Here is a 124567-nt window from a genome sequence, read left to right as displayed (position 1 = left end):
AAGGAAGATTCTTTTCCCGTTGATGTAAAAAGGTTTGCAAAAATGATAAATTATAATAAAGAAAATATACAATTAAACAACCCACCAAAAAACAAAGGTCAGGATTGGTTCCAAAAATTTGAAAAATCTTATAAAGTATAAGTTAAATTGTTGATTTTTTTTTTTTCAAATCTTAAGCTATAAAAAGTGCAAGGGGAAGATGGCCGAGGGATTTCCACCGATTTTTCTCCGATGAAAAGTCCCACCTATTTGTCGGTATCTGTGTGTCCTTCTTTTCAGAATATTTATTTTGTCTTTTTTTAGAGTGTTTCGTTTTGTTCTCATTTAATTATGTCTGTCTTTATTCGATATTGGGTCTATTAGGAATTATTTTATTTTATTGATATTTTTTGAGATCTGGAAATCTCGTGTCAAATCTGAGCCGACGACAACCATTGCAAGAGTTCAAATTTCACGATCAAAAATTGTTCATTCCGCAAGAATTTACTTGTGAAAAGATTGTTCATCTCGCAAGGATTCGCCCGTCTGTAACTGATATTCGACATCACATCCGCAACCATGCATCAGTTAAAATTACCGAAACGGTACCCTAATTAGGCACCACAATTTAATTAAGAGTGATTGACACTTTGCACCCCTTATGTTTAGGCGTTTTTTCGATTCGGTCTCAAACAATTTTTTTTGGCAGTATGCACCCTAAAATTTGAAAAGCGCTTCGCTTTGCACCCCTTTGACCACTCTCCGTTTAATTGACCGTTAAAGTTAACAGATGTAAGATTTGCACTTTGCACCCCACAGTTTTAATTTTTTTTATGAGCATTTTAAAACAATTTGAAGCAATTTGCCTGCTTGCACCATTCTACCCCCTGGTATTACTGTTAATAAGGGAGACCTTTATAGTTCACCTAATCAAGATAAGGCCTATTTGAACAGCTAAAGGTGCGGAGACTAGCAACTAAGAGCTTGTGTGCTTAATATCCTGAGACTAACAGGAGCTTTTCTTGTTAGCAACTCCAATAGCACAACCCCATAGCTATATATATCACATTTTTCCATCACCTTCATTGTGTAGGTATGAATGTTAATTAAATGATAATATTAACGCCATCAAAACAATGAAAATGAAATTTTTTACTTAACTAATCATGTTTTTGGGAAACATAGTTTGTAGTTCCTACTTCCTCCGCACATATAATAACTAAATACGTAAAAAAAATACATCTATTGTTCTGTTTTGTTACAAATTAAATCTCTCTATTACTTATAAAATATTATCTCTACCCGCGCTAAGCACTTGTAAGCACAGATTATTAACTTTTATATATTATATCATATTTATACATTTTTAAATTTATATATAACAAGCGATAAGGTGTAGGAGGGATCTTTGGTTTGAAGGTCAGAATCTTAAGGATTCAGGTGCATAGCTGAGTTCCTAGTGCAACAGATTCAACACATATGTTAATACGGAGATTCAGGTGTGAGGGATTAGTCTTGTAGCTTTGCATAGAAATATAAATCTGATTTTATATATTATAAAATACATCAACGAGAAACATGAACTTAATTCAAAATATTTAGGTGAATATAAACATCAGAAATAAAGATGTTGAAAATTTTAAAATGAATAGAGAAATTCAGAGGGCATGACAGGGGCTATGTATCCGTATGATCCTGCAATTGCTGACATGGACTTGGACTGAGGCATGTAATAACCTTCGCCAAACCAAAATCACCAACATGAGCTTCAAAGTCATCATCAAGTAAGATGTTATTGGATTTTATATCACGGTGAATAATCCTTGGCTTGCAGTCATGATGCAAATATGAAAGTCCTTGGGTATCCCAAGAGCAACGGTGAAGCGTATTGGCCATTCCAAGGTAAAAGAGGATCCATGAAGTAAATCTCCAAGGATACCCCTTGCAAGGTACTCGTAGACAAGCAAATTGGAACCCTGGTGATAACAGAAACCAAATAGCTTCACAATATTACGATGTCTGATTTTTCCCAAAGTCAAAATTTCAAAATACTCATGAAAAAAAATTAAAAGTATGGGGTGCAAAGCGTAAATCCCAAATCCGTTAACTTTAACGGTCAATTAAACGGAGAGGGGTCAAAGGGGTGCAAAGCGAAGCGCTTTTCAAACTTTAGGGTGCATACTGCCAAAAAAATTTGTTTGAGACCAAATCGAAAAAACGCTTAAACATAAGGGGTGCAAAGTGTCAATCACTCTCTAATTAATCAAAAGATAATCCATCCCTTACACATGTACAAATCCGATTGATCACCATAGAATATATTCTAGAATCCACACTCACCAAACGCGTCGCAGAAAAGGAAAATAAAAATAAAAATCTCCCCCCTCTCTCAATTGGGCATATATATCTCGAATCATTAGCTTTTCTTCGCGTAAATCTCTTATTTTTATGACAAAATTCACTCACCATCTTCTCGTCCCGTGAATCTCTTCGATTTCTCTTCACTTTCTAGTAATACATACGCACAATTACCTGTATCTATATACAATTACTAGTGATTCGAGATGCTATCGGTGCAAAACGATCTGCGGCAGCTTCAATTGCAGCAGCAGCAGCAGATGGTGGTGCCTAGGGTTTACAACACCGGCGATCACAGGAATGATCCGTTTTTGCTGCACTCGGAGCCGGTATCGGGGCTCCGAATTGGCGCTGGTTTGGATGCGAGGGAAGGTAATTGGTTTGATTTTGGTTCTAGGGTTTTGATTTTGTGATTGGTTGTGCTTTTAGTTTGTTTGGTTGATTGAAGTGGCGAAATTAGAGTTTTTGTTGTTTTTGTGTTGTTTTGATTGGTTGAAGTGGTAAAGCTAGGATATTTATGATTGTTAATTGGTTTAATTTTGGTTCTAGGGTTTTTGATTTGTGATGGTTGTATTTTGAGTGTGGTTGATTAGAGTGGAACCAGGGTTTTGATTTTTGTGTTTGTTTTGATTGGTTGAAGTGGCAAAGTCAGGGTTTTTTTGATTCTGTAGTTTAATTGGTCGTGTTTTGATTGGTGGAAGTGGTAAAGCTAGGGTTTTTATGATTTTGTAATTTAATTGGTTTTTGTAGTGTTCTAAATGTTGATTTTGATTTTAAAGGTGTGATATTTGTTAGTTGGGAGAGAAAAAGGCGTGATCTTTGGTGTTTGTTTGATATGAGCTTCGGGTTTGGCTAGTTTAGCTTTGTGATTGTTTAGTTTCCGGGTAATTTAAGTGGATTGATGTGTTGATGCATGTGATAGTAGTGCGTGGAATGTTTATAGCTAGTAAATTTGATTGGCTAGTGGTTCTGTTGATTTTGTTTGTCAGTATATATGTGTTGTAAGAAGATAGTTCCAAAAGGCATAATTTGGAATAAAGAGTAAATTTAAATTTGGATACTAGTTTGCGGAGGTATAGAGAAGATGCGCTGGATACAGTACAGTGTTTAGTAATAAATGTTAATTGTCTGAAGTAGTTTCGAAGATTCTATTGCGGAAAATCAGACAGCAGACACTTCCGCGAAGTTGCCAGTATATGCTCCTTTGAACTTTAATTCTGGGATAAAAGATTGACCTTATGGTTGTTCTTTTCGAGTTCTACAAAAATTGCATTTCAAACTGAATAATCCTCCACGAAAGCTGATGGTGTAAATTGAACTTATTATGGACTTTAGTTCCTCTAGGGTCGCACACACTTTAATGTCGGAGATGAGCTAGGTCAGGCACCTTGCCTTAACCATCTCTTTTTAGTAAAGAATTGTAAGTGTACAATTCAGTTACATGTGTACACATTATCTTTATGGCCTATATATGAGGATGTGGATGCCCTGTTGGTCTTTCTCCATGACATTTATTTGTGTGAATTTGATTGCCCATAGTTTCCCGGTCTTGGAGAGCTCTACGCCTCTAATCCAGTTAGGTGTAATTAAACCTTAAATAACTAATTTTTGCTGCTTGGTCATTTGTAAACTATTAAAAATATCTGAGTATACTAGTTGCACTTGGTTTGTATTATGGTTAATTAAATAACTTTTACTTGTGTTGCAGTGGATGAGGACATGCTCATGGCTCTTGCTCATCAAGACTACAAGGCTGGCAACTTTAAGCAAGCTTTAGAAAATAGCAAGGCTGTTTATCAGAGAAATCCAAGCCGTACAGATAATCTTCTTCTGATGGGCGCAGTTCATTATCAGGTCATTGGAATTATTTCTTGTCAGTTTCTTATTGTTATCAAGCAATTTATGCATACTGATCCAGCCCCTTCTGCTGTTTTAGTTGCATGAATTTGATTTTTGCATTGCCAAGAATGAGGAAGCTCTGCAGATTGATCCTCATTTTGCCGAGTGCTACGGAAACATGGCTAATGCTTGGAAGGTAGATAGGATCATTTCAACTACCATAGTACAGTCTTTAATTTTGACTTATGTAACTCTCCTTTTTCTTTTTACACAGGAAAAAGGCAACATTGATATTGCCATCCGCTACTATTTAATCGCTATTGAGGTTTGTGCAGCAATCGGTCGTGCATCTGATTTTTAATGTTGTTGGTCCGATTGTTTTATTGTTCTCTACCTTCATACATACCAGTGACTTTTTCATAACCTGCTGATCTTCACGCCAACCAACTGTAGCCGGAGAACTGGATATATTAATAACCACATATATTTTGCACAATATTTTCCTCGAGAAATGGATGGCATATCAGTTCTGAATGTCACATAAAACCTGTACTGTGTTGTTGCATAGATGATCTGAGCTAAGAATGCCTATAGTGACCCACTTGAAATCAGTCTCATTTGGGCTATCTGTATGAGTGGTGAAAGTTTGTTTGATATTGTGTGTAAGTGTATATTACAGGTTTCATGGTAGAGTACATTGTGTGGTCTTATGACTACATTGTGGAAAGTGAGATGAAAATGAGAAATGAAGTGAAAATTTGAGACTGATTGTATTTTGTATGATTGTTATGACATTTAGTACGTGTCGGGAAGACTCTGTAAAAATGTCTGGAAAATTTGTTCGCCTCCAAAATGGTGGTGGATAGAAGGCTTACTTAGCATCTTTTATGGGTGAAAATGGATGAGAGGATTATGTTGTCTTGCAAACTATATCTTTCTATGCTACCTCCTGGTTGTATTTCCTCTCGTTCAACTGCTCTATTACTGCAGCTTCGTCCTAATTTCGCTGATGCTTGGTCGAATTTGGCAAGTGCATACATGCGGAAAGGGAGGATGAGTGATGCAGCTCAATGCTGTAGACAGGCTCTTGCCATAAACCCTCGTTTGGTAACATTTGTCTTGGTTTTGCAAATAATTGTAATATGGATTTGGGGGATGGCTCGTTAATTATGTTAAGTGTTGTAGGTTGACGCACATAGTAATTTAGGGAATCTGATGAAGGCTCAAGGAATGGTAAACGAGGTAAGATATTGTATGAATTTTATATTTGTTATATTGTCACCTTGTTATTCTAGTGTCCGAAGATGACGGATTTAAATGTTGTGAATCGATGCTGCTGCTATATCTTCTTGTCATTTTCTTTACAATAGTAAAATACTTGTTTCGACTTCTATATGCATGATATCCTGTAAACAGAATGAATCTGTATTAAGGTCCATAAAATCCGATAGTATACGTCATAGTTTTCTTTTTTACCATATATTATTGACATACATGAATTTTCTGAATGTGTGGGATATTGTTATTTATGTACCTGTAAATGAGGTGTCATTAAAAGTCAAGTTACTAATTGCCCGACAAATTATTTTAGTCTGTCTGTTATTACTCGAGTAGGCCAAGATACAATACTTTGACATTAAAGTTTCTTCTGAGGATATACTAACACATTTCTTTTACCTAGGCATACAACTGCTATATTGAGGCTCTCCGTATACAGCCAAATTTTGCAATTGCATGGTCCAATCTTGCTGGTCTTTTTATGGAATCGGGTGATCTGAATAGGGCTCTCCAATATTACAAGGTATATACTATATACTGAGTCATGACATATATTAATTAATACATGTATCGATGAGTGGATTTCTCTTACATTAAAAATATATGATGGATTCTAATTTCGATACGCTCTTGTTGTTTTGTCACGCTTAACACTTGTTGACTTTTTCCTACAAGTGGCATAAAATGCAGTTCATTGATGATAAATAAAGCTTCTGAAAAGTATCCGAAAGTGAGGACTTGTCAGAGTCATATACTCTCTAATAATGTGAATTTTAGCCGTTCTGTAGTTGTTAAGGGACTCAAGACAGTGTTCTTTTTGGCAGCGACAATAGAAATTCATGTTGTTAGGGAAAATTAATCATGTCTTATTTCTTGGTCTTTCATTTTCGCATAGTATTCATTTGTGTGTAGTATTGATTTGTGGCAGACTTGTTAAATATGACACTTAATCTATAGTAAATTTCAGTGTGATATAACATAATCGATTCAATATTGTTATGCATCTATGATTTTGTATACAAGTGTATGTGTATGGGAACAAAATAGTAAATAGATTTTAGTATGATATCATATAATTGATTGGATATTGTTGTATGCATATGTGTTTTTTGTATGCGAGTTATTTATATGGTATCTTGAAACACAAATGTGGTGGAACTGATTCTCAGGAAGCTGTTAAGCTCAAACCAACATTTGCAGATGCTTATCTAAACCTGGGTAATGTATATAAGGTAAGTTACTGTAGTAGGTGATTAACTTTATATGCTGGGTAAAGCATTCTCTGGTTAACTTAAATATTTGTTATATCTTGCAGGCTCTGGGAATGCCTCAAGAGGCTATCGTGTGCTACCAGCGTGCTCTTCAGGCGCGCCCTGATTATGCAATGGCCTTCGGTGAGTCCCTTTTATGTATATCGTGTGGATTGAATATCTACACTGCGTACTTATATCATTAACCATCTTACTAGTTACTATTAGCGAAGTCATATGTGATTCAGTAGTTTTGATTTTGATTTTATTATTTATTTTCGTTTTGGCAATTCAATTACGCAGGTAACTTAGCTAGTATATTCTATGAGCAAGGGAAAATGGACATGGCAATACTCAACTACAAGCGAGCCATTGCATGTGATGCTGGGTTCTTGGAGGCATATAATAATTTGGTTTGCTCTTAAACTTCTAGTTCTAATATAATATACTCCCTCTGTCCTGTAAAAAGGCGATTTATAAAATCTAGAAGTCAAATTAAGCTAACTTTGACCAACAATTAATAATTATTGTTAGACATTATAATTATGAAAAAAGTATCATTAAAAAGTATATTTGATTTACTATTAGATATTATTTATTAATTTGTTGGGCTGTAAGTTATGTATAATTTGCAGTCAAACCTTAAATATGGTTGACTTTTAATATATATATATATATATATATATATATATATATTTCACGACAAAGCTAATATTATAATGTCAAGTTCAAAAGAAAATCTTTTATTCGAAAGTAATTGTTGATTGGACCGGGAATCGTATTTTAAGTTCAGTATGGAATATGGTTAAAAGATCTTCCTATATTACACTATTCATGTGACACAGATATTGTTATTCATGATATTGATTTGATTTAAGATTATTGAGAGATAATACATTTATTATAGTTTTTTACCGTAGTTGAACTCTTTTCACAACCTTGTTTTTTAGGGGAATGCACTGAAGGATGCTGGTAGAGTTGAAGAAGCTAGTCACTGCTATCGAGTATGTTTTGTTTGTTGTTCTATGCCTTGGGAACTTTCTTTCTATTTGAGCTTGTATTTTGATAAAAGAAGATCTGTTATTTTGTCCAGCAATGCCTTGCTCTACAACCAGCCCATCCTCAGGCTCTTACTAATCTAGGAAATATCTACATGGAATGGTATAATTTAGCTGATGGCTATTGTGCTTTTTTACTTCTCAATAGAATTTTTTTTTCCCGTGTAATGCTTGAGACAGCAAAACATTTTATTGATTGTTTCTTATGTAGGAACATGACCCCTGCTGCTGCACAGTGTTATAAGGCCACATTATCTGTTACAACCGGACTTTCTGCCCCTTTCAATAATTTAGCAATCATTTACAAACAGCAGGTAGCAGCTTCTGCCTTTCAAGCCTCATGTTTATGACTTCATTCAGTTATTCCCTTGCTTTCTCTCACCCACATACTATAATGTATATCTTGATCTGTCATAAATATGTTGATTTGTTAAGAACTCTGTCTACTGTACAACACACTGTTATTCCTTGGCCAAAGCTTTGTTGTTGATTCTAGTTCTGATTGCAGGGTAATTATGCGGATGCTATATCATGCTATAATGAAGTTCTCCGCATCGATCCACATGCAGCCGATGGACTTGTTAATCGGGGAAACACTTATAAGGAGATCGGAAGAGTTACTGAAGCAATTCAAGACTATCTACGAGCTGTGGCGATCCGACCAACCATGGCTGAAGCTCATGCAAATTTGGCTTCAGCTTACAAGGACAGGTAATTAAAACTACTCTTATGTGTTTAAACACACCCAGTTTGATCCTGTTATTATTTCTACATAAATGCCCAAGCATTAACCTTCTGTTTGTGGGTAAACACCAGTGGGCATGTGGAAGCTGCTATCAAAAGTTATAAACAAGCTTTGGCTCTGCGCCCTGATTTTCCAGAAGCTACTTGTAATCTTCTTCACACGTTACAGGTACATTAATATCATTCTGTTTTTGCATCTATTAACTATGGCTTGGGTGCTTATAAAACACTGAATGCAATGAGCCCCTTCTCTAGTCATAGCTTTGAGTCATAGCTTTAAGACCATACAATAAAGCAACATGCTCATGTCTACTATAACGAATAAAATTGAGACCTTAGTTGCCGCTAGTAACAGTTGCAACTTGGAACCTGAAAGTTAATCTAGCTTGTTGATCTATGATAGTTAGTAGTACATAATCACTGCCTGATGACATTCTGGACAGATAAGTAATATTGAGGCTTCTTTTTCTTTCATATTTTAGACGATAGACGAGAGTCTAATCAAAGTATGATATAATACATAGCTTATTTGTGTAATAATCTGCCTTTCAGTGTGTATGCGACTGGGATGGGCGGAAGAAGATGTTTATTGAAGTCGAAGGGATTCTTCAAAGGCAAATCAAGGTTCCCCTTGATAAACATGATTTAACCTCTCGTTTCAGTATTTTCCCTTTGCTGTAGAGCAGAGTAGTATAAGGGATTCATCTAGTTAGACTGTACATCTAACTTGTATTTACTGTTTTCAGATGTCAGTTCTTCCAAGTGTTCAGCCATTCCATGCAATAGCCTATCCCCTCGATCCTATGCTTGCACTTGAGATAAGGTGATGATTGCATAATATTTTTACTATTAGCGTGCCATTGCCTTTATTCAATACTCATTAAATATTATGATTGCTGTAGCCGGAAATATGCACAACATTGTTCCGTAGTTGCTTCCCGGTTTTCTCTTCCTCCCTTTACCCATCCCGTGCCAATCGCTATTAAGGGGGGTGGTAGAAACGGTCGATTGAGAATTGGGTACGTTAAATTTGGATCCATCTTCTTTGTCTTTTTAGGTTGTGTACTAATATAGCGTTTGGAGTTTCCACTGACACGGAGAAACATTTGGTAATTCTGTTTTGGTTTTAGCTATGTGAGCAGCGATTTTGGTAACCATCCATTATCCCATCTGATGGGTTCTGTCTTTGGCATGCATGATGTGCAAAATGTTGAGGTTTGAAATTATATTTAACTTAATCTGAGTAATCTGCGGAGGCTCCATGATTTCATGTGCTGTTTGATGTTGAATTAAACTTGGTTTCAATCTTTTTAGGTTTTCTGCTATGCTTTAAGTCCAAATGATGGCTCTGAATGGAGGTTGCGCACTCAGTCGGAAGCCGAACACTTTATAGATGTATCGGCCATGTCATCTGATATGATTGCCAGGCTAATTAATGAGAATCAAATCCAAATTCTCATCAACCTTAATGGCTATACCAAGGTTTATTATTTTGTACAGATGTTCTTCCCTATCAAATTTTCATCCTCACAGCAATAGACTAAGTTGAAAAGATCTTTGGTTAATATCTGACATGCATATAATAAAGTAGTCTCTAAGAGATGTTGGTTTGGGCTTTATTAAACAATGAAAAAAATTGCAGATTTGTCAATCTGGTCGGGTTCTGCTGTAAACTTGTAGTTGCCCTCTGCGGTTTCATTTTTTAGTTTAGTAAAGTCGTTTTTTTGTTGTTGTGGACACTGTTTGCGTCTTTAACTTTTTCTGATCTTGTTTATATGTATTCCACAGGGTGCTAGAAATGAAATATTTGCCATGCAGCCAGCTCCAATCCAGGTCTCTTACATGGGATTTCCTGGAACTACAGGGGCTACCTACATAGACTATCTGGTCACTGATGAGGTCAGCAAGTTGGTTTTATCTCTGTGTAACTTTTTCTAATTATAATTAGCATACAGTCAGTTGTGAGATTCAATACTCTTTTGTTGCAGTTTGTTTCTCCAACCAAATTTTCTCATATATACTCGGAGACACTCGTCCATCTCCCTCACTGTTACTTTGTAAATGATTACAAGCAGGTTAGTATATTGGGCTCGTAGTTTTCTTTTGAGATTTGTGCTTCATTCGTGATAGATAATGCTGGAAGTAATTTTTTCGAATGTTGACTTGGTTTTTCTAATGATTTCAATTGCATATAGAAAAACCGAGATGTGCTGGATCCTGCCTGCCAACCCAAGCGATCAGATTATGGATTGCCAGAGGACAAATTTATATTTGCCTTCTTTAATCAGCTCTACAAGATTGATCCTGAGATATTCATCACTTGGTAATTTATAGATGGTTTAAAGGGCAGAATTTAGCTTTGACGTGTAATTTAGATTTAATGTAATATTCTGACATTTGTTATCAGGTGCAACATTCTAAAACGGGTGCCTAACAGTGCACTTTGGCTTCTTCGATTTCCAGCTGCAGGTGAACCAAGACTGCGTGCATGTAAGTATTTAGTTTGAATCAAATAATTTTAATGGGTTATAAAGGTGGTCTAAGAGTGTGTATGCATGACGAGTCATTGCAGTTGTGATCTCTTTTGCTTTCTTTCAGAGTTTTGGTGTACAAATTTCATTTTATTTTCCTATGCTGGTTGTATGGTGACATGTACACTTAAATCTGGTTGCTATGTGTTGTCCAGATGCTGCTGCACAGGGAGTGCAACCAGACCAAATTATTTTTACTGATGTTGCAATGAAAAGTGAACATATTAAGCGCAGTGCCTTGGCCGATTTGTTCCTCGACTCGTATGTTACATCTTCACTTGCATAGTGTGTTTATATCTCATAAAATATACTCTATTATTTTTAGGTCTTATGTTGATTTTTGTTGTTCTCCTGGGCAGTCCCCTATGTAATGCACACACTACAGGTACAGATGTTCTTTGGGCTGGTCTGCCAATGGTGACACTTCCACTTGAGAAAATGGCAACTAGAGTTGCTGGTTCATTGTGTCTAGCCACTGGACTTGGAGAGGAGATGATCGTGAGCAGGTACATTACTCTTTAGTAATCTTCATTATAATGTATTCTCTTTACGAGCGTATTGCACATTTACTATTCTATTATTTATATTATGAGGTACTATTTTTCCTTCCGTAATTAAAAAAGTGAAAATTTAATTACTGACATGGTGCAAAACTTCTTGTCACTTAAAGTATGAAAGAGTATGAAGAGAAGGCGGTGTCACTGGCACTAAATAGACCGAAGCTCCAGGATCTTACACAAAGACTCAAGGCATCCCGCCTGACTTGCCCATTATTTGATACTGCGAGATGGGTAAGTGAACTGTTTATATTTCTTGTCAGTGTTTGTTTTGTATGCATTTACTATAATACTTCCAACCCATGTTCAGAAAGAGACTAGACTCTTTCGAATATGAATATTTTACATGCAGCATACTAGAACTTTCCAAACATTGTGATATATGTTTCCGAACATTGTCATTTAGGATGTAGTTGGAACTTGGAACACACTCATGAGGTTCTTAAAAGCCGTTCATTGTTGTTTATAATAACTTGTGCTTATTTCACTTCTGCTATTGTTTGTATAAAGTCCATGTCATACATGAGGGAGCATGCACTGATTTTAACATCATTTTAATGTATTGCAGGTAAGGAATCTTGAAAGAGCATATTTTAAGATGTGGAATCTTTACTGCTCCGGCCAGCATCCACAGCCCTTTAAAGTTACTGAGAATAATTCGGAGTTCCCTTATGACCGCTAGTTGTAGTAGTAAGCAGAGAAGGAAATGTAGATATAAATTAAGAGAATGTGACAATACCCTAGGATAGATTGGAATTAGGATGGTGCTGTTGAGATGTTGTGTACTAAAAATGATCAAGATTTCCCTAAAAATATTAAAACTTGTGTCGGAAGTTTCCTCATAATTTAGTGCTTGTGCTGGAAGTTGTCACCTTGAAATTGTTGTGTTATTTTCTCGAGAGCCTGAGGATTTTCCTTGTTATACTAGACATCTTGTGACAGCTGCAGATTCGGATGTTTCAGCTGCAGGCTGGCTTGGGCAACTCCATGACTTCGTAGTGGATGAAGTCTGGCTTTGTTGTGTTGAAAATTATATCTGTATATATAGAAGTCCTCGCTCCGTACAATCAAGGAAAATCAGGTGGCAGTGCGCCTAACTGTTGTGCGAGAGCACAGTGGGATTCTAGAAATTTTTACCTGTCTGAGCTTAGAGCTGAGGGAAACACAAGATACATCTAATTGTCGAACCCTTGGGCGGATTTGCTACATCACCCAACTGTTTCAACTGATCATGGTGGTCGGCGGGTATGAGTTATGACACTACCTGGGTTTTCTTATATGAACATGAAGGGAGATCAAACACTACCACCGGCTGGAGAATTCGACGTAGTGGCTATACTCGGTCAGCTGTGTAAACCATACCGGTTGTGTGCATGTTCGTTTTTGACAAGTATTATCAAGACCGCTGGATATTCATCCAACGTTAAAAAAACAGTATGCTGTTTAAGATTGTCCGGGCACGTGATTGCTAGGGACCAGGATCCTTGTATAAATGAGGATAGCTGGCTGGTACATAAGAAATTAAGAATTACTGGAGTTCTGGATCCTAGTCTATATCCTTATTCCTTAGCGTTGCAAAATATCATTCGGAGAAATTTCACAAACTTAATTATAGGAAAATTTCATAAGAGAAAGATGAAACATAGAGAATAATAGTATAAATATTAATATTAATAAGAAATAAAGAATTGGATGTGAAGTTTATTTAATAAAAACTTTTAAGAACTATAGAAAGTATAGATACAAAATATTAGAGTACTGAATATTTCAATCCACCTGTAAAGAAATATAACTTAAACCGACATTGGAGTACATAGTAACTTAAATAATCCTTAAATCATGAAAATGATTTTATTCAACAAACTTTTAAAAGTGTTTTGTCCCGAAAAGCAAAATGTCAACTAGGAAATAATTAATTAAAATAAAAATTTGAAAATTCAAAATGTGAAATGAAAAAAGATTTTCCCTCCCTCCCTTCTAATTCATATATATTGCGTCGGACATAAAAATACAATAAATATAAAAGAGTAAGAAAAAGAAGTAAAATAGTGTGACTTGTTAATATTGAATTCATAAATTGAAAAATATATATGAAAATAACGAATAAGATTGATTTTATATCATAATTTTTTTACTGTTATTTTTTTTTCCTTTTTTGAAATATAAAAAAGAATCACGTTCACCGATCTTTACATGCTGCAAACTGTTTTTGAATCGGCTAGTCCTGTGGGAACAAATAGAATACTATCAATAATTTGATCCAATTACAATAATATGAAAAGATTAAAAATTATGATATCACCCAAGTTTAAAAAGATACTCCCTCTGTCCCATTTAATTGTATACGTTTCTTTTCAACTGTTCGACACGCATTTCAATGCTCTTATAAAATATAATTCCGTAACTTATTTTTGAGATTTTCTTTTTCTGAATAAAAATATAATATCCAAACTTTAATTCAGAAAAAGAAAATTTTAAAAATAAATTACACAACTATACTTTACAGGAGCATTAAAGTCCGTGCCGAGTCCCCGTCTCCCAATGTATACTACTCAGGGGGACGGAGGGAGTAAAAAATTAGTATGGCTATTATTGGGATTAGTCTACCTATATTGTCAGAGAAAATATAATTTAAATGCACTGCCTCGAGAACTGTGCCCAGACTGGCCAATAGTAGAGAGACACCTGTGCTATGAGCATATTGGTCAAAGGAAAATGTTTGTAACGTTACTTACATAGAAAAATTGGAAGATCCAAATGATTAGTTGAAGGTCACGTTACTCGATAACGAGGGCGGTTAAATTTTTGATTTTTTATTTCGAAATTTCTACTCGGTTTCAGTTCAGGCTGGGGCTCATAATTTATTCATTGCGTTTACACCGCCGACAATATGTTGCCTATTTTCCATGCATCTTGATTTTCAATTTTTTTTCAGATATATGGTGCAGTAATTTTATTTCTTTATAACTTCATTTCTGTCAATAGATATGAATTTTACGAACAAAATAGTGCAGTAGTAGCTAGGAAAAATAAATGATTTAAATACTTTGTGAACGTTCAAGTTTAGAATATTATGCACATTAGTTATGTTTGTTTTAGAAAGGACACAATCAAAATTTGCTTAACTTTTTTTCACGTAATTTTAAAAATTTTGACCCCATGTTTATAAATATTATTTTTAAAATCCTACTTTTGTGAATAAAAATATGATTTTTTTTTTGAGGAAATAAAAATATGATATTAACATTTGTATTCATAAAATGAAAATACGGTGAAAATTCTTTCAAATACATGTAAAAATTATCTCGATTAGTGAGCCAAGGTTACGGCGGGTTCAGTTCAGAAATGAAAGTGGTCGGAGGGTCAAAGAGCGTCATAATACTGTTGAAGACTCTGAAAACAAGAAATCTCAAACTTCGAGCTTGATTTCCCACTTGGGCTGCAGACATATGGACCATGAAATACTCCCTCCGTCTCAATTTATAAGTCCATTTTAAAATAAACACGCATATTAATTATTAAGAAAAAAATTAGTTAGATAAAATCTTATCTCATGCATCATTAAATGATGCATTGATAAGTGAGAATATAGTTGAGTTTCAAAAAAATCACAATAAATATAGGGATTTAGTGCATTGAGAAATGAGAATAATGTTGAGTTTCAAAAAAATCACAATTAATATAGGGATAAATTTGTATTGAAAGAAGAGGGGAACAAATATTTTGGGACAATTTTTTTTTCCAAAATGAACCTATAAATTGAGACGGAGGGAGTAAAGTTCATTCTACCAACAATACCAGACCTGAAATTAAATATATAAAAATAAAATTGGATTGCGATATATTTGTAATTTTCGTTGAAAATATAAATGTGAATAAAAAATATTTGAAAACACTTTTCCGATACTTACCACTTTTTTAAATTTATTTTTCGAGATAGGTATATTTGGTTCAATCTTATATGAATATTATGATCCACAAGTCGTGATCAATATTTTACGACTTCGAAAAATGATCTTCGTGAAAGAAAACTCAATTCATCGACTTGGTTTTAGGTGTTTATCATGTTCGAGAGTAGTTATACAGTTTAAAATATGACATGGAACATTCGAGAGATTAATACGAGATTGCAGATTTGGGATTTCAGTTCATATGTTCATACATGTTGCTATATTCGGTTAGAAAGAATCCCTGCTTTAATAAAGCAACACATTGATTTTGCATTTTAAAGATGAATTGTTATATTATAATCATTCTTTTATCTGCTTTGTGACTTCATATGTTCTGATCCTGATTATCGACACACGAAATTTATTTAGAAGAGGTCTGTAATTTTGTATTTTTTAATTATATAATATGTAAACTTTCAGTTAAAATTGTTCGGTTTGGAAAAAAAAATGAAAATGAACTTTTAAAATAAAACGAAGGTGATGTTCTAAAATTTCCCAATTACTTCTTAAAATATTATTAACCAATTCATAGTCGCTTTGACAAAATATTTTGAATTTATTCAAAATCTCCGATAATTTATTAATAATCCTCGATTGATGAATCAATCAATTAGTTCTGATTCTCTGTTTCTACGAGGAAGTAATTTGAGGTGGTTAAATAATAAATTTATAATATGAACAAATTGTTTATCAGCAGTGTCAGTGTGTCACATATGGACTTAGGGGTGAGCAAAAAACCGGATTGAAACCGAAACCGAACCGAAACCGTTAAAAACCGATGAAAACCGAACCGTATAAAACCGCACCGAACCGAAACCGCAAATTAAAAAACCGAACCGATTCTAATGGTTGCGGTTCCGGTTTTAGATTAAAACCGAACCGAAATAAACCGAACCGAACCGATTATTTAAAATAAATAAAGAATATTATTTATAAATTATAATGCATATATAAATATAAATATATTTATATATTTATATATGTACATATATACACGTGTGTATTATGATAATATATACATATATTTATATTAATATATCACGAACCGAAACTAAGTAATATATAGAAGATTATAGTTTGGTATAGGTCGGAGAATACTTGAATTAGGTTCGATTCTTTTTACATACCTTAGATTTTATCTAAAAAAATAATACGAAACATACTATCAAAATCATAGACTCGCAGCCTTGGACTCTTTCATCGATCTAATACCATAAAGATACAAAGAGATAAATTTTAATATTGTAAAATAATTTTTAAAGATTCAATACGTAATTTTTTTTTCCTTTTCTCGTTTCTTGCGGTTTTATAACCGAAACCGAACCGACTAAAACCGAACCGAGATTTTTGAAACCGAAACCGATCCGACGGTTCGGTTGCGGTTTCGGTTTTTAATTTTAAAAACCGAAGATTCGCGGTTCCGGTTCCGGTTTTACCTTAAAACCGCCCCGAACCGAACCACGCTCACCCCTACATATGGTAACTTTCTTCACAGTTTCCAAGACAATCATTGTTCATACCTACCCTAAACAAACAGTGCCAGTGCAACCAGAGTGTTATGCACCAGTACAAGCAAAGCAACAAAAGCATATTATTTTCAATTATTATAAAACCATATAAAATTACCTATTGCAATTTGCAATATATTATTCACTATTTTTAACCTCCTAATAAATTCTTCCTGTCATCTTTTACAGAAGAATAAACAAATAAGTGTCCTGTGGGCTGTGGCTGTAGTTTTTTCTGCAGAAGCCTTCCACTTCCATCCCAATCAGAGCCATTTATTATTTATTTTGTATTTTATTCATTATAAAAAGACATTTTCACACTTGAGACAATTCAGAGACCATTTCATTTTCATGGAGTGAGACACCACTAGGCTGATGTTTACACCTCTGGCATCTCTTCCCCACATCTTTTACAGAATTTTATCCAAAATTAAAAAAATATAATAGAATATTAAAATATTGTATTATCTTCATATCCATTAAAAATACATATATTGTTCATTTATTTTATTATTATAATAATTCTATTTATAAAAGATTGATCAAACATATTTGGTGCATAAAAAATCCGTCCCCCAAGAAAAATGATTGTTTAAATAATTTTTATAATTTATGAATTATTAAAAATATAATAATAAAATAAAAGTGATTTATGATAACTTATGATTATTGAATTACTTTTTTAAGAAAAAACAAATAAACTATAATCTCCGGAAAAAATATCTTAAACTAAATTTTAACTTTAAATCAGTTTTTAATTAAAACCGATTTCTGACTTATTTTCGAGTTTTAAACCCAGTAAAAGGGTCTCCTAAAAAAGCCACTCATCCCATCCTACCCTAGCCCTCCCCCACACTAGCACCCTACTCTGCCTGCCCTGTCTTTACCACCTTTTTGAGTAATTTCCAGCAGCAAAAAAACTAACCCATCTCATAATGCAGATTTTTAAACTCCATTTCTACCTTTTGTTTTGACTTCAACTTGAGTTATATATCCATCCTCCTCCTTATATATTCCAAATCAAGAACATTTTCCTATCTACTTCACTTTTAGCACACTTTCTTGTTTTAGCTAGTCTTCTTCACTCATTTTCTTCAACTATACTTAGCCATGGAAAGTGATAAGATGTGGAATTCTCTACAGTTTGGCATGGAAATTCAAGCTAATGATCATAATTCAATACCCAATTGTTATTACAATCCCAACTGGGATAATTCAATGGATCAAGGTGATCCTTTTGAGTCTGCTTTAAGCTCACTTGTTTCTTCTCCTACATCAAACCTTGGCACTCAAGGCAAGAATGGAGAACAACAAAATGTTGTTTTGAGAGAACTTATTGGTAGATTAGGTAGTATATGTAATTCTGGTGATATTTATAATAATAACAATAGTACTAATACTTCTTGTTATAATACTCCATTGAATTCTCCTCCAAGATTGAATCTTTCTGTCATGGATCATCAAATTAGAGGTGGGAATCTGCAGATTTCATCTGATCCTGGTTTTGCAGAAAGGGCTGCAAGATTTTCTTGTTTTGGTAATGGGATTGATGGGAAATTGCCAAAAGTTGGGGGATCTCAGAGAATTCAAGAAAATAAAGATGGTTGCTTGGGGATGTTGTCAAGGTCATCAAGCCCAGAAAAAGGAGAGATTGGTGATTCTATGGAGGAGTCTTCAATTTCTGAGCAGATCCCAGGTGGAGAAATTGGACTGAAAGGGCAGAAAGATGTTAATGTCAAAAAGAGAAAGGCAGTTCCCAGAGGAAAGGCAAAGGAGACTTTATCTGCTAAAGAAGCTAAGGTATTTTATTATTTCCAAGAATTTTGTAAATTTTTAAGTTTTGAACTTTTTGAGAATTTTGTGTGATGAGTTCATTTTTATAGGCTGGAGCTGAGAATGATGGACCAAATTCGAAAAGAAGTAAAGCAGATGAAGGAAATCAGAAGCAGGGTAAGGAAGATTCTAAGCTTCCAGAGCCTCCAAAGGACTATATTCATGTTCGAGCTCGAAGAGGGCAAGCCACAGATAGCCATAGTCTAGCTGAAAGGGTAAGAATTACCATTGGTTTCATTCTTTTGCATAATTATTAGTGGTAGCAATGAATTGTGAATATGTGATCAGTAGTCTAATTACTGAATTTCCTGATAGGTTCGAAGAGAAAAAATTAGTGAAAGGATGAAGTTTCTGCAGGATCTAGTCCCTGGATGCAATAAGGTGATTAAAGTTCACAACTTTTTTAGCTTCTTTGTATGCTGCATAAGAAATAAGTAATTGACTTTAATGATGAAATTTGTGAGAAAACATATGAATTTAGCTTGAATTTGAATTTAGGTTACTGGAAAAGCTGTTATGCTGGATGAGATAATAAACTATGTGCAATCTTTGCAACATCAAGTTGAGGTAATTTCGGGATTTCTGAGTCCACAACTAGTTTCTGCAATTCAGAGCACTTGAGTAGTATAAACTAAATTTCGAATTGGTCTGTGCTTCTTGCAGTTCCTTTCAATGAAATTATCAACGGTCAATCCTAGGACAGGTTTAAACATGGAAGATATCATCTCAAAAGATGTAAGTCGGACACAATTTTTAATGTTATACGTTCCATGTCAATTCTGTTTGATAGTCACACCTAAACGTAATTGGATATTTGTGCTAATTTTCAGATCTTCCAGTCTTATGCTTCCATGCCACAAAACATTTACCCAGTAGATGCATCAGCTCAGACGTTCCCTTATGCATTCCAGTCTCAGCAAGGGTCGAATTTACAGAGTAACATGCCTAATGGAACTAAGAATCCATTAGTCATGAACTCATTGACTGCTGCTATTTGTCGAAATCCAGGCATGCTACAGCCTCCAACTGACGGCTATAACACAGGCATTCCCTCTCAGGTAACTGAAATGTGCATTACAGTTTAGGTCTTCTGCTCATGCTTAACTATGATTCTTAAGAGAGGTAAAACTGGGGAATGGCCTAGTTTAAGTCTAAGTGGCTGCATACTAATTACAGTGTCTTCTTTTTCGTGTTCAGATGTCATTCTGGGATGATGACCTCCAAAATGTTGTGCAAATGGGATTTGGCCAAAACCAACACGAGAACTTTCATGGTGAGCATTATTTGTAAAACATGATACCTGGACATTATGAATTTTGATATATAATGAGAACTTTGGTAAATTAAGCTCTACCGAGTGTGTAGATTATCAAAATTAGTATTTGGATATCTTATGTGCAATACTTGCTAATGCAGCCTCTGATGCCACAAACCATATGAAGGTTGAGCTATGAATAGTGCTTGTCAGCATCAACAAATTGATTTGAGGCCCCAACTGAAGGGGGATTTCTGTATATACAGCAACAAGGAGATTCGGAAAATATCATATCAAGATAGAAAGAAGCATTTGTTCTTGTCCATTCTTGTTTTCTTCCTTATAGTAATTTTATCTGCACCTAATATATATATTTTTAGAAATTTTTGAGATTCATCCATTGTAATTCTAGAGCTAATTGCAGCAAAGTGATGTGCAAAAAGTCTGCAACCACATGTACTGTATTGTGATAGCATGGTAATTGGTAACAGAGGTGTTGTAGGGTCAATGAGAAAGAAACATCTCAGTGTAACCTTCTGTATCTTCTCCATTGTAACCTAACTGTTCAGAAACTTATAAATCATTGTATTTATTTACGTCGTGACAATGTTATATCATTCTGGCAATCTTGTTCTTTGTTCTTGCTGATATCAAGCTTTGCTGTTCTATCTTTTCCGGTCTTGTCCAGGATTAGAGAGTTCATTAGCTTCCGGGTACTTCAGAAATCTTGAACCCGTCTTAGTTAATTTTTCGTTCAAATTATGGCACAGATAGCTTGGTTCTTCTGCTACCTTAATATTCCAGGTGATTATTACTGCATTATATAAGTACCCTAGCTCCCAGATACCCTGACCATGCTTGCTTTCGCCTTTCGGGTATGGTTAGTTAAACAGACAGGAAAAAGTTGCTCTATGCTGAACTGCTGATCTATGATCTATCTTCCAAGATTTCATAATCACTAGTAGAAAGATTTAGTTAGAGGGGCCTGATATGACAACAGGATGGTAGTTAAAATCGCGTAAATCATGGAGGATTACATTGATAATCACTAACAGCTGGTTGTGGGGACTATTGGTGTGTCAAGTCCAGATAGTTGATCAAAAGATAAGAATCTTGACAAATGTTCTAGGCAGCTGGAATCCAAAGTCATTTGAAAATTCCATCTTTTGAGTTCCAGTGATTACTTACTGCTCATTCAAAGACAGCAAACAAGATTTCTTGGCCTTTTCAGAATCTTGCTTTTCAAAATGAAGTGGAAGGTGCATGAAAGCCGCGATTAGCAACAGCGGCTAGCAGGCTAGGGAATCGACACTGCAATTTCACCTACCTTAAATCATAAGAAAGAAGCTGAGATGAGAATAAAGTAGTGGAGTTCTGTAGAAGATGGGTTGATCATGAACTGATAGATTGATACCCTTTGTAGATGAGAAATGCTAAGGGCCCCGAGATGGTTCCCGAATGCTTAGTTGACGAAAGTTAATTGGATGTGTATTTTATAAATAAAGAGGTTCCCGAATGCTTAGTTGAAAGATGATTGGATGTGTATCTTAAAAATAAAGAGGCTCTTATGTGCGTGTACATGAATAACACGGATAAAATAAGACCACTTAACATTCGGGAACCTTTTTGGGATCCCTAGCATTACTCTTTGCAGATAGACAAACTTCCCATGTAATGCTGTCTGGAAGATCTTACCATATGGGTACTTTAGATATTTTGGTCAGATCAGAAATCCATGAAATTATTTCAGGAAAAGTTAAGTTGCTTTTTCTGCTACAAATCTTTTTCTTTTCTGCTTGTGTTCATATGTAACCCTAAAATGACGTGTAAGATGCACAATGCTCTCGTATCAGTAGGGTCCGAGAAAGATCCCATCTACGTAATCTTGCACTTTTAATTATTTAAATAGCGCGATGCGTTACAATGAAATATTATTTCACATAATCCAGGAGATTTGTAACTTGTAATCTGCAAGATAGTATTGATCAAATATTAAAATTGTTCATAAATTTTCATGGTCCTGATGTTGAATGAGGCCATATCTGACAAGTCGACATCGAAATATTGTAGGGTCTTGGAATGTAGTCAAGCACATAGTTACAGGAATTAAAATGTGACAGTGATGAGCAAAAAGAAGGTTAAACAAATGCAGCAGTAATCTGAACTCTTAAACTGATATTTTTTTGTTTGGAGATATTCGAGATTGGAAATGATGGAGACTGGGAAGCTGATTATGCACACCCATTGAAGGAGGATTCTATCCGATTCGGGCCATGATTTTATTCAAACCAGTACTTTGAGATTTTCATACATTTCAAGTTGTATAGTCTAGTTATTGCTCTTTCTGGCAACAAAGAGGATTTTAGAATATAGTATGATCCTGGTAAGCCCACTCAATATCTTGAGGTTTTGGGAGAACTGGTTACTTAACATGGTATCTGATCCAAAACTGGGCTTTCGAGTGAGGGAGAATGTTAGAATATAATATGACCCTGTAAGCCCTCCTCCCCATACCTTAAGATTTTGGGAGAATTGGTCACTTAATAGAGGTAGAAAGTTCGAGTTGGTGAATAATCGACGGTGTGAGCATCATTAAGGCATTGTCAATGACTTTTCACCTTTTACTCCAAACATATAGCTGAACAACCAGGGTCCATAGTACCAAGATTGTTGGGAGAAATTGAAGGAAAGTGTTTTTTGCTTTATGAATGATTAGTGATTCCAATCAATTTCCACCATTGCAACTTACAAGGGTGGTCCTTAACAGGCTGTCAGTCTTCCTATAACTAAATTCCCTCACTTTATGTCCCTTTCTGTAATCTAAATCAGATTATGCTTTAACTTGGGTTGTTGAATACTCTGTGATTGAAGTTGATAGACTCGAAAAACAGCCTGTGAAGAATTGCAATCTTTTTTCGCCTGCCCGGGGAATCATTCATCTTCAAAATTAGTTCCAATCCATCAAGAAAATGAACCTGAAGTTAAGTATTTGCAGATGGCACCCTGAAATTGCACGAACCTTGAGTCTTCCATAATTAATCGAACAAATGATTTGATATACTTCAGAAAAATGCAGACTGGTTCATTCTGAGGCTGCTATAAATATTTCTACAAACCATGGATCAGTCTGAGTAGTCTGGCCTACTTGTATATTTTCTTCCTCTACGTCGAAGTATAATACCTTGCAGAAGTGGTCCACAAGTATTTATGTGCAAATGTAAGTGAATATCACTGAAGACAAGCTCACAAGCTAATTGTTTTATGGTCTCCTAGACATGATGTGATGGACTGCATGTATATCACATAAATTTGAGAAGAGGAGATGCCAAAGCAACTAGTTGTGAACTGTCTGGTTTTGCCTTGCTTACCACATACACAAAGGATGTAAACTAGACACAAACTATTGACCCCCTACAAGATTGCCCCCTATCCTCTTAACACCAGAACCAAACAATTAAAATTGTATCAGATTGTTAGCATCAAGTTAATGAATTGGTCCAGTTCTTGAAGGACCACCATATCCACTTCCGGTCTAACTATCTGCAGAACATAATATTTTTAAAACGAAATTAGCACAGCAGATCTTCTGTGACAGCTAGAGATGATTCAAAAATTTAATTATCGCTTTCTAGCTGGTCAGAATCAACAACTTGTAAGAATCTTACTGTATTATTTTCTTCAAATTACCAATAAGTAGATCACATTTACTCTATAATACAAGATGGTATTATATATTGTAGGAAGGATGGGCAGAGAACTCTATAATACTTGCAATTTCTTGCAGACTGAATATGTTCACACACGCGTGCTCACACTTCATCCAGAACCATTGATATCTTAAACAAAATGGAAACTCGAAATTTTTAAGACATTAATCCCCATAGAACTACATTTGACATTGCAGCAGTTGGACAGTGATAAGATTTTCCATAGAAATACATGATATCTGACATTCCTGACAAATCATTTGTCAGAAATATCAGATCAACTTTATTATGTTGGAATTGTGAATCAGCATGCTGAAGTTGCCCACTATAAATTTCCTGGCAAATAACACATACTCTAATGATAGAAAATGAAATCGCTGACTATGTTGAGGTGCTCAGATTTTTCGAATGCTTACCCCCATTAATTCCTAACTTTTGAAAGTGTAGAACATAATGCAGTTTCTGAATAACTGAATGTAAGATTAATAGCTGCAGAATTCGGCTTAAACTTACTAATAACTTGAAAAGTTCAATCTCCTGTTACATCTCTTAAAGAACTACTTTACATGTGCTTAAATCATCATTTCAGAAACACCAATGTACATAATTCATAAGAAACGATCATGCTATAATTTCAGTCATAAGTTTTTCCTGCATAAACAAGGTCGAGTCTTAAGTATAATAGTATATTTACACTGCAATGACCACATCCTGTGAAGCGTGCAGAGAAGATTAAATTTCTGCAGCAATATTGAAGTGCTTGGGCTCATCCCTCCAGTATTGATCATCTGCAGTCTCTGGTTCCCTCACCATTATATTCTGTTGCGTTCTTATCATTGCAAAATTGGCTGCGGCTTCTTTGGGAAGATTCAGCAAGTAACTTCTTTCAATTGCTAACATCACATTCTTGTTTCCTTTTCAATTCCTTAATTTGTTTGCAGTACGTTTTCTAAGCTTAGCCCGGCAGCTAGGTTCTGATATATCAAATCCCATGAAAACATCGGCTAGATAGTTCAAATCTTTGATGCACTTATGTACCATGTAATCAAATTGAAAAAAATAAGATCAAACAAGCAACACTAAGAAACTTTTATGGAAAGGCCAGGCAAGGTTGGAATCACTCTGATGTCTGAAACATGCTCAGAGTGCATTAACAAGCCAGCACTGTGAAGGCAGCGTCGCGTCAGTTTGCCTGACATCGACAAATATGATTTCTTTTTCCGGTCGCGTCAGTTTGCCTGACATCGACAAATATGATTTCTTTTTCCGGTCTAAAGGGGCATGACCAACAGATACGAAAATCGTTCTATTAGCCCTTGGTTCAAGTAACTTTCTTTCTTGATCAAGACCTGTTTAGTAACTAAATATCCGAAACTTACAAATTCCATTACTGAAAACGTTTCTTTCCATTCTTCCTGGTTCTGTTTAGATTTTTCGCCTTTTCAGTGAAGTACTGTCCACTTTTTCTCTTCAGAAACAGCAGCAATTATAACAATCACAGGCTTCATTCAATTTCAGTAAAGACAGAGATTTGAAAAGCAAAAACTCAGCAACATTGATTCAATTCAACTATTCACTCAGATTCCAGAATTCCATATTACAAATCAAAAACAATTTAATAGTAAACAAACGAGGAACAAATAAAATCAAAAACAAAATTCAGAATAGCATCAAAGAACCAATGTAAAGAAGTCGACTTCTACTCCTCTTAGTATCCCTGACAGGACACAGAACACTCCCATTCGCGTAAATTATCCAGAAAGATAATAATCCATGACGATATCATAATGAGCATTCTTGTAGTAATTCGGCTCCACATAGCTCATCATCTCAAAGTTATCCCCAGTCTCCTCGCGTAAAATCATGGCTCGAGTTTCTTCAAGAAAGGCCTTTTTGCTACAACTTTCTCTCTTGATCACCTTGGTATCTCTCACCGAATGCATTATCTTAAGTGGCAGAGGAGAATTCTCCGTGTTCTTCGTAGTGATCTTCATCTTCTTCCTCTGCAGCGAGCGCTCTGCAACATCAGGTGAACAATGCCTACGTTTTGTTTCCATTACAGAACACTCTTCAGACATGATGGAACTTAGTATGTGTTTGTATTTAATAGAAAATTGTAATAAGCTTTCGAATCCTAATTGGTTTAGGATTACTTAAAACTTTTTTTTTTTTTTATTTAAGAAAGGATTACTTAAAACTTAATAATCCTAATCGATTTTAATTGAAAATTGTAATAAATTTTCAAATCCTAATCAGTTTAGGATCGCTTCAAACTTAATAATCCTAATCGGTTTAGGATTACTTGAAATTTAATCTAATCATTATTGGATTTTGCTTTCGTTAAAAAAAAAATGGTATTTACCGATAAGCAGGGCTTTACACAAAATATCTAATTTTATTTAATTTAAGCCCAAGATATCTAATCTTATTTAATTTAAGCAATTATATTTATTCAAAATATTAAAGTCTGGATTTAATTTGAATTCGTGAAAATCTGGACTTTTTTAGATATAATCGATTCAAATATTTGGTACTTTTTATATAATTTTGGAAATTAATAGCAGAGAATGCAACATTCATCATTGATTCAAAAAAAATTAAAAATAGAACATTTATACAAATAAATAAAAACAAATATACTAAATGCAACGCAAAGTCACTGAATCACTACACTTTAACTTATCTGTCTACGTTTAGAGCATAAACATAAGTTAACATAAAGGTTACAATACTGAATTATTACAAAAGTTGCAAATTTTTCACTAGCATCTTACTAACGATTTTTCTAGTGTGCGCCATTACACACGTTAGAAAGACCCTTTTACTACAGATCTTCGCACGAACTCCAAGTCCTGCACAAGGGGTTTAAGAGAATGGGTCAACTGGTTTGTAAAATGCTACTCTGTACATGCTGTCGATACATTCACAAATCTCAGATTAACACAGAGTGAACAAAATTTAAACCGCGCAATACCTGCTAAGTTTTCTTGTTCTTCTTGTAATTCATATATGCTATGTATTCGAGTATTATCGCCCTCAAAAAAACTGCAAGATAGCATAAGATAAAGTTTATGCTACAATTATGTAGATAATGAAATATCAATTAGCGAGATGTCAGAACTAATAGTCCTGTAATTGCCTTTTCACAGCTTTCCACTTTTGAGCAACGCAGCATTTCCAAATGTGTCAGTCGAGACATGAGAAGTTTTTTTTTATATGGATTTAAAAAAAAATTGATAAATGCAAGGAAAAACGGAAAAACAAAATAAAATCTAACTAGGATATATCTGTACTCGTAAAATTCCAGTTTAATAGATCAAAGGAAAAACAGAATCACTCCTTTCGTTTGCAAATCTATTATCAGTCAACACAGGTGACAAGGCCATTCAGTTTCATCGATTAGCTAAAGCATTAATATGATTAATTAAATGGTATTTCATGCCATTTTAAACCCGATCCTATTTTTCCTATCTCAATTCAGATGCTCAGTTCATGATATCCTGTAACATATAAAGCATGTTCATGGTCTCTGCGAAAAATTTGGTGTAGTATACATTCTTTACAGAAACCTAGAGGGGGAATTGTCGCCACATATGCAACATGTCTAGTGCAGGTTGTAGACTGTAAGTAAGCATGTAAAATGTGAAGTGCAAGTTTTTCAGTATGTATGATCCACACGAAGTCATAAAAGGATAAATTATGACAATACCAGCCTCTTCGTAGCGCCCCTGGCCAAGGGCAAACAACATGCTGTTGATAAGAGCAGCTTCAAAGGCTTCACGACGCCTGACAGCAGAATTTCTTAATTAGATATCTTAATCAGATACACAAATCACAAAATTCAGTTCATTACTTTCAAAGTATATTTCAGTTACTCCAGTCTGTAAACACGTATGATTATCAAAAAATTTCATAAGATGCCACTTGAAAAGTAAAAATGAACATCTATAGAACTTGTGTCGAGTCATTAATGTCTACAGAACACACCAAAACTAGAGCTCTTGTACCCTAAACTTGCATACATTTATATACATGTGTGTGTGTGTGTGTGTAAAACATTTTCCTAAGTGTTGTTCATTACTTTATATTGTGCCCATGTTGAAAATAATTCAAAAAACATCACTATTTTATTTTAAAAGAAACACATAAATGAATTTTTCATATAACGCACCTTCAACACATGTGTGTTGTGTTGAATAGTAGTTATCATCGTTATCAAAAACAAATTGATTATCCATAAAAAGTTTCACAAATATATTAGTATATATATATATGTGTGTGTGTGTGTGTGTATTCAGAATATCGCAATAGAACACCTATGAATCTCAATGAATTTACTGCTATACACCATTTAAGTAAATATCAAGCAGGTAGAGTGTACCAGTCTCTTTTTGGTATGACACTCTCCGGTAAAGCTGCATGATATAAAGTCTTGATGACTCTCATTCCATGTCTATAAGCCAAATTCTTGTTAACCAGGATTGGTACCTACAGAGAAGAGGTAACAGAAGTCAGTGGACTTAAAACAAGCACAACCATCTGCTTGGTTTTTGTACTAGCCATTTACCAGTAGGCAGTGATTCACTTTGTGCGATTTTATTACAGTATATGATTCAGCCTACTACAGCAGTGCAGATCTATATTATATTTTCCTATATACTATCCTAAGATAACATTAAGTCTGGTATGGATCTCTCACCAAATAGTACAGGATTAATAATTCATATTAAACTAGATCGACTCGAACTAACCAGCAAGTTCAATCAATGAACCTTGATAATGATATGCAACGATACCTTGCATCTCAAAGCAATATTAATTGCGTCAGGGGGTCTCACGTCAAATGTCATGTTCTGTGATTCGTCTCCCAACTGAGGTCAGAAACACTATTTGTCAGTCGAAGGACTAATCCAGACAGATGACGACAGAATTTTAATAAGATCACAAGGGTGTGCTAGATGCATGCCTTTGTTAGGTATAACCGTGAAAAAAATCCTTGATGTACTCTCTTTGTGATACGAACAAGTTTCACCTGTATACAAGTGAAGAGAAGCGAGATATAAATTCGATAAGACTTAACATGCCAAACTAGTCTTGTACCCAGAAAAAGTTAAGTTCCACAAAACAGGCATAAACTTACCTTATAACCCATTTTTTCAACCATTGTCATCATATCTCCATATATAGTAGGCCTAGACTGTAAGAATCACCAGCTTGAGCATTGATTTAAATTTGATGCTTAAAGGTATGACATACAAGCTATAATAAAGAGACACATACTTTTTCGGCATTTCTCAGTGCTAACACTGCCAACTTACTCTCCATCTCCACTGCGTTAGTAAACAAGTAGATAGAAAACAACTGAAGTCATGAAACAGTACTGACTTTATAAATTTAAACTTCGAAAGAAAGAATCCCGAATTGTAGATATACTGCAATAATTATGAACATACTAGCGAGAACGGGAAGGAGAAGACCAGTCCCATCTTCCATCCTTAGTACAATTGCTGGGTGAGGAGAAAGTTCAGGTGGCTTCCCTGCCAGAGGATTGATATGGGCACATCTTAAAAGCCGACCACTGATCAATTTGATCACGAAACCATCCTTTTCACTACTCTTCACCTCAACTATATTAAGAAACACAAAGATACACGTCACTTTGATTATACTTCATGGCTTTTTACATACATAAGGATTCAAACACCAAAATTATAACATACTTAAAATACCTTTAAATCATCAAGACAATGTCCAGATATATTGAGCAAGGCACAGATGCACACTAGAGCACCTATTTACCACGGACGATAGAGAGACTGATTTTAAAGAAGCTGAGATACTTAAGGAAAGATATTTTCTTCAAAATTGTTAATTCTGGATATAGGCACTCATTTTTCATATTCCAAATTTGACTTTAAAATGAGAGGAAACCCGAAGACTGAAATCTTAATTTCTGTTATCCCCTTCTCCCCTCTCATAACCAATATAATTAATGCTTGTTTTCGTATTGTTGAAATTAGTAAACACAATATCTCAAATTTCCAAGTTCTGGTCCAAACAACATACAAGACAATATAGATGCATACATATATTGTTCCCTTTAAAAAGAAAAACCGCGAAAGGGGAGGTGATATTTGAAAATGTGCTAAAATCTGCAAGTACTCACCAGCATTCATGACGCTGCAATAAACATATTCCACTGCATAGTCATCATAATTTCCAGCCATGCTACCACGACCATCGGACGATGAGCTTAAACTACAGTTAACCAGTCGATCACCAACATTAGTCTTACCACAACTTACTCCTTTCACACCCCAGAATCCACTTGAAATTTCATCTTTCCTTAAAAGAGCATTGGCAGGCGGCGTGTGGACTTTAGTTTGTTTTGCAGAGACTGCGACAGGGAAGATGACGTGTCTCTGGACAAGACCATTGGCAGGCGGCGAGTGGACTTTAGTTTGTTTTCCACGGACCCCGACAGGTGAGATGACGTGTCCCTGGACAGAACTCATCTCTATTTCCTGAAAACAAATTAGCCAAAAACCAAGAAATCAATTACTTCATGCAACAATGAATCATAACAACATCCACCGTTATAGGACATGATTACGCACACAAACAGTACATAATCATAATTTAACCATTTCCAAAACAAATCATGCATTTCCAGTATACAGAAACACTCGGGTCGAGCTTCTCATGATTAAAAGATACATTTAAGGCCTTGATCATGTACAATAAACTCTCCTACACTTCCCTAAAATACAAGATGCCAATTACTATCAAACTCCGAGCATCGAAACAATTCCAATAACACACAGTCTTACAGCATAATTCACACAATTTCATAAATCAGAACAAAGTGAATCTCATATAGTCACATCACAACATGCACAAATCCATATTCTCAGTTCTAGACATGATCAGATATACAAACACATTCAGAAACAATCAAAAACAACCAAAAACAAGTTAACAACCTTCTTAATCATCACAAACACACAAACACTTAGATGATCCAACTCATTTACATGCTAAACTGATCCATTACACAAATATTAAACTAAACACACAGATATATCAACATAAAGATAAATTCAATATACAAAATAACATAAAAAAAATGTACAAGAGGAGATTAATGAAGGGTACCAAATGAGAGCAGCAGACTGAGAGAAACTTGAGGAACACTAGTTGTTTTTGTTGTTTTAAGGATGTGTGTTTGGATAAACATGAAAATGTGGGCATTTATTGTATGTACATAGGAGGAGTTTCTTTGGTAACCGACTCACAGACAGGACAAAATAAAGAAAAAAAAAACGGTGGCGCTCTGAAGTTGAGTAGGAATAAGAGTAAGACAGTTCCTATGTTTCTGTTTACGCAGCTGCTACCCAACTTTCTGTTTCCATGTACAAAATAGCCCCTGTCCCGGACCCGACCCGATCCGATCGGATAAATGAAAACGATTCAAAAAAAGTTTCAGAGTATGGGAATAGAGTTCGAACTCGAAATATTATATGTATGCGATTTTAAATAATTATTCAGAAAATAACTGTTTCATAATATAATATAAATAAATTTTTGATTGTATCTTAATTTTTTTATTAAAAATAAATTTGAATTTGATTTTGATGTTTAAAATAAAATATACAAAATTGAAAAATATTATATGTTATGAATTTTAAGTGAATAATATAAAAATAAAACCTCCTTGTCATATTACCGAACACATTGTTTCAAATGGCAGGGGAGAATTGTTCGTGTTTTTCCTCTGCCGCTTCTCGCTTTCGTTCGCGGTGGAAGTCTCTGCATCATCAGGGCACAATGTCTACGCTTTGTTGCCATTACACAACACACTTGAAACATGATCAAACTTCGTTGATAAAAAATATTGGGTCTTTTCTAATCTTAGGAAAAAAGATTATTCAGATATTTTAAATAGTAGAGTTAATTGCAGTTTGTAACCCCTAGGATTGCTCCAAACGCACTTAAGATCCTGAACTATCAAACGTGACATAATGCACCCTGAACTTTACATTCCCGTGCAAGTTGTAACCCATAGTCACTATTTCGTCCAAATATGCCGTTAATTTTAACTGTTTGAGAGGTAACAATGTGTATATTAGTTTCTAACAGCTACATTACTCCCTGTGACTCCTCACAGTTTATGTATTATATTTTGAAATTATTTCTGAACACACACAACGATGTAAAAAATATTAAAATAATTTTTAAAATATGTATTTATTTTAAAATTTTAAAATAAGTTACATCGTTTATGTAAAAATAATAATAAATTTTCAGATTCTAAATCTAGATACATATTTTAAAACTTATTTTAAATTTTTTACATCGTTGTGTGTGTTCAGAAATAATTTCAAAATATAATACATAATTTTTGAGGGGTCACAAGAGGTAAAGTAGCTGTTAGAAACTAATATACACACTCTTACCTCTCAAACAGTTAAAGTTAACGGCATACTTGGACGGAATAGTGACTATGGGTTACAACTTGCACAAGAATGTAAAGTTCAGGGTGCATTATGTAACGTTTGATAGTTCAGGATCTTAAGTGCGTTTGGAGCAATCCTAGGGGTTACAAACTGTAATTAACTCTAAATAGTATTATGACATTATTTGTGATTCTTTTTAATAATTCCACTATTTAATTATTTTAAATAGAATTATGACATTTTTTTATGTAATATTCAGGGGACCAAATTTTTTATAACATATAGGGAGATCAAAGTTTATTTTCTACATAAATTCCAAAATTTTATATTAAAATTTTGGAATTATTATACAGGTCTCCCTTTGATCCCCTTCCTTGTCAAGTATCCGAAAAGCAAGATCTTGGTAAGGTGGTCCAGCATAAAATCTTATAATGCAGGCCTCTTCAATGTCTGCATCTTTTTCTGTAGTTTAAGTAGGAGCTTCTGTGTCGATAATATCAGGTATAAGATGCTGAATTTGTATCCCTTCACAATCTTTAAGACCGGGCGATCTTTGATGCAAGGGAGGATCTAAGATTCAAATTTTGGGGCACCAAACAAATTTTCGGAAAACACTCATATATTTATAAATTTTGTGGGGTACTTTAATAATTTTGCAAAATTTAGAATGATGAAAAAATGTAAGAAAATTTTTTAGGGGGACACATGTCCCGTGCCTCTTCCTAGATCCGCACTACTGCCATGAGTACACCTGAGATTCGATGATTACTTCATCATTGCTGCAAAATAAGGCCTCACCTTCCTCAATATCTTCCATGGACTTCAGTTGGAAGTTATTTTCAGTAGACTTTAACTCGCGTTGAAGCCAATGCGTCCTGGTAGGATTGCGTTTTTGTCCTCAGGGCCAATGCCTTCTTTACACTCACCCTGCAATAGCTCTAAAGTACGCGACAAAACTGTCTGTTTTGCCTCCTCAGTCTCCGTTTGATCATCCTTTCCGTCATAACCAGCTTCCGCCTCTTGACAACTTAAGGTTCTTTGTTACTTTCTCAAATCCACCGAACAGATTTTCATGAATTTTCTCAAGACAGGCCTTTGCCTTGTATATATGAATTTAGAGCATCTCCATTTTAATATTTCGGGAAAAAAAATTATATATTGATAAAAGAAATTAATTAAAAGATCAATTGATTTTTATCCATTTCTATGACAAACTTATCTATTAAATCTTCGTCAAGTATTTGTGTCAGACACTCCACATTCAGGCAAGGATATGGATATCAGGACACTTATTTCAAGCGAAAACATGTAAAAGTTTCAAAATCTTGCCTAGTCCGAAACATGGACCTTCATCCAAGTTGGACACTTTGGGGCGCGTAAGAAAGGCCTTCTTTGCCATAACTATTTCTATTATCCTCTGTCTATTTTTCCTCTGTTTATTGCGTGAAGGAACCGTCCCCTACCAGCTAGCATTCATTACTACCCCAAGGTGTTTGTGACTTTGTGCTTGTCTAGACTGTAGAGGCACAATTGTGAGTTGTGATCGACCCGGTCCCGAATTGAGACCTTACTGCTGCATCTGCAACTGCATAGTTTTCATGCCTCCAGGCGCTCAGTTCACCATACTGAAGGCGCTCATCGGATAACTACTATGCAAGAAACTTCTGTTGAATGAGTTTTCGACATTTTCAAAATTGAATTTTTGGTATTTTAACACATATACTTTTGATTCAAGACCTTTTCCTGATCTGGATTTTGTATAATGTACTTAAGTACTTGATTTTAGTTTTTTATACACATGCACACAGCTAAACAAAGGTTGCCAGTGAATCATTCCGAGTCTTTAACACTCTGTCCCCATGTTCATGCACTTGTTTTTTCTTTAACATGTGTGTTTGTCAAACGTTCAGTTTCTTGTCGATGATCGTCTCAAAATCAATAATATGTAATCAGATTCTATATTAATATAGTATAAGATTGCGAAATCTGAGACCATTCATCTGTACTGGTGCAAGGCTTTATCTGGTTTAGGTATCATATAAGAAAATGCACAAAACTTAATTTTATTAAAAAACCGAAGTATATTTGAATGACAATGGTCAATGGTTGTACAATGTGATCTGGCTGCAAATGCTCATCCATCGATCTGGAGGCGAGGCCTCATCCCCACTCCCCAGCCCTGGCACGATCACAAGGCCGAATTCTCATTTCCTCTCCCCTAACACTTACAAAACTAATGTATACAAAAATATGCAATATACCAATAATGATGATAAGGTATGGATTTAAGAAGTTAAGGCGACGCCATGACACTATAATTGATAAGACGCGATGAAAAAGTTCTTCAGAGAAATTGAATCATCTTAAACAGCATGAACTTTGCTTTGGTTCATCAGCTCCAGTGCTCACGAGGCTGACCCTCCTATTGGCGGACAAGTCTGGTTTATATGAATCCGAATTCAAGACTCTACGGCTAACATTATTATAGATCTCTCCTATAACAAATTCAAATGCCTTGTTAACATTTGTAGAGTCAAGTGCAGAAGTTTCCGTGAAGAACAGCCCTTCTTCCTCTGCAAGCTTAGCGCCTTCTTCCACGCTAACACTCCTGATGTTGGCTAAATCTTTCTTGTTCCCAACCAACATTTTTGTCACAGTTGTATCAGAATGAGCTGCATCACGACGATCAAAAATTTTCAGAATACGACGTCTTAAGGACTTAAAAAAACGAAAACTAACAAAATAAAATGCTTGAAAAAATAATTACTCTTAAGTTCTTGAAGCCATCGCCTGACACTATCAAAAGTGGTACGACGAGTGATATCATACACGATGAGTGCACCAAGAGTGCCGCGGTAGTACGCAGAGGTGACAGCGCGAAAGCGTTCTTGGCCTGCAGTGTCCCAAATCTGTGCCTTAACCTCCTTGCCATCAAATTCCATGGTCTGAGTCTGAAACTCCACTCCAATTGTGGCCTTGGAGTGCAGATTGAACTCGTTCCGCGAGTAACGTGACAGGAGATTGGATTTTCCTACTGCAGAGTCTCCGATGATCACTACTTTGAAGAGATACTCCTCTCCTTCATCATCACTTGAATCCATTTGGAAGAAAAATAGAGAAAAGAATGTTGGAGATCAGAATAAATAATGGGAGGAACAAGTGTAATAGAAAGGCTGGCAATTGATTTGTCATAATGACATGCAACTACATCTACATGCTACTTTTGACGCGCCACATCCATTATTGCATTTTCAAATAATGCTTCTGCCCACTCTACAAACGTAGTACTGCTTCGTTTTGCTTTATAAGTCGTTTTTACTTTTGTTTTATAAGTCATTTTGACCCTGGACAAATAATTATTATTTTGAAAATTTGTCAAAGAAAATGTCAAAAAAATAATAAACTTGAAGATATAAAAAATTCGACCTGAACCTAAAAACTCGAACTCAAATTCGTACTTTGCGGATCAAATTCGTGTCGGGTTGTCGGATCGGGACGGATCGAATTCGTGTCGGGTTGTCGGATCAGGTCTGATATTGTCATCCCTAACTCTGACCGTGCAATAATAATAATTATTTTGATAAATTTGTGAAAGAAAATGTTATAGAATATCAAAGATATGAAAAAATTTAGAGAATAAAATATTAAACCGACTTCATAGAAACAAAATATATCAAATTTCGGTTTGGTTTGGTTTTTCGAGTCTGTTGCTGGGAAAGTTATCTGTTAATAATAGAAGGGTACAAAAGGCAGTTCAGTTTCAGCATCTAAAAAAAAATGTGACATGTGGAGATGAGAAGGTACACATAGGCCACAAGCATTTTCACTTATAATAATATCCACTTAACTAATTCTTGAAACTCTGGTTCAAGAAAACAACAATGCCAATCTTCACAGCAGCACTTGGCTCAGCTGCTTCCCTGTATTTTCATTCTCATGATAACATTAACAGTACCTCTACTCTTCTCCACACTCTCAGTAGCCCACCTTCCTGTTTCTGTCGAAACTCGATTTCGTTTAAGCGCATTAATGCCTCTGTTAATCAGTCTTCCACTGTTGCTGATTCCCCTGCTCCTGCTCCTCCTCCTCCTCGGGTGTGTTTTCTTGTCTCGATATGATATTACTATTAGTCGTGATTAATAGCATGCGTGAGTATTTAAATTTCTTGAACGTTCCTAATTGTTTATTTTATGTAACAAGAGTTCAAGGGCTAGTGTACTGAAATTTTGCTGATCTTATGTTACCAAGAATTGTGTAGTTTTACAACTTCAGATAATTTCTAGTACCTCAGCGTAATTTTATGAACAAGTTTTAATATGTTTTGGAATTAATTTAATCCGAGGTCACGAGTTATTAATAATCCTAAAAAATGAACTATATGATGACCTAAGGATGAAATAGAATTGAATTCTGTCCAGGGATTATAATCTCATGAAACGAGCATGGCCTAAAAATTAGATTACATGCTTTAATGGGTTATTAGAGCATGAAGCTGCTTTCAAAAGAGAAAAAAAGAGGCATGAATCTTGTTATGTCAACAAACTGATTATGTTATGTCATTTCATACTTTGCTTCTGCAAAGAAGTAGGGATCTGCTGATTGGAAGGCAGCAAAGACTTATATCGAAAAAGGACTTATCTATCAAGGAAGGATTGAAAACTTTAATGGTGGAGGTTTGCTAGTGCGCTTTCAGTCTCTCTTGGGTTTCCTTCCCTTCCCGCAATTGAGCCCGTCTCATTCATGTAAAGGTGCTACTTTTCTCCTTTCTACCATACCTTATATTGGCAGCTCTATAATTCTTGATAGGCTGATTCTGTAATGTGCTTGAAAAAAGAAAAATACTCCAACACTTTGTGTAGTGAATTATCATAAGTGAGCACTAAATTTTAATGCTTTGATTATAGTAGGAGATGTTCCTTATGTCAATTCTCATCTGATTCTGTTATCAACGCAGAACCAAACAAGAGCATTCAAGAAATCGCAAAAGCTTTGACCGGTTCTCTTATTTCTGTTAAGGTATCGTAAAATGTTCCATTCTTTTGAAACACCTTGACATATTGTTAGTGAAGTATATCTATCTGAGTTGCTATTGGCTTTTTTGTTTACTATTTATGGTTACAACGATGAAGAGGTAAGAGTTGAAAAGAAGCGAAAGAGAAAGAAAAAGGAATAGCTGAACCTTAAGATATATATTGACTTGTCCCAGATGTTGCAATATTGTAATAAACAGAATAAAAACTGAAATTTTGTTAGGTGCAGATGCCTGATGGTTTAGTTGTGAAAGTACTTGCAGAGACCATTAACAGAATTTGTTTTCAGATCTTGTTTTACTGATTTATTCGAGCCTGTTAATGTCTTGAACAGTTAAATATCTCTGTAATTACTTTTCTCAGGTAATCCAGGCAGACGAAACCAATAAGAAACTAATCTTATCTGAGAAAGAAGCTGCCTGGGTAAAATATTCCCGGAAAGTTTCTGTTGGGGATGTATTTGATGCAAGGGTAGGTTCTATTGAGGATTATGGTGCATTTCTACATTTACGTTTCCCAGATGGTACTGCCTCTCTTTTTGTCTCATTTTCCCTTCTTAATTATGTTTTAGGTTAAAGAATATTATGTTTCTTTAGTTACTGATGGTTTACTGAAACTGCATTTCAGGCCTTTATCATCTCACTGGTCTCGTTCATGTCTCGGAGGTATCATGGGATTTGGTTCAAGATGTAAGAGATATCTTACACGAGGGTGATGAAGTGCGTGCAAAAGTTATTAAAATAGATAGGTAACTTTTTTTAAATTAAACTATGAAATCTTTCTCTCATTAGGTTATTGCTAGCTAAATTAAAAATAAAGATCCTTATAATTGCATGATCCTTAAAATTCGCAGAAATGTTCATTCCTGCTTACTCATTTGAGTTATATATTTGTGTCTGGATAGTCTGTGCAAGTGGATATGTTTGTGATTCATATGAGGATGGTTCTCAGTTTAGTAGCTTATCACATATCATTTCGGCTCTAAATTATACCAAATTGCAGCTCAAAATCAAGAATTACATTGTCTATCAAACAATTAGAGGAAGATCCTTTGTTAGAGACATTGGACAAAGTGATTCCTAAGGTGTGTGAAGTTTCCCGAGTTCTCCTGTTATCAATATACTCCTATTACTATCAATATCTAGTCCTGATATTGATCATATATATACTTAACAGGATGGCTCAGCTGGCTCTGATTCTTCCGGTGATGATGAGAGCTATGATATTGAGCCTCTTCAGGGTCTTGAAGCAATTGTAGAAGAGCTACTACAGGAAGATGGGTATGATTAGCACTAGCATTTCCTCTTGTAATTTACGATGTTTAATCTATTCCAAAAATGCTACATTAAAATTATACATGGTCTGCATAAAAAAAATTTACTTCAATGAAACATTAAAAAAAAATCATTTTATCTTTTGCAATATTTGCTTTGCTTTAGTATAATGTTTCTTTTGTGCTTATCTGGTCTAGTATAAGTGATGTGCGAATCACTCGCCAAGGATTTGAGAAACGCGTGGTTTCACAAGACCTGCAGCTCTGGCTATCGAATGTGAGTGCACATACAATCAAATTGTTCAATCTGCTACATGAAATTTTACTGCAAAATCTAACTCTTCTTGCCATCAGGCCCCTTCTACTGGTGAACAGTTCACTCTTCTAGCCCGAGCTGGACGACAGGTATGTCATTTAGTTCTCTGAACACCCTAATTTCTCCCATACGCATAAACATATAAATCCTTGTCTGTGATTCAGGTGCAAGAAATACAATTGACTACTGTACTCGATCAAGAAGGTATCAAGAAAGCATTGCAGAGAGTACTGGAACGCGTCCCATAAGTCATATCGTTACAAAATTATAAATAATTGAAGTACATAACAAATTCTTGTTTCGTTTACACTTTCCAAGTTTGAGCAGCTGCTCTGCAGAACATAGCCTGACCAAATTTTACTTGTATATTTTTTTTTTAAATCATAGATTACAATATCACATTGAACTCTTCCAACAAAACTATAGTCACTGGTATATGGAATGCTGGTTTTTTTCTATCAGCATACAGATTCTGTATACTGTTATTAATCGCGATTAAACACCAAACTACTATCATCATAGAGCCCGGACACATTTCTGCCAAAAGACAGAGTGCCATCCCTCAAGATCCAACTTGTGATCATACAAGTATAAGCAAAATGAAAAAAATTGAATTATAATATAATTACTGAAATTCAAAATTCAAAGGGCACTTCATTTTTTATTAGCAGGAGCCCTTCACAAAATTATTACGATATTATTAATTAATTTCTCATTATATATAATTACCAAAATTAAGGGAACACTTCACTTTTTATTAGTTCGGGCACTTCATAATTTTTTAAAAATATAATATTAATTATCATTTCTCCCGGAGCACCTGTGTGTCATGCATACAACACATTAAAATTTATCGAACCGTAAAACATTTTGATTGATCAATGATATTAATTATATTTTAAAAATAATATATAATTATATTAGATTGTCATAAATAATATATATCACTTAAATATGGTAGCAAATGATGTGAAATCTTAATATAATTATTTTAGATCGTTAAAAATTGAATATATGAGTTGAATATGATAACGAAATTTTCTTAGAAGTTTCTACGACAAACATAACAAACATCAACGCCAGCATTCATAGACAAGGGGAATGTTCATTGGAGACTTGGAGTTGATTTTTTTTTACCTCATGTCTACAATTTTTTATTTATAAATATGTACTTATTACTTTTATTTTAGGGTTCTATAGTAGGGGTGGCAAAATTTTCGTATTCATTTCTGCAATAGGATCGATTTCGAGTCAAGTTAAAATCATTTAAAGTTGAATAAAACTAAAAATTGAAATTTTTAGAAATGAAATTCTAATTTCGAGTCCATTTCAGGTTAATCGGGTGATTTTCGGGCCACTTTCAGATTTTATTTCAGTAAATCGAGCTACGGATTGGGTCGGATTCGGGTCATGTCTGATATTGCCACCCTATAGACAAGGGATGCTGTCATGCAAGATTGCTCAGAGTCACAGATTCTATACATGCAACTCTAATCTTATCTTAATGCAAAATCATAGAATGTCATTTATTAATAGATCAACTTTCTATACTTTTTTATTTTTTGAAAATAACTTTCTATATTTTCAATCCCTCTAGGTACTATATAGTTAGCACCCAATCTACGCAGAGTCTTATTGTTTACCTATTATGTACAATGACAACGAAACTCTGGTTATGTATCACCTTCTCTGTTCTCCTATTCGATGCAGGTGCCGAAAAAATATCTGGATCTGATTTTTTAAGCAATCTGAGGGGTAGTCACAAAGGTGACACTATTGCAAGCATTAGCATGCTCAAGAAGTACCTTCAAGATATCGGTTATATTAAATTTGATCCTAATAATGCGAATATTAGTTCTAATATTTTTGATGATTTACTAGAATCGGCTCTGAAAACGTATCAGTCGTATTATGGTCTGAATGTCAATGGACTTCTTGACGATAACACAGTGTCATTGTTGTCACAACCTCGATGTGGTGTGCCAGATTTTCCGCAGGAGAGACCGGACTATTCCTTCTTTCCCGGTGAGTAGTATTAGAGTAAAGTATAAACTGGTTGTCGAATTTTATCCATTTTTTCACTTTGATGGCTAGAATTTCAAAATTGCATAAATATGGTCATATATTGTTTTAATTTATCAAAAAGTTAATAAGGACCACCTTTTTGAAAATATATTAATTTTTTCTCAGAAAAATGACTGTTAGCCATTTTTTTGAAATATAAAAACAATGTCTGGCCATCAAATTGTAATTTTAAAATTGTGACCACTAAAATAAAAGCGGATAGAATATGATCAACACTTTGTATTTTACTCTAATATTTAATAATGTTAAATAACATGTTCTTCCAAAATCTTAAAACACTAGATATTAATTTTTTTCTCAGTAAAATGACTGTTAGCCAATTTTTTGAAATATAAAAACAATGCCGGACCATCAAATTGTAATTTTGAAATTCTGACCACTAAAATATAAAAACGGATAAAATCGATCAACGTTTTGCATTTTACTCTGATGTTTAATAATGTTAAATTATGTGTTCTTCTAAAATCTTAAAATGCTCGATACAGGTAAACACAAATGGGGGACGTACAATTTAACATTTGCATTTGCTCCGGGAACCCGAGAAGATGCTATTAACCCAGTAGCAAACGCTTTGGAGGATTGGGCTTCAGTATCCCCATTCAGATTTTCACTAAGCAACACATTTGATGATGCAAATTTCAAGATTAGTTTCCAGCAATTTTATGGGCCTTATCAACCATTAGCTCTTGGATTCGAGCCCACTGCTGGGAAGCTTCACTATAATGTTGATCGGAAGTGGGTGAATGGTAAAGTTCCTGGTGGATACGATATAGAGAGTGTGGGCTTGCATGAAATTGGACACCTTCTTGGGCTTGGACATAGCAAGGACTTTCATGCTATCATGTATGCTTATTTTTGGCCCAATACTGTCAAAATCGAATTGCAGCCTGATGATATTCAAGGGCTTAAAGTTCTGTATGGTTTTTAGCAGAAATGTTTTATAGTTAAGGGTTTATCCTCTGTTGGCTCAGGTTCTCGGTTCGACTCTGGGTCACCTCGAGATTATCTTAGAACAGATACTCGAATTGTAAGGCTATAAGCCACATTAGTCGGAAAAAAAAAAATTCATTCTGCTCATACATGCAACTGTTGCTCATTAATATTCCATACATGCAACTGTAATGTTATCTCTAATCCAAATCCATAGGATGTCATTTATTAGTTAATCAACTACCTATACTTCCTATCTCTTTAGTACTCTTATATAAGCACCCAATCTACACAGTCTTATTATGTACCTATGCACAATGGCAACCAAAATTTTGTTATGTATCGCCTTCTTTGTTCTCCTGTTCAATGCAGGTGTCGAAAAAGCATCTGCATCTGATTTTTTGAGCAATCTGAGGGGTAGTCACAAAGGTGACACTGTTGAAGGCATTAGCGTGCTTAAAAAGTACCTTCAAGATATCGGTTATATTAAATCTGATCCTAGTAACACAAATATAAGTACTAACATTTTCGATGATTTATTAGAATCGGCTTTGGAAACCTATCAATCGTATTATGGTCTGAATGTCACTGGATTTCTTGACGATAACACAGTGTCATTGTTGTCACAACCTCGATGTGGTGTGCCAGATTTTCCCGAGGAGAGAACGGACTATTCCTTCTTTCCGGGTAGGTACACATAATATTAAAAACTATCAAATGACTATCAGATCGCCACAGAACTCATCTAAGCCACTATAATCACAACCATATAATGTTTTTATCCAATCTTTTTATATATCTTTATAATCCTTGTTTCCGATTTTTGTATAATCTGCGTAGTTCACACGTCATCTTCTGATTAACATGTCATTAAGTTTTCTGTTAGTTATTTTTCAAAATTTCACATAATGTCATAAAATCTTGTCAAATAATGTTAAGTTACGTGTTCTCCTGAAATCGGTACAAAATTGGTACAGGTAAACCGAAATGGTGGACGTACAATTTAACATTTGCTTTTGCTCAGGGGACACAATTCTATACATTAGCCCCAGTAGCAAAAGCTTTGGAGGACTGGGGTTCAGTATCCCCATTCAGATTTTCACTAAAAGGATTTGATGAAGCAAATTTCAAGATTAGTTTCCAGCCATTTTATGGGCCTCATCAACCATTAGCTTACAGCCTGGAGCCCACTGCTGGGAAGCTTCATTTTAATGTTCATGAGAGGTGGGTGAGTGGTAAAGTTCCTGGTGGATATGACATAGAGAGTGTGGCCTTGCATGAAATTGGACACCTTCTTGGGCTTGAACATAGCAAGGACTTTCATTCCATCATGTATGCTTATTTTTGGCCCAATACTGTCAAAATCACATTACAGCCTGATGATATTCAAGGGCTTAAAGTTCTGTATGGTTTTTAGCAGTGATGTTTTATATTATTTCAATCTTCCTTGTAGTTATATTTTCAATTAAGAGAAATAAAATTTTTCAATTTTTTTTTGCCAAAATTAGAAATATGTAAATTAACGGATTTTCTGGTGTGTGTCTATGGGCACACTAACAACTACTTTTTAGTTATGTGATGAATTTCTATTAATTGCAATCCCATTAATAATGGTGGTCCATGCATGCACAAAAATATCGATCAATCAAAATCTTCTATCTACCTAAAAACGATCTAGAAGATGAAGTTGTGTGGATGGAAAATATTCTCCATGGAAACCATACTGCTATACAAGATTAAATAGAATTGTGTCTGCAGCAAGTATAGACATGGCGCTGAAATGATTGAAAGCAGCAAATATAGACATGGTGCTGAAATGATTGAAAATATTAATTATGTAATATTTAGTGAACATATAAGACTATTTGGCACGCATTTTATGTTTTTATAAAATACAGTTCTATAACTTATTTTCAAGATTTTTTTTTCCAAACAAAATTTAAATAGTTAAATTTTTATTCAAAAGAAAATATTTAAAATAAATAAATTATAGAACTATATTTTTAGAATAGCCCTGCATATACGATGGAGGGAGTAATTATTAAGGGTTCTATAGATGGGAGATGACTCGTGCAAAATTGCTCATAAATATTCCATACATGGAACTGTAATGTTATCTCTAATCTAAATGCATAGAATGTCATTTATTAGTTGATGATCAACTACCTATACTTCCTATCTCTTTAGTACTCCTACATAAGCACCCAATCTACACAGTCTTATTATGTACCTATGCACAATGGCAACTAAAATCTTGTTATGTATCACCTTTTTTGTTCTCCTGATCGACGCAGGTGTCGAAAAAGCATCTGCATTTGATTTTTTGAGCAATCTGAGGGGTAGTCATAAAGGTGACACTATTGAAGGCATTAGCATTCTTAAAAAGTACCTTCAAGATATCGGCTATATTAAATCTGATCCTAGTAACACAAATATTACTACTAATATTTTCGATGATTTACTAGAATCGGCTCTGGAAACCTATCAGTCGTATTATGGTCTGAATGTCACTGGATTTCTTGACGATAACACAATGTCATTGTTGTCACAACCTCGATGTGGTGTGCCAGATTTTCCCGAGGAGCGAACGGACTATTCCTTCTTTCCGGGTACGTCTACATAGTATTAAATAAGGTTGTTATATAAAGTATCCATCATTCTCGTCAAAAATTATTTATGACTATCCGATCATAACAGAACTCATATAAGACACCATAATCACTATATATATCAATTTGATAAATCTTCAATAAATATTAATTAAAAAGTTTACAACCAAACGAGGTTTTCTACAATTTTTTTTATAATATTTGGTTCCGGTTCTTTTTATAATCCGTGTGGCTCACACATCATCTGGTCATTAGAATTTCATTAAGTTTTCTGTTAATTATTTTTCAAAATTTAACATAATGATATAAAATTGATGCAGGTAAACCGAAATGGTGGACGTACAATTTAACTTTTGCTTTTGCTCAGGGGACACGATTGGATGCTATTAACCCAGTACTACAAGCTCTGGAGGACTGGGCTTCAGTATCCCCATTCAGATTTTCTGTAAAAATATTTGATGAAGCAAATTTCAAAATTAATTTCCAGCCATTTTATGGGCCTCATCAACCATTAGCTGTTGGATTCGAGCCAACTAATGGGAGTTTTCATTTCAATGTTCATGAGAAGTGGGTGAATGGTAAAGTTCCTGGTGGATTTGACATAGAGAGTGTGGCCTTGCATGAAATTGGACACCTTCTTGGGCTTGAACATAGCAAGGACTTTCATGCTATCATGTATGCTTATTTTTGGCCCAATACTGTCAAACTTACATTGCAGCCTGATGATATTCAAGGGCTTAAAGTTCTGTATGGTTTTTAGCAGCAATGTTTTATATTATATCAGTCTGCCCTGTAGAATGTAGTTATAGTTTAAATTGAAAGAAATAAAATTTGTCACTTTTTTTTATGCATTGATGAATGAAATAGGAAATGTATCAAGAACTAGGTTCTGAACCTCTCCGATGGAGATCATATGTAGTTCTCTAGCTGGAGGAATATTGTGCAGAAGATAATGGAATTAACCTCCTTATTATCAAACCTTGTTGGCTCTAACAATAATTAACTATTAGATGGAAGCTAATTGTCAAGCAAGCTAAGCTGGTATATCAAAGACTCTGCAGCACGTCTAGACATGGTGTTGAAGACATGTTTTCAATTTTAGGGTTTTATTATCCACTTCTCTTAATGGTTTCACTTTCATCACAAATTGAATTCTTTTAACATGGTACCAAAAAAAAGGGTACAGATGGGCACTTATGGCATACTAGCTAGTTTCACCTTAATTCGACCATAAATGGTTTTAATTATTAAATTCGACCAGAATTAGTCCAAAATAATAATTTCGACCAAAATGGTCGATATTAGCTGAAATTTTTGGGTGGGAACTTTCCCCCCATTTATTTTGCGCTCAAATTTTTTGACCGGAATAAAAATGGCCGAATTTATTTCTATTTTCGACCAACGAAATTCAACCGGGAATATTTTCGACCGAATTTGGTCGAAATAATTATTTTCGACCGGTTAATTTTGACCTTTTGTATTTTCGACCATTTACGGTCGAAAATAGCCGCCGTTCGAAATTTGCGGTCGAAAATAGCCACTTTTCTTGTAGTGTAAGAAAGTGAGGCCGATTTTTATACCACTACACTCACACTCACACTCACACAAAACCCCCTCAATCGAAATCCCAATTTTTGGGTTGATGAGTTGATCACGGGTGCCCATCACCTCTGCCAAACCTGGCTCTCTGATACAGTGTTGAGAATCAATCCATCTAAAATCTTAAGGTGTTAGAGGAAGACCCCAAATGGATTTTATGTTATATTTCAACATGTGCCTCATAGTTGGTTGTTGATTTGTCGAATCCACTCGCCCATAATTATTTCAAAGACTATTTCAGAACCCGGCACAGTCTCCGTGAAGAGGCAATCAAGATAGGGGATGCACATGTCAGTTGTCAGCATTGGAAGCCAGTTGGGGTATTGAGTGAGCCCTGGATGACTGATGTATTAAGTCTAATATATTTTGAAGATTATGCAGCAAGATGATAAGATATACACTTGGTATCAGAGCCAGGTTATCTAGGGCTTGTGAGTTGATTTTTTTTTATACATACACCTATATATATTAAGTATTTAGCTTTCATATTCAATGGCATCAAACAACCTCTCCATCTCTATTCCATCGTTCAAAGGAGATCACTATAATTCATGGGCTATCAAAATGAAATCATATTTGAAAGCTATGAGTTTGTGGGAAACAATTGAAAGTGATGTTGAATTAACCCTTCTTCCACAAAATCCAACACCGGCCCAAATCAAAAAACGTGACGAAGAAGCGGCAAGAGAAGCAAAGGCACTCTCATGTATTCATTCAGCGGTGTCGGATGGAATCTTCACAAGTATCATGACTTGCGAGTCACCAAAAGAGGCATGGAGCACGCTAAAGGAAGAGTTTGAAGGAAATGCTAAAACAAAGTTGATGCAAGTTTTGAATCTCAAACGAGAATTCGAGATGCAGCGGATGAAAGGGAACGAAACTATTAAGGAATATGTGAGTAAACTTATGAGCATTGTTAATCAAATAAGGTTGTTTGGTGAAACATTTGCTAATGAGAGGGTTGTTGATAAAATTCTGGTGAGTGTTCCTGAAAAATATGAGTCTAAAATATCCTCACTTGAAGATTCCAAAGATTTATCCAAAATAACCCTAATGGAGTTGGTCAATGCCTTGAGCGCCGTTGATCAAAGGAGATCAATGAGGGAGGAAGAAAAAGGAGGAAAGAATGAGGGACTCCTATTAGCAAAAACTTCATTCTCCAAAGGCACAGGCAACAAAATTCAGTGCAACCACTGTCAAAAGCTCGGTCATGAAGAAAATGATTGTTGGCACAAAGGAAAGCCACAATGCTTCAATTGCAAAAGATATGGGCATCTGGCAAAGAATTGTAGGTTCCAAAACAATGAAGAAGTCATGGCACAATTGGTTGAGGCAGAACCGAAGTCAACCACAAATGAAGATAACTACTCAGTTTTATAGATAAACATTCTAGGTTGTTATACAATTGTATATCTTATCATCTTGTTGTATAATTTATCTCTTATTAGTTAGGAATAGTGTTCAGATTATCTTGTATAAATAGATGGAAGCTGCATAACTTTAGTTTGTATCGCAGAGAATATCAGAACATTTAGTTTCATCTATAAATTTATATGAGTTTTTGAGGTTTATAGTATTTATGAAACAATGATATATCGCAACAAACATGATGTGTAGCCCCACTATCTACATACCAAATTGTATTGGATAAAGTGTTGGCGATTTTACCTGTGAGATTCACCTTAGGAAGGATATCATCATCGATATTTGGAGTGGATAGCATGGAAAGAAGGCGGTTGTACTGGTCAGCGGAAAGTGATGGCAAAACTGGCTGTTCTTGCTTGTCAGTTGATGTGACAGCAGCTACAGTGGATATAGGGGCCGTTCCTTTAGGCTTGGAGGGCGGAAAACCATGAATCTGATAGCATGTTTGACGTGTATGTCCATACTTGTTGCAATGATCACAGTACGGGCGCTGTCTCTTGTTGAATGAGTGGCGTTGAGGTGGATTACCTCTAGCCTGAAGTGCTGCAGATTCTGTAGAAAGAGCAGGAGGCATGGCAATGAATTGTTGGGCCTCCTCTTGTTTAACAAGATTGAAAATTTTCTGAGCTGATGGGAGTGGTTCAATGAGTAGTATCTGACTTCGAATGTTAGAAAATCGATCATGAAGTCCTTGTAAAAATTCCATGGCTCGATCACGCTCTTGGCGTTCAATGAGAAATTTGCTAGCGCCACAAATGCATGGTTCAGATGATACAAGGGAGTCATATTCATCCCATAAAGACTTGAGACGTGTGAAATAATTTGTGACTGACATATCTGCTTGTTTGAGATTGATGATTGCAGTTTTTAGATGATACAACTGCGGAGCATTGGATTGAGAGAATCGTACCTTGAGATCGTTCCATATTGTTCGTGCAGAATCAGCATACATTAAGCTTGAACGCAGATCTGGATGGACAGAGTGAATGATCCAGCTGCTGACGAGATCGTCGCATCGCTTCCAACAGTTCAAAAGTGGCAAATCAGATGCCGGTGGAGGAGTGTTTCCATCAACGAATCCTAGCTTGCCTTTGGCATTAAGCGCCTTGGTCATGCCTCGAGTCCATGTTGCGTAATTGTCTCCTTCCAACTGAGACGAGACAAGACATGTTGTGGGGTTGTCCGAGGGATGAATAAGATATGGGTCAAGAATTCGATGACTTGATGATTGCAGAGGATTAGTTTGAGAGGTCTGCTGGGTTAAAGGAGATTGCTGGGTTTGCTCAGAAGATGACTGATTTGGTGTTTGGTTGGATTCAATTTCAACCATTGTTACAGTGTTGAAAGGAAGGTGATAATATGTGATTTAAGACTCTAGCTCTGATGCCATAATAAATTTATAGATGAAACTAAATGTTCTGATATTCTCTGCGATACAAACTAAAGTTATGCAGCTTCCATCTATTTATACAAGATAATCTGAACACTATTCCTAACTAATAAGAGATAAATTATACAACAAGATGATAAGATATACAATTGTATAACAACCTAGAATGTTTATCTATAAAACTGAGTAGTTATCTTCATTTGTGGTTGACTTCCTGGAGACTCTGGCTTGCTGCATAATCTTCAAAATATATTAGACTTAATATGATGCGATACCAATTCACATGCATCGACTGAGAAGGAGTGCTGAGAGAGCATCTGCTGCTTCCTAAATCAAGAACAGATGAATAATATTGAATTTATAACCGTGTACAAATTGAGCATGTACTATTGGAAGTGACAGTAGTAACATGTGCTCCTGAAGTTGATAGTATCGAGAAATACAATCTGCAATGTATTTGTACTAGGAGAAGAACAAAGTTTACTCTGAAACCACCACTTTATTATTATGAAAGACGATTACAATATAAAGGAAAAGAGATATATGATATCCCATGAAAGTAGGAAAGAAATAAACTAGAGCCAAAGATAAGCCTAAATGAACGTAAGATTTATTCTCTTAATGATTCTGCAGATTCTCCAGCCATGCACCAACGATTGTGTCACCTTGCCATATCCAGCAGCATCCATGATTCTGGGGAATTATACCGAGTTTAGATTAATAAACCCAACAAACTCCCCCTTAATCTAAACTCGTCTAAATGCACTTTACCACGCCAATTAAGTTTCTCATGATTTCGAATTTTACAGCTGCAAGGGCTTTTGTGAGTAGGTCCGCACGCTGTTCCTCAGATCGTACATGTTTTACAGTGATTTCTCCGTTCTCTACACACTCACGTATGAAGTGATACCGAATGTCTATATGCTTGCTTCTCCCATGAAACACCGGATTTTTGGCCAAGTCAATCGCAGACTTGTTATCAATGAAGAGAGTGACTGGGCCAATGTCATACTTGGTAATCTGAGCTAATAATTTCCTTAACCAAACAGCTTGACAAGCTGCAGCTGTGGCTGCCATGAACTCAGCTTCGCATGAAGAAAGTGCGACACATTTTTGTTTCTGGGATGTCCAGGTTATCAAACTCTTGTTAAGGTAGAACACCATGCCTCCGGTACTCTTCCTGTCCTCTATATTGCCAGCCAAATCGCTGTCGGAATATCCAATCAGCACTTCATTGTCACTGTCCTGTGAGTATACCAGTCCGAAGTCAATCGTTCCCTTTACGTACCTGAGTATGCGTTTTACAGCACCTTGATGCAACTGTGTGGGTCTGTCCATGAATCTGCTTAGAATGCCCACAGAATACGCCAGATCAGGTCTGGTGTGCACCAAGTATCTCAAACCTCCTATCATACTCTTGTATGCTGTAGGGTCTACTGCTATTCCTTCTTCATCTTTGTTAATGACTTCTTTGGGGTGCATCGGAATCTTTGCTGAATTACACTGCAGCATACCAGCTTTATTGAGGATTTTCTTCGCGTACCCTGACTGTTTTAGCTGGATATAGCCATTTCTTTGCATGACTTCAATGCCTAGATAGTACGTTAGCTCCCCCAAATCACTCATGTCGAACCTGTGTCCCATCTTCCTCTTGAACTCCTCAATTTCCTTTATGCTTGAACCTGTCACCAAGATGTCGTCGACATATACGCCGACTATAAGTACACCCTCTCCTGTTTTCTTTGTGTACACAGCTTGCTCGTATGCACACCTGACAAAACCCAATTCTTCTAAGCATTTATTCAGTTTGGAGTACCAGGCCCTTGGAGCTTGACGAAGACCGTACAGTGCTTTTATGAGCTTATAAACTAGATGTTCCTTCCCATGCTTAACAAATCCTTCAGGCTGTCTGACGTAGACTTCTTCCTTAATTTCTCCGTTCAGAAAAGCCGTCTTCACGTCCAGATGGTGCACCTTCCATTGTTCTTTTGCTGCAATTGCGAGTAACAATCGTATGGTCTCAATACGTGTGACTGGAGCGAAAACTTCATCATAATCTACGCCTTGCTTCTGAACATATCCCTTGGCAACGATCCTGGCCTTGTACTTCACAATGTTCCCGTTTGCATCTCGTTTGATTTTGTAGATCCACTTCAAGTCAATGGGTTTCCTGTCTCGAGGTAGTTCTGTCAGAACCCAAGTTCCGTTTCTCTCTACTGCATCCATTTCTATCTCCATTGCCTTTGTCCATTCACTTTCTTTCACTGCTTGTGTGTAGTTTGCTGGTTCATCTACGCCCATGAGGAAAAGTTCTTCATCTTCCAACTCGAACGGCACAGTTTCATTATAGACATCACTCAAGTCCCTGTACCTTCGAGATTGTTCTGCAGAGCTTGTTGAGTTTGTAGTTGGCGTTGATGTCGAAGCTTGTCTGGCCAAAGTCTGAGAACTCTGTGTGTGTGCTTCACTTCCAGAGAATCTACTCGTCGAACTATGGCTTACAAAGTTACCTGAGCCACCGTCAGCGTTTGAGTGCCTCGGTACAGGGTCTGGTGTCGACTCTTCATTCAAACTCGATGCATCATTTTCATTGATCTCGGTTGCTTCATCCAAACCACCTGTAAATACAGTGAAGGTACCGGCTGGTGACTGTGTTTCTTCCATTTCTTTAACCCAATTCCAAGCTCTTCTTTCTTCAAACTCTACATCTCGGCTCACAGAAATTGTCTTAGTCACAGGGTCATACAGTCTGAAAGCTTTCGTACCCGATTCTTTCCCAAGGTAGACAACTGGTTTGCTCCTGCTGTCTAGTTTTTTCAAATTTACACCGGGCAGTTTCATGTGGGCAACACAGCCAAAGACACGGAGATGATCAACATGTGGTTTCTTTCCCGACCAGGCTTCGTATGGCGTAATTCCAGTTAGTGCACGTGTGGGAAGTCTATTGATCAAGTAAGTGGAGTGACGCACGGCCTCTCCCCAAAAATGATTTGGCAAGTTCATCTCCTTCAGTAGGCTTCGTGACATCTCAAGTAGTGTTCTATTACGTCGCTCAACCACGCCGTTCTGCTGAGGCGAATAGGGTGCAGAGAAGTGTCTAACAATTCCAGTTTCCTTGCAATACTTCGAAAACTCTTTTGAAGTGAATTCTCCACCGTTGTCTGTTCTGAAAGTCATGATTTTATTCCTTTCAGGAGTGTTCTCAACCAACACACGAAAATTTTTGAAAGCCTCAAATGCATCACTTTTGTTCTTCAACAAATAGGTCCACATAACACGACTATAATCATCAATCAAGACAAGTATGTATTTATTACCTCCTGGAGTACATGGTGTGATCGGTCCGCACAGGTCACCGTGGACTAGTTCAAGCGGTTTCTTTGCTGAAAAGCTCGATTTTTGAGGGAATGATTTTCTGACTTGCTTTGACATCAAACATCCAGTGCAAACTTCATGTTGTTGATCTATCTTTGGCATTCCACAGACCATATTTGTCGAGGACATGAGCTTCATCGCCTTGAAATTCACATGGCCTAAGCGAGAGTGCCACAGCCAACTCTCATTCTCATCTCTCGACAGCAAGCACTTCGTCTCGCCGCTGTAGATAATGATTTTATACAATCTGTTCGGAGACCGTTTGACTTTCATGAACAAAGCACCCTGTTCTTCATGAACCCAGAGATACTCTCCCTTGATAGATATTCTATATCCATTCTCTGAGAGTTGTCCAAGACTAATTATATTACTTCTAAGTGAGGGAATATAATATACCTCAGTCAGTGTCCTGTTTTCTCCATTCTTGCACCTCAATGTGATTGATCCCTTGCCTCTTATTTGAACCATCGAGCCATCACCGAATTTTACCTGACCTGTTATCCCTGTGTCAAGTTTATCAAATTTCGAGTACTGGCCAGTCATGTGGTTGCTTGCACCATTGTCCAAGTACCACAAATTTGATTCCATTTGTTCGTTTTCTCCTTGACCCAACTTCGGTTTTACTCGTTCCTCGTTGATCACCGTACCATTCTTTTCCCTTTCAACCAAAAGTAAGGCCGGTTCATCGTCAGGTATCTGGGCAAAATGAGCCTCATCAGTGTCTTCCCTTTCTCGTCTTGATTTTTTGCACTCCACGGCATAGTGACCGTAAGCGTTACAGTTGAAACATCGCACTTTAGTTTTATCTCGTCCTCCTCGTATGTACCCTTTTGCCCTGTTCCTTGCATGCGATGTCTCGGCGTTTCCTTTGACTGAACATTTCATCCATTCCTCTTTTGTAAGCAATAGCTTGCTCTCTTCTTTTTCTCTTTCGACCCACTCCTCCCTGGTGAGAAGTAACTTTCCCTCCTTTGTCTCAGTTTGTCCCTTGATTCTTTCTTCATGAGCCTTCAGTGATCCCACCGTTTCTTCCACAGTCATTTTCTCGATATTTCCAAACTGTTCTATAGTGGAGGCGATTTGTAAAAATTTCGAAGGGGCTGCTCTTAAGATCTTTTTGACGACATAGCTTTCTGCAACAGTTTCTCCCAGTGAGCGTATGTTGGTCACCAATCCGTTCAATTTCATGGTGAAGTCGTCTATTGAGTCTGTGTCCTGCATAGTCATAGACTCAAACTCTGCCTTGAGGGTTTGTATTTTTGCCGTCTTGGCTCTATCAGCACCTTGACACAGTGTTTTGATAGCCTCCCACGCTCCCTTGGCTGATTCCTTGTCTGCAATCGAGAGGAGTACGTCCTCCGGAATAGCCTGGTATATTGCCGCCAACGCGACCTTGTCTTTCTTCTCATCAACCTCCGTTGCCTTAGGATCCTTTGGTGATATAGCCTCCCAAACACTGTGGGCCTGCATATACACCTTCATCTTCATAGCCCAAGCCGTATAATTTGCTCGAGTCAACATGGGGTAGTTTAACTGGATCCTTCCTTCGTTGTTCTTGTCTGTCTCCATCTGTAATGCTCTAGGCATGTACTTGGGCATCAACTCGTGACCAAGCTCTGATACCAGATTATCGAGAAATACAATCTGCAATGTATTTGTACTAGGAGAAGAACAAAGTTTACTCTGAAACCACCACTTTATTATTATGAAAGACGATTACAATATAAAGGAAAAGAGATATATGATATCCCATGAAAGTAGGAAAGAAATAAACTAGAGCCAAAGATAAGCCTAAATGAACGTAAGATTTATTCTCTTAATGATTCTGCAGATTCTCCAGCCATGCACCAACGATTGTGTCACCTTGCCATATCCAGCAGCATCCATGATTCTGGGGAATTATACCGAGTTTAGATTAATAAACCCAACAGATAGCAGTAAGGTTTATTAGTAATAAATCAACCACGATTAGTAAATCACAGGACAGTAAAATGTTTGTTAATTTACAATCATCTGTGATGGACTTTTAAACAGGTATCTAACCGAAGGAGACCCCTTTGGTGAGATGTCCTCGCTCCCTTCCGTCTTGTTTGTCCCCAGTGCTTATTATTGTTGTTTTTTTATATGACTAAGGGAATGAACTTTTCTGATCCGATTGATAATGGATAACTTTATGATCTTTGTCGCATTTGTTGCTGGTAATCATCTGCTGATTGTACACTGTCATGTATGCACCTGGATTTATGCAGAGGAAGGAACCTTCCAAGAGTACTGGTTTGCTGCTTTGTCGTCTAAATGTCTACGGGCATCCATGCATGTCTAAATGGTAGTTAGATGATTAACTTTGCTGAATAAAAAAGCTCATCTTTTCGGCTATAATATTCCAACACAACTTAGCTATGTTTTCATATCTCTTGACAAAAGAAAATTCTCCCGGGTGTCTCTTTAATTATTTCCTTCTCTAAAATTAGTTCATCGGAAAGGGAAATTTGATTTTTAATATTTAAATTAGCAGAATTATGTATATATAAAAAAAGATAAATATAATTGAAACGAATTCAGATTTTCATGCTATCATGTATGTTCCTTTGAAAAAAGGCCCCTGATCTCACAAAGCACACGTATAATGCTCAAAATAACATAGTTGGAAAAGATGAACTCAAATACCAGTTAGTAACACAATCATGTAGCGTTTTAATTTTTTTAACCCTAACAAAACGCTCCACGAAGTAGTGTTCTGTTCTTAACCCCAACAGAACGCAATATCATGTTAACTGAAAGCTACATGAAACATTGTTCTGTTCTTTTTAACCATAACAGAACGCTTGAAAGAATGTTATGTCCTTTTAACCCTAACAAACGCTACATTGTCTAGTGTTAATAAATGATATTCGGGGCCATTTTTTCGGATCGTGATGTTCTCACATTAATCATGGATTTAGTGATAATGACGGCCAACACAAGTCCCAATACTGTAAAAATCAAATTGCAGCCTGATGATTCTTTGTTTTGCAGCAACCCGCTAATTAACTTCTATCTGCGAGTTCAAAGTTTTTTAGAACTCGTCACATCTCGACTGTGATTAGAAGCCAGTTGAGATATTGAGTGAGCCCTGCAGGATGACTGTGATGCGATACTAGTTCACATGCATCGACTGCGGAGTGCTGAGAGAGCATCCGCTGCTTCTCAAATCAAGTATAGTTGAATTTTAATGAATTTATGATATGCTTAAACCTTAGTTTTGAACAAAGTTATTTATAATAAAAAATAATAATCTAAATATACTTCTGCCAAAATTAATAAATTGTAAAATTCATTGTTCCAAACATCCCCGATTAATCCTTAAATACTATTTTATCGATTTACCGATTACAATCTGATTTGACGAAAAATCCCCGATTTATCAAAAAAATATCGGATAAACCCTGAATTGTCAACCGACTAGTTCCGATTCCCGATTTCGGCAACCATGGTGCATAAATATAAGCTACTAATAAGTGAGAGTGTACTATTGGAACTGGCAGTAGTAACATATTACTACTGAAGTTGATACCAGTCAGAAATTATTAGAAATTCTAGTAATAAACCACGATTAGTGAAACACTGACAGTTAAACAGTTAACTAACCAAAGGAAACCCCTCTGGTTAGATGTCCTTGCTCCCTTCGTCATGTTTTGTCCCCAATGGTTATTATTGTTGTTATTTTATGTGACTAACTGAAGGGACCTTTTTGATTAGATATCATTGTATAATGGATAACCTTATAAATTTTGTCGCATTGTTTGTTATGAATTCTCAGGATGCACCTGGCTTTGTGCAGAGGAAGGCAAGACCTTTCAAACATTTTTGGATGTAATGGAAGGGTGTTTTCTATCGGACATGAATACTTTTTTGTCTAAATGTCCGTATTCATCTATGCATATCCGATAGTTAGATGATAAACTTTCTTGAATGAAAAAAACATATTTTAATACAATTTAGCTATGTTTTTGTATCTCTTTGACAGAAAAAAGAAAAAAAAGAACTCACAGGTGTCTTATTCTTCATTAGGTCAATAATGTCGAGAACCAGTCTATCTAAAAACTTAAGGTGTTAGACAAAAGCCTCAAATAGATCTTATGATATATTTCAACACTCCCCCTCACTCAAAATCCCATTTTTTGGGTTGAAGAGTGGATCACGGAAATATTGGGGTGACGGAGGGTCGAATAACTTAACACCTCCGCCAAACTTGAGCTCTGATATCATATTGAGAACCAGTCCGCTAAAATCTTAACGAGCTAGAGGAAGGCCCAGAATGGGAAGGGTTCAGTCTGGTCCCCTAGTTCCGCCCAGTCTATTGTATTCATTTTTCTATAATTATTACTGAGTAAACCAAAATTTATCATTCTGCATTTCCCAAATATTCTCTGAATCTATGGCCACAGCTGATGCCACTACACTTGCAATAGAAGCAGAACCACAACAAAACCGAGTTAAATCACCTGATAATACCAAGAAACTAAAACTTATTCCCCTTGTTTTCCTCGTTTATTTTGACGTAGCAGGGGGCCCATATGGCGAAGAACCTGCAGTCCAAGGCGCAGGACCGTTACTAGCAATCCTAGGTTTCCTCATTTTCCCATTCATTTGGTCCATCCCTGAAGCTCTCATCACTGCTGAACTCTCCACAGCATTTCCTGGTAATGGTGGTTTCGTTATCTGGGCTCATCATGCTTTTGGACCTTTCTTTGGATCCATGATGGGTTCACTGAAGTTCCTTAGCACAGTTATTAACATAGCTTCATTTCCAGTTCAGTGCATTGATTATTTAAAAAGACTCTTTCCCATTTTCTCTGATGGTCAGCCAAGAACCATCGCGATTTCGGTCTCTACTTTAATGTTTTGTTTCTTGAATTTAAGTGGCCTTACTATTGTGGGATATGTAGCTGTTGCACTAGGTGTGATCTCCTTGCTACCTTTTTTTATCATGTCTGCTATAGCGATCCCGAGTATTCATCCCAAGAAATGGCTCAGCACGGGACAAAATGGAGTGAAAAAAAATTGGAATTTATTTTTCAATACTCTATTTTGGAATTTGAATTACTGGGATAATGTCAGTACTATGGCTGGTGAAGTTGATAATCCTCAAAAACAATTTCCAGTTGCTTTACTTTCCGCGGTGACAGTGACATGTTTGGGTTACATAATTCCGTTGATGGCTGTAACCGGAGCTGTAAATGCTGATCAAACAGAATGGGAAGTTGGCTACATGGCCAATGCAGCTAGAACAATTTCCGGGCAATGGTTAAAATACTGGATTGAAGTCGGAGCTATTTTGGCCGGTATTGGAGCATTCGAAGCACAGTTAAGTAGTTGTAGTTATCAGCTTCTAGGCATGGCAGAGTTGGGAATTTTGCCTAAGTTTTTTGGTTTAAGATTGAAGTATGTTGGTACTCCATGGGTGGGAATACTTTTATCTACTGTCATATCATTTGGTGTTTCTCATTTGGATTTTACTGTCATAATTGGTGCAGCTAACTTTTTGTATAGTTTGGGAATGCTGTTAGAATTTTCGGCTTTTATTTGGCTAAGGTGGAAGTTTCCTGCACTGGCGAGACCATATCGGGTTCCAATGAGGCTACCGGCTCTGGTGATCATGTGTTTGGTGTCCTCTGGATTCTTGGTGGTGATAATGGTGATTGCTACCAATATTGTTCATTTAATCAGCGGGTTGATGATTGCAGGGGCAATTGGTTGGTATTTTCTAATGAAATATTGCAAGTCGAAGAAGTGGCTTGAATTCAATAATGGCAACCAAGACAAGGTTGATGTACTGTGATTTGTGACTCGCAACTAGACCTTGCAATCGTGAGCTCAAATTTATGATTCGTGTACTTAATCTCAAATCTGTATAAACGTGTATTTTCGTATTTCATGTATTTGAAGGTCAAATTGATGATGCGTGCACTTATCTCAAATTTGTATAAATTTCAAAACGTGTTTTGTACTTCTTGTGTCACTTTCGCGTATAGTTAATTTTCTTAAGGATTTGACGGACATGTAAATATATTTTGTTTTTGCATTCAATCTTTTTCCAGTCATTTTATAAAATAATCTATCCAAACGGAATCTAGAACTGAGAAAAAATAGACAGAGCTGTTTGTTTATTACAAGTTTGATATCGATCAGATATCAGTATCGTCAGTACATTCTTTAAGCTGCATTATGAGAAAGGGATTTGTTAAAAAATGACATGATGCAAGAATTTATGATAATAATATGTTTTCACCACCACTGGATGAGTCCATCCATCTCCCATGCTTGCCCGTTGCAGCTTCTAGGTTCCAATGACTGATGCCACAGTTGCGGATTTTGACAATATCTCGGTACCTCCGAGTATACTGAATTCATCAGATATATCCCTGTCATAAGAATCGCTTCTTTAATTCCTTGTTCTCTGTCAAGTACATTTCATCCATCAGATGCTCTATTTCATCACAAACCAGAAACTTCATGCATAACCTGATTGTGAAACAACCTTTTAACCGGAAAGATCTGCGGGCTTCTCGATTATGAACGACCCTAGGTTTTTCTGTTCACCGCAACAAACAAGTCTTTTTACGACGGAAATTTAGTCTCCCATCCGTCGTAAGTTTTCAATTTGCAACGGAATTTCCGTCATTCTTGCTCGAGTACTAAGTTCGAAAAATTGTCACAATTTTCAGTATTTGTCGCAAGTTATATTAATGCAAAAACAGCATCAAATATTAAATTACCTCGGTACGACGCTGTTTTTGCATTATAACTTGCGACAAGTATATATTAAACCAATAATATGTTAAACCAATGTTAAATATATATTAAAAATAATAAATTTTTTGAATCATATACTCAGTTATAAGAACTAGAAAACATAGACAGAGCTGTCTGTATCTTACAATTGTTTGATATTGATCAGATCTTAGGTATCATCAATATATTCTTTAAGCTGCACCAATAGATATCATCAACATATTCTTTAAGCTGCATCAATAGAAAGGGATTCGTTAGAAAAAGACATGATAGCTAAATTTTGTAATAACAACATGGAACCTAAAGATTTGTGACATGCAGGTAAGTAAATTCCTCCCTCGTACGTTGATGACAATGATTTTCACATAAATATTCATCGTCGATATTCGTCAGATGCTCTATTTCATGTGACTTCTGGGTTCCAGTATGATGCTACAGGTGCGGATTTTGACATCAATTCGGCTCCTCCAAGTAAGTATTGGAATGATAAAATTTCATTTTTCTTCGTCTGTCAAGAACATTGCAGCCATTTCACCGTCGTCGTCAGGCAGATGCTCTTTGTTCATGCAAAATCTGATTGTAAAATAGCCAAGTGGCTTGCAATTCATTCACAATAATTCTGAAAATCTTGAAACTATTAGTGAAGATAGAGCATTAGATAAACGTTTTTGTTTCTTACCATGGACTAGTACTGCCCGTTTAATTCACCGATATGATGGGTCTGGAGATATTTCTGGGACCACTGTCTAGTTTAGGGATTCTATTATGATTCACAGAGTTCATCTTGGCTATAATAACGTATGAGCATATATAGTGATGGGTGATAATGCAAGTTTAGTCATTTCTATTATGTACTGAACCTATTTATAAGTAGTTCTCTTGCCGGAGGAATATGAAGTTATTAAGCAAGAGGCTGTTTTTGTGCAGAAGATAATGGAAGCTAATTGTCAAGCTAGGCATAATTAAGTACTCACTCTGTCCCAATTTCTTTGTCTTATTTGACTTTTTTGTGATCAAATTAACCAAACTTTGAATACCATTTACTTTTTATCCTTTAATAATTTTGCAATATTAGGAAAATACATATTAAAATAAATAAAATATACTTTCTAGTAGTACAATTTTATTACATCTCTATTTATAATTTATATGCAGGGGATTATTAGATGGAAGCTTGTTGTCAAGGTAGGCAGGTATATAATATTGAAGACAGCACCTATAGACATGGTTTTTGATGAAGACATGCCTTCGAATTTAGGGTTTTATCCACTTCTTAATGGTTTCACTTTCTTGACAAATTGCATTCTCCTAACATGGTACAAGTAGTTTCACCTTAACTTGGCTTTTATTTCAGTAAAGCACTTCTACAGTATTAGCCGTAAGATTGTCTACTGTCATATCCAAGGCCGGCCCTGACAAATTTCGGCTTTTATCTGACTAAGGTGGAAGTTTCCGGCTTTGGAGCAACCGTATCGGGTTCCTGTGAGGCTGCCACCTTTGGCAATCATGTGTCTGGTGCGGCCTGGGTTCTTGGTGGTGATAATGGTGATTGCTTCCAGAACCGTTTATTTGATCAGTGGATTGATGACTGTCGGTACCATTGTGATTCACTAGTACAGAATAGACATTTAACGTCGGTCAAATTAGACCTTTAGCGTCGGTATTCCAACGTAGTATATGAAAACGATACTAAAAGATGATCCTACTGCGTCGGTTAAATAGCCGACGCCTAAAGTCTCTATACGCCGGTTAAAAGGCGATGCAGAAAAAACTTTAACCGACGCTAAAGTTAGTCATTTGTGTCGCGTAGCTAAAGAAATATTTCTGACTTATTAGCAATAATTTTAATATTCTTAAAATACGATCCACATAGAAAAGTCTATCCAAACCCATCTAACACTAAGAAAACATATGCAGAGTTGTCTGTATCTTACAAGTTCAATATTGATCACATCTTCGGTATCAACAATATATTCTTTGAGCTGCATCATTAGAAATGCATTCGTTAAAGTATCACATGATGTAAATTCTTCTTTGTTTATGACAATGAAATACACATAAATGTGAAACTTCTGGGTTCCACTGACTGATGCCACAGGTACGGATTTTGACATTCCCCGTTATAAGAATCTCTTCTCTTTCCTTCTTCTTTGTCGAGTACGTTCCAGCCATTTCACCGACATAATCCATCGAAAGCTCTATTAATTCATCACAGACCTGAGACTTCATGCAAAATCTCATTGTGAAACTGGAATAACCAGGTGCTAGCAACCCAGGTCCTAGCTAGTACTGTCAAAAGCAACTCAGAATTCATTCACACTAATTCTGAAATTCTAAAACTCATCTAAAAACTATAAGTGAAGGTAGAGCATTACTTAAAGATTTTTCCAGGACCACTTGAGTGATTTCTATTATGATATACAGAGTCTGTTGTCAGAAGTTCAATTATTTTTTGATTATACATAAAATGAATTTTATACATTGTTACTATTTTCCGACTATTTAATATCCAACTTATGGTCTTGTAACCCTTGTAAGTATATATAAATTGAAAGGAAAATGCTAGAGGCACAGAATTGGGTACAAAAATATTCACATAATGAGTATTTGTCAACTTTTGATTGAAATGGGCCCCCTGTAGATGCATTAATAGAACCAATTAAAACTTCTCACCTCAGTTGTCATATCATTTTGTGCAAAATTTTGTACCCAATTTTGTGCATGTAGCACTATTCTAATTGAAAACAAACTAAATTATGATATAATTACTTAACTTCCAGGGGCACTTTACTTCTTTTTAGTAGGACTTCAAAATATATATATTTATGGGAAAAGTTATCGGAGAACACTATTTTTTGTAGACCTTGGAGATCATATATATATTTTGCAAGTAGAACATATGGTTCTCTAATAACTCAAGCAAAGGATTTAGTTCTATCGAGTTGGCATCTATAATATCTGTATCTGATATTGTTTTTATTCTTCAAACCACCTGGACCGTGCCGTGCCGGTTCACGGTTACGGCATTTCCAACCCGTATCCGGCTCGGTGTTTATTGCAGTTCGTGCCGGCTTTAGCCTGGCCCAGGTCCGATTTGTCAAGTCCATGTGGCGCTTAAGGCTTGCTATCTTGAGGTCACGAGTTCGATTCCCTGAGCACTCCGGGAGTAAGTGGGTTACCATACTCGGGGTATGAGTGTGCTAGTATGCCCAATCAAATTAGTCGAGGTGCGCGCAAACTGACCCGGACACCGGTTTAAAAAAAATAATAAAAATGTACTGTTCGAAGTGGCAATAGTAACATGTGCTACTGAAGTTGATACCAGTTAGGTTTTAGTTATAAAACACGATTCCCTTTGGTTAGATGCCCTTGTTCCCTTCGTCATGTTTGTCCCCAGTGTTTATTGTTGTTGTTATTTCATATGACTAACCAAAGGGACTTTTTTGATTAGATATTATTGTATACTGTAATAAAATACTGTATGTCTTTGTCGCATTTGTTGTTGGTAATCTTCTGCTGATTGTACATTTGATTAGATGTTTTTTTCGGACAAAGCTTTATGATCACCTATGCATGTCCAATAGTTAGATGATAAACATACTTTAATAAAACGAACTCTGCTTCCGTGCAATTGTATTCCAATACAATTGAGCTAGGTTTTCGTATCTCTTGACGAAAAACAGAGAAAAAAGAAAAATCACCAGGTGTCTTATTCATTGTTAATATATCCCCATCAGTCCTGTTACTAGTATAATTTAAATTTTATATTAATATTAAGCAAGGACCGGGGCGGAACTAGGTAGCCTCTCTCTGGTACCCTGGTTCCGCCCCTGTCTACTGGTATCATTTTTCTTCATATACTATTGAGTAAACCAAAATCTCTTACTCTGTAGTTGTCAAATATTCTTTAAATCTATGGCCATAGATGATGCTACAGCATTTGAAGTAGAAACAGAACCACTACAAAACAGAGTTAAATCAACTGAAAAAACCAAGAAACTAACCCTTATTCCACTTGTTTTCCTCATTTATTTCGAAGTTGCAGGCGGTCCATATGGCGAAGAACCTGCAGTCCAAGGCGCAGGACCGTTACTGGCAATCCTTGGTTTCCTCATTTTCCCTTTCATTTGGTCCATCCCTGAAGCTCTAATCACTGCTGAACTCTCCACAGCATTTGCTGGTAATGGCGGTTTCGTGATCTGGGCTCATTATGCTTTTGGACCTTTCTTTGGATCCATGATGGGTTCACTGAAGTTCCTTAGCACAGTTATTAATATAGCTTCCTTTCCAGTTCAGTGCATTGATTATTTAAAAAAACTCTTTCCCATTTTCTCTGATGGTCAGCCTAGAAACATCGCGATTTCAGTCTCGACTTTAATATTTTGTTTCTTGAATTTAAGTGGCCTTGCTATTGTGGGATATGTAGCTGTTGCACTAGGTGTGATCTCCTTGTTACCTTTTTTTATCATGTCTGCTATAGCGATCCCGAGTATTAATCCCAAGAAATGGCTCAGCACGGGACAACAAGGAGCGAAAAAAGATTGGAATTTATTTTTCAATACTCTATTTTGGAATTTGAATTACTGGGATAATGTCAGTACTATGGCTGGTGAAGTTGATAATCCTCAAAAACAATTTCCAGTTGCCTTACTTTCCGCGGTGATACTGACATGTTTGGGTTACATTATTCCCTTAATGGCTGTTACCGGAGCTGTAAATGCTGATCAAACGGAATGGGAAATTGGCTACATGGCCAATGCAGCTAGAACAATTTCCGGGCAATGGTTAAAATACTGGATTGAAATCGGAGCTATTTTGGCCGGTATTGGAGCATTCGAAGCACAGTTAAGTAGTTGTTCTTATCAGCTTCTAGGCATGGCGGAGTTAGGAATTTTGCCTAAATTTTTCGGTTTAAAATTGAAGAATGTTGGTACTCCATGGGTGGGAATACTTTTATCTACTGTCATATCATTTGGTGCTTCTCATTTGGATTTTACTATTATAATCGGTGCAGCCAACTTTTTGTATTGTTTGGGAATGCTATTGGAATTTTCGGCTTTTATTTGGCTAAGGTGGAAGTTTCCGGCATTGGAGAGACCGTATCGGGTTCCAATGAGGCTGCCGGCTCTGGTGATCATGTGTTTGGTGTCCTCTGTATTCTTGGTGGTGATAATGTTGATTGCTACCAGAATTGTTCATTTGATCAGTGGGTTGATGACTGTAGGTGCAATTGGTTGGTATTTTCTGATGAAATATTGCAAGTCGAAGAAGTGGCTTGAATTTAATAGGGGCAACCAAGTCATGGTTGATGTATTGTGATTTGTGTGTACTCTCGTATTTCGTGTATTTGAATGTCAAATTTGGAATTTGTGTACTTAATCTCAAATCTGTACCCATTTCAAATTTGTAATTTTCGTGTCGCTGTCGCGTGTATTTAATTTTCTTAAGGACCTGGACAAAAATGTAAAAATATTATCACATCCTATCTTTTTCCCGTCAATAACAAAGAGCAAAATAAGATCAATACGGAGTATAAAATAGTCTATCCAAACCGAATCTGAAACTAAGAAAAAGTGGACAGAGCTGTTTGTTTATTACAAGTTTGATATTGATCAGATATCAGTATCATCAATACATTCTTTAAGCTGCATTATGAGAAAGGGATTTGCTAAAAAAATGACATGATGCAAAAATTTATGATAATTATATGTTTTCACCACCACTGGATGAGTCCTTCAAACTTCCATGCTTGCTCTTTGGAGCTTCTAGGTTCCAGTGACTGATGCCACAGTTGCGGATTTTGACAATATCTCGGTGCCTCCAAGTATATTGGATAGATCAGATATATCCCTGTCACCAGAATCTCTTATTTCCTTGTTCTCTGTCAAGCACATTTCAGCCGTATCAGCGTCATCATCTATCAGATGTTCTGTTTCATCACAGACCTGAAAGTTCATGCAAAAATCAGAGGGAGAGGTTACATTTAATCAGGGCCGGCTCAACAATAAGGCCAACATATCGGTTATATAAATTTTGATCCTAGTGTTAAAAATGTTACCAATAACAGTTACGATGATTACTAGAATCGGCTTTAAGAAATTATCAGTCGTATTATAATCTGAATGTCACTGGAGTTCTGGATGATGGTACATTGTCATTGTTGTCACGACCTCCATGTGGTGTGCGAGGTGTTCCAGGCGCGAGGCCAGACTATTCCTTCTTTCCGGGTATTATAAAAACTTATGAGATAAATTTTTATTGATTTTATTCTTGAACAAATGGAACAAACATGGGGACATATGCTTTGGCATACGCTTTAGCTCCAGATTTTAATCCGTGGTATTTTTTATTTTTTTTTGCACTCTAAACATTGAACAAGTGCAGGTAAACCAGGAGGCCAGTAGCAAACGCTTTAGAGTTTAGGTATGCTTTGACATATGCTTTAGCTCCGGGAACAAGAGAAGATGCTTCTAGCCCAGTAGCAAACGCTTTAGAGTTTAGGCATTTGGACCGATCTCCATTCACATTTTCAGTAAACTACGTGTACAATAAAGCGAATTTCAAGATCAGCTTCGTGCAAATCGACGGGCCAGGTAAAGTTTTCGCCTTTTCATTCTCTCCAGGGATGAAGGCTTCATTTCGATGCTGGTGAGAGGTGGGTGAATGGTGCAGTTCCTGGTGGAATGGACTTGGAGAGTGTAGCTTTGCATGAAATCGGAAACCTTCTTGGACTTGGACACAGCAAGGACCCTATTATGTATGCTTATTTTTGGCCTAATACTGTCAGGATCACATTGCAGCCTGATGATATCCAAGGGCTCAAAGTTCTTTATAATTTTAACTAAATAAATTTGTTAATATGGAAGTTGTCCATCAGGCCCAGTGTTCCAAAGATGCCCGATTTATTAAAAATTTCACGATTCAATCTTAAAAAATATTTTAGTGATTTAGTGACAACACTCCGACTCGACTAAAAATCCCTGATTTATCAAAAAAATCTCTGATAAATCCTGAATCAGCAGGTCAACCGATTAGTTCTGATTACAGGTGTGTATTATTATTCAACCTTTATAAAGTTTATGTGCTTTTACTTTGTGTGCGGCTATCTTTCCTTTGTTGACTAGGTGAGCTTCAAATTCCAAATGTCGACGTATTTCCTAAGAATGAATACTAAATTTCCTAAGAATGAATACTAAATTTTCATGTCGTATTTCTGGAAGTAATGTCCAAAATGATTAAGAATGAATACTAAATTTTCATGTCGTATTTCTGGAAGTAATGTCCAAAATGATGGAATCTCGAGGTCCATCTATTGAGTGTAAATAAAGTATCTTTATCAGTGTATGCTATCCAGAAATTCAGACTGAACACATGGAATGTGTGAAAACCTCAGAAGGCGGAAACTCAGACTCATGCTTATAGAGTTGAGATCTCAACAACCTCGTTAACAGTTAACAGAACAACAGAATCACTGAAGAACTCTTCAACTAGATTGTATAGAATTAGCCTCTGCCCAGGTGTCTTATTCTTTCTTTCTTTATTATGTCAGTTAATATATACCCATCGGTCTTTTTACCGCTATAACTCTATTGGCAGAGACGGAACCAGAATTTTGGTACATGATGCCAAGAAAATATTAAGCGGACCGATTCAAATTATTTTCAAAATTTTTACAATTTTCACTTTAAAATTTCTGTGTTTAAGGACAGTTGGTAGGACTGACTCACTCTGGTCCCCTAATTCCGTCCTAGTCTATTGGTATTATTTTTCTTCAAATATTACCGAGAACCAAAATTTCTTACTATGATGATACCTAGAGGCTGAAAGCTCTTTTTAATTTTAAGAAAATCAATTTGTGAATTTGGAACTTGTCTCTATCATCACATAAATATCATATGTGTGTATTCTTGAAAAATATCTTTGCAAGGGAATCTGATCATTTGTTCATACTCTCAAAGTTTTTGTGATTTTACTTTGTGTGCGGCTGTCGTTTCTTTGTTGACTGGTTGAGGGTTAAATCAAATCTTAACGTATTTTCGTCTTTCGTGTAAGTTTCTCTAGGGATTGGTACTAATTTTCCGTATTTTTTGGACGTGTTAGATAAATGTTATCAATCGTATGATTGAACAACTGAACTCTAGTATCATGTTAAGTAATTGACTCGTGTTTAAGCCTTAACAGGATCGTATATTATTCAACAGGTTCATAACGACGGAATCTAGCTAGGAGACAGATATCTCTCCCATTATTTTACGGTATCCAGAAGTCAGACTGCACACATGGGATGTGTGAAAACCTCAGACGGCGGAAACTCAAACTCATGCATTTGGAATTGAAATTTAAACCTAAACCTCGTTAACAGTTAACAGAATAACAAGATCTCTTGTATATATGATGTAGTAAACGTAAAGAACTCTTTAACTAGATTGTATAGAATTATATTCTCCAAGGTGTCTTATTCTGCATTATGTCACATAAATATAATCCCCATCAATGATGTTACTGGTATAACTTTATTGGCCGCGGAACCAGGATTTGAGTACAGGTGGCCCATTCAGATTATTTTCAAAATTTCCGAAGTTATACATCAAACCGGGCCTCACTCAGGTCCCCCTAGTTCCGCCCCTGACTGTTAGTATTAATTTTCTACAAATATTAGTGAGTAAACCGAAATTTTTTTCCTCTGTATTTGTCAGATATTCTCTGAATCTATGGCCGCAGCTGATGCTACAACAGTTGCAATAGAAGCAGAACCCCCACAAAACAGAGTTAAATCAGCTGAAAAAACCAAGAAACTAACACTCATTCCACTAATTTTCCTCATTTATTTTGAAGTTGCAGGCGGTCCATATGGTGAAGAGCCTGCAGTCCAAGCCGCAGGACCGCTATTAGCAATCCTTGGTTTCCTCATTTTCCCATTCATTTGGTCCATCCCTGAAGCCCTCATCACTGCTGAACTCTCCACAGCATTTCCTGGTAATGGCGGTTTCGTGATCTGGGCTCATCATGCTTTTGGACCTTTCTTTGGATCCATGATGGGATCACTCAAGTTCCTTAGCGGAGTTATCAATATAGCTGCTTTTCCAGTTCTCTGCATTGATTATTTAGAGAAACTCTTTCCCATTTTCTCTCATGGCAAGCCAAGAAACATCGCGATATCAGTCTCTACTTTACTACTCAGTTTCTTGAATTTCACTGGCCTTGCTATTGTTGGATATGTAGCTGTGGCACTAGGCGTGATCTCCTTGCTACCTTTTATTATCATGTCTGTTATAGCGATCCCGAGTATTCATCCCAAGAAATGGCTTAGCACGGGACAGAAAGGAGTGAAAAAAGATTGGAATTTATTTTTCAATACTCTGTTCTGGAATTTGAATTTCTGGGATAATGTTAGTACTATGGCTGGTGAGGTTGATAAGCCGCAGAAAACCTTCCCAGTTGCTTTACTTTCCGCGGTGATACTGACATGTTTAGGTTACATAATTCCGCTGATGGCTGTTACTGGAGCTGTAAATGCTGATCAAACAGAGTGGGAGAGTGGCTACATGGCCAATGCAGCTAGAACAATTTCTGGGCAATGGCTAAAATACTGGATTGAAATCGGAGCTGTCTTGTCTGGTATTGGATTATTCGAAGCACAGTTGAGTAGTTGTGCTTATCAGCTACTAGGGATGGCGGAGTTAGGATTTTTGCCAAAGTTCTTCGGATTAAGATCAAAGTATTTCGATACTCCCTGGGTGGGAATTCTGTTATCTACTGTCATAACATTAGGTGTTTCTCATATGGATTTTACTGATATAATCGGTGCAGCTAACTTTCTGTATAGTTTAGGGATGTTGCTGGAATTTTCGGCTTTTATCTGGCTAAGGTGGAGGTTTCCGGCATTGGAGCGACCGTATCGGGTTCCGATGAGGCTGCCGGCTCTGGTGATCATGTGTCTGGTGCCGTCTGGATTCTTGGTGGTGATCATGGTGATTGCTACCAAAATTGTTTATTTGATCAGTGGGGTGATGACTGTAGGTGCAATTGGTTGGTATTTTTTGATCAAATATTGCAAGTCAAAGAAGTGGCTTGAGTTCAATAATGGCAACCAAGACAAGGTTGATGTATTGTGATTTGTGACTTGCAACTTGTAATGAATGGCTTCAATTTGCCAAGGACTAAGACAAATATGTTAATATAATTTGTTATCACATCCTATCTTTTTCCGGTCATTTTAGTACTTCAAGAGATTGCAGCCTGTCTTTTTTCAATGATATATTCAACTTTCAGGCTTAGACAAACCAAAACAGTAATATACAAAGGCTACGGATGAAGACGAGACAGAACACGTTTTCCATATAGTGACTGCAAATGTCGATGGTAACAATTGATCACCAGATCTACAAAGGAAAGATTTTCTTGTGCCTAAAATAAAGCAAGAAACAGATGTAAATCGCCACACATGATACTCCGGTTATGATTAAAACCCAGTTGAATCTTGATGCTATGTCGAAAACTGATGTTTCAAAGTTCATGCCGAAGATCCCAGTGATGACAGCAAAGATGGTAGTCACAAAGGTGGCTGCTGTCAGAAGCAACTCGAATTTTATGAGCTGGTTCTGGATATTTCCCTGATTACAAGGAGCAAATGCGATCAATATAAAATAGTCTATCCAACCCAATTTAAAAGTAAGAAAACATAGACAGAGCTGTTTGTTTCTTACAAGTTTGATATTGATCAGATCTTCGGTATCATCAATATATTCTTTAAGCTGCATCGTTAAATAGGGATTCGTTAAACAATGACATTATGCAACATTATATAATAATAATATGGAACCTATAAATATGTCACATGTAGGTATGTAAACACCTTCAAATACCTCTTTCGTTAATGACTAGCATATATGCATATAAATATCCAATAAAAGAGTAAAGTTCAATGGAGTCCACCATTTTATTGGAGTCCTCAGAGTCCATTTATGTTCTGCAAATAAAATATCTCGTAAAACGTGTTATCTTGCATATATGTTTCATAAATATCATTATTTCTAAAGACTTTACAGATCTGGTACATTTACAAGTACAATATGTATGTTCTGCAAACTAAGCATGTTTATAGAATAATATATTTTGCAGTGTTCTACTTGTAAAATGTATGGGATCCACAATTTTTTCAATAAAATAGTCATGTTTGTAGAACATCATTCGAAAAATAATATGTTTTGTAATATTTTAAGCTATATTTTACTTGCAGAATATATATGGACTCCAAAGACTCCATTAAAAGTGTGGACTCCATAGAACTTAAATATTAAAAGACAGTAAAATAGTGTATTTAAGCCTTAAATTACTTCAGCCCTGCAATTTACTTGTCAGAGATTATAAAAGCAGGTGTCCCGGGTGCCCAGTTGGTTAGCTGAAACAATTATCCTAGCCTGTAGTGAAGAAACAGCCTCGTACTAACATGATCGATAGTGTGTATCAACTATCAATTACTATGTACATGGAAGACTGGAACAATAATAGACTGGTATATCTTTACTCAAATTTTAATTCTTACCGATAACAACTTGTTGAGAGTATTGTCGCTGAACACGAAATATGCTTCAAGCAACATCTCAAGCTGATCAATGTTTTCACCACCACTGGATGAGTCGGTCAAACTTCCATGCTTGCTTGAACTCATACTACTCAAAGCTCTTTGCAACTTCTGGGTTCCACTGACTGATGCCACAGGTGAAACAGGTGCAGATTTTGACATTATCTCAGTGCCTCCAAGTATATTGGATGGATCATATATATCCTCATTATAAGAGTCCCTTCTTTCCTTCTTCTCCGTCAAGTACATTTCAGCCATATCACCGTCATCATCCATCAAATGCTCTATTTCATCACAGACCTGAAAGTTCATACAAAATCTGGTTGTGGAAAAGCCAAATACTAACTATTGACAAGTTGAAGAAGTTAGGTGTAACTGTAATTATATTACCTTTTGCACTCTCTGTGTCAAGGCAAGCAGATGGCCTTTGAACCTACGAACACGTTCTAGATTAAGAGTACTAATGGATGATGCCAGTTCATCAAGCACTGGATATATCTCCATATCCAATTCTTTTACCTGATTAAATTAAATTAAGGGCTAAATTAGACTTTGCGGTTAAAAAAAGAAGATAAATTCACAGTTCTTGTCATTTCAAACATATACAAAGGCCAATGCAGGGGTTCTCATGAGACATTTCTAGATACAAACTAGTGGTACTCTCAACATCCAAATGATTAGAACACACACCAAGATCAGCACATCTCATGCCAATATTTTGAAAACAACCTCCAAGTTAAAGGCTCTAACTAGAAAAGATTCTGTGGGCTCAATTCGAAGCACGCTAGTTTTTTTAGGTCTGTTGTCGCTGTGCTAAAATATATCTTTATGACCAGAGGTTAAATGCTATACTTAGTGCTATATATATAACCAAGTACAGATATTGCCATAATTGCCGCATAAGCATGCAAGTGGAAAAATGAAGGGAAATTAATAACTAAAGTAATAGTGACATATATAATATTAGCACCACCACTGGACATGCTCTAAGCTGGCACAGATTTTGGGAGTATTCTCTGGTTTAAATTCACAATCACAGCTAGTACACATGATATGTTTTTATACTAAAGCATAATACAATAACTAACACTTGCATTGCCTTCCAATCTCCCACCAGACACTAAGAATAAATATTGTACCTGAGCATCAAGGGACATGCATGTTATTTCCAGTGCCAGCTCTAGTGCCTTGAATTCAAAAGGCAGATCATCTAAATAAAATTAGCACACAGAATTAGGAACTCATGAATTAATAAGTATAGAGTGCTCTTTAGTAGTTGCTCAACGAACAACTAGAGCACTGTGCATGCTATAACATAAATGAAAAGTATTTTTTACTCGATTCATTTTAAAATTATTTTTTTTATAAAAAAATTACCAGATTGTTCTCTACTTGTCTGAAGACGTTTGCAGAGTTCCGACTTATACTGAACTACACATGCCTCCAAAGAATTCATTAGGAACACCTCATCAGCAGTAATTACACATCTAATTGATTCAAGACTAATGACAATAGCCTTCTCTCGTCCCAATATTGTGGAAGGATATATAAATAGAGGATCCAGAAGACGAAGATCTCTTCCGGGCAGAGAGCAACGCCTCATTATAGTAGCCTTATCTAGTTCCAAAACTGTAGATTCCCCACTATGATCAATTCTTATCCAAGAACGATTCCCATGATGCTGACCTCTCTTTTTCAGGCCAGGAAAACCAGGCCCAGGATTGTTTGTCCTCTCTAACCCTTCAAAAGTAAATCTTGAAGAGGCAGGTTGATTAACCTTGGACTGAAGAGGAAATTGTGGTCTGGCCATTGGCTTTTACAAATTTTTAAGTTTAGCCCCAGATTTATACAGTGACTATATATCTGCATCAGTACAAATGAAATTATATAGAAACTGCCTGGTGAGAACCTTGCACACCTTCCATACACCAGCTGGGACATCAAATATTCATCATCTTCCTACATTTCAAACCTGAAAACATAAAAAAGATGGGAAAACATACAGTGCAACATTTTCAGAAAATAACGTACAGGTTTAAACTTCACAATGACAATCATAACTTCTGAACATCAACCCCCCCCCCCCCCCCCCCCAACCCAACCACCAAATGACCGTTGCCTTGCCTGCAATATAATCACCTAAATTCTAAACAACAAACAGTGTGATTCCATAAATTGTCTGTAGGCAAACATATTCATGTCCTAGTTCTATCTCGGCAACAAAGATAAGTCATCTGATATCCACATTATAATAGGATGCTGATGTCTAAACACAAGAACCCAACACAATTCACAACGACCAAATGTGAAAATGACACAGACACAACTCCGCCGCTCACTAACCCGAGAATATGACCCGAAGTGAATTGTCTGTTGAAAATGCATTCTTATAACCTTAAGCATACTTTTAAAAAGAATAATTAGATTCTAATTATGCGCCAAACTGACACGTATATGAACACTAACACACCCAAAACCCGAAACTGTCAACCCACGGATGACGGATATAATCAAACAAAATTACATCAAAGAAACATAGAACCACACAACAACGAATATCCATATCCTCACAAAAGCTGTATCCGCAAACTATTAGTACTCAATCAGCTCACTACTACAGTTGTCTAAAAAACCCAAGCAAAATCCACAAAGAGATTCAGATTTCATCCAACCCCTAAAATTAACAATCCCAAGATTGAATCTTTCCCTATTAAATCACCAAAAGCAACCATCTTTTCATCAAACACAAAACCAACAATTCATTTTTTGATACTAAACTACACAACATAGCACAAAATCAAGAAATCAAGAACACGGGTTCAACATAAACACACATATATAATCAAACAAAACTTAATAGTACCTTAACAAAGTATCAAACATGGGATTGTGTTGAGCTACAAAAAATGATATGAGATTGGCTGTAATTTACAGACAAGACACAGTAAGTACAGTGAAGAGATTATGTTAGGGTGAAAAGGTTGGAGATTATGGACAGAAACACAAGTACACAACAACAACAGAAGTAACAGTTACCCACGATTTGATTGCCGCAGATAATTGGGTTAGGATGATGAGTTGGTGCTTGCTATTATTTTGTGTTGTTTGGTTTATTCCCAAGTTTTATAGAAAATAACATTGAACGAAATTGGATACATTATTTTTATTTGATATTTATCAAATATCACTCATTTTAATCAAAATATTGATATGAAATTTGAGAATATGCGGAGATGTTGTGTTTTTTTTATTGTATTTAATAAGGATTTTAAAAGATTTTTTTCTATTTGTGAAATTTAGATCTATTTAACTAAGATTTTAAAAAATATATTAGAATTTTGAGATATTCAGTTAAGATTTTAAATTATATTATAAAATCTGGTGGTGTTTAATTAGAATTTTATATTATGCTTAAAAAGCCGATGTTAATCGACCGAGATTATTTAAAATTCATTTAAATCTGATTGTATCCAAATTTTAATGAATCTTTTTAGACTTCATAAAATGACGGATTTTATGAAATTGTTCGGTGGATTTTATACTTTAAAATCTTATCAGAATCCATAAAATTTTGAAATATTATACTTAAATCTCAAAAAATATACATCAACAAATATTTCGAACAGATATTAGTCGTGAATTATTTGATAATTTAAAGAATTTTTTTGCCTCCAAATTATAATCATAGGAATACTTATATGTACTTTTTTATGACTCTAAATAATTAAATTTTCGATACATTAATCGATGATATTAAAAAAAATTTAATGTTGCATTAAAATCATATATGTATTGCATCTTCAATTTCATGTTATACGTTTTTATCCTTGCAACAAGCGGAAAACGTGTGTTATTTCAAAAGAAAAAAAAGTGTGAAAACCTGTAAATCTTATCACAGATGTCATGCGGAATACTTATATCATAGAGAAAATTTGTCGTATATTCATTTTTAACTAGTTGAGAAGCCGCGCGTTGCGGCGGTCTATAAAAATTATATTAATGATTTAATATTAATATTTGTAGAATGCAATGATTTTATGGATGTTTATAAAAAATATATTAATGATTAAAAATTAATATTTGTAGGATAAAATAAATTTCATATTATAAAAATCTTGATGTAATACCAATACTAATATATAAAATTGCAAAATTGGACTATAATTCATGTTGAAAAAATGAAAATAAATTTCTACACGTAATTAACAATTTAAAGCACGACGAATCTTAATTTTATTTGTGTTTTTTTTGTGAAAAATAATCATGTTCCTAAATTGTCACCTTCATCCAATTTTTTTGGATTAATTGTGCACAAAAACATCTAACTTAAATCCGTGAGATAGCGGTCTATAACTACCCTTGCTTGTAACAACAGATAATGCATGAATAATATTTTCCCGTGTATAAAGTAAATCATATAAAAATTAACAACAACAAACATGTCCGATGAACAAAACAAATATTATAAAAAAATAACCAATAAACATACATCACTAATAGTTAATTTATTGATATCATCCATCAATATCTTGTCAAAAACTATATTCTTCTCTCGTGTTTGGATTTGTCGACTCCCACATAGCGGTCTATAACTACCTTTGCTCGCAACAACCTTTATTTTTTTTTAAATAGCGTATAAATAGCCTTCACTTATTGTTGCAGAAGAACGACACCATCGAGTTAGAAATCGAGCAAGAGAACTATCACCAGATAGAGGTAGGGTTGTAATATTGAGAGAGAGTAGGTTGTGTTTAGATAATCCAAAAACCTACCACCTATAGGGGTATTTATAGGTGCAGAGAGACTTGTGTGCTACTCTTTCCCATAATTAAATAATCTGAAACAAAATCAGATTAAAACTTTCAAGCTGCTATATTCCATAAATAATCTAAAACAAAATCAGATTCTGAAACTTGTTTCTAATATATCCGAAACTAAAAAAGGCAGTTCCAATTTTTGATATTTTTCATCCAAAAATTCCAGAAAATTAGAAAATTAGAAAAATAAAACGGAGCGATGTGAGAGGCGCCACCTACACGCCCATCGCTTCTCCTTTATCTAGAAACAAAACCAAATTAAAACTTTCAAGCTACTATATTCCATAAATAATTTGAATTAAAACTTTCAAGCTACTATATTCCATAAACAATTTGAAACAAAATCAGATTCTGAAATTTGCTTCAAATATATCCGAAATTAAAAAAGGCAGTTCTAAAACTTTCAAGCTACTATATTCTATAAATAATCTGAAACAAAATCAGATTCTGAAACTTGCTTCTAATATATCCGAAACTAAAAAAGGTAGTTCTAATTTTTGATAAAAATTCCAGAAAATTAGAAAATTAGAAAAATAAAACGGAGCGATGTGAGAGGCGCCACCTACACGCCCATCGCTTCTCCTTTATCTAGAAACAAAACCAAATTAAAACTTTCAAGCTACTATATTCCATAAATAATTTGAATTAAAACTTTCAAGCTACTATATTCCATAAATAATTTGAAACAAAATCAGATTCTGAAATTTGCTTCAAATATATCCGAAATTAAAAAAGGTAGTTCTAAAACTTTCAAGCTACTATATTCTATAAATAATCTGAAACAAAATCAGATTCTGAAACTTGCTTCTAATATATCCGAAACTAAAAAAGGTAGTTCTAATTTTTGATATTTTTAATCCAAAAATTCCAAAAAATTAGAAAAATCAGAACGGAGCGATGTGAGAGGCGCCACCTACACGCCCCTTGCTTCTCCTTTATATAAGTATACTAGTGAAAAAAGCCGCGCTTCGCGGCGGCGTGCTAAATTTTGATATGAATTAGTATTTTAATAGCATAAAAATTATTTTGAGTCATCTTGCCGTTAAACATATCTCAAATAAAAAATATTATAATTGGTATAAAAATTTGTTTAAGTGGACATCCTTTCAAACACAATACTAATAATAAAATTAGTTCAAACCGCCTTCCAATCAAATCAAAGACAATATTAATCCATAATTATTATTTTTATGATAAAATTAAATATTATAATTTAGATCAAAATTAGTTTGAGCCGCTCTCTTGTCAAACACAGTACTAATAAAAATTATTCTAATCATGATAAAATTGAAGATTATAATTGGATAAAAAGTATTTTGAACTGTAGCCCCGTTTTAACAAAAAAATATATTATAATATAGATAAAAAAATTATTTTAGCCACTTTTCCCTCAAACATAACACTAATAGAAAATTTATTATTATTTAGATAAGAATTAGTTTGGGCCGCCTCCCGTGCCCGTCAAACACAATACTAATAAATATAATTCTAATTATGATAAAATTAATGATTATAATTGGATAAAAAATATTTTGAATTGTGGTACCGTTTTGACAAAAAAAATATTATAACATAGATAAAAAGTTATATTAGCCACTTTCCCGTCAAACATAATACTAATAAAATATTTATTATTATTTAGATAAAAATTAGTTTGGGCCGTCGCCCGTGCCCGTCAAACACAATAATAATCAAGAATCATTTACATTATTATAATTCTAATTATGATTAAAATTAAAGATTATAATTGGATAAAAATTTATTTTGAACTGTGATACCATTTTAACAAAAAAATATTATAACATAGATAAAAAGTTATATTAGCCACTTTCCCGTCAAATATAATACTAATAAAATATTTATTATTATTTAGATAAAAATTAGTTTGGGACGCCTCCCGTGCCCGTCAAACACAATACTAATCAATAATCATTTACATTATTATAAAATCAATATATGATTCCTATTTTATATATCCTATTTTTTTTGTTAATTATTTTTATTTTATGATTCCTATTTATTAGTTAAAAATTATTATTCTTTTATGGTTCTAATTTTTTGCTATTAATTTTTTAATGATTATTATCTTTACAATCCTTTATTTTCTATACAAAATTTGAAAAAATTATAAGACTAAATTGAAAATAAAAATTGTACGTATCACCTTACAAATCTTAAATATAAATTGTATTTTATCTATGATTGTTAGTTTAAATAAATATAATCCTACTCTTTTTAGGATTCTTAAATAAGAAAAAAATTGTACTGCCTTTAGAATCCAAAAAGAAAAGAATTGTATTAACTTTTGGAATACTTTAACTGACTTTTTAAATATAATCTTATTTCTTTTAGGAGTACTAAATAAGAAAAAAATTGTGTCACCATTAGAATTCAATAAGAAATACTAAATAAAAAGAAAAAGAATTGTATTATCTTTATTATTCAATAGGAAAAGAAGTGTAGTACTTTTAGAATTCTTGAACCTGATTTTTGAATTATAACTATATATTTTCTATCCGAAATTTAAGAAAAATCAGAAGACTCAATCGAGCAATTCTAGAGACGCCCGCATCCTCCTTTATATATATATATATTGATTTGGCGATCTACACATATATAATTATAATTATATTATAGCTTTTCAAATATTATCCAGTTGGATCTTCTTTATCGCGTTGGATCATCTTCGTCGTGAAAATTCACATGTTTAAAAGAATTATTTATATTTTATATTTTATATTTTTATAATATTTAGATTTTTTAATGCACAATAATTGAGAAAAATATTGATAAAAGAATATAAATTCTGTATTGGGCATATAAAATTAAGTAAAATGTTGATATTCATACATAATAATTCATAATATTTCAATATATATACTTTACATTAAACATATATATATATATACATATATATATATATATATATTATATCGGGTTTTTATCGGGTTTCGGGTTCGGATCGGGTTTAAATCGGGTTTCGGATCGGGTCTCGGTTTGGAATACCTAAGATCCAGATCCAAACTCTTTCGGGTCTAAAAATAAGATCCAGATCCAGATCCAAAAAAATCGGGTTCGGGTAGACCCAATCGGGTCGGAACGGGTCGGGTATCCATCGGGTCGGGTAAAACTGCCATCCCTAGCGATATACAATTAGGATTTCAAATAATGCTTAAAAAATCAATAATATTCAATTGAGATTATTTAAAATCTGCATGTATTCAGATATTGATGGATTTTTTTTTTTTGGGATTTCATAAATTGATAATCTTATGGGAATGTTCAGTGTAATTTATATTTTTGAAAAACTACGAAAATTCACAGGAGTTTGAAATATTGTACTTAAATCCAAAAACTCTACATCAACTTTGTCAAATTTTATTTAGCATCATAATATCAAAAAAAGATACAATCTTTTAAAATTCATAGATCATATATAATCTATTAGAATCTCAATTGAATACACCCTCTTTGGTGTGAAAGTATTCACTTGTTCATACTATTGATATATGATTTGGCTCTCCCCGCAAACTAATTTTTTTTTATATCAAACATAACAAACATGTACTCTCTTCAAAATTGACAAACAAGCAGTTAAACAAAAAAGTGGTGCAAAACAGAGATAGAAACTATTTATGAAAGCTAAAAATTGCATATCCATCCTAAAATATCGGTATGCCTTTCACAAAATTCATATCACTTGATTTTCAATCTCTTTCAAAATCAAAACTTTTTCCCTTCATTCACTTTATATTTTGATCTTGATTGTTGATATTTTGGTCCAAATAGGTGAGAAGTTTTAAGAAATATCAAAAATACAAATAGAATATCAAGAAACTGCATTACGAATCATACTATCAAAACAAAGTACATGGATTGCACCTAGCCATTGGTGTATATCTAGGATAAACTCTTTATTGATGTTTATTTGTTCATGATGTTTCTATATATTTTATTTTATTATATTGATATGATAGGTCAGAAACTAGAATTAACATGCATGTGTGTATTTCATGTAATGAATTTTGTGCATGCAATGTGTAGGTGCGGGGCGGTAAAAAGGTGGCCATTGGTTGCCGGTGCCGCTCCAAGACACTCTGAATTTTCTGTGCTTTGATCTTCGAAAAATATTTATATATCAGGTGAGAATTTTTGCATTATGTTGCAATTCATATTTTGCATTATTGATGATTTTTGGTTTTGTGATTGTGTCATTTATATATGAAACGAATGATAAAAAAATAACTGGATGATGCAACCTAGTCAAGATTTCTCATTGCTATACTAGCATAAGCATCTTCATGTTGGAAGCTAGTTATTTTCGTTAAATATACGAATCTTAGAAATATTAAAAGAATTTATACTTATAAGTCTGATTTTGAAGATAGATGATAGAATTATTAGCTAGTGACCTACAACTACACACTGATGTGAGGTTAAAGGTGTTGTACAACCTAACATGTATCTATCAATCATTGAGCTGATGAAAATTTTGGGTTGATTGAATTTCTTTGGTCATCAGTGTGAGCTTATATATTTTTAAAAATTTTATTCAGTTGAAGTTTAAATATTTTTCTCTGTAAAAAATATCAATACAACACTACATTTTAACTTTTTGTGTTTCGTAGTTAAGTAATTTAAGGAATTATATGTACAATTTACCGCATCAGCATGAATGCATCATATTAGTCTATGACTTCTATTTATATGTGTGTGCAAGAGATTGCAAATTAGATATAATTTATTCATTTGTCATTATGTTCTAATCTATTTCAGTTATGGCATCCAAACATGGAAGCCCAATCAAGAATGAAACCAATTCTGTTAATGAAGATGATGTATTTTCTCCTTTGATTTCAATTGAAGATTCTGACCATGAAAGTGAAATTGAAGTTGGCGTAGATATTTCAATGGATGAAAATTCACCATGCTCATCCAAAAATACACGAGACTCAGCTAAGAATTCAAGATCTTCTCATCATACTTCCCCATCCTCATCGGAATCTTCTTCAAATCTTTTTCAAATGGACACGAAGATGTTTAATGAAACCAGCACAATCCCTGATGACTCTCCTAAATCTGAAGGGGATTGTCAATCACCTAACAAAAAGGAAATAAGTGATAGAATAAGTGACATATCTTCTAAATCTCAGGAGTTTGACAATGCATCCCCAATTGATAACAACTCACTAGTTTCTCATCCTCCTGATAAACTTACTTCGCAAACGATGTCGGAAGTTCAATTACCTCCTAGGCAAGTTATGGAAAGACATGCAGATTATGATCCTAATAGAATACCTGCTTCTGTTTTTGGTAATAGACCCTCGTCAGCAATGGAGTGGAGTGTTACTTCTAATGATTCACTATTTAGTCTTAATTTCGGGAGCAACAGTTTTTCCAGGGATCAATTTCTCATGAGTGGAGAAATGTTTGATGAAGATAATAGAAAATCAGGAGAATTATACGATTCCGGAGAGTTGAATAAGCCCGGTGAGGCAAATAGATCTGGGTTGCCTCCTTTATCTCCGATAGGAAAGCTGCGTAAAATAAGAACTATGGATGCAGACAAAAAAATCATAGATGTGGACAAGAAGCCTTCAATGGACGAAGACATTAATGATCATTTTGAGAAAAGAAAGTGTGAACTAGATGGGAACGGAAATTCCTCTATGACCAATCGCCCATCTGATGCAAGTGCAACTAGCTCTCAATCATTTGCCTTTCCAATGTAAGTTTCATTCTCTTTTTAGACTTAAAGCACACTAAAAAGTATCTCATTAAATTATTCCATGTTTCATATGTGTGCATGATATTTTTGACATTACTTACTTTTTATTCATATTAAACATCCAAGTATGTTGCATAAATTCATGGAGCCATTTTGATACTATTACAAATGTGACACTTTGGTCCTCTCCAAGTTGATCGTGATGCGGGCAACTTAGTGTGCTAAGGCAATATTTTTTTTAGCATCACAAGCATGTTTTTATTGTATTGATATTTTTTTTTAAAACAATCAAGTCTTACAATAAATATTTCATGTACCACAGATTGGTAGATACTTCGAAATATACTTCTATGAAAGGATCAATTCCACGAAAGCAGGATCCAAAACTAGATGTATATAGCGAGAATCCCCAAATGAAGATACACAAGAAGAAATCTTCTAGTCATTGGCAATGGTGTTGCTGTTGTTGTTATTGTTGTTCACAACCTAAATGCTCATGTTTTTCATCTCAACATTGTTGGTGCTGGAAATGGTTTAAAAAGTGGTGTTGTTGTTGCTGTTGTTGTGATCATTCTTCCTCACCTAAGTTCTCAAGTCCACGACATAATCATTCTTGGAGCTGGAAGTCGTTTAAGAAATGGTGTTGTTGCTGCTGCTAGTGTTGTGGATAGGATTTTTTTCATCAACTTTTTTGCCAATGCTGCAACACCGTCTTTCTTTAGGAAATGCTTTGATTTGTACCCAGAAGATGAGTTTTTACAAAGCACTTTGTTCATAGTTCTCTTATCTTTACTTTTTGATATTTATAAATAGAAATAGGTTTAGATATTGTACCATTCTTCTGATATTTGTCAGTGATATATAATATTATTTTGCTAATTGACAATTAGTGTTTATTTACTTGAACTATATGTATTATCTTATTCAAATAAAAAATTAATGAATTTGTTAAAAAAATGTTCTCGATTTAGATCACAATAAGATTAGGTACATTGATAAAGTGGTTACAACATTGACAAATGCAAAATAATTAGTTTATTTATAAAATTCGTTGGTGGGGTATGTAATATAAAATTCGTGAATGACTAATCCATCCTATTATTAATATTCTAGTAGTTTACAATGATAAACTAACAGATGTCTTATTGTTCTCGCCTTTACGTAATTGAAATAGATCTTACACTAATGACAGTCTTTATCCAAATTATTTTGCTTTCCTAGTTATTAATATAGTCTTTTTTTTAATTATTTCATTTTTTAATTTATAAATTTAAATTACCAAACACTTAATTGACTTATAAGTAAAAGTTACTCAAATACTTTCTTTTTATAAATAAGTTACTCAAATACTTTTAATAACTTAGAACTCAAGTTCAATTATCACTTATAATCCACTTTTTTACTTTAAGTGATAATTCACTTCTTTTAAACAAGTCAATGGCCCTATATCTCTAATATTATATTTAAAATAAACATAAACATATGTATGTATTTACTTTTACATATAATTAACAATTATAAGCGTAAGTGTGAGTCACGAAAGAAAGATAAGTATCGATATAGGAAATAAATACAATTTAAATTTACAAAAATGATATAGATGTAGAATATAAATATAATTTAATTATTATAGGAGGATATCATATATTAAAAATAATATATTATCTCATTAATAAATTTAAAAATAATAAAATTTTAGTATGAGCGAACACTGAATTCATGACATACAATCACAGAGATAAACATGAGATTAAACAAATATGTGAGATGATTTTAACATTTAACAAAATAATAAATTAATTTATTTTTTGTTAATAAATTTTTTAAGTAGGTTTACTTTCATAAATTCATGACATACAATCACAGAGATAAACATGAGATTAAACAAATATGTGAGATGATTTTAACATTTAACAAAATAATAAATTAATTTATTTTTTGTTAATAAATTTTTTAAGTAGGTTTACTTTCATATAATCATATATTTCATATATACCGCAGCTTTCAAGAACAAAAAAGGCAAGCCAACCCCTGACAACTAAAAGCCCCCGGCGAGGATCGAACTCGCGACCTTTCGCTTACGAAGCGAACGCACTACCACTATGCTACGGAGGCATGCTGCTATATGGCCTCATTTCAGAAATAGATAACCGGTAATATACTAAAAACCCTCTAAATAAAATTCACTAAAACCCTAGTTAATCAGCTCAAATCACACCAAGAATTCAAGAAAATGTGTGGAATTGCTCTGTTCATCTCTGGTATACGCATTGATTCTCCATACAGACAACCCCATCTCACCAAATTTCTTGAAACCCCTTCGAATCAGGTGAAAATTGTATTTAATTATATGTATTTACATGTGAATTTATGTGTTTTTTTTGATATATTGCAATGTTTTTGTGATTATTTGTGTTGATATGTGAAAATATGATCTGGGTCCAGGTGGATATTGATGTAGAGGGTATAAAAGCAGCTCTTAGGAGAAGGGGTCCTGATAGTTTAGGAATCAAGAATGTATTTTTATGGTTGGATGATCAAAGGGTTGTTTCGGAGAGCGATGAGTTAGTGAAAAGGGGTTCGGGTTTGGGTTCTTGCGGGAAATTGGAGTTTATTGGTGCTACATTGCAGTTGAGAGGGAGTAGACCGGTTAGTCAGCCCTTGGTTGATTCGTTCGGGAATGTTCTTGTTTATAATGGTATGGTCTATCTCATTTTTGGATGTTGGTTGTGCCTTAGTTGAGTTTATTGTGTATAGCTTGTTTAATGTTTCGATCTTTTTGATTTTATGGTGTCACACTTTGGAATGCAAGTTTGCGAGTGTGGCACGATCAGACTATCCAGTCATTTATGACCCTCTTTAAAACTTGACACTAAAAAACTGTAAAACTTGCAAGGTGGAAGCTTTATTTTAGATAATTAACCAACTAATGAAATGTAGTCATCAATATGTCTTGAAATAATGCACGAGGCATATATCGTATATTTGTACAATTGAACGCACTATTACATAATTTATAGATGTGTTCGTCCTTATAGCCTCTTATTTAGTGCATAACTTCAATCCAACATAAGTTATCCTGATGTAAAAAAGTAGCAACCGGCCTCCCATTAGTGTAGTTAATTTTGCATGCTCAGCTGTAGAAGTGTTACTTTAGTTCCCCCAGTGAAAAGTGAACACACCTATTGTTGTTAATTGAATTTATATAATATCAAAAGGTATAATGTTAAAAATTATAATCTTATACAAGCTAATTAACAAATATAAACCTAGTAAATTATTTCAGCTGAAACTAATATGCAAAAATGGGTATAGCAAAAAAAATGCAAAAAATGGGAATATACAAAAGGCTCAAAGCACTAAATAATATTTTGTCATGTGCATTAAGTCGTTGCTTATAAATTATTCAGTTTGTAAAACTTGGTTATTTAGCGTCTAGTTTTACAGAATATTTTATGAGAATGGAAAAGGGAGTAGCTGCATTTCTTTTGCCAATAACTCTTACCATTTTGAAACAATCTATTTGCACAGGTGAAATCTTTGGTGGAGTTCAGGTTAGTATGGATAGCAACGATGCAGAAGTTCTTATGGAATCACTAGGAAAATGCTGCTCTTGTGAATCTCACAATCATGCAAAAGAGTGTTCCTCTAGTGGAGAAGGGTTGAATTCTGTTCCAGAACTCCTTTCAGAAATTAAGGGCCCATGGGCATTAATTTATTGGCAGGTAACTTTGATTGGTAAGTTTTTGCATGCAATCTTTTAACCAATGGAGTCTCTGTAGTTTCATATATTTTCTTCAAGTTTTATTGCCTTTTCATCTGCAGGAAAGTTCAAAGACCATTTGGTTTGGGAAGGATGCATTTGGAAGACGTAGCCTGCTCGTTCACTGGCCAAATTCAGTGGATTCTAGGCTTCTATTATCTTCTGTATCTTCAGTTTCTTCCATCTGTAAGAGTTCGGGTATGTCCTGCTATTTTGGCATCAGTGTACCAGAGCAGGAACTATTGCATTGTTTTTTTGTTTGAACTTTCGACTTCCAAGTTATAATAATATGTTTCCTGTTTTTCCCAATCCTTCAGCCCAAGCTTGCTAATTATGACGCGATTATTTTTTCTTTTGTTGAAGATGACAAGATCTCCTCATGCATAAGAGACTATATTGATTCTTCAGTTTATAGTTGAAACAGAGTTCTGACAGAAGTTCTTTATTTACTCACAGATTCTAATCATAGTGAAATCACTGAATTAAGTTTTTGGGAAGAGCTTCCATGTGGAGTGTACAGTCTATCCATTCAGGCTTTGGATACGGATAAACATCTGGTCAGTCAAGTTAGAAATCATGACTGGACCACAGTCATGCTACAAGAACTGATCAAGTGGGAGAGATCTTCTGTGGCACCTGTAACTGAGCAAATAAATTTCAGCGCCCTTAACATTCAAAGCAGTCAGGATATGCCGTCAGCCTGTTTGGTGAACATGCCTGTGGAAATAGGTAAATATCATACTGTGACTGTATTCTGTTCTGCTATACTGATATCTAGCAGTGTTTAGTATTGTATTCTAAGAGTCAAATTTGCATGTTCACTACAAAAATATTGTTTGATATTTGTAGGGAACATGCAGGCCCTAGAGTCCTCATCATCTGCTGTTGCTGTGCTGGATGCGTTGAGAAAATCAGTTATGAGACGCACCGTCTTGAATCATATATGTCAGGTTTGAGACTTAAAAATATTGGTCCAATGTCTGTATTGTACGTAGTGCATATATCTAGTAGTCTTACTTTATACTTGCAGTGATCTGTGTTTGAATTTGATGCTATTGATTATTGTTATTTTACAGAAATCCTAACATCTATGACGTGAAATGATAAATCTTCAGCAACCTCTTTATAAAAACTTGCATCTGTATTTTGTTGGTTGTAATTCAAATTCCTTTTTATTTTTTTTAAAGTTTCATGGCTTGGATCTACAGGCAGTACCTTGTGATTTTGAAGTAAAGGGTAATGCTCCAGTTGCAGTGCTTTTCTCGGGTGGATTAGATTCTATGATACTTGCAGCTATACTTAATGAGTGCCTAGATACTAAATGTAATTGGCTTTTCTCTGTTTTTTCCATTTTAGGAATGGAAGTGATTTATTTATTCCCATTTATATTGTTCTTCTATTGCTTTTGTTAGATGAAATTGATCTGCTTAATGTAAGCTTTGATGGCCAGTCTGCTCCTGATAGAATCTCCTCTAGGGACGGGTTAAAAGAACTTTGTAAGGTTGCGCCATTGAGAAGGTATTGTGGTTTTGCTCTGCTGAAGGAACTGGTCAACCTCAAATGAGCATACAACTTATAAGTGGAAATGTTTGGAAGTTATTTAAATCTTGACTTCAATATCCACCCAATATATTTGTATTTTACAATTCTAATAAGAGCTCCACCACCACCTATGAGGCACACTTCATATTTCAGTTGCCTCTCACTTTCTAACAAGGTTGAATCTGCAAGGTTGCAGATGGAAGCTAGTCGAGATTGATGCTAAATTGTCGAGCTTAACCTCAGAGATAAAGCATGTTATGTCACTTATAAAACCTGCTGACACCTACATGGTACCGTCTTAATTTACAAGCAATTAATATGTTCCTGCTTAAAAAATAGCTTCCTAAGAAGGTTATCAATAGTAGATTCTGTGGCTCATGTGTATGAGATATTTGGCTGACCTTATTGTTTCAGGACCTTAATATCGGTATAGCATTGTGGTTGGCAGCTGGTGGTAATGGTCGGGTGGATGAGTTTATTGGACTTGATAATGATGTAGTGCATCATCATGTTAAGTACAAATCTGAGGCTAGGATCCTTCTAGTTGGTTCTGGTGCAGATGAACAGTGTGCTGGCTATGGGAGACATAAAACAAAGTATAGACTCGGCAGGTATGTTGTTTGTCACTACCAAAGATTAGATAATGATAACTAAACTTTTGATCTCATGCCTTTTGTATTTCTAGCATGTAATTGTAAGTTCCCTTTGTAGAGATTTAACAAGGGTTGTACCTTTTTCAACTGTAAATAAGAACATGTAGAACATTGTCTCCTTTGTTAACATTTTGTACCCACTCTTTTTTGTGTTATGCGTGCCATGTTTGGCTCACTGAGAATATATATCAATAAATTCCTGCTCTTTCTTGGTGGTTCCAAACACTTAATTTCAGCTGGCCCCGGCTACATGAAGAAATGAAACTAGACATGCAGAGAATTTGGAAGAGAAATTTGGGCAGAGATGATAGATGCATTTCCGATAATGGCAAGGAGGTATTTTGGAAAGAAAAAATAAATCAAAGAATGTGGTTTTGACTTTAACTTTTATCGTTTACCCCAAAATCTGTTTGTTGATGTACTTTTTGTGGTAATGGTCACCTTGTTGTTCTTATTAGGCCAGGTTTCCTTTTCTAGACGAGAATGTGATAAGAACTTTGCTTGATATTCCGCTATGGGAGATAGCTGACCTTGACCAACCTAGTGGAGTTGGTGATAAAAGAATCCTTAGAGAGGTGCGTGCCAGTCTTAAACCTTTTTGTCCATTTTCTCCTACTTGTTTGCTTATGAATACAAAGGCTAGCTTATATATCAGAACAAAGGACCTCATTAATAATTGGAGTTATGGATATATCTGCTTGTCTGACATAGTGAATGCAGTTGGGGAATTTTGTTTGCTTAATGTATGTGAACTTGTAAGCTTGAGTTGGAAGTTTTGTGTAAATTAGCTCTATTGTACCTGTATATGTGGAAGTTTAGTGTATCAATAGATATCAAGATTTGTGCATATTGCTTCTCTTTCTAGTCTTATATATTCAGTATGCAGCTTTAAAAAATTACTAACTAGTTCAATATACCAATCTAAAATAAACAACTAAATAAGAACCCTTCTGAAATTTCTTATAGAGTCATAGCTCACACCCATCTGTCAACGGTATCCGCTCCAATTAAGAGGAAGCCGCATATGGTTCTTTCATTGCTTTCTTTTACATTCCTTGTAGAATGGAAAATCATGATGCTACCAGTGTCTGCTGCGATTTGTACCACATTACTGTTGGTAATGCATAATAGTATATGAATATATGTGAACAAACACTTTGCATATATGTGTTGTAACGCTTTCTTCCATGAGTGTTAAATCAAGGTAGATTTGTACTTATATAGATGGCCTTTAGCCACTGGCAACCACGAAAAATGTAAGAAATAACAATACAGCATATCCAATTTATGTTAGTTGGTATAGTTCTCGTCTTTTTTACAAATTTTGCAAGTCCTTAGGCTATGTAGTCTTCCATGGGACTCTGTTATATTTCATAGTTCCAGGTGAATATGATATCCGTGTTTGGTGGATCACTATGTAACTCCTATTTACATAGTTCGGTAAAGCGAATTATTTCAGTTAAATAATTATTTAACTTGTGGTGACCATGGGGGAGCTAAGTAATAAAGTTCCTGCATTTTGGCGTACCTACAAGAACTTAGGAACTCCAAGTTACTTTTTCCAAGTTAAAATTGTTGAACCAAACATAAGTAATTTTTTTGAGTTACAAGGGAACTTGTAGTTACAACATGACGTTGCATGAAAACAAACGAGGCCATAGTCAGTGATTGTTTAGTGCATAAGGTTATTTAGGCCATGCTATTCAATAGTGATGATAATTACTAACTATTTTATAGATGAGCAGAAAATAGAGATGCAGTATGCAGAGTCCGCATGACAAGACTTGTCCTTCATTCTCTATTATCTAAACAAAGTTGGTTAGGTAGGACCATTTGCATTTCAACAAATATTGGTAAGAAAGTGCTAACAATAGTTAAATCTCGCTTTAGAGCGATGAATTGATAATAATCTCTTTCCAGACAGAACATTTGAAAATATCTGATGTATGTGTACATGATATAAAATATATGTGGGTTGGTATCACATTTTATAATACTGCCATAGAACATATAGTTCTTTTATTCCAGCCTGCTTAAAAGTGCATGAGAAACTTTTGAATAGTTTAATTGCTCCTTGTTTTGAGTTTTTAAATTTCAATAATATATTGATATTGGAGAATGCTGATTAAGCAACTTAAATTCATTTCATACTTGTGAAGGTCGCAAAATTGCTTGGCCTATATGAAGCAGCTGTTTTGCCTAAAAGAGCAATTCAGGTGTGCTATTTCTTTCTTGTATTTTATAATCCGTACATAACAACTAAAGATTCATATATGGTGTGCACTTGTTAATATTTAATGTTTTTTTTTGGGGGGTAGTGATATTTTATTGCATGACCAGTAGATTACTTCTTTTTTCTTTTAGCTGAGATGTAAAATGTGCCGCCATTGTATTATTATGTAGATAAAACCGAACTCATCTTCCCCTGGGAAATGGTTTTGTATTTCTGTTTCTGAATCTTTTTTTAGTATAATCTAAAGCTTATATCCTTGTTTCTTTTGTAGTTTGGCTCAAGAATTGCTAGGGAGTCAAATAGACAGAACTTTGGAAGTAATCGAGCAGCAAACCAAGCATCAGCGGGAAGTGCAGTTATTATTACTTAACTGACATCATCCAGCATTCTGGCCACATCAAGGCAGCTGAGTGGGTGTTCACTTGGTTGCTGGAAGTTGGAACTCATCGGTTTATCCCCGATATACATCAACCAAAATCAACCACAATGAAACAAGTAAAAAGATTATTATAAAGCAATAACTTCATTCAAATCGGATTAGAAGATGCATAATCTGTATCTTTATTTCGGCTTATAATTATACTAATCGAAGCACTTCAGATGTATCTTATTTGATTTAATTCTGCTGTGATAATCTGTAAAATAGCTTTGATTAGCAGTTACCAACACCAAACATCTCAAGTTTGATTTTGGATCATATATTTTCCTGTATTTTTTAAATCATATAAAGGCTATTTTGTTTTCTTCTGAAAAATAAATAGTGTAATATTTAACTGTAGTAATATTAGTATCCTAGCAAATTGACTCAAATTCTCAAACATTAAAACGGAAACGTATTGTTTAGCTTTAAACTCGATTACTACATGAATGATGAATCTTTCAAAGTCAACAATTGTCTGATAAGGCCGGCTAAATAATTTATCTTGTCGATATATCTGATTAAATTATATAACATGTGGATGTGGTCCATTTATTATTAATAAAAATAATACTACAGCACAAGAATCTCTTTCAGTTTGGTTTCTGTGTTTAGCATTCTCAATCTAATAGTATCATAATTTAATTTGAATAATCTATTCTTCAAGGTTGACTTCACCTTCATGGAGACCACTAATACAAAGCCAGCCAATTTTTCTCACCAACCTCAAAATTTTCAACTACGGCTTCTGTGTTTTATTGCCTTTAGTCTTGGCAACTTCTGAATGTGTTAGTATTGGCACAACAATAATAATTTTCCATTTTGTTAATCATCATTCGGATATTTTAAATTCGGGTTAAGTACCCCTCTGAGTTGACCGATTTTTAGAACACTGGTTGCTTCACAAAAACAGAGAAAGAAACTCATCTGTTAACATTTCTGAAGTGCTTTTCTTGCTGAAGCAGTGTTATGGGGAATTCTCTGACATGTTTTGCTCCGAAGGACCTGACAGAGAAGGGCTCGAAGGGCTCGAGATGGTCTCAGAGTCCTTTAAAGTTTATAGGCTCAAGTGTTCATAAGAAAGATACTACACCTAGACCATCTTCATCATCAGCTGCTGCAGTGAGAAAAGAGGTCATTGATGATGATCTTCTTAGACAACAGGCTGTTGCCGCGGTTTTGCTTCTTAAGCAGCATCAGCAACAGAATGGTTCTTCTGTGCCTCAATTTGATCGGTCTAGCTCTGTTCATTATCCTTTATCATCTTCAAAGAAACAGAACAAGTTGCCAAGAAGTTCGAGTTCAAGGCCAAGTTTAGCTTTGGATCTTAGTCATGCTCAGCTTCCTAAAAACCAGGTTGTTATATTTATGCTCAATTTGGATTCTTGGAATTGACCTAGTCGATTATATTAAGTACTTGGTGTCTTGAGCTAAACCTGTATGCTTAATTTGTAGGATTCGACGACTGAAGTTCTTGAAACCAAGCATTTTGTTCTGGTTCATGGAGGCGGATTTGGGGCTTGGTGCTGGTATAAGACTATGGCACTTCTGAGAGAAGCTGGATTTGACGTCGATGCTGTTGATTTGACAGGCTCTGGAATAGATTCCACAGACTCAAACAGCATTACAAGTTTTGCTCAATATGTGAAGCCTCTAGTTGATTTCATTGATAATCTCAGTGAAGGCCAAAAGGTTTTAAGTAAATTTCAATTAAACACTGGAATCTTTTAAGTGCATCCTCGAGTACTAAATTTTAAGTTCAGGGTCCATAGCATATATTAAATTGTCGAACATGGCTGATAAAGGATGAACTGCAGTCTGCTGGTTGAACTCTCTTCCAAAGAAGCTCGGCCTAACAAGTAACAATTGCATATCTGCAGGTAATATTGGTTGGACATGATTTTGGCGGAGCCTGTGTCTCGTATGTGATGGAAATGTTTCCTTTAAAGGTCTCGAAAGCCATTTATATTGCTGCAGCTATGCTAACTACTGGGAAAAGTACCCTTGCTACTTACCAAGAACAGGTTTATAATTTATTTCTTGATTAGTGATGCTGAGACAATAAACTTTTTGATTGCCTGACTGAATCTTTTTGTGTTATGATGCAGCCCTCTAGCGATGTAATGCAACAAGCTCGGAAGTTCATATATGCTAATGGGAAGGATCATCCTCCAACTTCAATTTCCCTGGACAAAACATTACTGACAGACTTGTTATATAATCAAAGTCCTTCTAAGGTATGGTTCCAGACACTTTTATCCGGTCCCTGTGAACTGCAATTCGCGATTTCTGTTTCTAAATAGCATAAAACTGAAATTCAGACATACTTCTATTGCAGGATGCTATATTAGCATCAATGTCAATGAGGCCAATGCCATTTGCACCAATTATGCAGAAGCTCGCGCTTTCTGAATCAAACTATGGTTCCATTCCGCGGTTTTACATAAAGACTGATGAAGATTTTGCAGTTCCTCCAACTCTGCAGGAATTCATGATCAACTCTAGCCCTCCTGAGAAGGTTTTTCAGATCAAAGGCTCTGATCATTCGCCTTTTCTCTCAAAGCCTCAGGCTCTTCATAGGATCTTAGTAGAAATAGCAAAGCTTCCATCCAAGGCAAATGTGTCCCAATAACATTGATCAATAGTCATTTTTTTTATTCATGAAAATGTGAGTGTATAGTTTGATCATTAATCCTCTCCTTGTTCTTGTAAAATTCACTAGAATTTTTAATAGTATTACAATGTCTTATAAATATTCTCTCCAAACCTATGAACAATCATTCATTATTCAGATGATTCAAATAATTGATGCTACTTATCTTTTTTTGTTCCTGATATTGAGTTCGATTCTCACTTACTCTGAAATTTATTAAAATGAGACGTGGCCATAAATTTTTGTTTCCGGGACTTTTCATCCTAGATTAATATAACTTGATTAGTATTATTGTGCAAAATTGATCATGATTAGTTGATTTGCTTTCATCATTAAAATGATTAGCACACAAGCTATCATATATTTGGAAAAAATAATCTGTGGAAACTAAACTTTCACCCAATTCTTAGACCCTTGTAGTCGTTGGATGAGTAACTAGCAACAAAGATTTATGATATTTTTAACACGTTGAGCGTTTTTTAACTACAAGATGGGTAAAGATAGGCAAGCTAAAAAAACTGTTAAGCAGATAAATAACTATTTTACTTATCCAACGGTTAGAAAATGCAAAATATATTAGAAAAATATTATAATTCTGACATCCAGATATTCATCGAAATATTAGAAAATGTATGTTGCATAAGAAGTAACCCGTATACGAGCACCGTTCTTTATTTATGAAAACTATAGAGAGAATATAAAAATGGACAAAATAGGAAATTTATTACAGCTGGACCCCGCCAGAAAAGCAGCCATAGAACTTATAAACCTCTCTCTCCCAGACAGAACTCAACTACTCAAATAGATCTGCTTACAACAAAGTAAAGGTAAGCAAACCCAGCTCTAGATCTCTGCTCTGTTGCATACATGTGTTATTAGATTCATGTATCTGTACTTACATTTGAACATTATGTAGGTATGCATTTTCTTGTTCATGTCTGAAAATTATAACTTTTTAGGCACCATGATGATAATTTATAGATGGGTGCTTGTAGTTATGCTAAAAATGCAATCTTTTTGACATTGTTTGTGCTTTTAATGTCTGTAATTACTGTTTCTTAGCTGTTGTGAATATGAGGTTATATATGTTTTTCTTGGGTGTTTCTGATGGTGGACCTGTTGAAATTGCACAAATTATACAATTTCTGGGTGGTTTTTTGATTTAATTGTGGGTGGTTCTTGCGAGGATTCGTTAATAGTCTAGTGGCATTTACAAGAGTTTTGAATTGAGGATCCGATGTAATTAAATTATGTAAACTGAGAATATGTACTCTACGAGAAATGGCAGACCTCTTAGTTTATAAGTTTTTATCTTGAGGCTGTTATGGCTAACTGATGCTATAATTGTAAGATCTAAACCATATCAACTGTAGTAACCAAGATCGTTATCTTAATCATCATTTGTCTACATTGGCCGATATGTAATGATGGAGATGCAACATTTTTCCTCTCTTGTTTTTACTGTTGTTTTAGTTGATTGTAATTACAGTGAAACAAATAATTTAACACATGTAAATGCAATGGAAAAAGTTTGTGGCGAAATGAGTCTATATTATGTACTCCTATCCAACTTGTATCTGCGATAACTTATTAGCCTTGGTCTCATGGATCTAATTCTATCGTGTCACCTATTGTTCATGGACTATCGACTCGGTTATGGATCTAATATCCTTTAATCCTATGCCTGCTTCTTTTTGTCGGTGTTATAATATAGGCAGTTTGGAGTTCCCTGTCTGGATTTAAGTCAGAAAATATGAATCGTGGTGGTAGTTGTGGTGGCGGTCAGAGCTCATTGGGATACTTGTTTGGAAGTGGAGAGGCGCCAAAGGCATCCAGTGAAAAGATAACGGCTACTCCAGAGGAGGTCCCGATCGAAACACCTGTGGTGAAACCTGATCCTCCTCCAGAACCAGTAGATATCACAAAGCAGATTCCTGCTGGTATAAACAGCGCTGCTTTAAACAGCACTGCTGCAAACAACTACTTTAGAGCAGATGGTCAGAACACGGGCAACTTCCTTACGGTGTGTTCCCACCTACAAATTTCTTCTATTCCTGATAGCAGCTAATATTCTTAAGTTCTCTTGTTTGCACAGAATGCTCTGGATGCCTATTAGTACATTTTTCACAGTTATTGATTTTAAATGATAAGGCCTGAACTTATATTAGGAAAAGGAGAAAAGAAAAGTGGTTTATGCACTTCTGGATCTTTGCATTTGCATACAGTATCAGCTGAAACGATTATGATTCATTGATGTGTGCTTTGATTGTGCAGGAGAGACCTTCAACCAAGGTGCATGCAGCCCCTGGCGGCGAATCTTCTCTGGATTACCTCTTTGGGGGAGTCGCGAAATAGTTTCTCCATTCTAGTCACTTGTGTAGTGCAATTTCAAAGTTTAAATAGCAAGCCAAGGATTTTTATCAGAATGGTGTGAATTGCCTAAAATGTTATGTGATGTAATACATGATTTTCCGACATAATCATCTCAATGTCTAAGATATACTGAAAGGTATATCACAAAGTTTGATGTTTTTGATTGTGTGATTTGATGTTTGATTTTAACATCTGTGTGCCCGTATCAGCGTGTTTGTAGAGTTTTAATGTTGAATTCATACCTGTTAAAGCAGTGTCACAGTTTTGGTGTTGAAAGTTGCCATTTGCAACTCAACAAAATTTCACAAGTGAACAAGTCCAGTCATATGTTCCACATGAAACTAAAGCCTGTTTGTCTCCGACTTTAAATCGGAACTTAAAGCTGTTTCTGACTTTAAACTCGAAAATGTCCGTGACTCAATTTTTTAGAAAAAAGTTAACCATAATTCATAATTTACCCATAAATCACTTTTTACTATTATTACATTTTTAATAATACATAAATCATTAATAAGTCAAAATTACAATTTTAAACTCAGCAAAACGGGTTTGGAGCAAAATTCATTTTTGGAGCTGAGGGGCAGGGATTATACCCCATCTCCTGCGAACTTCCTCTAAATCCTCATCAAAGTTCATCTCATAGTAGATGCACATCAGATCAGTGCTTTTCATACCAGCACGCAAGGCCCATGGGAAATACTGCTGATAGAACAATGATCTTTGTTTCTCACTGAATCTTGCTGTTCCTCCTACGACAGACATCAGGCACATAGGTAGCAGCATTTGCTCGAATTCAATCACCTTCAGTGCTGACTCCCCGATCAAATTGGTGGGGAGGCCAAACAGGGTGTGCCAAAAGTCATGCACCTCGCGTGCACGCATAGCAACATATGCTAATTCTTCTGTATCCAAGAACCGAACTGGTGGCCTGTCATCTGGGGAAAAGTTACGAGATCCCATAAAGCTTGCATATGCAGCACCAAATGTGTTTGGTGGTAGATCCCAGGCATGTCCCACTTTCTCAGAGATGACACGGGGACGCTCCAGTAACACTGCCTAGGAATGCCATGGAGATAATTCAGTTGTCTTGAAAAATTATGCAAACTAAAGGAATGCATCAGGACTCAACATGAATCAACAAGATTGCCTAAGATTACCTAATTGATTCAATTAATGCCAGACCAGTATTTTTAAATCACACTTGATCACGGCGAAATCATCTAATTTGAGGAAACATGCAAATTAAACAGACTAAATACAGAGATTAAGGTTGAAGGTTCTCAGCCACAAAGTAAAAGACTTGTACTTAAAGCTTCTGCAAATCAACGATAACAAACACATCTTCTATTTAGCTATTGCACTTCTGCTTAGCTAATATCATGAATTCATCTAATGTTAAGACTAACGTGAAATCATATAAATTTACAATTGTAGAAGCATTAACAATATTTAAAATTATGCAGAAGCCTTACCCTGCCCTCGGGACTTCTCTTCATCCTTTCAAGAACCCTTTCGAAAGCAGGCTTCCCAGTGGTCTCCCCTAAAGCAGCTATCAGATCTGCTCTTCGTGGGTCTAATAATGCTCCAACTGCCGAGCCAAGTGCAACAGCAGCCTGATGCAACCCATTTAGGCGGACATGAGGCCGGTTTATCATATGTGTGTTTCCTGCTCAACGCTAATATCTAACCAACAAAAACATGATAAACATGCTCAAACTTTTAGCACTAGCAACATCATAAAATGAATAGCATAACACAGTATATCAACAGTACTACAGCGGACAACCACTAAAAATTTACAACCTAAAAATATACAGAAACATAGGAACCTATTGATGAAAAATTAAATCTTTATGTAACTCAGATATTATCTAACGATTTCTTCACTTGTGTGCAACGGCACTTTTTCAAAACCTAAAGTTTTCATTAAAATCCTAATTTCAAGATTGCTATCATCTAAAACCTCTACCAAGTTGATTCACATTCCGCCAACACGAAGCCAGAGACATAATCTCCAGTCATGTAATGCAAGTCAGGATATAAATTCATCTCATACCAGCACCACACTTCACTGTAAAGAATCCACATTTCTGTTCATAATATAAGCAGATAAATTCTTCCAAACAGAACCCCTATCGCACTTCGTAAATCGATAAACCCCTTTAAACCTCTACAATCAATTCCACCCTACTTTCAGGCAATGATTATTTCCCCCTACTTACAAAAAATCAAGAAAACCTCACAAGAAGCCGTCTCTAGATGCATAAACCTTATTAATGGGCTGAATCACATTAATCCAATAAACAACAACTAATCTAACAAAAGAATTAATGTTGCATACAAACAAGTTGATTGCTGAAAATCAAACAGCTGAAGAACAATAAATTTAGAGATAATCAAGATTGTGCAAAATGGTTCAAGAGCAGCAAAAGTTTACATCTTTATAGTGCAGTGTATGTATATTTATTTATATTAATCTCAAGGTGTAAACAATATACCCTGTTGTTGAAAAGATGATTGAATTGATCACTGCTTTAATTCGTTCAGTGTATGGAATCGCTCTGCTCTATTCTCTGCTGACACCGATCTATGGTTCCAAAAGAATATTTTAGGTATGGATTTTAGGAATATTTGAAAAAAATTATATTTTGAATTTCTTTTATAAAATTACAGTCAAAATTTCATATAAACTTATAGCTGATTTAAGTTTCATCTCATAGTCAATTATTAATATGTTTAATCATTTTGTAATTAAATTATTTTCTTTTTTACGTAGGAATCCACGACCGTTGCCTTTCGAGTACCGGGTAAATCCACGGGCTCACGTAATAATCTGCACTAATTTTGTTCTCAGGATACATATCCCCTCTTTGACCATATGATTAAAATTAACTCAATATAATCCATAATTAACATCATCCATTTTTAGAAATGTATTCTCAAAATTGGAAAACAATATTTTATCAAAAATTCATATATTTTTGATATTATCAAAGTATACTAAATTTTAAATAAATTTAATTATACATCACCAAAAATTGAAATAAAAAACAAGAATACATTATTAGGGTTATTGTTATTTTATATTGTAACTTTCTTTATCATTTTGGTTGTTTAGATTATGTTAGTAGATATTACGATCCGAATCATGATTAATCAGAAATTTATTCAAAAAAATTAATAAATCAAATATTTTTAATCAAATTCGAATGTTACTAATAAATTTATATAATATTTATATTTATAAAATATTAATCTAAAGTTAATTTATTTTTTTAGTAAACCGGGTATTTTCGTGACGGTTTAGACTTTAGACACTCTTGACTCTTCCCGGAACTGTAATCCCTGGAAAACAAGATGAACATCAGAACCAAACTAATCAAAAAGCCTCTGACCAAAACCCTCATAGAACCCCTCTTCTTCAAACCCATTTACACCACCAATGCTGCTACACAAACCTCACCATTACACGCACTCCACCAACCCCATTTCTCATCTTGCTATCATTCTCAAAACTTATCTCTCTTAAACACTATTCACCGTCTTTCTCAGCTCAAACCCACCTCCATTTTTGCCCATTCTTCTTCGTTTTTGACCTTTTGGGGCCTCAATGGAAGAAGCTTTTCTAAGTCTGTCAGTGTTGATGATAGTGGTGAGAACCCTTTATTTTTTTATAGATGTTGTGGGGTGGGTTTTGGGTGTTTGTTGCTTGCTCACCACCTGTTTGGCGGAAGTTCTCTGAGAGTTTTATGTGTTTTTTGGGTTGTTTTATGTTGGCATCAGGATTCTTTAGCATTTTAGTGTATTGGGTAATTTTTTTTCTTGATACTGAGAGATTGAAGATTTGACCCTTATTTGAGTAAGTATAGGTTAAGGGTTGTGTTAAAAACTCGGATTGCCTTCGAAATAAAAAATGTTACATTAGAAAGAGAAGGTACCCCTATATACTACTTTTTATAAGTTATATGAATTTTTGTTACCTCTGAAATTATTTGGAAATGAGTTTGATGTGTGCTTTATATTATGTTTCCATGTTTGAGTTGTTTTATGTTGACGTTAAAATTTCGTAGAATTGTATGCCATTGGGTATTTTTACTTTGTTCCACTTGCATTTGGTTGTATCATGTTGTAAAATTTTCATGTTTTAGTTGCAAGGATACAAAGTAATATTTTGGAAGTAATTTAAAAAGTCGTATGAAAAATTGCATTTTGAGAACTGTTAAATTAAGAACTGAAAATGGTTCTCTTTGAGCCCACGGCTGGCTAAGATGAGACATATTTGTGTAAGTATTAGGGCGAAGGAATTCGGTTGGAACCCTGATTGTGTTTCAATAAATAATATGTTAAAATTGTGGAAGGAGGCTATTTTCTCCTTTTATTACAGAGCCACTCTGTGCTAACACATCCTCATTACTAGATGAAACAGATGAAGACATTGTACCTATTGATGAATGGGAAGAGGAGGATGAAGCTGAACCTGAGGTGTGCCTTGTAGGCATTTTATTTAATTTGATCATTGTCCATATGCATGGTTTGCTGTGTTGTTAATGCTGTGATCTCTGGATTTAAAATATGTAGATTGGTGATGGAGGTGATGGGGGTGGAATAGTTTTACAGAACTGTTTCTGGGGTGCCCGGGCCTTATCTATTGCCCAAGAGATCTTGGCTCAATTTGGGGATGACATAGAGCTCTTCTCTTTTAAAACAACACCCCGTGGATACATTTATGTCAGACTTGACAAGCTTCCAAACAAGTAAGTCCTGGAATGTATACTAAACTAAAGTATATGTATTTTCTGTTTAAAAGAAGATGCTCTACACTCTATCATTCAAAAACTTCCCAAAAATCTTTGAGCTGATGAAACAGGAACCCCAAAAATAACACTTTCAAAGGTTGTATATATAAATGTGTTGATTCAGTCCTGAAGTTGTGGTAACTGCAAACATTGTTTTTTCACCAGATATGGATGTCCAGACGTAGAGGTGATCGAGAGTTACAATCGTGCGTTTAAAAAACGGTTGGATGAAGTAGGACAGGAGGGAGAATTACCTGAAGATTTGGCTATTGAAGTAAGAATCTGAAATCTTCTACCTTTTCTTTTGTTTTTCCATTATCATTTTGCTATGTACATGGTAGTATTATTTCCTAGACCAAAATTTTATCTAGTCGTATGAAGTTGCTCTATTTTCTTTTGCAGGTATCATCGCCTGGGGCAGAGCGGCTCCTAAAAGTACCAAATGACTTGCAAAGGTTCCAAGACATGCCTATGAGAGTTAGCTATATAGAAGATGTTGACACTAAATGCCCCGAGAAGACTTCGATTTTCTACCTGGATTCTCTTGAAACAGAATCAGGAAGCTGCGTTTGGAGACTGGCAGACGTGAAGGAAAATAGGGACCCTGCAGCTAAAGGTAGGCCCTTTAGCCGTAAACAGAAGGATTGGAGGTTAAAACTTTCCTATGCAATGGTTAAAAAGGTGACATTGTATCTGGACTGCTAATTGTGGGGTACTCATAAACATACTTTTGCACTAGCCAAACAGTTTTTTTGGTATATAGGCTACTTACATGCTGCACACCATGTTAGAAGGAAGATCAGATTGGTGTTCTAACTTAATTTCTCGAAATTGCTTTATCATCTTATGAAAATATTATCAAGCACTATTGAAGGCATAATTTGTCAGTTATTTAGTACAAGGAGAAAAGAAATCGTAGTTTGTCAATAATTCTTGCCTTAAGGTAGAATTTTACCTGTGGGTATCAACGTGATTATGGCTTGGATATCTAATCAAAAGCAATCTGTTTAACATATACATCGCACCACTTTGGCAGAGTGCTCTGCTTGATTGTATCATATTACATTGTTAATGTCTGGTGTATTGTATGACTCAATGACTGTATGAAGCAGCAGGCAATTATATGCTTTGTCAGATGGTATACCTGAATTACATACAACACTGTTTGTTCAAGTATAAATGACCCTGGGACATTTTTGTGTAATAATTATTAATAATAGTATATTTAAGTATTTTATTTATTATAACTGTTGATCTTGTAAGTAATTTATATAGAGTTATAGATTTTTCAACAAAGCCAAAGTCATGATTCATATGCTCTTCTACGGGTCCTGAGCTAATCAAGGTTATGAAACACTACTCTTATTGTCAATGAAACAGGTTGTAAATGGCTGCTCAGTGTTAAAAGCATTTTTGTTACACTAATGAAATATACTATGGCAGCTTTTTCAAGAATAATTTATTCCTCCAAAAAGATATATTGTTTCTTTTTCTATTATCATCAGGATTGCACAAATTAGGAATTTGAACAAATCAAATTTAAGATTTATCATAGATTTATTCAATAAATCAAAGATTTTTAATCAAATCGGAATGCAATCGATAAGTCAGTAAAATAATTTTTAAAAATTAATCTAATTTTTTAAGCAAATCAGAGATCTTTAGAATAATAATTATCATATCTTAAGAGGGTTCGTCTAGTGTGTTTCTATGGCACTTGCTAAGCACTAGAATCAATGAAATTTGGATGCTTTTGGTGGGTGTGATTGTTGTAACTGCGGAATCCACAAGAGTGTAAACCAATCACAAAAGAAAAAATTTATCAAAGTGTTTAATGTGTGCCCGTCAAACCTAAAATTAACTGGACCCCACAAACATATTTGATTTTTTTCCTACTCCCCGTCTCTTAGTACTTTTCTTATTTGCCTATTTCGCGTTTGCCGACACAAATTTTTGTTTGTTAGTATTTTTAATTTTGTATTAGTATTAAATATAAAAACTTCACTTTATTAAAGTATTCGTGAATACGCATCCAACAAAATCACTTACGCTATATTTAATTATAAACGTAAATTGATAATTTGTCTCATATTATGAACCGTCTCGACATATCAGACAAAAAATGGGAAAAAAAAAACTGAGTGTATAACATAATCCTAAAATTAACTGGGCCCCACAAGACATATTTGGTTCCTTTTCATCATAATCCTAAAAAAAAAAAAAGTGGGCCCCACAATTGACCACAGTACTTTATAAACAGAAGTATATCACCTTTGTACTTTGCCTGTGCTTTCTGTCTTCTTTGCCCACCCTGCGGCTTCAGTCTTTTGAGTAAGAACTCTCTCTCCCCCTCCTCTCCTCCCCCTCCCTCCCTCCCTCTCACTGCTTCCTCTCTCTCTAGCTCCCTCCCTCTCCCTCTCTCTCTCTGTAAATCTCTTTTATTAATCTTGGGCATGTAACTTTGTCGCTGTGTTTGGCTTTTGAGTTTTTAAGTTCTTGTGATGCATAGTTTGTCGAGAATTGAACTCTATTTAATTTTCCAATGATCATGTGAATTCATTTGTATATAATTGGATTGCCCTGTAATTTAAAATTTACAATTCTTGGATAAAAATACAATCTTTCTGTATGTTTGCACCTTAATTGTCATGATCTCTGCTAAATTTATGTCCCGACTATCAAAGATTGATTTTTATTTTTTATTCTTCAAGTTTTATAGTGTGTATTGTTTTTACATTAAATGGATATTCTTTGGTATTCATGTTACAACTTTCTGTATTATGTAGTCTTCTAATAGGCCATGACTAATGAAAATTGAAAATTATGAAATGAGAACTCTATATTATTTTGAATCGAAGATCTTGCACATTTTTGTATAGTATAATTGTTCACTGTTGTAAGCGGCATTTTTTTACTAGGCGTATGACAAGGATGGCTTTTTCTGGAGATGGGAAGGATGGAAGGGAATTGAGGGTTTATGAAAATTTGGATGAACTTAAAGTTGATCTGGTAGAGTATATAGCCAAATTGTCGGATGCAGCTGTTAAAGAGCGGGGTACTTTTGCCATAGCTTTATCGGGTGGTTCTGTCATTGGTTTGATTGGGTATTTGTTCTTTTCAATTTTTGTAAGATATTTGGTTTGTTTGTTCTTTTTCTTGATTTTGAGCCATTTTTGTTTCGATCATGGGGGAAAGCAGGGCACTTTGTCAAGCTCCTTACAGAGAGACCGTTGACTGGTCAGTGTGGCAAGTATTTTGGGCTGATGAACGCTTGGTGGCAAAGGATCATCCGGATAGCAACTATAAGCTAGCAAAGGATGGTTTATTTTCCAAGCTCAAGGTATATTTTTTATGTTTTGATGCATATAACTGCTGCTCTTTTTCTTTTTGCTGGTAACTACCATCTTTACTACTGTAAGAAGTAGTAATACATGAAGCATAGATCATAAATGTGTTGCATACAAATCACTTTCAAGCTACTGTTATGCTGCTCAGGCTCAAGCTTTACAAAATATAATCTAACTTCACCTGAGTACTTATTTATGTGATCAAACTCTAAAGTGGTTTCCGTTTTCTTATGGGAATTGGGGGGGAAATGTTTTTTTTTTTTTTTGAGGGGGGGGTGGTGATGCAGTTAATGTGAACAATTAGTGAGGTTTCCATTCCAATGAATGAAGCCCCTGAACCTGACAGTTAGAGAATGGAAATGATTTGAAATCCCAGGGGCAAGTATAAAGTGAGTTACGCACTTAATGTGGATGACTATTGAGGTTTCCATTCCATTGAATGAAGCCCCTGAACCAGAGAGTTAGACATGGGAATAACATTCCGATTTCGTGTCACCGCGGTTGAAAACCATGAACTAAACACCCTATAGTGTTTCTTACTAATTCTGTAGCTATGTATTGTAGCAAGTATAATCATACTTAGACTGCAAACAAGGAAGATTGTTTTAGTGGTTGCGAACAGAAATATTTGCTTAAGGTAATCAGCGGAAGTCCATAAAATTCAGTAAATGACTGCGATTGTGTATGATCTTGGATTTTGCTCATTTAAGCTAACCTGACTAACATATTTGCACAAAATGTACCAAGATATTGTGTTAAGAAAATATGAAATGAACCTGGTAAGCCCATAACCGAACACCTTAAGGTTTTAGGAGAACTGGTAACTTAACACATTGTTATAGCTTGCTTCAGGTTAATTATTTATGAGCCATGGAAGCAGGGTCTAACATTGACCGTATATAGATACTTTCTGAGATGTTGTTTATATCAACAACTGGCAGCCTCTACTCTTCGAACTGAACACATGGTCACTAAGAAGTAACAACTTTGTGTTATCACCTCCAGTTCATAATTCAGATTTTCACTCATTTGCATTGTGCGGATGTGCACACAAATAAATTAATAGAATTCCTCTTGCATGATTGGCAAGTGTTGACTCACTACTTACAAGTTACAACCTAGTAGGTCAATTTGGTATTAACGAATCTTCTATATAATGAAGGTATTTCCTGGTCCTGGCTTCAGTTTTTCCTCATCCAAATTTATTTCAGAATGCATACTATCTACAAGCTTATTTAACAAAAACACTCTATATAACCATTAAATGCAATAACAGCTTTTGAGTGAGATAATTTAACCAGAAAAAGAAGAAAGACAGCCATTTTTTTCTATGACTTACTCCTTCAACTAGGTTCGTCTCCAGAGGTATCAACAGCGATTGTGGCTTATATTTTGATATCCTATGTTTCTTAAGTTCTAATCCGTCATTTTTCTGTACTAAGGTTTATCGTGAGTGGTTCACTTAAGAATTTACTATATAGTTTTCAAGCTTGTTATGATTTTGTAATCCAAGTTTTGATTGTTTGAGTTACCAGGCATGATACTTTGTGGTCTGTTTATAATCTAAAATTGCAGAAACCAGAAAGAAATAGGTGTAGCCGTGTAGGCCTTTAGCAGGCTATTAGATACACAACTCTATAAAGGCTATTAGAAAGAAATAGGCTTAAGTTTTGATGTTGCCCACTTGTGTTTGTTTCCATATTATCAACATATTCAGAGGAATTGTCTTGCATTGGTTACTGATTCTGTTGAAGTTGGTCGTGTTTGGAAAATGTGATAACAGTGTGATTATACATGTTGGTAATTTTCAGGTGCTTGTGCTTCCTAGTCAACTACATTCTGTCAATGGATTGTTATCAGCAGAGGATGCTGCCGTGGACTATGAGTTTGTCATCAGGCAGCTAGTAAGGACCCGCTTGATCGGGGTTTCTGAGACCAGCGACTGCCCGAAGTTCGACCTTGTTCTTCTCGACATGGGTTCAGATGGTCATGTTGCCTCACTCTTCCCTGGTCACTTTGATCCCGACGAGACAGAAGAATGGGTGACCTACATCACGGACTCACCCGAGCCTCCTTCAGGGAGGATCACATTCACTATGCCTGTAATCAACGCTGCAGCCAATGTAGCTGTAATTGCAACAGGCAGTGACAAAGCGGAGGCTGCGCACTTGGTAATTGATGATGCTGGCCCTGAATGTCCATTGCCTGCAAAGATGGTGAATCCAGCCGACGGGAAATTGACCTGGTTTTTGGACAAGCTGGCTGCATCGAAGCTCGGTTCATGTGCTCAAAGCTCTGAATAGATCTCTTCTCTTGTAGCAAAATGTATCTAGTGGGAGAATCCAAAGGTAGGAGCATAACCTTTAAAAGCTAGTTGGTACATTTTAAACTCTAGGTTGTGTTTGTCAATGGCTAGAAACTAAGCCAGATTCTGTCTGTAGTTAACTTGCCCCGGAAGGGCCTCAACAGCAGTTTGTCGAAACGATAGCTGTATTGGCGCCGTTTGGCTTATCTTATTTTTATTAGCGGAAAAAATCAAGAAAATTACAATTTAGTAGTATATGATAGATGAAAAAGAACATGCAGTAAAAATCAAGAATTACTGAACAGTTAGAGCATGCAGGTAAAAATGAAAAGTATTAAACTTTGGATAGAGTATCAGATAGACAGAATTAAATACGTGCCTTGGGCCTCGAGATAAACATGACGAAGCCCACTTAAATTTAGCTAGAAGTTCAATAACAAAAGGCCCAGAATAACTGGGCCTGATATACTAAAGGAGTGTTTGTCATCAATTATTCAATTTACTCCAGTCGTCCTTCCGATCTTTTGATCTTTTCCTCTCGAAAATTTCATAGCTAGACAACTACAAAGATATGAATAGTTGTATGATTACATTATCTCGATAAATAATTAATATGTGTGATGTTTCGTTCGGGTGTTGTTATAATTTTCAAGAAAAAACTCTAATATTATTGTCGGTGCAGATAACCCTCACCTTCACCTCATAACCCGAGTCCCGAAATGCTAGATCGTGACGGGTTTATGTCTTTTCCCCTTGTGAACACTACATGCTCTAGCATTTTTGAGTATTTTACTCATATAATGTCAGATCGTATTATATCTTATACTGATTTTCAATCATAAACACAGACAGACTTTTTTTTAAGAATCAAAACGCTAAATTATCAAATATTTGAATCGATTCTCCCACATCTGTTATTTTAGACATTACTTGTGAAAACAATAACATATGATCTTTTCTCCTGTATCACTCTCGTTCCTTTTACCGTAAAAGCAGCCAAGCGGGTAATTGAAATTTTTCCCATGAATTTATGCATGCATGTAGATGTAGCCATGTAGGCAATATAGGAGAGAAATGTCCCATCGAGATGGCCATAAATAGAAACGTAAAAAGAGTGAAGATAGACCAACTGACCAGTCCTATATCTGTTATTCATCAAATCTCACTTGTTAGATGTAGAAGCAGACTAGGTTACACTTCACTCTCACAAGTCACAAGGTTGAGCAAACTACTGCAAATGGAGTTGCAACTTGCAAGTTGTAACCAAACCGAATGAGTTTTTTCGAATAGTCTCGGCTTTCATATAGATTTTGGATCCTTTTTATCACTTTAGGACTCCAAAATGGCCTCGAGATTAAAAATGTGAATACACTCAAACTTGTTATGAAACCAAAATATGTCGTAGGAAAGTTCCCACCCACTGAGTGTCTGAGTCTTATCGCTCGATTAGTCCGATTTACCTACCTGTGTTGGCTATGGAGCTAGTCGTCAGGTTCTTATGAAAATCCTAAGCAGGCCCGGGTGTCATTTAATACGCCTTTGAAGAAATTAAGTTAAAATCTGGTTCGAGCCGAGTCAAATTATTTTAGTTTCACGATACTCATTTCGACTCGAAGTTGTAGATAAATAGGGCTAGAAGCCTAGAACCCTGCAAAATTAATTTTAGTTGGAGCTACACACTCTTACATGAAACAAAATGTTGGACCTACTCATCCAAATGTGAAAAGATGGTGTTACTGTAAAGTGTCAAATGTCAGTTAGTAAGATATATGATTCAGTAAACAGAAGATAAAAGCCAACTGCAACAATTAAAGAGCTCAAAGAGGCTAGCTTGTGTGAAAGTCGTTTTATACCGTTAAAGAAAGTTATAGGCATCACTTCGATAAACGGGTGGTTTCCATGTTTGGTATGTTGATGCACTAGTCCCATCCCCCCATTCACTAGCGGCTGTTCCTTGAAATCACTTCTGCGATTTTGACATCTCCTTTTAGCCTAGCATATGTCACTTCTCTCGGATAAAACAAGATCATGTTGTGGCCTTTTTCTAGTCCTTCGTGTTAGACAAGGGCATGGATCCCGTGTTTGGTTTAGGTGGAGTCTCGAGTTCGAGTCCTTTCTTATCTGTTTACGTGTTAGAATACGATATGATCTTGGTAAACTCTTCTCTTAATATTTCAAGATTTTAGCAGAACTGATTACTTAACATGGAATCAGAGTTAAGCCCGTAAGCCCCTGAGATGAGCGTATGTGATCCTTTCTCGACCCAAATGTAAGCTCTTGAGTTATGTCACTCGGACTTGGCTAGAAGTGTCCAACATGGATACGTGTTCATGTGTCGGACCCGGTAAGATTTTGAAAATCTTACATATTTTTGGCTTAAAATAAGTGTCTGAATGCAAGTATACATGCATGTCCGAGTGTCAAGTGTCCAACACGGATATTTCGAGGCAGATGAGAGTCCAATTAACATAGCTTTCGAGTGAAGGGAAATGTTAGAATCATACGATATGATTCCGGGAAGCTTGTCACTTAACCAGCATGTAAGGTCATATTGGTTCTCGAAGTGGATGCAACTGAAAATACGAACTCTGCAACAAACATGAAGAAAACAAACATGTGCATAGCCCTGTTAGCTAGCTACCTGAAGTTTATCCGAGCCATCACGATCATCAGGGAGAATCATTCAGGTATCATTCAATTCAATCCAAACGAGTTGACTGCAATGCAAGAAAAACAAAAATCAATAATTACTATGATACCCTCCAAATCAGATGAACCACTATATAACTGCAACATACATGCAAACACTTCTTCAGTTCTTTGTGATAAATTCTCTCCATGGATCCGGTTCAACCATATGAGCATTTGTGCTATGTTCGGTGCACGTACTGCAACATTGTTCTTGAGGCATATTAATCTTTCTTTTAATATTTTTCGAGATTAAATATTGAATGCAGTATGCATTTGTACTATGAAATAAACTTTTGTATACTTGTTACAGATTAGGATACCATGCAAACGGATGCTGGAGACTGTCACGGTGAAATGCGGGCAATGCTGCAACCTCTCGTATCTAACCGCGGTGCCTCCACCACCAGTACAGTCCCCGAGCCTCGATTCCTCAGCTACACTTCAGGTTATTTTATATGCATTGAGATAACGAGTTTTTGTTAAGTTTATTGTCGTAAATAGACCTGTTTGTTGTAGTGATAGCTCGATAGCGAATAATGTCTTTATTTATGCTGCGAGCGATTGCAGTCTTCTCTGTGCAGTGATTCGAAGAGGCTCCAGAAGAAGAAGAAGAATAAACAGCTTCATTGTTCATCTCCTAAGCATGAATCCTCATCATCATCCTCTAATGCACCCTTTGTAGTTAAACGTAAGTGCTTCTAACACGCGCGCACATTCGACTTCAGAACCGAATTAAATTCTAAATTTTTCGTGTTCGTGTTTGAATATACGTGTTTGATTCACAGCTCCGGAAAGGAAACATAGGCCTCCTTCCGCATACAACCGATTCATGAGGTGAGTAAATTTAAATTCTCACGTACACATGATTACGTTATTCTGAAAATATTGTTTTTTATGGGAATAAAGGGAGGAGATACAGCGCATCAAAGCAGCCAATCCGAATATACCTCACAGGGATGCCTTTAGTGCAGCATCAAAGAACGTAAGTGATTTTACTAATTTTACATGCACGTCGATGAGTAAAACTCTTGTTTCTTGCTATGTTATCCCGGTCGAATTGGCTTAAAATGTCTAAACCGGATACTTGTCCGAATGTCGGAATTTATAGTATTATTAAAAAATTGCATATTTTTGGTCTAAAGGAAGTTTTTGAGTGTTCATAATCATGTCTGAGTGTCAAGTGTACAGTACGGATACCCAAGCAAAATGAAGAATCGGGAAACGTAGATTTTTCCCGCTGTAACGTAATTAAGTTGTTGCGATGTGCAGTGGGCTAGGTGCAGCAGTATCACGAACATGCCTCTGTTCACAACCATTTCTGAGTCCAGCAACAATGTAAGTCTTATATATATAATAACAATGATTAATTAATTAATTGCTGTTACTAAAACTAATTACTTTACTAATCACTGTTTTCACTTAGGTTTGCACGAAGGAGTGATTGGTCTACGAATATCTGTAGCTGAAGCTGCGAAGTGGGAGTAGCCTGAGTACTTTATTAAAGTTTAGAGCTATGTATTAATCATTGCTAATCAAGTAGCTTTTGTTCTGTCTAATCATGTTTGTGCTGTTAATTATCCTTAATCAAGTACATGGTAGCTTTTCTGTCTAAATTATGTGATTTAATTCGTACCTCAAATTTTATAAAACCAGTGCCTGATATATTTAAGCATACTAAATTATAAAAGAATTTATTATTTTCGAAGACAACACCGCTCTTTAAGAATAAAGAAAGTATTTCACTATAAATGATCAAGTACTATAATTTAATTATTCAAAAAAAAAAAGTACTACTCCCTCTGTCTCTAAATACTTTTCCTGTTTGTACTTTTCACGTTTGCCAACACGAACTTTTGATCGTTAATATCTTTCATTTCGTAGTAGCATTAAATATAAAAATTTCATCGTATTAAAGTACTTGTGAATACGAATCTAACAAGATCACTCATGACTATATTTAGTTTTATAGATTACGTGTAAATTAGTAATTTATCTCATGTTATGAACAGTACCGATATCACAAACAAGAAAAAAAAAAAAAAAGAAACGGAGCATAAAATTGTAATAACTGTGGGAGGACATGATTTAGCCCACATGCCTATTGGGTCCTTTCATCAAGGACCGATTAAATTGACCAGTGTCGTTTTCTTAGTTACAGCCCATTAAGACCATAGTAATGTCGACCTGGACCATTTCAATTTACTGTATACACCGTACCAGCCCATCAGCTTCCAATTAGTAGTTTGGTTGGGGGAATCAGGTATGGGTATGAAATCAGCCAAACCCATACCTAGTGTTTGGTTGGATTTTTTTTTATCTTCATACCCATACCTAAAACCCCTCGATTATGACTTTTTGAAACCCAAGTGGAGGGGTGGGTATGAGATGCTGGTATGGGTATCAGTATTAATATTATTCTTTTTATATTTCAAAAAAATACTAATAATAAAAATAAAAATATTTATATGTACAAATAAATTTTGTTATTAACAATAAAAATATTTATAATTTTTTATTTAATAAAATAATTTAATTTAATCAATAGCACCATAATATTTTAAATTAAATAGATTCATTCCAACACTCAACCAAACACAAGATATCAGGAATGATACCTTAACCCCATGGCCCATACCACCCCAAACCGATTCTTAATTCCAACCCGATACCGCTTCACGAACCAAACGATCCCAAAATCTTACTCGGCTGAAAACTCTAAAATTTTAGTGGGAGTGGAAATATATTACGAATTCAAAAATTATGATATCCATTTATAAATAAATCCTTATTTTCTAACAAATTTGACTAAAACTCTGACCATTTAAGCAATGTTTATATTCGAAATCAAATTCTCGACTTGTTCGACCTGAACATAATTTAGATTAGACTATTTAAGTTAGAATCCGGATCACTTACATACATATGTTAGTAATACATGTTCGGGGATGAGATAAACAGTTTGACTCTAAAATTTTATAAATATACCGTACATACATATGTTAATATCATACGTTCAGCCCGAAAAAAAACGCTGAGCCTTCTTAAGTCCATCACTGTACGTCAGTACTATTTTTCTTTTCATTATTGTGATTAATCACATGTTTAACGGCCAGATTTAGCACCCTTTCCACTATTTGAAGAACCACTAAACATATTTAGCAAAAAAAAAAAAAAAAAAAAAAAGAACCACTAAACAAAACCATTAAAGCCCTGTGCCCTATGCTGAGAATACATTGAATTGAGTGGTCAATTCTTAAGTAGACAAACAAGGAAGCAGGATTATAAAGTACTCCCTCTGTTTTTTTTTATATGTCACTTTTGACTTGGGCACGTAGTTTTAAGTGGGTTGACTGGATAGTAAAACTTAATATTTTTAATTGATTTTTTTTGTGAATTAAAATTTTGATTACATATTTTTATTCAAAAAAAGAAAATTTCAAAAATAATACTTTTAACTAACCGGTCAAAGCACTTAAAAGTGTGTGCCAAAAAATCAAACGTCATATATTAAAAAACGGAGGGAGTAGTTATCAGTAGTGCATGGGCTGCGTACTTAGGTGGTGGAGGATGCTTCGATGCTCATCAGTTCATCTGTGTGGTCCGACCACCTGCAAATAGTGGCTCGACATCGGTCCATCCCTCTTTAGTATCTTTTATTTCTTGTTTAGCTTTATTTGTGCACCGAGGTGTCGGGTCGCAACCGAATCTTTTAACTCCGACATTAAATTTTAGCATTAACGTAACGAAATAAAGTTGAATTATTTCACGCTAGTCACGAAAAGATGATTGTAGCGGAGGATGACTAAATATATCTTAAATGTTTATTATAGAAATTAAAATATTTTTGGAGTGCTGGTAAAATTATCGTATTGTTGGAAAAAATGCTAATTCAAAAATGAAACTCCAGGGACCAGATAAATGTTTGATATTTACATATTTGAGTTATAATCAGTGTTCTAAAACTTTATAATTAATTCTTAAAAATAATTCACCAATACAATGATTACATTCCGAATTAACTAAAAATTTCTCATAAATATTTTATAAATAATGAATCGATAGGTCAACTGATTTAGTTTTAATTTCCGGCCGATGTCTACAATCATGGTTATAACATAATGTCCGGAAAAATCGTTTTTAAACTTATCAAACAATTTTTTATGCAACATTAATACCAAACAGAATCTTGATTTATCTAAAATATTTAAGGAAAAAAAAATCGTTCACAAAAAAAATAGCGCCACCTACCCAGAATCAAAAACTTCACAACCGAATTACACGACAAGGAATCCTTATGTACAGTAGATTAGTAACTTTCGAAGTTCATGTACTAGCTACAGATTACATGGCAACTCAAAATTGTTTTATATAGCAATATGAATCATGTGGAATCAAATTGGGACACACTCTTTATACGTTTCTTTAGCTTTCTTCTTTTTACCAGCTAAATTCTAAAAAAGATATAAAAATTATTGTATATTACTGAAAAAACATATATATTTAACAAGGTGGGGGAGGGGGTGCTAACTGTTAAGTAATTAAGCTAAAGACAAGTAATTAACTAGGTTAATCCGCACGAGTGAAGTGTAGCTTATGAAAAAGGGGAAACCTAAACCTAAAGCTACGGACTCTGTTCATTTTATAAATTAAATCTTTCTGTAGATTTGCTAAAACTTTGTAAAAGCTGTAATCATTACCTCAGATTCGTAATTCCTTTGATTGCTCAATTAGCTGATCACCATTTTTCAAAATGTTGTATGCAGAGCTTATATAGAAGATCGAAAATTGGTAGATTCCCGAAAATTGTCCCAAATAATTTTTATCCCTCGAATTTTGAGGTATTATTTATGTACTCCCTCCGTCCCCTTTTACATGTCCACTTTGACTGTTGATTAGTCAAATTGACTATATTTTGATTGAAATTTATATGTATCAAATAATTGAGAAAAATAATAAAAATTATATCATTAGAAAGTATTTTTAGTCTATTTTAATATGCAACTTTCAGATTTTAAAAATAATAAATAAATTATTTATAATACTTAGTCAAAAAATGGTCAATTTGACTCCTCGAAAATCAAAATAGACATGTAAAAAGGGACGGAGGGAGTAATTGATATTATTTTCAGTAATAACATGATGAAATCTCGCTTGCCTAGATATACACACTTAAAACATATGACTGAATATTAATTAAAATATCAATTAAAAACATATTAATAATGATGATTTAAAAATATTTTTAGAAATGATAATTTCAAATAACTATATTTAAAAATCGATAATTTTTATATAAGAGAATAAATATGAATTATCAATTAAATAGCATATTAATAATGTGATTAAAGAGATTATAATTATATATAATGATTGATTATGTATAACCGCATAAGATATAATTAAGAATTTTGTTTGCATTAGCGATGGCTTTAAGATTAAAGTAGAGCCAAAATCATATTGTATTTTCTTATTTTCTAGTACTAACACAACGCCCCACCTGATTTGATCAGCCAACTGCTGAGAAAAGGCAAATCCCATCTAGATTCCCAAGACTTTCCTACAATAATGCTCTTGCTTTTCTACAAACTACAGTTCGATCTGCATGTGACAAACAGTATACTTGCTATTTATATTATTTCAACAATATATACAAGAATGTAGTATCTGATCAGTTGCATCTATAGACTACACATGATCAGTTTCCCAGGGTGTAATACGGCCGATTATGCCAAGTTTTGGGCCGGATATAATTCGAACCAAGTCTAATCGAGTAGGACGAGTCGGCTCATTCAACTTAATTGAGTTAAAATTTCCGTCCGAACTTGATTGTTTAATTTTAGAATCTAAACTTTTCTATACGGACTCGATTTATTTAATTTTACGAGTTGAGTCGAACCGAACCGATTTTCAGTTTAATTTCACGAGTCGAGTCGAGCCGGCTATCATAATATATGAGCATGAATAACCAAACAGGTTATCATAATTAATCTACGGTTCCAACCGAGCCTAAAAAAATAAAAAGTTTTTTCAAATGTTAAGATTAAAATTACAGCCCCGACTTTCTTATAATCGGAGTTCCTCTGTTAGATCCAGTACTAGCTTCTTGTCTTTAGCAGGTAGAATTGATCATTACTTGGTTATATCTGATAAATTTGGTAGAAGATCCGTTCATGCACAGTTACAAAGCTAAAGTACTGTATTTGTAATGTTCTTGCATTCCATAAGATTATCCACAATCGATGAAGCAAAAGACATAAAACAAACATTCCAAACGCTACTTACATATAAATTTTCGAATAAATTATGCGACAATCGAATCCAAGGCCATATATTAGCCCAAAAATAAGATAGCAAAAAAAAAAAAAAAAAAAAACTCCTCTTGCAGATCTCTGGACATGATGATTCTGTGCAAGACAAATGTAAAGACTCGAAAAGTAAATATTCATAAAGCACCGCTAGTGATCGGCGCACCTCTCTTGATGCTATCGATATGAGTAGTCTCGTAAACAGGAAGGCCACTCGAATAACATCCACCTAAATCGAAGTTCTGCAATTCGAATAGATCCGAGCTCGAATCGCTCTCTGCACCCTCGTCCATCTCGTTCACAAAGTTTCTGAAATTCCTTTCGGATGACTGATTTATGTCGTGGTCAAGATACCCGTTGCCAAAGATCTTGCATTTCTCGAAAGGATATTCATTGTTGTTGGTGTTTGTCGTGGTTGTGCTGAACCTGAAGTTCTCCTCGTCAAATCTGGTGTTATTGTGATCCGTGTTGATTTTCTCCGGATTGTAGTTTTGATGCAGATCTTTTCGTGGTCCAGATGATTTGATCGGGTAGTTGTTTTTGGACACATTGAGTAGGAGTGTTGGCTTGTGATGATCAAGAAAATTCTTGAAGTCCTTGAAACTATTTTTCGCTGGAGTGTTTATAGAATTGAATTCGGAACTTGAATTTTCTGCAGACGAAGATATATTAGTACTCCGAAAATGACTTATGCTGCTTCTCCTTCTCCTCCTCGTATCATGGCTGTCATGATCTTCGTCTTTGATGGATTGTCCAGAGCAAGACTTTGATTTCTTCTTTTTCGAAGAATTTTGGCTGAAAATAGAATTCAAGAAACTGGCGAGCCTTCCACCTGGTGAATTAGGTTGTTTGTGCTTCTTCTCTTTTGTTGGTGCCTTCTCCATCACGGCATGGTTGTGTTGATGAGTTTGGGCTTGATACGTCGAATCTTTTGTTCTACTCATCATAGGAATGTCTAGGCTGATTCTCCCACCCGATCTCGCCATTTTTTGGCGACTAGACGCTTCATTGGCTCCAGAGAAGTATCGCGCAGCTTCCAAGTCGTTCCATCTCTGATAAGATTTCTTGTGACTTCTCTCCGGTGCTTGTTGGATGGACATGGCTAATAATTTTCTTGCAATAGGTTTTGGTTTAGATAATTTGTTAGGCGATACTAATTAGCTAGACGAAAGCAAGGCAAATTTGTAAGAGAAGCCATGGGGAGTGGATTTCTTGTGAAGATTGAGAGGATTAAAGATGGAGTGTCACTTTTGATAGTGTGTTAATCTATTGCACCATCTCTATGAACATCATTCTATCTTGTATTTATAGCAATGTACGCGTAAATTAAAATACTAGTATAATGCTGAGAATTTAAAATGACACCTCAAATCATGAAATCTCTGAGTTGAAAAGTGCCGATCACAACCATGAGAATATTGGGGTGACAAAAAGTCAGAATTTGAGACCTGCTCTGATATCATGTCGAGAATCATATCGAGAATCAGTCCATCGTATTAGATGAAGGCGCTATATGGATCTCATGATACATTTCGACAAGTCTAGTACAACTGGACAAAGGGGCCTGATCCCAATTGTATCCGGTTATTATCATCTCAGTGTTATCAGGGTAATTGTCATTAAGGTACATTCGACATGATTAATTAACCGTTCCTTTCGCTAACTCAAAAACTTCGTCTAGGGAGAGTAGGCGTCGGTATCAAAAGATTAGTCTACTGATCTTTCTCAACCACAAAGGTGAGAAAGTAGGTTTGATATTCACTGCTTCTCCAGATTACTCATGTGAACCATGATGAGTAGCTCAATCTCATCAACTAGTGGGGCAGAATTACTTAACTTTCATCTGTACCGTTCCATTTTCATCTAACTTTCTCGTCATCTAACAACAGGTCGAGAGTTCAAGTATCAGCAGAACAAAGAGCATATAAATCTCGAAAACTTGTACTGATAGATCAAAGTACTCAACTCTTACTGCAGATGACTTTGGATTCTTCATCAGCTTCTACTTGGCATCTCACTTTTTAGGCTTAGTGGAGAATAATTAATTTAGCTTTCGAGTTGTGTCGACACTTGGGCTGCCTCAACCTCTCAACATGTATTTCTCGTCGTGCATCATAATTATGATCATTTTAACTCTGGGTCATTCTTCTGATGATGACTTCTCTTTTTGGAGTCCTTTATATAATCGTTCGTTAATTATTCTTGGTAATCATGCAAGATTGATGCAAAGATGTCCCATGCAATGTGATTAGCTTTTCGCAAAGGCGATTCTGCAGCGCATTACCGGACATGAAATATTTTGTCTTGCGATATTCAACCAAAGCGCCGATTAGCAGCCCATCTTGTAAGAAACGGCCCCTTACCAACATTTTTCGAGAAATAATATCTCAAATATTATATTTTGAGAAAACAGTTTTAAATATCACTCTAAAATATCAAATTAGATAATATTTTCAATATTTGAATTTTTTTTCTGAAACCCATTTAATACAGCGTTTTTTTTATAAATAAATTGTGATAACACATGGCGATGTTGCGTTTTGAGTGTTAAAATTTTAGACATGGATGATATAAGTTAAATATCATTTTAGAGTGAACAATGGACATTTTTTCAAGATGTGATATTTGGGACATTATTTTCAAAAATGTTGAGATGATAAAATCTTAAATTTTTAATATTTCGGATTTAATGATACTAGCCCATAATTCGTGCCATATATGGATGATTGTTTTTTTGAGAAAAATATATGGATGACTGTTGATGGTTAATAATTTTTTTATATGTCATTAAATCAATAATTTATTTTAATATGTTATGTTAACAAGATTCGAATATTAGACGTTCAGTAGCATAGATACAGAAAATTTAAGCGACGGTTTTGCTCAATTTTATTTAAGTGATCTAATGATTATAATTCACTATATTCCTACAAAACAACAATCAAACTTTTATATATTTAATTTTAATAATATAGTATAAATCGTCGTCTATCTACTCCGGGGGAGTGGACCTGCAGTATATAGGGATCACATCGTTGGTGTCTGTACTGTGCATAATGCAATATAAAGCCAACACTTCATAGCCACAGAACTTGATATAACTGAGTCCAATGTATATGTGCTTCCCCAAGTTTCATGTTCTGTACGTCTCATAGCTTAGCAACAAAATAAACATATGTAAAAAGGCAAATGTTGGTGTGGTGTTGACTGTTCATTTATGGTGACAGCTGATCATCAGCCCCACTGCATTTGCTATCTCCTTCATCCATATCTTCAACCTGGTCGGATCTAGGATTAATTTCTTCAAAAATCACAAACAAATATTTGAAAAACATCAATATATTTTCAAATTTTTCAATATACTTCTAAAATTATATAATATCTAAAATAATGAATAATGTCAAAAAAATCAAAAAAGTCATGTGTCTGTGTGCCTCTTGCTAGATCAGCGTCGGTGTCGAGAATGCATTTTATATATTTGGGTATGCAGTGTCTTGTGATCAGTGTTCTAAAAATCGCCGAGTCAGCCGAGTACTCATTCCGAGTACTCGTTTTTAACCCCTCGTCCGATCCGAGTTCCGAGTAATCGGGTTCAAAACCGATTTATAAAAAAATCGGTCAAAACTCGGTTTGACTCCGAGTACTCGAGGTCAAATCCGAGTTTGACTTATCAATTTTTTATTGTTTTATTTGAAAATTATTTCAAAAAAGAATAAACGTAAATTTATATATGTTTTGGTCTTTCTTTATAAAATATTGACATTAATTAAAAAGTATGTGTGTTTTATCATTAAAACCCGTGAATGATTATTATGTCAAAAACTATTAAACAAGTAACTTTTATTTGAACTTCATTATTTCAAGTGTGTTATTAAAATATTGATATTATCATATAGTTTTATTATTAATCAGTATATAATCATATATGAGAAAAAAATTAATTAAAAAAAATACCCGATTAGTAATCCGATAACTCATTCCGAGTACTCCCCCGAGTTCCGAGTACTCATTTTTCCAAAACCAAACCGAGTTGGACCGAGTTCCGATTTTTACAACCTTGCTTGTGACAGAGGGTATGCAAGAGGGCAAAAGGTGTACAATATAGTGGATGCATAGTACTGGTGGCGAGACAAGTTGTTTGTTAGATGAACCTCGACTGTCTCCTTATCTTGATCACTTCTAGAGCCCCAACTCTCCTCTATCACACATACATTTTCGGCATTTCCCTATCGGTCGATCACATGTCGTAGGATTTAATTCTACTTCTAACTAATCCCACACACGTGCCTGTGTGTCCTCTGTCCAATCATAATTAGATAGTACGGTAAAATTTATGTACACTAGTTAATCTTGTACGTACATCGATTTAGATTTGTAATTCGGGCCGAATGTGTCGAGTTTCGAGCCTCGAGTTGAAATTAACCGCGTCGAATAAGACGATTTGTTTAATTTAATTAAGTCAAAACTTCGACTCGTTTAATTTTCCCAGTCGACTCGAGTTGAGCTGAGCTAACTCGTTTAATCAAACGAGTCTGTTTAACGAGTCAGTTTGACCGACTAATTTAATTTGTCGAGTCACAACAAAGAATCGGAGATGCTCTAAGATATCGATCCTCTTAGTGGTCCAGTTTGCTAGGACCGCCCAGGAGACAAGAAAAAGGTTGAGTTTCCTCTCTAGATAAGCTTCTTGAATAAGACGTCTTAGGTTTAAGAACACGGGAAAATAAGAATCACGGATTGTGCATGCCGTGACTTTTGGGTCTTTGTAACAACATTTTTTTAAGAGTTACCAGAATTATGTATATACATAATATTTTTTACATATTATTTACATGTAAAATCTAAAGGATTGTAGTGCTTCTTGTATGCAGGCCAACTCGGAATAATACTATTACGTTACAAGTAGTCGGTTTTTAATTTTTAATTGTCATGAAGTTGATTTGATAATTTATGTATATAATTGAAAAATCTTTAAAGAGTTACTTTGTTAAAATATACTTACATTCTACCTAGTCCACTTTTGCATGCAATTTTCAGAAATTTAAATTATAGGAAGAATCAGGCGAAAGCTTGACTCGGAGCTTGTTAACCACCAGGCCCAAATCAAGAATGGGATGGGCTTCCTATATGTATGGGCTTGGATGATGAAAATCAAACATGACAGCCTTACATGTATAAGCCGGAATTACATCCCTGGTCCGGAATTCAAAATTTAGGGCAGTGTTCTAAACATTTCTAATCTATTATATATCTAATAGACCAACTAATAGTAATTTAAATCAAAATTCCTAAACTACCCTTACTCATTATGCATAATTTAATTTAAAAAGACCAGACTACCCTTACTCACTATTAATATTTACTTTTAATACCAACCTATTTATTAGACATTAATGTCTCTTCATTAATATGCATTAATTACTTTATAATTAAAACTCTAATACATATAAGTATATAACATATATAGTTATGATTTAATGAATAAATAAATATCCAGTATTATATAAAGCGAGAATAAAAATATCGACGATTAATCGAAATAGTTAACATGGTCATTATTTGATTAATTTAATATTATATATGTAAAAATAATATATATAATCATTTTTAAAATTTTAATTTCTCTTCACAAATTTTGTAAATTTTTATATTTTGTATGATTTTCGACCCATTATTCAAATTTCTGACCAATTAGACATCGATTAAACGGATTTTACCAAATCGGATCAAAATCGGTCCGACTATTGATTAATAGGTTAACTCGGCCAATTTTTAGAATGTTTAATTGTTATTATTTAATAAAATTATATACATATGTATTAGAATAACTATAAATAATATATATAACTATATGACAAAACTCTAATTCGGCAAGAATCTCATTTTTCGTATTAAATTTTCAATAATTTTAGGTGAGTGGTAATTTAATTATATAATTTTATATAGTGTACTATATTTATTGTATTTATATTTTAATAAATATCATAATAGTGAGGATATGTGTACATATATACATCAATATAGAGTGTATTTGGGTAAATCTTATGAAAAGTGACTTCCTTCTTAAAATAAAAAAAGTGGACTATTTATGAGAAGTGAGTCAATATTTATAAGTGATTAAAGTGTTTGAAAAAAAAATTGAAGTCCTAAAAAAAAGTTAGAATTTCAAGTTCCTATGTGTGCTTGTGACTTTTTACACAAACAGGTAAAAAAAAACATATGCGACTATTTTAGAAAAAAAAGCCAGAAGCAAGGACAGATATACACATAATATGACTTAAAATACAAATAAATATTAAATTGAAATTAAATTTACAAATAATCTCAACTTAAAAAAGATGAAAAAAAAAATATGAGATACATTAATTTAATTCAAAACGACCAATTTACCCTTTGCTCATTATACAATATTTATATATATAAAGGTTATCATTGACTTTTAACACTAATGTATTTATTAGACATTAATGTCTAATCATTGTAAATTAATTCGATATGACTAATATACCTTTCTCTTAATACACATATTTTAATATATATAAAAGTTATTATTGACTTTTTATACTAACGCATTTATTATACATTAATGTCTAAGCAATGTATTTATTATACACATTAATTATAACATGATCATTATTTGAAATTATTTTAATATTATACATATAAATAATATATATCTAATCATTTTTAAAATTTTAAATTTTCTCCACAAATTTTGTAAATTTTAATATTCTACCTGATTTTTGACTGATTAATCCAATTTTGACCAATTAATCATCGATTTAATCGAGTTTTACCAAATCGTATTAAAAATTCGTCTGTTATCGATTATTCGGTTAATCGGCCGATTTTTAGAATATTTAATTATTGTGATTTAATAAAATTATATATATGATTTAATAAAATCATATATATGATTTTTTAACTATACGACAAAGACTCTGATTCGACAAAAATCTTATTTGTTTTTATCAAATTTTCAATAATTTTAGGTGAATGATAATTTAATTATAAAATAAAATTTTAAATAGTGTATATTTTTTATATTTACATTTTAATAAATATCATCATAGTAAGGATATATGTACATTTAGACATCAAGATAATAAGAATTAAAATACAAGTAAATATAAATTTAAATTATATATATGGAAATTCTTGATGGTACCCTCGTAGAAGTGGTTTTTTTCAATGGTACCATCGCGTTTTTGACTTCTACCGATGGTACGTTCGTACTTTTAATTTACTCTCTATGGTACACTCGTGTACTTTTTATTTACTCTCTATTGATTACAAACTTAAAACAAATTGTATATTTGAAATCCTTGCGAAAAGTTACATAAAATAGACCCTTAAATCATGTAAAACAGTCAAAATAATGGTATTCTTTCTGAGCAGTTTAATGTTCGATCGTAGATGAAGGTATACTCTTTTGTCATAGTCAAAACTCTAAGCCGACGATTTCTGCGCGGCTGCTGACATAATGAGATGTTATATTTTCAATTGTGTTTAAACATCATGTAATATATACTGTAGTTGATGATAAAAGAAGCAGGTTGGCTGCTACATAATGAGATGTTATATTTCCAATTGTGTTTAAACATCATGTAATATATACTGTAGTTGATGATAAAAGAAGCAGTTTGGCTGCTGACATAATGAGATGTTATATTTTCAATTGTGTTTAAACATCATGTAATATATACCGTAATTGATGATAAAAGAAGCAGTTTGGCCAAGCATCCCGGTACAGGGGCTAATGACCAAAAGCCTGAAACAGTGATTAGCCAGTAACTATTTTTTTTTATTCTATATATCTAAGTATCTGACACATATTTGTAGCAGTAAAATCGAATCTTGATCAATTTAATCCAAAATGACTAAACTATCCTTTACTCAAAATACATTCAGTTTGTTCGACTCGATCATTGGTGTAGATGCCGTATGGCTTTCTATTATTAGATTAACACCTTTGTTTCAAAAAAAAAAAGAAGATATTTTTCATTCACAAAATTTGAACGTACGTCTATAAAAAAAAGAAAAGATTGGGAAAATAAAAAATTTTAAAAATGATTAGATATATATTATTTATATGTATAATATTAAATTAATTCCAAAATCATGTTATAATTAATGTATATTAATGATTGGACATTAATGTCTAATAAAATACGTTAGTTTTAAAAGTCAATAATGACCTCTCTATATATAAAAATATGTATTTTGATATTGCAGTCAATGGACTGGCTTGATGTATAATGTAGGAATTAAGTATCTATGGGGCTATGTTTGGCTACGAAAGTTAAGCCTTAATGTTTATTTGTTTTTATAAAAATGTATATTTTATAATTTTTTGGATATATCATATATAATTATGATTTAATAATAAATAAATAAATATTTAGTGTTGTAAAAAGCGGGAATCAGAAAATCAACGATTAATCAGAATGATTAATAGGATCATTATTCAGAATTAATTTAATATTATATATGTAAAAATAATATATATATATATTATAGGGTCGAATAATATTATTCGACCCTATTAATCCAATTTTCGACCAATTAGTCATCGATTTAACCGAATTTTAATATATTTTTTGTATTTATATTTTTAATAAATATCATAAAAGTGAGGATATGTGTATATACAGACATCAACATATTATGATTTAAAATACAAATAAATATAAAAAAAGATAAATAACGAGATACAACATATATTGAAGAAAGTGATTTAAAGCAACCCGTGCTTTGCACGGGTTAAGAAGCTAGTTTATTATAATACTTGTGTTTAAGATATAAACTAATATTTTTGAAACAATTAGATATTACAAACAAAATTATGGCCAATCATATATATTTTTTGAGTTATTTTAAAAGAGTTTAACCAACTTCTGATTAATATAAAATAATTGAAAAACTTGAACGTATATACAGAAAACATAGTTACAAATAATATATATTGGTAGATAATATAAATATTTGAAATTATAGATAACACATATATTATATTAAAAATTGTGGTGTGGTGCAATTTAAAAAGCGATTGTATTATATCTACAGACAACATGTATTGGGCTTGTTAATATTTCAAATGTACTGTGTTATGAAAAATAAAAATCATACTTTGCGGTATTGGTGCGAGCGACGCGAGCTCCTTGTATGATTTGTGCGGTTTAATTAATATAGCCTTTTCCATTGCAATGAACAAGCTAGCATGCTAAATTGTTATATATTTAGATTTTCGGAGGACCCATTTCGTTCCGGTTTTAAGCAAATTATATTCTTAAAAAGAATTTTGAACCGAGCTAGTCGAATTATTGAAGGCACCTTCAGTATTGACTTTAGATTGAATTTAAAGCCCCACCCCTTCGTAAGAATGTCAAATTAAATTCGTGGAATTTATCATCGAATAGCCAACAAGGTGTTGGTGTGGCGGTAGAGCTCTTGTACCCCTCGCGGGAGGTCGGGAGTTCGACGCACACGAACTCCCCACGTGTGCGTGTGTAATCAATTAGCCAAAAAAAAAAAACTTATCATCGAATAACTTTTGAGTCGACTAGGCCATAACTGCGATGATCTCATTAGATGCAGCATCTGGTGGGTCTTGGACTATATATTGTCTATGGCTGAAAGAGTGAAAGGGGTACGGTATCACCTAACAATATGTACATGTTACATTTCAAAATTCCAGTTTCACAATGGAGGAAACAATACTATCAACACATTCTGACTTCAAATGCAGCGGTACATCACGACTGTCTAAGCAAAAAGACGAATAGAAATACTAAATGCCGATTTTCCGGCTTCTCTTTTTATCATTTTCTTCATTTGCGCATTATATGCGCATGTTGTTTACTTGTTTTAGCTTTTCTTTTTATATAATTCGATATCCAAATGAGCTTTTACGTAATACGTAATATTTTTTCTTTAATAATCTGGTGTCCGGACCAACTTTCACGCAACTCTGACTAATTAGAGAACTGTCAACACATTTTTTTTATAATCCAATATTTGGGTTCACGCACTTCGATTAATCCAAAAAACTGTTAGTACACTCATATTCACCGAGTGAGGTAGTACTTTCACTTATATTTTTTCCCAGCTTTTACACAACTCGACTAATTCGGAAAGCTGTCAACACATTTTTCCCCCATAATTCGATATAAAAGCCAATTTTCACATAATTTCGACAGATTCAGAAAACTGCTGACGCATATACATCCATCCATCGAGCACGATATCAC

At 34.7% G+C, this 124567-nt stretch overlaps 19 protein-coding genes and 1 non-coding gene across 34 annotated transcripts; 14 read left to right on the top strand and 6 right to left on the bottom strand.

Annotated features, from left to right (window-relative positions):
• Positions 1–2267: 2267 nt before the first annotated feature.
• LOC108199354 (probable UDP-N-acetylglucosamine--peptide N-acetylglucosaminyltransferase SEC) lies at positions 2268–12473 on the top strand. The gene is made up of 28 exons (XM_017367136.2): positions 2268–2709; positions 4046–4191; positions 4274–4372; positions 4451–4501; positions 5167–5283; positions 5362–5418; positions 5858–5977; positions 6624–6686; positions 6770–6848; positions 7008–7117; positions 7655–7708; positions 7798–7865; positions 7974–8076; positions 8271–8473; positions 8579–8675; positions 9059–9130; positions 9253–9329; positions 9409–9525; positions 9637–9721; positions 9821–9988; positions 10295–10405; positions 10495–10581; positions 10702–10829; positions 10914–10996; positions 11193–11298; positions 11397–11543; positions 11708–11828; positions 12163–12473. Exons 1-28 carry the CDS (start codon positions 2544–2546, stop codon positions 12274–12276), a joined length of 2949 nt encoding a protein of 982 aa, XP_017222625.1. The 5' UTR covers positions 2268–2543; the 3' UTR covers positions 12277–12473.
• A 5549-nt stretch (positions 12474–18022) lies between these two features.
• On the top strand, positions 18023–20766 carry LOC108197109 (transcription factor bHLH62). The gene is made up of 8 exons (XM_017364619.2): positions 18023–18852; positions 18936–19100; positions 19201–19266; positions 19384–19452; positions 19549–19620; positions 19716–19943; positions 20083–20158; positions 20302–20766. Exons 1-8 carry the CDS (start codon positions 18163–18165, stop codon positions 20337–20339), a joined length of 1404 nt encoding a protein of 467 aa, XP_017220108.1. The 5' UTR covers positions 18023–18162; the 3' UTR covers positions 20340–20766.
• Positions 20767–26429: 5663 nt separating this feature from the next.
• On the bottom strand, positions 26430–31186 carry LOC108198655 (bifunctional nuclease 1). The gene is made up of 11 exons (XM_017366430.2): positions 31003–31186; positions 30014–30371; positions 29301–29474; positions 29128–29177; positions 28988–29044; positions 28814–28879; positions 28644–28718; positions 28229–28335; positions 27557–27633; positions 26822–26892; positions 26430–26699 (listed from the first exon to the last, which is right to left on the bottom strand). The coding sequence occupies exons 1-10, from the start codon at positions 31096–31098 to the stop codon at positions 26825–26827; spliced, it is 1128 nt and encodes a 375-aa protein (XP_017221919.1). The 5' UTR covers positions 31099–31186; the 3' UTR covers positions 26430–26699; positions 26822–26824.
• Positions 31187–34350: 3164 nt separating this feature from the next.
• On the bottom strand, positions 34351–35554 carry LOC108198664 (ras-related protein RABA5e). Its single transcript, XM_017366437.2, has 2 exons — positions 35071–35554; positions 34351–34975 (listed from the first exon to the last, which is right to left on the bottom strand). Exons 1-2 carry the CDS (start codon positions 35402–35404, stop codon positions 34662–34664), a joined length of 648 nt encoding a protein of 215 aa, XP_017221926.1. The 5' UTR covers positions 35405–35554; the 3' UTR covers positions 34351–34661.
• Positions 35555–36088: 534 nt separating this feature from the next.
• LOC108197655 (uncharacterized) lies at positions 36089–39386 on the top strand. Its single transcript, XM_017365332.2, has 10 exons — positions 36089–36397; positions 36892–37051; positions 37258–37319; positions 37697–37856; positions 37961–38081; positions 38336–38417; positions 38510–38613; positions 38805–38883; positions 38961–39011; positions 39087–39386. Exons 1-10 carry the CDS (start codon positions 36185–36187, stop codon positions 39168–39170), a joined length of 1116 nt encoding a protein of 371 aa, XP_017220821.1. The 5' UTR covers positions 36089–36184; the 3' UTR covers positions 39171–39386.
• A 1191-nt stretch (positions 39387–40577) lies between these two features.
• On the top strand, positions 40578–41971 carry LOC108198562 (metalloendoproteinase 1-like). The gene is made up of 2 exons (XM_017366313.2): positions 40578–40947; positions 41493–41971. The coding sequence occupies exons 1-2, from the start codon at positions 40578–40580 to the stop codon at positions 41933–41935; spliced, it is 813 nt and encodes a 270-aa protein (XP_017221802.1). The 3' UTR covers positions 41936–41971.
• A 14695-nt stretch (positions 41972–56666) lies between these two features.
• Positions 56667–58369, top strand: LOC108198560 (probable polyamine transporter At3g13620). Its single transcript, XM_064082534.1, has one exon. The coding sequence runs from the start codon at positions 56753–56755 to the stop codon at positions 58154–58156; it is 1404 nt and encodes a 467-aa protein (XP_063938604.1). The 5' UTR covers positions 56667–56752; the 3' UTR covers positions 58157–58369.
• A 4532-nt stretch (positions 58370–62901) lies between these two features.
• Positions 62902–64519, top strand: LOC108198559 (probable polyamine transporter At3g13620). The gene has a single exon (XM_064083319.1). It carries the CDS (start codon positions 63025–63027, stop codon positions 64426–64428), a length of 1404 nt encoding a protein of 467 aa, XP_063939389.1. The 5' UTR covers positions 62902–63024; the 3' UTR covers positions 64429–64519.
• Positions 64520–67512: 2993 nt separating this feature from the next.
• Positions 67513–69323, top strand: LOC108199750 (probable polyamine transporter At3g13620). Its single transcript, XM_017367703.2, has 2 exons — positions 67513–67716; positions 67806–69323. The coding sequence occupies exon 2, from the start codon at positions 67821–67823 to the stop codon at positions 69222–69224; it is 1404 nt and encodes a 467-aa protein (XP_017223192.1). The 5' UTR covers positions 67513–67716; positions 67806–67820; the 3' UTR covers positions 69225–69323.
• Positions 69324–69421: 98 nt separating this feature from the next.
• LOC108199751 (magnesium transporter MRS2-5) lies at positions 69422–73815 on the bottom strand. 6 transcript variants are annotated; one of them, XM_017367708.2, is made up of 8 exons: positions 73734–73815; positions 73557–73614; positions 72071–72665; positions 71833–71903; positions 71084–71212; positions 70655–70993; positions 69816–69863; positions 69422–69722 (listed from the first exon to the last, which is right to left on the bottom strand). In XM_017367708.2, the coding sequence occupies exons 3-8, from the start codon at positions 72501–72503 to the stop codon at positions 69492–69494; spliced, it is 1251 nt and encodes a 416-aa protein (XP_017223197.1). In that variant the 5' UTR covers positions 72504–72665; positions 73557–73614; positions 73734–73815; the 3' UTR covers positions 69422–69491. The 6 variants fall into 6 exon arrangements, with proteins under 6 accessions (XP_017223197.1, XP_017223198.1, XP_017223200.1 ...); XM_017367709.2 differs by having other exon boundaries at positions 73730–73807; XM_017367711.2 differs by having other exon boundaries at positions 72071–72652; positions 73734–73750.
• A 5436-nt stretch (positions 73816–79251) lies between these two features.
• LOC108198557 (uncharacterized) lies at positions 79252–82122 on the top strand. Its single transcript, XM_064082733.1, has 4 exons — positions 79252–79299; positions 79555–79652; positions 80287–81238; positions 81561–82122. The coding sequence occupies exons 3-4, from the start codon at positions 80289–80291 to the stop codon at positions 81895–81897; spliced, it is 1287 nt and encodes a 428-aa protein (XP_063938803.1). The 5' UTR covers positions 79252–79299; positions 79555–79652; positions 80287–80288; the 3' UTR covers positions 81898–82122.
• Positions 82123–83281: 1159 nt separating this feature from the next.
• Positions 83282–83353, bottom strand: TRNAT-CGU (transfer RNA threonine (anticodon CGU)). Its single transcript has one exon. It is a non-coding gene; the product is annotated as a tRNA-Thr (tRNA).
• Positions 83354–83414: 61 nt separating this feature from the next.
• LOC108199924 (uncharacterized) lies at positions 83415–90049 on the top strand. 5 transcript variants are annotated; one of them, XR_010286403.1, is made up of 14 exons: positions 83415–83567; positions 83684–83936; positions 84770–84963; positions 85064–85199; positions 85458–85730; positions 85851–85951; positions 86189–86324; positions 86414–86519; positions 86740–86833; positions 86958–87154; positions 87433–87532; positions 87660–87771; positions 89356–89412; positions 89701–89783. XR_010286403.1 is itself a non-coding variant. In XM_017367948.2 (14 exons), the coding sequence occupies exons 1-14, from the start codon at positions 83472–83474 to the stop codon at positions 89797–89799; spliced, it is 1938 nt and encodes a 645-aa protein (XP_017223437.1). In that variant the 5' UTR covers positions 83415–83471; the 3' UTR covers positions 89800–90049. The 5 variants fall into 5 exon arrangements, 3 of the variants coding, with proteins under 3 accessions (XP_017223437.1, XP_063939164.1, XP_063939165.1); XM_017367948.2 differs by having other exon boundaries at positions 86210–86324; positions 87655–87771; positions 89701–90049; XM_064083094.1 differs by having other exon boundaries at positions 87655–87771; positions 89701–89937.
• Positions 90050–90676: 627 nt separating this feature from the next.
• On the top strand, positions 90677–92605 carry LOC108199926 (putative methylesterase 11, chloroplastic). 2 transcript variants are annotated; one of them, XM_064083096.1, is made up of 5 exons: positions 90677–91206; positions 91303–91539; positions 91728–91871; positions 91956–92084; positions 92186–92605. In XM_064083096.1, the coding sequence occupies exons 1-5, from the start codon at positions 90817–90819 to the stop codon at positions 92477–92479; spliced, it is 1194 nt and encodes a 397-aa protein (XP_063939166.1). In that variant the 5' UTR covers positions 90677–90816; the 3' UTR covers positions 92480–92605. The 2 variants fall into 2 exon arrangements, with proteins under 2 accessions (XP_063939166.1, XP_017223438.1); XM_017367949.2 differs by having other exon boundaries at positions 90679–91203.
• Positions 92606–93191: 586 nt separating this feature from the next.
• Positions 93192–95062, top strand: LOC108197521 (protein SPIRAL1-like 2). Of its 2 annotated transcripts, none has more exons than XM_017365167.2 (3): positions 93192–93327; positions 94215–94523; positions 94775–95062. In XM_017365167.2, the coding sequence occupies exons 2-3, from the start codon at positions 94254–94256 to the stop codon at positions 94853–94855; spliced, it is 351 nt and encodes a 116-aa protein (XP_017220656.1). In that variant the 5' UTR covers positions 93192–93327; positions 94215–94253; the 3' UTR covers positions 94856–95062. The 2 variants fall into 2 exon arrangements, with proteins under 2 accessions (XP_017220656.1, XP_017220657.1); XM_017365168.2 differs by having other exon boundaries at positions 93197–93327; positions 94219–94523.
• A 216-nt stretch (positions 95063–95278) lies between these two features.
• Positions 95279–97509, bottom strand: LOC108198688 (ubiquinone biosynthesis protein COQ4 homolog, mitochondrial). 2 transcript variants are annotated; one of them, XM_017366466.2, is made up of 3 exons: positions 97372–97509; positions 96346–96556; positions 95281–95929 (listed from the first exon to the last, which is right to left on the bottom strand). In XM_017366466.2, the coding sequence occupies exons 2-3, from the start codon at positions 96526–96528 to the stop codon at positions 95435–95437; spliced, it is 678 nt and encodes a 225-aa protein (XP_017221955.1). In that variant the 5' UTR covers positions 96529–96556; positions 97372–97509; the 3' UTR covers positions 95281–95434. The 2 variants fall into 2 exon arrangements, with proteins under 2 accessions (XP_063939343.1, XP_017221955.1); XM_064083273.1 differs by lacking the exon at positions 97372–97509 and having other exon boundaries at positions 95279–95929.
• A 667-nt stretch (positions 97510–98176) lies between these two features.
• On the top strand, positions 98177–100916 carry LOC108198667 (uncharacterized). 2 transcript variants are annotated; one of them, XM_017366443.2, is made up of 5 exons: positions 98177–98525; positions 99300–99355; positions 99452–99627; positions 99835–99943; positions 100072–100916. In XM_017366443.2, exons 1-5 carry the CDS (start codon positions 98231–98233, stop codon positions 100372–100374), a joined length of 939 nt encoding a protein of 312 aa, XP_017221932.1. In that variant the 5' UTR covers positions 98177–98230; the 3' UTR covers positions 100375–100916. The 2 variants fall into 2 exon arrangements, with proteins under 2 accessions (XP_017221932.1, XP_017221931.1); XM_017366442.2 differs by having other exon boundaries at positions 98178–98525; positions 99291–99355.
• Positions 100917–101894: 978 nt separating this feature from the next.
• LOC108198684 (probable 6-phosphogluconolactonase 2) lies at positions 101895–105566 on the top strand. 2 transcript variants are annotated; one of them, XM_017366462.2, is made up of 4 exons: positions 101895–102000; positions 102588–102773; positions 102868–103009; positions 104828–105566. In XM_017366462.2, the coding sequence occupies exons 2-4, from the start codon at positions 102592–102594 to the stop codon at positions 105317–105319; spliced, it is 816 nt and encodes a 271-aa protein (XP_017221951.1). In that variant the 5' UTR covers positions 101895–102000; positions 102588–102591; the 3' UTR covers positions 105320–105566. The 2 variants fall into 2 exon arrangements, with proteins under 2 accessions (XP_017221951.1, XP_063939589.1); XM_064083519.1 differs by lacking the exon at positions 101895–102000 and adding an exon at positions 102044–102096.
• Positions 105567–108139: 2573 nt separating this feature from the next.
• Positions 108140–109676, top strand: LOC108199041 (protein DROOPING LEAF). The gene is made up of 7 exons (XM_017366801.2): positions 108140–108228; positions 108323–108457; positions 108580–108700; positions 108798–108846; positions 108919–108994; positions 109282–109347; positions 109436–109676. Exons 1-7 carry the CDS (start codon positions 108160–108162, stop codon positions 109451–109453), a joined length of 534 nt encoding a protein of 177 aa, XP_017222290.1. The 5' UTR covers positions 108140–108159; the 3' UTR covers positions 109454–109676.
• Positions 109677–114207: 4531 nt separating this feature from the next.
• On the bottom strand, positions 114208–115611 carry LOC108197604 (protein BIG GRAIN 1-like E). Its single transcript, XM_017365266.2, has one exon. The coding sequence runs from the start codon at positions 115415–115417 to the stop codon at positions 114455–114457; it is 963 nt and encodes a 320-aa protein (XP_017220755.1). The 5' UTR covers positions 115418–115611; the 3' UTR covers positions 114208–114454.
• Between the last annotated feature and the right edge of the window lie 8956 nt (positions 115612–124567).

The sequence above is a fragment of the Daucus carota genome, chromosome 8, assembly GCF_001625215.2.
Source record: "Daucus carota subsp. sativus chromosome 8, DH1 v3.0, whole genome shotgun sequence".
NCBI classification, from domain to species: domain Eukaryota; kingdom Viridiplantae; phylum Streptophyta; class Magnoliopsida; order Apiales; family Apiaceae; genus Daucus; species Daucus carota.
The sequence above is the reverse complement of the archived record's forward strand: the minus strand, read 5'-3'. Positions and strand labels throughout refer to the sequence as shown.

Coding starts and splice junctions, on each gene's coding strand:
- LOC108199354 (XM_017367136.2), top strand. CDS start 2,544: ATGCTATCGGTGCAAAACGATCTGCGGCAGCTTCAATTGCAGCAGCAG. Junction 4,373..4,450: donor ACATGGCTAATGCTTGGAAG/GTAGATAGGATC, acceptor CTTTTTACACAG/GAAAAAGGCAACATTGATAT. Junction 6,687..6,769: donor ACCTGGGTAATGTATATAAG/GTAAGTTACTGT, acceptor TATATCTTGCAG/GCTCTGGGAATGCCTCAAGA.
- LOC108197109 (XM_017364619.2), top strand. CDS start 18,163: ATGGAAAGTGATAAGATGTGGAATTCTCTACAGTTTGGCATGGAAATT. Junction 19,101..19,200: donor GCCATAGTCTAGCTGAAAGG/GTAAGAATTACC, acceptor ATTTCCTGATAG/GTTCGAAGAGAAAAAATTAG. Junction 19,621..19,715: donor AAGATATCATCTCAAAAGAT/GTAAGTCGGACA, acceptor GCTAATTTTCAG/ATCTTCCAGTCTTATGCTTC.
- LOC108198655 (XM_017366430.2), bottom strand. CDS start 31,098: ATGCCCACATTTTCATGTTTATCCAAACACACATCCTTAAAACAACAA. Junction 30,372..31,002: donor CAGTCTGCTGCTCTCATTTG/GTACCCTTCATT, acceptor ATTTGTTTTCAG/GAAATAGAGATGAGTTCTGT. Junction 29,475..30,013: donor TTGCAGCGTCATGAATGCTG/GTGAGTACTTGC, acceptor TTCTTAATATAG/TTGAGGTGAAGAGTAGTGAA.
- LOC108198664 (XM_017366437.2), bottom strand. CDS start 35,404: ATGGATTCAAGTGATGATGAAGGAGAGGAGTATCTCTTCAAAGTAGTG. Junction 34,976..35,070: donor ATGGCTTCAAGAACTTAAGA/GTAATTATTTTT, acceptor GTCGTGATGCAG/CTCATTCTGATACAACTGTG.
- LOC108197655 (XM_017365332.2), top strand. CDS start 36,185: ATGCCAATCTTCACAGCAGCACTTGGCTCAGCTGCTTCCCTGTATTTT. Junction 38,418..38,509: donor TGGACAAAGTGATTCCTAAG/GTGTGTGAAGTT, acceptor TATACTTAACAG/GATGGCTCAGCTGGCTCTGA. Junction 38,884..38,960: donor TGCAGCTCTGGCTATCGAAT/GTGAGTGCACAT, acceptor TCTTGCCATCAG/GCCCCTTCTACTGGTGAACA.
- LOC108198562 (XM_017366313.2), top strand. CDS start 40,578: ATGACAACGAAACTCTGGTTATGTATCACCTTCTCTGTTCTCCTATTC. Junction 40,948..41,492: donor GGACTATTCCTTCTTTCCCG/GTGAGTAGTATT, acceptor TGCTCGATACAG/GTAAACACAAATGGGGGACG.
- LOC108198560 (XM_064082534.1), top strand. CDS start 56,753: ATGGCCACAGCTGATGCCACTACACTTGCAATAGAAGCAGAACCACAA.
- LOC108198559 (XM_064083319.1), top strand. CDS start 63,025: ATGGCCATAGATGATGCTACAGCATTTGAAGTAGAAACAGAACCACTA.
- LOC108199750 (XM_017367703.2), top strand. CDS start 67,821: ATGGCCGCAGCTGATGCTACAACAGTTGCAATAGAAGCAGAACCCCCA.
- LOC108199751 (XM_017367708.2), bottom strand. CDS start 72,503: ATGGCCAGACCACAATTTCCTCTTCAGTCCAAGGTTAATCAACCTGCC. Junction 70,994..71,083: donor TGACACAGAGAGTGCAAAAG/GTAATATAATTA, acceptor ATGAACTTTCAG/GTCTGTGATGAAATAGAGCA. Junction 69,864..70,654: donor CTCTCAACAAGTTGTTATCG/GTAAGAATTAAA, acceptor TTAACGATGCAG/CTTAAAGAATATATTGATGA.
- LOC108198557 (XM_064082733.1), top strand. CDS start 80,289: ATGGCATCCAAACATGGAAGCCCAATCAAGAATGAAACCAATTCTGTT. Junction 81,239..81,560: donor CAATCATTTGCCTTTCCAAT/GTAAGTTTCATT, acceptor CATGTACCACAG/ATTGGTAGATACTTCGAAAT.
- LOC108199924 (XM_064083094.1), top strand. CDS start 83,472: ATGTGTGGAATTGCTCTGTTCATCTCTGGTATACGCATTGATTCTCCA. Junction 83,937..84,769: donor GAATGTTCTTGTTTATAATG/GTATGGTCTATC, acceptor CTATTTGCACAG/GTGAAATCTTTGGTGGAGTT. Junction 86,834..86,957: donor AACCTGCTGACACCTACATG/GTACCGTCTTAA, acceptor TTATTGTTTCAG/GACCTTAATATCGGTATAGC.
- LOC108199926 (XM_064083096.1), top strand. CDS start 90,817: ATGGGGAATTCTCTGACATGTTTTGCTCCGAAGGACCTGACAGAGAAG. Junction 91,540..91,727: donor ATCTCAGTGAAGGCCAAAAG/GTTTTAAGTAAA, acceptor GCATATCTGCAG/GTAATATTGGTTGGACATGA. Junction 92,085..92,185: donor ATAATCAAAGTCCTTCTAAG/GTATGGTTCCAG, acceptor CTTCTATTGCAG/GATGCTATATTAGCATCAAT.
- LOC108197521 (XM_017365167.2), top strand. CDS start 94,254: ATGAATCGTGGTGGTAGTTGTGGTGGCGGTCAGAGCTCATTGGGATAC. Junction 94,524..94,774: donor ACACGGGCAACTTCCTTACG/GTGTGTTCCCAC, acceptor TTGATTGTGCAG/GAGAGACCTTCAACCAAGGT.
- LOC108198688 (XM_017366466.2), bottom strand. CDS start 96,528: ATGATAAACCGGCCTCATGTCCGCCTAAATGGGTTGCATCAGGCTGCT. Junction 95,930..96,345: donor AGAGAAGTCCCGAGGGCAGG/GTAAGGCTTCTG, acceptor TGGCATTCCTAG/GCAGTGTTACTGGAGCGTCC.
- LOC108198667 (XM_017366442.2), top strand. CDS start 98,231: ATGAACATCAGAACCAAACTAATCAAAAAGCCTCTGACCAAAACCCTC. Junction 98,526..99,290: donor TGTCAGTGTTGATGATAGTG/GTGAGAACCCTT, acceptor CCTCATTACTAG/ATGAAACAGATGAAGACATT. Junction 99,944..100,071: donor CTGAAGATTTGGCTATTGAA/GTAAGAATCTGA, acceptor TTTCTTTTGCAG/GTATCATCGCCTGGGGCAGA.
- LOC108198684 (XM_017366462.2), top strand. CDS start 102,592: ATGACAAGGATGGCTTTTTCTGGAGATGGGAAGGATGGAAGGGAATTG. Junction 102,774..102,867: donor TCTGTCATTGGTTTGATTGG/GTATTTGTTCTT, acceptor GGGGGAAAGCAG/GGCACTTTGTCAAGCTCCTT. Junction 103,010..104,827: donor GTTTATTTTCCAAGCTCAAG/GTATATTTTTTA, acceptor GGTAATTTTCAG/GTGCTTGTGCTTCCTAGTCA.
- LOC108199041 (XM_017366801.2), top strand. CDS start 108,160: ATGGATCCGGTTCAACCATATGAGCATTTGTGCTATGTTCGGTGCACG. Junction 108,229..108,322: donor ACTGCAACATTGTTCTTGAG/GCATATTAATCT, acceptor TACTTGTTACAG/ATTAGGATACCATGCAAACG. Junction 108,458..108,579: donor ATTCCTCAGCTACACTTCAG/GTTATTTTATAT, acceptor GAGCGATTGCAG/TCTTCTCTGTGCAGTGATTC.
- LOC108197604 (XM_017365266.2), bottom strand. CDS start 115,417: ATGTCCATCCAACAAGCACCGGAGAGAAGTCACAAGAAATCTTATCAG.